Consider the following 121,896-nt stretch of genomic DNA (forward strand, 5'->3'; position numbering starts at 1 on the left):
CTATCAGGCAACAGCAGAAACACTAGATTAGAAGAATTATGCACTATTTTGAGGAAGGCTCCTTGTGGTATGGCATCCATGAGCAGTAACCTTGACCCAAGAAGAGGGACCCTTACACTGCTAGAGCCAAGAGGCCCCTGACTCCTGAGGAGAGTTCTGGATCATAAAGGCCTCCCTGGTAAGTGACCTTTGACATAACCTTAGTCTGCCAACCCCCCATTACACTCTGTCCCTCCTCTCATCAGCTAGCGATGCTGATGGGGAGGCCTTTTCATGTGATAGTCTGCCTTAGTGGATGTATTAAAACTTTCATTTTGGGGGAAATGAGGCAGAGATGCAATGGCAGGGCTGCACTGGGCTGCCAGGGAGTGCTCCAGAGCTGAGGACCCCTATTAAAATGCTGTGGATGCTTAGGTTACTGGGCTAGAAGGCTTGGTTTCTAGACCTGACTAAGCCGCCAACTGTATGATCTTGAGGAAATAGCTTCATCTTTCTGTGCCTCTGTTTTCCCTCCTACATTCTGTCTGTCTTGTCTGTTCAGACTGTAAGCTCTTTGGGACAGGGACTGGTATGTGTGTATAGTTCCTATCACGGTAGGCCCCGGATTATGGTAGGGGCCTCCACATTGCCATGATGCAAATAATTAATGCAGCAATATGTGAAGCCTAGAGAGAAAGAAGACATTTGAGAGAAAGTGAGCATTTATTCTCCCGTGCTGAGGCCTGAGGCTAGTATTTGCTTTCCTATTCTCTCTCCCAACCCCTTTTGAATAGAAGAATTATGACTATGGAACATTAAAAAAATAAAACAGCGAAGAGGAATCTTACAGGCAGTATTAAACCAAAGCCATTTAAGAGGTCATAAAAAGCAGTGGGTCCCTATCTGCTGTATGTTCCAGCCTAGTATATACCCACATGACCACAGCTAAGCAATTAAGAATGATGATTGCTATTGAACACTGTAAATCTTCACCTTGGTTAAGCACAGCACGATTTAGCATGTTTCTATAATTGTTACATATTTGAAAAATTGAGTGTGCTCAATCGCCCTCAAAATCACACCTCCACCAGAGTGGTGTGGAGAACAGTTGAAAATACACTGGTTGTAATATACACATGTAGTCAGAGTAAACAGCTACTAAATCCAATAATGATTGCCCTCCAAGGGGGCTATGCTATCTTTTTTCCAATGGCTGAGCACTCTCCTTTTACAGATGGGGAAATATGTCAAGGAAACAACTTGGTTTTATATTTTTACTTAAAGAAGTCATCAGCTGGTATATGGAGCACTGTTTAAAATAGGGGTCAGCAACCTCTGGCACATAGTTCGCCAGGGTAAACACGCTGGCGGGCTGAGCCAGGGCGTTTATCTGCTGCGTCGGCAGGTTCGGCCAACCGCGGCTCCCACAGGCTGTGGTTCACCCTCCCAGGCCAATGGGGGTGTGGGGAAGCTGAGGTCAATGCGTCCCTGAGCTCGGCACTTCCTGCCACCCCCATTGGCCTGGGACAGCGAACCGCAGCCAGTGGGAGCTGTGATCAGACGAACCTGCCAACGCGGCAAGTAAACAAACTATCCCGGCCATGGTCCTGTTGTTCTCTGTTTCCCACATCCTGTAGAGGGCCCTGGGAAGCAGAGCATACATTACAGCGACTCTGAGGCTATACTACCTAAAAATGAGAGCTGTGCAGTCCACTGGTAGGCTCCAAGATATAATAAAGAGTGGAAAGGTGACTGTAAAGGGGTAGAGACCTGGGTCTGACCAACCCATCCAATTAGCCCTGCCTGCCTCAGCTAGGATGAGGCTTAATTCATAGAACCAGCTGTGTATAGAAGAGCTGATTCCCTTATAAAGAGCAGTTGGAAACTGTGGGATGAAGAGGTACCTAAAGTTGGAAACTCCTAATTAGCAGCACACAGCAACAATACAGAGTCACAGAGTTTAGGAGAGGGAGTGAAGTAGAATGCTATATCTAGCTGAAAATGTAGAGGGAGGTCAAATTTAATTAGTCAAGCTGGAATTTGGCCAGAACAGTAGGGCTAAAACTTAACTTGAAGGAAGTGTCACAGGATCTTTAATGATTAAAAAAAAAAGCCTGGATCTTGGGTTTTTATATTTCTTAAAGACAGATTATGTGCAAACATTCAGAGATGGTGATTATACCTGTATGCAAAATTCTACTGTGCTCACAATAAATTTTAAAGGCCTGTCAGTTACTTCCCCCCATGGCCTTTTAGAGTGCTGATTTCTGTCAATCAATCAAGTGTAGAGACGACAGAAAGCAATTATATTCCAAATTCAATCCTTATTTCTTGTTAAAATTTACAAGCTTGTATATCATAAAATTTTAAAAAATGGTCCTGTTTTTGCAGTTAGAAACAAAAATGATTGTATAGCCTGTGTTCTTTTCTTTCTGGGATGGGAACTGTTTTATGTAGGGAGTTTATTTAAATTCAGTAGGGTTCTGCCTGAAATAATTGGAAGAGCACATTCAGGAAGCCGAACTGTGAATTGATTTAACGTCTCAGGCGTAAGGGTATATTGCCTCATTCAAACTCAAAGCTGCTAAATTGATAACCTTATTAAAATGAGGCACCAGAGCAGTGCAGCAGGGTGGGGGAAGAAGAGAGAGGAGAATTGCGCCTCCTATCCACCCACAGTCTTCCCAACAAAGAGGGTTGATGGGGACAATATTTTATCAATTAAAAAACCGTAACCCACAGGTTGGGGTATTTAACAAACTCTAGCCCTCTTATTGCAAACATTTGAACTTGGTGGCCCTGATTCACCATGCTCCTGTCATCATGTCATTTCCACTGGTGTAAAGTGAGTGCAAGATTCCACTGCTGTGATTTGGCAGCGTTTTATACCTATTTTGCACTGGTGTAAATGGCTACATGTGGCACAGGGCAATGGTGAATTGGGCTCAGTGAGACAGCTCACATGCAGAAAGATTCAGGGGTGTGGGTGTTTGCAAAATCAGGGCCTATCGCTCTCTCTCTCTCCCTCCATATATGATCAGTGTACTAGCCAGACTACTTCTATTAATGATAGCACACAGGCTTGAACAGAACATAGTAACTCCTGAACACAAAACGAAGCTGTCAGAAACCTGTCTACATAACTGTAACTTCATTTCAAATGGACTTGTTTACTTTTTCTCTAAGTTTGAGTCTTGCTTTCTGAGACAGAAGTAACTGACAGAAGCAGAGGCAGCATGTTCAGCCCCTGAGGAGTAGAAAATGCCTCCTAGCTTTCTGCAGCAACGGGAACACATGGTGGAAGGTGTCATCTGCTAAAAATTAAAATTTTTTATTTAAAAAAAGCATCTTAGAAATTTACCTCTGTAACACATTTGCTAGGACTAAAGAAATTTGGCTATGGAAATCAGAGGATTTTGTGAGATTTACTGGGCATTGAGGGGTTTTTCCCCTGGTTTTGTTGCCAACAATTACCTAGATCAAGCATTTATTACTTAGGGCCCAATCCTGCAGCTCTCATGGTATGCCCACACCTTGAATACTGCATGAAGTTCTGGTTACCCCATCTACAAAAGATGTATTAGAATTGGAAAAGGGACACAGAAGGGCAACAAAAATGATCAAGCATATGAAAGAGCTTCCATGTGAGAAGAGATTAAAAAGACAGATTTTTCATCTTGAAAAAGAGATGACTAAGAGAATATGATAGAGGTTTATAAAATTGTGAATGGTGTGGAGAAAGTGAATAAGGAAATGCTATTTACTTCTTCACATAAGACAAGACCTAGGTGTCACCTGATGAAATTAACAGGCAGCAGGTTTTAAGCCAACACAAGGAAGTACTTCTTCATACAATGCACAGTCAAGCTGTGGAAGGAGTTGCCAGGGGATGTTGTGAAGGCCAAAACAACAACAGGGTTCAAAAAAGAATTAGATAAGTTCTGGAAGATAGGTCCATCAATGGTTATTAGCCAAGATGGTCAGGGATGCATCCCCACGCTCTCTGTTTCCCTAGCCTCTGGTTACCAGAAGCTGGGAATGGATGACAAGGGATGGGTCACTTGATGATTGAACTGTTCTGTTCATTCCCTCTGAAGCACCTGGCTCTAGCCACTATTGGAAGATAGGATACGGGACTAGATGGACCATTGGTCTGACACAATATGGCCATTCTTATGTTCTTAACTATGAAATATTGGCCAAAGAGCTCCTCATAACAAAAATTGCTTTTAAAGAATGGCATCACCATAAGAACCTCTAGTACCTCCTCAAGGCCCAAGCTTTGAATCAGAGACTGTTACGGTGGGCCTTGTTCTTCTCTTGATTTGAAATTATGATCACCTACTATCTGGGAAGCTAAAATGGGAAAGTCAACACTCTATCATGAAAGGGGAATACTACTGGGAAAATGGGGAACCTACCTCTAAGCCCCTCACCTCCACAAGGCTAGTTATTTTATCAGTGTTGCACACATACCAACATCTGCTCCTTGTTTTAGGTCTGTAGTTTGCCAAAGTCTTTGCGGAAGCAAGAGAGATCTTTTGGTTTAGGCAGGTGAAACAAATCAGTCTCTGCTGTGTGTTATTTGTAATCAGCAACATTCTGTACTGATGTCAACAGTTAAACATACTCTTTTCATGACAGGCTTTGAAACCTTAGTGCAGGACAGGCACACCTAATACTGTAGGCATGTATACAAAGGAGAGTAGAAATCTTAATTGATACTATTGCCCTGCAGCCCTGTGCTTCCTTTATTTAAGTGGTGCCTTACACACATTAAGTATGAAGATGAGGGATTACAAACACTCTACTTCAATTGTATTTGGTATTAAATATTTATGTAAGGCAAGCCCTTGGGCCATTAAAACACCTTCAAATGGAGAGTCTTTAATAGAAGACAGATTGGAACAGATCATCAACTAGCTAAGCTAAATACTGCATTATTAAAAAAGACAGACAAGCACTTATTTCTAGTTTTAAAAGTATGATACTGTTTGTCATAGTTTTTCAGAAGCCCAAAGATTCAAACCCTTTCCTCCTGATTTCATCCTTTTTGTATTTGTAACACTGAGTCTATATCTCCATTCTCTGTTTATGGCATTGTTTATGTAAGGCATCACGGGTACCCAGTACAACATCCAGTATCTCTCACATTCATCTTTTATTACATTGCAGAGTTTATGCAGTTCCTGAGTCAGAATCTAAAGGATTCCACACAGAGATGAACAGTTCTTCAAAGACCCACAGTCAAACTGTTTAATTGTGCAGTATAGTAGGAAAGCAACAGTGTAAAAATTAGAATGTTCTCAATTTCAAAGTGAAATTTTATTAAAATTGTGGATTTTGCAATACTCATACAAGTACTGTAGTATTTTGTAGTCAGTGGCATAAATAGATATTTGTTACATAGTTGTGTTAGTTTTGCCTAATTCCTATAACAGGGGTTCTCAGCCTAAGCTGTTTTCTGTGGGGAAGCATGGAGGATCACAACATTTTCTGCAGAGTGAGTTGATTATTATATATACACACACACACATAAAAATATTCTTGTTGCCACGATCATCTTCCAAATATAAACAGATGCAGCAAGTAGATTTATTGAATATAGATCACCTCATGGCATATGCAATTCATGATTTTTTAACAACAATGTAAAAATGCTGTGTTGTAAATATGAAATTGTGCATCACATGGCTGCCATATTCTGAATTCTTGTCACCAAGCCCCTACAAAACAGATTTTACTTAATTGATCCTAACCCCAAAGCATCGAGGGTGCTCTAAAAAGTTTCAAAGCTCAAAGAGGTCAAAAAATTCCTCTTACATTTCTCAAAGCAAAGTCTGCTGAAAGAGTAGAGTCAAATAGTGCCCTCTGCATTGAGAATGGAATCTCAGCTGGCCAGGCATGAGAGGATGAGGAGCAAATATTCTCAGGGATTAAAAGTATGTCAGAAGTCATGGTTAACTTGAAACCAACTCCTGGGGGCAGGTCTGTGCCTGCAGTGACTGACTGCTGGAAGACTGGATATAGCTTTGGAGGACTAATCTTGGGCTGCACAGGTGACAAAGGGGCCTGAGCAAAGACCTGCAGGACAAGTGGCAGGGCTGCAATCTGAGGATCCAAGGTGGCACAGGGAAGTAAACCAGATGCATTCCTGTAGTACATACTGAAAATATCCTTAGAGACTGAATGCACACACCAATCACCGTCACCTAATGATCAATCGTTGCATGCTGCAAGCCTCTATTACCCTTCCATTTCACATGCTCTTCATTCACTGAACACCCCATGAACTACCTCTTCTACCTTCCGCTTCTCTTCCCTTTTCCTCCTTCTCCCACAGCCAGTAGTTTCCTTCTTTCTGGGAAGCTGCATTCCCTCATCTCTGGATTGAATGCATAGCTGTACACTTAACCTACAATCCAATATATTCTATTAATCCATGTTATTTTTAAAAGATAAATTATCCAGTGTATGTGCACTGAATATAAATGCCTACTTTGGCTATATATGGCCAGATAATAGATCTCCGGTAACAATGAAAACAGTGGGTGTCTTTAGGTTGCAAGTGAAAAAAAAAATTGATAACACCAGCCCCTAAAAGGAATCTTTACATAGAAAAATAAGTGATTATCAAATAAGGATGTATAAGCAGAATTCCTTATTCTGTTACCTGAATGGTAGTTACCTGTCTTGAAGCAGAACAAGACCACTTTCCTCTGGTGCTTAGATACTATAGTGATATTATAGAAAAAATTAGAAGGAGAGAGAGGGAGATGTTTTCCCCCCCTTGGAAAACATCTAAATAGACTGATAGTCCATGTAACCAGGCACAACTCACCCCCACAGCACCTCCTGCTGGTTGTCTTGGGAATTAGCTCAAATTCCAGCTCAGAGCACCCTCTGCAGGCCAGTGATCCACCATTCAGCTACTGGCCCCATGTCCCTCCCTGGACCCCAGTGCCCCTTTTATGTGGGGTTCTGCCCCCTGGCAGTAACCCCTTCCTTAGGGGTTTCCCCTCCTTGGGAACCCCCCCCCATCCCCACTTTGCCTCAGTGTCTTGGCAACTGCCCAGTCATTAGCTAGCCCCACACCCTGGGGCAGACTGCAGTATTAGCCTCTCATCATCAGCAGAGGGGGTTGGACCTGCTGCCTTGGCCTACCCCTGGGTTGCACCCTGCAACCCCCAGTACCTCTTAGCCTTCTGCTAGGCTGGAACCTAGGGCTTTCCAGGCAGGAGCTCCCCAGCTCCTCTGCCTTTCCCCAGCCTTGCTTCACGCTAGGTACCTTATTTTGTTTCCAGCAGCCAAGGCCTTCTCTCTCTGAACACACAGAGAGACTGTGGCCTCCTAGCTTCTCTGCCCTTATATATGGGCCTGCTGCTCAGTTTGGGGCGTGGCCCCAGCTGCTGCCACTTCCCCAATCAGTCCAGCCTAAAAGGCTGCTTTCTCCAGCCCCAGCCCTTATCCAGGGCTGTTTTAACCCCTTCCGGCCAGAGTAGAGACCCACTCTGCTACAGTCTAGTACAGAATTTTGTCCTGCTCATCCTGTCCATAAACCTGAGCAGTGCATGAAAACTGTGACATGAAGCATGATATAGATATTTCCCATTAAACCTTCACCCATTTCTGGAAGGAAATGAAACTCTTCTTATTGACTAAGGAGCTGTGTCAAACAATTCTCCTGCTATATGGTGCTGGCCCCTTTTCATGCTTCTTGTCAGAAGCAGAGAATCTGCAGGGAAGAATGAACTAGTTTGAACATTATAATAAATTAGCTGAACCTCCTGTCAAACCTGAAATGCAATCCAAATGTCTTTGAGCTTGAAACATGCACTTAAACTCTTTTATCATCATTTTTGAAAATGCCAATGTGTCTCTGCACTTTCTAGTTTGGGCTGGGTCCAGAGGCAGACACAGAGCCCAATTATGTGAGGTGCTGAACACCCTTAATTTCCGTTGACTTCAACGGGGGTAAAGGTGCTCAGCTCCTTGGAAAGTCAGGCTACTATTGAACTAGGTAAAAGCTATTGTGATATTTCCAGCCTGACAGAAACCAAAAAGCCCTAAATTTTGGCAGGAAAGCCTTTGCATTACATTTTCAGGCTGGTTTTTCAACCAATGTGTTTTGAATATGTTTGTATACAGTTGGAATATGCTACCAAACTTCTTGTGCTTTTTACGTTGCCTATCACTGACCGTCCCAAATTTATTTGCTACCAGTTCATTAGCTGTTGCAGAAACTGCTTTTCATTCCTATTAACAAAGTCAGCCCAGCTCATTGCACATGAACTACAAATAAATTACTATAATAATCATTCTGAGAGACGAAAACTGTGACCAGTTAAAATAATTTTGTCCTGCTTGGAATTTATACATGACTAGATAAACTAGCAAGCTTTTGAAACTACACTTTCATTGTATCTTCATGTGAAAGTAGCACTACATTCTTTAATATTTGCCTGGATTTATTGCCTATAGACCTGAACACGTGTGAGACACTTATAATCTGGTATGTTTCTTTTAGCATTTGGTGCAATATTAATTGACCTTAAGGAAATAAACATTTGTTTCAAAGCAGAGCTGTGATACATCATATTATATTTGTAAACACTCAGTTTATCATTTTGTCTGGTTATTAGTATTCTCTTTGTAACCCTTCTGCCCAGTGGAGTCAGCAGCAGCAAGGGCCAAGTTCAATATCTCAGGGTTCCTCTTAGCAGTACAAAACAGAACTGGCTTGAGTCCCCACCCAGTAATCTGGAAAAATTTACCACCACCTGAGGGCACCTCAAAGAGGCAATACTTCCCTTCTCGCAAATACTGAGTCTGTGTATAGCAAAGAAAACTTTTAAAGGGAAAAAGTACCCAGCATTAATTTGGGAAGATACCGCAACCATGATTTAAAAGCATATGACCATGAGCAACCACGCTCCCCAGAGTATTCTGGACAGTGCCCTTTGCTTCAGTTTCTGATCTTGAGTTGTGAAAGTCCAACAACAAATGTTCCTTTAACACATCACTTCCCTCTCACTCCACTCAGAGTTGCTGTTCTTGGTCAGTGAAGACCCACAATTCTGAGGGGCATTCACGTGAGCTCACCTCCCACACAAGTGGTAGGGGGGTTGGAAGCATCAAGCCACACCTCGGCTGATGCACCATCACTGCAGCTGCCTCTGCCTCACAGTTGCCACCATTCACTCTGCTGTCACTGCCCACTTCTGTTGCTATTCATGCTGCTGCTGCCACCATTGGCCACTGTGCCAGCCTTCATTCATTCTGCTGCCACTGGCACTGCGCTCTGCTGTCTCTCTGCTGCGACATCAAGTACCGAGGTCTGACCACTTCACCCAGCTCTCAGTGATTTCAGCTCTTGGTAATTCCAGAGGATAGTGGGGAACCTCACTACTAGTGCAGGTTTTGCAGTTTCTTTCACTGCAACACTGTCCCACTGCAGATCTCAGGCTCAGTACCTGGTTATCAGTGATTTCTGTTCTAGTGATCACTGAACAATACAAGGAATCTGAACTGAGTCTAATCAGCTCCGTCTATAAACTATGGAGAGGGAGAATCAAATGCTGTCTAGCATTCAGGGAGGGATAGCTCAGTGGTTTGCGCATTGGCCTGCTAAACCCAGGGTTGTGAACTCAAGCCTTGAGGGGGCCATTTAGGGAACTGGAGTAAAAATCTGTCTGGGGATTAGCCCTGCTTTGAGCAGGGGGTTGGACTAGATGACCTTCCAACGTCCCTTCCAACCCTAATCTGCTATGATTCCCTAGGTGGAGCCCACACAACCAGGAAGGAATACCCATCCCTACTCTCTCACTTTCTTTCACTGAGCTGTGACATCCCTATCCCCTGTTTATGGAGTGAGGTTGTTTAGGGAGAACCTCTCAATGAGGGCAGACTAAGCATAGCTCTGTTGCCCTTTCCTCAAACAACAGGGAAAACAGTGCTTCATTACCCCTGCACTCAATGCTAAAGTGATTTGTAACCCAGCACAGACACAATTGATCACTTGGCAAAGCAGCTCCCTCTGCTATAAGTACCTTGCCAGAGTAGGTGTGTTTATGCAAATATGGTTTGTGCCTAAAGTATTTTCCCTGCAACTCATCACTAGATGTCAGGAGAGAGCTCATTCAGACACTGTTTATATCTTCAGATCAAATATTTAGGGCTAGTTTCTGAAGTCAGTGGGACTACTTGTGGAATAAGGGTGCTACTTAACGTGAGTAAGGATATCAAAATCTAGCCTTAATGACTACTCTATCTAGTTAATATTTTTTTGCAAAATATCAATCAGATCCTGCAGCCATCACTTATCAGAAAACTCCCACTGACATCAATGGAAAGAATAACTGAAGCATGAGGCTAAAATCCAAGTCATTTAAATCTTTTGTCCTCAGTGTGCAAACTCTTCTTGCCAAAAATAATAGGCTGTGCCTTGTACCCATATAGACCCCACTCCTGCACTCCTGGCAAATCCGAAGTGTCCACTGAAGTAAATGAGAGATCTGAGTGTGCAAGAAATGCCCTAATTGTAGGCACAGCTGGTGCAGCTACAGCAGGCAGCGCCGCTTATAACTCAGGTTGCCTGAAACTTCCCATTATACTTCAGCTTCTTTATGGGGAGTTATGAGAGTAATGCATGCACGTCCAAAGAACTGACCTCTAAGTGTACAGTCATGCCCCAGTTGTAAAAGAAGGTCTGAGAATATCAACTTAATAGCATTCAGAACTTGGAAACAGAAGTTAAGATGTTCTTCAAGAATTATACCCAGCATGTCAGTGTGATATAGCTAACAGATACTGGCAAATACATGTTTAAATCATACAGAAATTAATGGCATGATGAGGACAATAAGAGCCCTCTGATGGAATAACTGCTTCACCATAGGCAACTTATGCTGCTAAAGTTTGTTGGTGTCTGGACTACAAATGAGTTCTCAATGCTGGTGACAATGCAGCACAATGGCAATGACAGACAAAGTGTCTGCCAGGAAAGAAGAACCTTCAAAGTCACACAGTATGTTAATGTTGATAAATGAAGTTAGAAGAAATTTGTGTTTTAAAAACATTAACAAAAAAGAGAGAGGTAAAACATCAAAATCCTCCATGTCTCAGTTATTTTACAGCAGATGTTAAAAAATCCATTTTACCCCCCTGAGAATGATTAAATATACTACACCAATGCCTCATTATCAAATCTCTCTGAGATACTGGTGTACGACACATTCAAATTAAAATGTATTCATAAGAATCCTGAACTACTTCTTTACCAATAGTTCAAGATATATAAGCTTGGCAGGGATAGACACTCAGTTGAAGTGTAGAATTAGACAAGGTGATTCTCTACAGCACCAAAGCCTCATGGGAACAGAGATCTGCCAGTATGTGGATGGGGTTTTTTTTTAATGCTTTTTTGTTTCTATCTGAGAGAGTGGCGTAACCTTAAGTGCACATGCTTTTAGGAAATGTCATTCAGTAATCAAGTGACAGTTTTGCTGCAGGCCTTGTCATTTTGTTGGTTTAATTAAAATGTACTTTAAATAAAGGAATTATTGAATTAAAAGAAAGAGATGAATTACTGGAGCTGTGTGAAACATATAGGAGTTTTGGGGTTTTTTTTAAAATAGAGAAGACTTTAATTTTTTTTTTTCAGGATCTGAATGATTTTTGCTTCTTGGTCAGCAGTCTTTTTATTAACCTTCTGACATGTTCTAAAGTAACCCAGACACATGCAAGTCTTTCCCTGTAGTAAGGAGTGTATTGCATAAAAGATGTATTTAAAGAGCTCTGTACCCTTAAGAAGATTTTATACATGGACACAGTTTTGTTCTTTCTGGGGGAAAGTAAATAAAAATACTAACTTTGTAATTACCATAGTCTATTATGCAACCAAGAAGGAGGTGTTGTATAATGCAGAGATTTACACTGTTAAAGGTACCTCATTTTGTTTGTAAATTGCAGGATTCCTTCTGTAACAAAAGGACTAAGGATATAAAAAAGCTGCTACTTTCCCATGGTGTTCTTGTTGAAGTAATACTCAGTATCTAATAGAAACACAGGCAGAAGCTGGAACGTTTTATACTCAGGAAAGTAGTGTGACCTTTTGACCTTAAGCATATTGGCTTTTTAAAAAATGTAGTTTAGTAACTGAGTGGCTGTTTTGTTGCGGGTCTTGTTGTTCTGCTAGTTAAATTATAATGTATTTTTAATAACATTAAAATGGGGAGATGAATTAGGAGATCTGCTTGCAACATGTAGGAATTCAATGGAGATTTAAAAAAAAAATAGAGAAGATTTTAGTTCAGTTGTCTGAAGATTGGGGGTATTTCTCCTCCTATAAAGGGGACTGAGCTCACCACCCACAGGAAATCTCTCAGAGTCAAGCTTAGGTACTGCTAACTACAGTGCAAGAGTAGAAGAACAGGCTTGGTTTCACAACAGAGGTTCTAGCCAGGAATTTTATTGATTGTGCTGTAAATTAGCAGATAACTCCCTGGATTGAGGGTGAGTGTTAAAATTATAATTGTGAGGGTTTCAAACATTTGCTAGATTTTCAAATGCCTTGCTGAAACCATGTGAGTGAAAGGTAACAGATGATCATCTTGTCCAGTAAAGATGTCATATAAAATGATTTATAAAAACCAAGATGAAGTACAAGATGAAGCCAAAGTAATTCCAAGAAATGAATATGTTTAGGCTGAAATGCAATGGTGAAATAGACCTCCAAGGACTATTGAGGTCACAACACAACACAGCACAACAATGGAGAAAAATACCCCTTGAAATGTAAAGAAATTGTGATGTTAGAGGGGCATCTGAAATGTTGACTGTACAAGTTGGCAAGATGTTGACTGACCATGTGTTTTCTCGACATTTTAGAGAGAGAGAAACATGGCAAAGGGGAGTTCCTAGGGATCCTCACATCTGGAGATCACATTCAAGGCCATCTCACTTTTACCCATGTACTCCAGGGTAATTCTCCAACAGAATGACCAGTGAATATGCCAGTGGAATCCTAAGCAACCTTCACATTCTTGCTGTTCCCTTTCCTTGTGTTTTGCTTTGTCCCCATTTTATGTTCTCTCTCTTTCCTATCTTTTTGTCTTCAGTTCAATTCCAGGCTTCACTTCTGCTGGGAATTAATTCAGATTCATGATGTCTTCATCATAAATAGCATGATAGGCTGAGACAGCACAAGAAGCTGTGCCATGGCATGAAGGAGAAGTGATGAGAGGAAGCCAGAGAATGCCAAACAGATGTCACCCCAGACTAGAAATCTGGTCCAGAGTTAAATGCACACCTTTTCTGCCTGCAGTGCCTCAGTGAAGCCAGTATCAGACACACAAGTTTTCTTTTTTTTCTGTCCTTTCTCTTCCCCTCTCATGAGTGTTTGTCTAAAGAGCAGGAATAATCTTACCCAAAATATTTGAACCAAAATCCACCTAATGATTGAGCTTTTCTCCCCTCCTCCTCCCACCCTCCAAGCAAGACTCTTAGGTCTGGTAAGGAACATTTAAACATTTTCCCTCTGAATGATTTTACTGAATGTATAAGAAAAAAAGGGGAACTTTCCCAGAATGAATGGTTATTTCACTTTTGAAAGCCAATTATTTAATTTTTAATACGTGTTTTAACTAAGGTGTAGTGGTGACAGTAAAAGCAGATTGGAGTCCCTTTGCCAAAAACCCACAAACCACAATCCAGTGTTTAATGTTGTAACAGTGCAAAGATAATTCTAAAGTACCTTTGAGCCTAACACTCTGTACTGAGATGTGGAGTTAGCATTTCTTTTTGTATTCTGATTGTTTTTTTACTTCTCTCCCCTTCCTCCACAAAAAAAAAGAGGAGGAAGAATTTTATATAAACTTTTGATGGTTCTTCAGTGAAATACCTCCCCTAACATTTTTGTTCTCTACAGGCTTAGATACATCTGTAATACTGCATTGCTCTGGTGGGCCCAAATTTGGCAAAACAATTGACTTAAGTCCATGCTCAATTCCATTCCTCTTCAGCAAAGCCCTTAAGCACAGGCTTAAAGTTAAGTATGTGCTTAAGGCTTTGCTCACTCAGACAAACTGACTCCATATAAGTAATTTCTATTAAAGTATATTGTAAAATGTACTTAAACATATTATAAAGCAAAGTATAATAATAAATGTAATAGTGAAAAGCATAACAATCATTTTTTAAAATAACTGTCACTATCAGTGGAAATTCTTACGCTACTACTACTTAATGCAATAAAATATTTTGCACCTGGAAAGGCATTTTTATATTTAAGGAAAACTGCATTTTCAGATTAATTGTACTGTTTGTTTATTATATTCCATCTTTCAGATCAACTTTGGACTCTAATAAATTATGTACATAATAAATTCTTACATGAAATTAAAGAAATGTTCATGATACTTTAAACACAGTACATCCAGTAATTGGGAGAAATAATATTTTTTCAATGAATAATAATTCAGGTGAACTTAATAAGGTAAAGTTCTACAAAAAACAGAATAGAACAAGATCGTTTAAAAACATATCTAATCCAACCTGATTTTCTCTGAGAACCAGCTTTTGAGACACAATAATGCTAAGAGATGTATCTCTGTACTCCTTTAATATATTTTTTTAAATTACAACATATGTGGGCTGACAAAATTATTAAACTACATAAACCTTCATACAAAATAAAAAACTATATCCATAAAGATACTGGTCCATTAAGACAATTAAACTGTGCATGACAGAATAAGTATCCAAAAAATTCTAGATGCTACATGTGTAGCTGAGGTTGTAGAAAATAGTCTGGCTGTGACTATCTACCCCTATGTTCACCCCTTTGGTAAATTTTGTGCAAAGTATGCCTTATGAGGTATTATTTGAAAACTCATAATTTGCTGATCACTATTGTCATGGTAAGATATGTGTAGCAACACTGTATGTAAAGTTATAAGCTTCTACTCTGTGCTGCTCCTAAGATATTTTCCGAGCTTTGAGCACACAAAACAGTTCCCCAGAGACAAAAGGCTAGCTGATGCCTCAGCCAGGTGTCAACAAAATCCAATGGACCATCACCTGGTTAAGTGGCCATTCTTTGGCAGGAAAGAGGGTGTGAGTGAAAAATTTACATCTTGACAAAGAAACAGCTTTGGGTTCCTGGCCACATAGAGTTTTTGTCTCCTGAACCTCTGCTGGAGATAGTTCTCAAAGAAGGGAAAGAAATACAAAATGAGAGAGCAGATGCCTCAAATTATTTCTCCCTTTCTCTCTACCCATGTCATTGACAATACCTGAAGAACAAGGAAGCAGTATTGGACTGGGGGAGGGATCTTGACTGAAAGAAATTCAGCCAGTAAGACTGCTGAAACATGTGGTGAGAGAGAAGTATTGCTTTGAATTCACTTAGCTTGTTAATTTAGGCACTAGTTGTGTTTTTCTTTTATTTTCTTGTAACAAATTCTGACTTTTGTGCCTCATTACTTGTAATCACTTAAAATCTATCCTTCTGTACTTAATAAACTTGTTTTATTGTTTTATCTAAACCAATGTGTTTGGATAGACATGTCTGGGAAATTCCATTTGGAATAACAGGATTTGTGCATATTATTTTCTATTAATAAAATGATGGAGTTTATATGAGCTTGCATTGTTCAAGAGAGGGCTGGGCAGTAGAAGACATACATTTTTGAGGAAAGTCTGGGACTGGGAATTTTCTGGTGTTACTCTGCAGTGTAATTCAAGAGTGGCAGGCCATAGCACTCATACAACTGGGAATAATTTACATGCTGGATACTGTGTGTGAACAGACCAGGAGTGGTAGCTCTCACAGCAAAACAGTGTAAAAGGCACCCCAGGTTGGAGAACTGAAGGGACACAGCTGTTCATTGGTTCAGATTGTACTCTGGGTAATATCACACTGGCATATTTTATTTGAGAAATAATACATGATCATTCAATTAAAAACTGTATCATAATGCACGCACACAAGGGGCAGAGTTAAGGTCACATGTATACTGGATACAATTTTCCCAGTTTTCCCACCTACAGATTAATCTCTGTACCCAGTACAGACTTCCTGCAGCTCTCTCTCAGGCAAGCAATCCTCCCTTCAATAGGACTACTCACATTAGTCAGGATCACTCTCCTGAGTAAGCACTGCAGGATTGGGCACTCTGTTCTCAGACTCTCCAGATACAGAACAACTCAGAAAATAGCGTATTATGTTGCGTTTTTCATACCAGAGAAACTTTTCCTTGTCTACATAAGCCTAGAGCTTGTCATCTTGGAAATCTGCATGCCAGTTTCTATTTATCTCTAATATATCTATAGCTCTGACTGTTGCAAGAACGTCATAGTTCATTGTCTATTTCAGACATTGACAGAATTGCCCTCAGAACTGGAAATGAAAGGGTCAAAATGTGTGCTAACAGTGACTCTCAACCTTTCCAGGTTACTGTACCCTTTTTAGGAGTCTGATTTGTATTGCATACCCCAAGTTTCACCTCACTTAAAAACTACCTGCTTACAAAATCAGACACAGGAATACAAAAGTGTCACAGCACATTATTACTGAAACATTGCTGACTTTCTCATTTTTACCATATAATTATTTGGAATATAAATAGTGTACTTACATTTCAGTGTATAGTATAAACAAGTTATTGTCTGTATGAAATTTTAGTTTGCACTGACTTGGCTAGTGCTTTTTATGTAGCCTGTTGTAAAACTAGGCAAATATCTAGATGAGTTGATGCAGCCCCTGGAAGACCTCTCCATACGCCCAGGGGTACATGTACCCCTGGTTGAGAATCACTGTGCTAACACAAAATCTGTGCAACCTTATTCACTTCAATGGCACTGCCCGGTTTTAAACCATCATAAAATTTGGCCCAAGATACAATTTTTTAAAATGAGGAATTCTTCTGAGAGAATGATACTGAATAGTTATTTCTTTGATACAAATGCTCATAACGTCTTCCAAACATCTTCCAAAGAACTTTATGGCATCTTCTCATTCCATTTATTTGGCTAAAAAGACAGTGTTTGGTCCAGCTTGGAGATGAGGTTAGGGTGAAGATAACTACGTAATCTGACAGTCTGTAATTACTTCTTCTAAAGCCTTTGTAGCCTATCTGGTGAACATGTAGTTTAGGACGTAAAGTAATTTCAAGAATGCATATTATTAACTCAAATGCTTTGTCAAGGCTGATTCCTCACTCTGGCACTTCGAGTGCAGAAGGTGGGGGCTCGCAAGGATTCTAAAATTTAATACTGGCCACTCCAGGCTGGTATTAAACTCCCAAGGTTACAGCTTTTCTCTGACCTTAGAGGGGTAGATGCTGCCACCACCCAAGTGCAAAACCTCTTTGAGAGCCCAGGAAGATGCACTTGGGAATTTCTTCCTGTGGGGTACCCTCAAGCCCTTTCTCTCCCTCACCGCCCCCCTGGGAAAGAACTGAGAAAGAAAAAAAGGAAATCAACTGTTGCCACCAGTCAATTAAACATGTGCACAAACCTCTTAAGACACAAAAATCCAGTTCTGTTCTTAAAAAAGGTAAATTTTATTTTTTTTAAAGAGGAAGAAAATACATCTGGGAACCCAGGCCATTGGTAGATTTTAAAAGAGCAACTATAAGGATTAAGAACCAAGAATAGCTTTCTTGAGGTCCAGCTTAAAGGTTACAAGCAAAACAAAAGCATTTGGGGTTAGCACAGAGAAATCCACAAACCCATAAAGAAATAAAAGAGAGAAACCTAATCACGTCTTCCTAGACATTTCCTGATCTACTTACATATCTGGGGTTTTAAATGAGTAGTTTCTAGGTATGATACTGATGATTTTTTCATACCTGACCCAAAAGCATAGGTGTTGCCCTGTCCGCCTCTCCCCGGGAGAACAACAACAGGCAGACGAAAGGGAAGTCATTATTCACTTTTAAAATGTTCTAGCCTTCCCATTGGCTCTTTTGACCAGGTGCCCACTCACTTCCTTTAACCTATGCATAGCAGTGAGACTTTTTAACCCCTTTACAGGTAGAGCAATTGGAGGACAGCTACTAAGAGGGATTTTATAGCTACTGGCTAGCCGGGTGTCCATAAAAGGGAACTCTCTCTCTCCTTCATTTATCACATGCTTGTACAAGTGTCAAGGTTCCTTCCCCACTGTGAACTTTAGGGTACAGATGTGGGGACCTGCAAAGGACACTTCTAAGCTTAATTACTAGCTTAGATCTGGTACACTGCCACCATCCAGAATTCTAGTGTCTGGAGCACTCTCTGTCCCCCCCAAAACTTTCCCCTCCCTGGGTTGCTTTGAGGGACTTCACCAATTCCCTGGTGAACACAGATCCAAATCCCTTGGATCTTAAAACAAGGAGAAATTAACCATCCCCCCTCCTTTCCCCCCACCAATCCCTGGTGAGTCCAGATCCAATCCCCTTGGATCTTAAAACAAGGAAAAATCAATCAGGTCCTTAAAAAGAAAGCTTTTAATTAAAGAAAGAAAAGTAAAAATCATCTCTGTAAAATCAGGATGGAAAATACTTTACAGGGTAATCAGATTCATATAGCCCAGAGGAACCCCCTCTAGCCTTAGGTTCAAAGTTACAGCAAACAGAGGTAAAATCCTCTCAGCAAAAAAGGAACATTTACAAGTTGAGAAAACAAAAATAAGACTAACACGCTTTGCCTGGCTATTACTTACAAGTTTGAAACATGAGAGACTGATTCAGAAAGATTTGGAGAGCCTGCATTGACGTCTAGTCCCTCTTAGTCCCAAGAGCGAACAACAAACAAAACAAAAAGCACAAACAAAGACTTCCCTCCACCAAGATTTGAAAGTATCTTGTCCCCCTATTGGTCCTCTGGTCAGGTGTCAGCCAGGTTTACTGAGCTTCTTAACCCTTTACAGGTAAAAGAGACATTAACCCTTAACTATCTGTCTATGACAAGAAGTCTGAGTTGTTTTGGTCTATCATACTAATTGGTCTCTTGAGTAGAAATATTGATTGCATTTCTGTTGAAAGGGGATCTCATGTCCGCCAGTTTGCTGTGTTTTTAAAACTCAGTATTTTGGGCATCGAAAAATACCAACGAGTATCTAAACCACATTCTAGAGGTAACTACTTGACAAGGATTTTTATGTATCTAAAGGCCAAATTCTGTCCTCATTTATACCTATGCAATTCCACTGAGTTAATTGGCGTGACTGAGGGTTTACCATAAATAATGTATTATAATGCAAAAAGAAGTGAAAGAGCATTTGGGCAATTTATAACTTTATTGAACTATTAAAATTAAAGCTCAATGGAAGTTAAATCCTCAGGGCATGGATCAATTACAATATAATAATCCACTTGCATGGGGAGAACATGAGTTTTTTTTCTTTGAAATGGTTAAAAAATAATGTGTTTCTGAACAGAGACACTTCATAGCAAGTCTCATTTTAGAGTGAATGGTTTAAATTACTAACAATTTGGGTCTATAATGATAATGCTCACTGGCTCTTAACTTCATAGGCATTAATATGCCGATTCTAATAAGCAGAAAGGTGTCACAATGCATTTGGAATTTTTAGAGCACTTTTTTATTATGCAGAGCAATTTTTTATTCTCTTGACTTCTGAAGGGGGGTCAGTACAGTAGCTTGTTTTCCTACAGTCCCTTTTTCCTAGCGATTTGCACGCTTTGCTGTGGTAGACAGGTAGAGTGGTAGAGAGGTTTATAATGATACATTCAACTCTCTAAAGCTTCAGAAGATTTCCAACACAATCTTTTCAACAATGAGCAACTGGTTCTTCAAGGGAACATGTAATTTGCTTGCCCCTCTTCTGAAATTATGGGTATGCTCAATCTTCTGTTTTCAGAGAATTTAAATTAAAAGTCTTTCTTTCTTTCCAATAAACCAAAGTAGTTTAAGACCACAATAAAATTGCATTTCTATGATGTCCTGGTCCTTTTGCTGAGTCCTGATATGTACATTTTTTTGTTTCTCCAAAGTTTCCACTTTGGATTAGCCAGAGTCAGTTTAGACTGGTGATCACAGAAATGCTCTTATACATGTTCAGTGGGACAGATTCAGCATATATAACTGAGAGCTAAACAGACATCCAAACAAATTTAGAATATACAGGCAAGCCCCAAAGTCCAATATTCCTATTTGCCAAAGTTCAGCAACATGCATTTGAGAGGCAATGTACTCTAGCAGGCAGGGCACTGGGCTATTTCCAGCTCTGTCTCTAACCTCGTGTGTGACCTTAGGCAAATCACTTCACTGCTCTGTGCCTCTCTTGTCTTTCCTTCTCTAGTTAGTTTGTAAACCCTACGGGTTAGGCACTCTATCTTACTATGAATCTATACAGCACCTAGCACAGTGGGTCCCCAGTTTCAGTCAGGGCCACTAGGTGCTACCAAAGTGTACATAATAATGGTACAACATGCCAAAGGTTGTTTAAAGAAAGAATGAGTTAAATAGGGATGACTTTGGAGAAGACAGGGCCTGATTCTCCTCTTACTAGGAGGAATTCAGTAGAAGTCAATGGAGTTACACCCGTGTAAAATAGGTGTAAATGAAAGGAGAATCAGGCTCAGAGTCCATCATTATGCTGTGTACTTGCTGTTCACTTGTAAGAAGTGATGCCACCTCATTCTCTCTGCCCAACCCAAAAGATATGAAAGAAAGATTGACCAATACCAAACTCATCAACCTGGGGACTGTAATGAAAGCTTCATCTGTAGCAACAGCCTGGAACGAGTGCACTTCCCTTAAAAGGACACTTCCGGCTTGAGATCTAGTCAATTTTTTGAAACATAGTTTAAAGTAATTTCAGGTACTATTGTCCCTGTGTCTTCTGGCCAATTCTCTGGGATCTTACAATCAGCTTTCCTTCTTTTTAAAATGTTTTTCTTTCCTGTTACTGTGAGAGAGACCCCTCCAAGCAGGGGAAATGGATGGACTGGCTAGTCAGGGAAAATTCCACAGATCCCAGGCTTTTGTTTTGATCCATTTCTAATGGTTCTTCAAATAGCCCTTCCTTGATTTAATAGTAGCAGAAATCTAAAGTAGGCAGTGTTAGAGAGCTTATTCCTTCACTCTCACCCTTCCCTGGTCCTTCTCGCATGAACAGAGAGCAACAATACCCGAAGTCCAAAGGTGCAAACAATTCGATGTTTATTGGGGTGAACTTCCAGCAAGCTTAAATTCAAGTTCCTTTTCCTTATTTTTCGAATCCCAACTTACTTCCTGTTTGCCCCTAATTTATATAGTAATATTTTCAGCTATATCTTAACCAATGATTCTACTAAAATTTACCTAACCAATCCTAATGTATTGTAACATGATTAGCTAACCAATTATATCCCACCACCTTAATTAGTTTACACCTAGCAAAATTAATTATACAGCAGACAGAAACAATCACAGAACCAGACAGAGACCATGCGAATAAACATACAAAACAATACAGAAGTAAGAATTTCACAACTACATCTATACAGACATAAGGGTTCTCCAGCTGTGTCTATTGTTAAGTGAGTTCTTACCAGACAGAAAACTATCAAACTAAATTTCTAGGCTCTTTCCTTTCTCTGGAGGTGATAGATCGAATCACCTTCCTAACAGTCCCAGATTGTCTTATTTTAATATGACTAGTTTGGAATGTGAGGACATGACCATACATTTCCCAGTTTATAGCTGCTAAAGAACCAGGCCTCGAACTGTCACAATAAGAGAAGGCCACTACACAGACAGTGATTTTTGATTCTTTTATACTTCTATAACTAGCTAAGTGATAAGAATACACCTAAATTCTTAAAGTATAGGCTTTTGCAGACAGGCCTGAATATCTATATTCTAACAGGCTGATCTTTTTAAGTGATTTTTCTGAAGGGCACAAGGGACAAAGTAATATGCTCTCATTTATTCACTTTTTTAAAGTGGCTTTGCAAGATAGAGGTTCATTCACTTACAGCAACAAGTCAGGCTTCCCCATCGTTCTTTGTCTTGTTTCAGAGCCGATTGTTTATTTCTGCCAATTTGTAATTGCATAGAAAGGTTGATGCCAGGGACTGTGAAAGGAGGTTTTCTATCATTGTGTCTAATAGCTGTTCTACTCAGTTTGTGATTATTCATTTATGTCTGATGTTTGCTGCTCTTGGCGGTAGTTAGTAGAAGACTTGCAGTGGTTCAATATTATTTCCTATAAGTCTTTCACAGAATCATTAGTTTCTTGTTCCAGAAAAACATCAACATCTTAATGCAATTTGTTCCTCTGATTAATGAGAAGTAAATCCAGCCTTTTTTCTTCTAGTTTTCACTCTCTTTATTCAATAAACCACAGCTGTACGTATCTGACAGTGCATGAATTGATAATATGCCTTGAAATTTTAATCCCTATGCAGAAAAAGAGAGCTATTGCCTGGTTATTATTCTCACTTTTTCACCCTACCATCTACAACAGCAAGACAAAATGCTAGGGGAAAAAAACTAGTTCTGCAATAATGAAACATCTTCTGGCAAAGAGATATTTTTATTCCTCTATTCCTGCTGTGACCCATCACTAGACAGCTGTTCTCTGCTTGCTGTAGATAAGGGTTCTATCATCATAGCAAATGAGAGAGGACACACTTGTCTAGTTCCTCATGATAAAGAATGAGACTGCGACAGAACCACATATGTAAGCCATGTGAGAAACCAGAGACCTACATTCACATTTTCTAATATCATGCAATTTTAAAATACTAAATACATCAAAAATCTTCTCCTTATCTAGAAAGAGCATTAAATTAATGCTTGGAGGATTTCTCCAATAAATGTAAAACAGAGCAAATTCAGCCCTGGAGTATGTGGAAGGAACCATTGATTTCAGAGGAGACATGTCTATTTGCAGCAGGGATGAATTTGGTCCAAACAGCCCAGTGCAGTTGAAAGATTTCATTACAACTCCTGTCCTACCATCCTGAATATTTTAGCAATAGGGTTTGTAGCTGAAGGGTGACTGAAGATTGGTTTTAGCGAAGATTTTCACATTGAAAAGGAAAACTCCATCTACATGAACATCAAAGATGAAGTATTTCACTTGAATTTATAGCAAGAACTTAATTGTCCTGTACTGAATAAATAATGATTTGATACATCTTAATCAGAGTATCTGTCCTTTAGGGACTCAAGATCTTATGAAACTTCACCTAAAGCCCATTTATAATTTCTGTTTGACTAAGTTCAACTCTAGTTCAGCGAGATCACAAATGCCAAATCATTTTGTCAGCTTCTCCCACACAAAAGTACAGAAAGTTAATGACTCAATTTTCTTCTCATGGTTTTTGGTTTTGTTCAGATGCATATCAGACATATAATTCCTATAGCAATTACTCATTATTTATCTCCTCCTTTGTTGTATGTTCTAGTACTGCACACAGTGACTGTTGATCGATGGGAGTGTTCTTGAACTATCTTCTTACGTAATTTGCCTCCAGCTTAGTGTCTTTATCCCCAATTTTCTGTCACGTTGGAAGCAAATGCCTATTTAGTACAAAGATCATTGAGAGAAAGTTTCTTAAAGGACAGTTCTTGAAAGATAACTCAATTTTCCAGGTTTAGTGTGTTCCGCCTGAAGAAGTTTAATTTCCTTCTCTAAGGCATTAATCTGTGAATTAGTTGATCTGTCAATTCTTATTGAATGAAGAATAATTAATCCTCCAAAGTAAACCTAATGCATTTCTACACAACATTAGGGGATTTTATAACATCCTCTCTATTATTACAGGATGTTATTTTGTGAGACTATTTATTGGCAGAAGATATCAACATGCCATTAGTACAGTCAATGAAATCTGCTGAATCCAACATATTGCAATGCAATCTCATTATTCAGGTGCCTTAAATCTTTTCTGTAATTCAGTCAAAGGGGTTAGGGCCTAAGGGTATGTCTACACTACGGGATTATTCCGATTTTATATAAACCGGTTTTGTAAAACAGACTGTATAAAGTCGAGTGTGGCTGTGTGCACTAAGCACATTAATTCGGTGGTGTGCGTCCACGGTCCGAGGCTAGCGTCGATTTCCAGAGCTTTGCACTGTGGGTAGCTATTCCGTAGCTATCCCGTAGTTCCCACAGTCTCCCCTGCCCCTTGGAATTCTGGGTTGAGATCCCAGTGCCTGATGGGGCAAAAATCATTGTAGCGGGTGGTTCTGGGTAAATGTCATCACTCATTTCTTCCTCCGGGAAAGCAACAGCAGACAATCATTTTGCGCCCTTTTTCCCTGGATTGCCCTGGCAAACGCCATAGCACGGCAACCATGGAGCCCGTTCAGCTTTTTTTACTGTCACCGTATGTGTACTGGATGCCGCTGACAGAGGCGATGCTGCAGCACAACACAGCAGCATTCATTTGCTTTTGCATGATAGCAGAGACAGTTATCAGTCATTCTGTACCATCTGCTGCCATTGTAAATTGGCAATAAGATGATGGCTATCTGTCATTCTGTACAGTCTGCTGCTATCACGAGTGCTCCTGGCTGAGGTCAGCCGGGGACGCAAAGGCAAAACTGGGAATGACTCCCCGAGTCAATCTCTCCTTTATGGTATCTAAAAATAGAGTCAGTCCTGCCTAGAATATGGGGCAAGTGTACTAGAGAACGAGTGTATCAGAGAACCAGAGAGCACAGCTGCTCCGTGTCAGATTCTGCAGAAATGATGAGCTGCATGCCATTCACGAGGGTTGCCCCTACAACAAGCCCACCCGTTGCTTCCCTCCTCCCCAATCTTCCTGGGCTATCGTGGCAGTGTACCCCCCATTTGTGTGATGAAGTTATAAAGAATGCAGGAATAAGAAACAGTGACTTGTTAGTGAGATAAAATGAGGGTGAGGCAGCCTCCCGCTGCTATGACAGTCCAGGCAGGACTTTAAGCGGTGTGGGGGAGAGGAGCCCAGCATCCCGCTGCTATGATAGTCCAGTCAATACAGAATCTTTTCTTTACACATGAAAGGGAGGGGGCTGATTTAAGCTCAGCCCCCAGTTGCTATGATGAGGACGGTTACCAGCCATTCTGTACCATCTACTGGGAATGACCAGGAATCATTCCTATTTTTACCCAGGCGTGCCCCCGGGCCGGCCTCATCTGAGGCCAGCCAGGGGTATTCAGCAGCTATCAAGCATATTATACTGTCTGCAACCGGAGAGGGAAGAGGAGCGGATACTGCTCTTTACTGTCGCAGCATCGCGTCTACCAGCAGCATTCAGTACACATAGGGTGACATTAAAAAAAGTCAAGAAATGATTTTTTTCCCTTTTCTTTCACAGGGGGGGCGAGGGGGTACATTGACGAGCTATACCCTGAACCAGGCCGGACACCGTGTTTGAACCTACAGTCATTGGGAGCTCAGACAAGAATGCAAATACTTTTCGGAGACTGCTGTGAACTGTGGGATAGCTGGAGTCCTCAGTCCCCCCTCCCTCCCTCCATGAGCGTCCATTTGATTCTTTGGCTTTCCGTTACGCTTGTCACGCAGCACTGTGTAGCCTGGAGATTTTTTTCAAACGCTTTGGCATTTCGTCTTCTGTAACGGAGCTCTGATAGAACAGATTTGTCTCCCCATACAGCGATCAGATCCAGTATCTCCCGTACAGTCTGTGCTGGAGCTCTTTTTGGATTTGGGACTGCATTGCCACCTGTGCTGATCAGAGCTCCACGCTGGGCAAACAGGAAATGAAATTCAAAAGTTCGCGGGGCTTTTCCTGTTTACCTGGCCACTGCATCCGAGTTGAGATTGCTGTCCAGAGCAGTCACAGTGGTGCACTGTGGGATATCGCCTGGAGGCCAATACCGTCGATTTGCGGCCACGCTAACCCTAATCTGATATGGTAATACCGATTTTAGTGCTACTCCTCTCGTTGGGGAGGAGTACAAAGAAACTGGTTTAAAGAGCCCTTTATATCAATACAAAGGGCCTCATAGTGTGGAAGGGTACAGCGTTAAATCAGTTTAACACTGCTAAAATTGGTTTCAAAGTGTAATGTAGACCAGGCCTAAGACACTCAATAGGAGAGACTGTAAAGTCTGTTGCTGGACGAATTTAATAATAAGGTAAAATGTACCCTGGAGCAGATTCTACAAAATGAGAGGACAAGGTAAAAATAAGAGTTTTATCATTGAATTCTATGGGAGAAGGTTAGGACCTAGGAATATTAAACAAAGAAATGTCAGTTGTGATATCACTTATTTTACAGATCAGAGCATCTGGAAAAACTAGAATTCTCCTGTTTTGCAGATCATTATGCCCATGAACAACAACAATTGTTCTGTAGTTGAAAATAAGTCTCAGATGTAAACCAACATACACAATAAGATATCATGCTATTCTCATGAGATCCCCGTGCATTGTAATAAACAGAATGTATTATCCAGTTTCTGGACACCTATATAACAATGTTGCACAAGAAGGTTGGCTACCCCTATGTGTGGAAATGAAATGTGGCAGAATGATTTGAAGTGCTGTCATGGTGGCACTTCAGAGCAGATATACCATTACTTGCAAACTAGAGCAGCACTGACGGTGCATTTTCTCCCAGTTACAGTAGGTCCAAAGACTTATCCACATGCTTATCTTTACACTTGGGAGTACTCCTACTGAAGCCAATAGCAAAAACTGCAATCCTACTACTCAGTTAAGCATGTGTGTAACCCTAGGCACCCCAGTATTCACACGCCACACACTACTGCAATGATTTTTGTACAAAATAGGTCTTCTGAGGTATCATTTGAAAACTAATAACACACTGGCTAATAATGTCAATGTAAAATATGTGTAACAATGCTGTATGTGAAATTATGGATATTCACTAACATTATGCTTTAAACCTGTGACTAAAAGGTTTTTAAACCAGGCATGTCAGGGGAGTTGATAAACAAGTTTGCTGCAGACAAAGGAAAGAGGTTGACACCTCACACCAGGTGTGTCCAAATTCAATGCACTCTTTGTTTGTATTGGAGGTTGCAGCATGAAGATATAATTTGTATGGTAGCAACTACCAGTGGGGGAGGAACCAGCATAAAGCCTCATATTCCAGATCTCATGGCTCCTTTACTCCTGAACTAATGAACTTTACCTGAGGGGACCTTTCAGAAGAATCCATTTCAAAGGTTTACAGAACTATAAAGACAGGGGGAGTGAACCCCTCAGTTACCCTTCACTTCAAAGAAACCACGCAATTTGATCTTGCCTGACCAGCTGGCCACTACACAGCTGGAAAGGAGACTGGGCATCAGAGAAACCATCTTGAACAAAGACTGTCTCTTGCTAGATTAAGTTTTAGACTTGTTAAATGTGTGTTTTCCCTTTTGTTTGCTTGTAACCATCTCTACCTTCTGTCTTTTACTTGGTATCACTTAATCCCTGCTCTTTTGTTAATAAACTTGTTTTGCTTTCATTGTAAAACATCAGTGCTGGGTAAGTTCAGTAAAGTGTGTGCTACTGATAAGCTGACAAGTTGGAAGTTTATCCTGTCTCTGTAGAAGCAGTGAACTGCATACTTCTTCTGTGAGGGTCCAGTGAGAGGGACTGGATCCTGCAGGACAATGATTTGGGGGCATATTCAGTTCTGACTCAAGAAACCCAGAGGTACAAGAGAGACATTGACTGAACCCCTTACTGGCATGGGTGAACTGCAAAACAACATTATATGGTAGATCAGGGCAGGATTGGAGCCTTACCACATATGTAGTTAGGGCTGGAGTTCCTGGTTTAATTTCTTTAGATTTTCTGGGTATTTGTCAGAACTTTTATATCATTTTTAGTTTTTCATGGTTTATTTTCCTTCCTTTTTACATTAGCCATAGGATAAGAAATTTAGGCTCCCCCACCTTTTTTTTTTTTTGTTTATATCCCACTTGAAAGCAGAACATACCTTGTTACTGGAAAGGTGAACATTCTGATTCTGTAGCACCACAACAGAATCCCAGCAAGCCTGGCAGTGTGCTGTGCAGCATGACAGGGGACACTTGTCCAAGAATCAATCACGGCCCTTCATTCTGAGTCTGGTAAGGGTGCACAGTTTGGCATTTTGTAGGCAGCACCCTCAATCCCATAGGCAGGGGACTGTTGGGTCTAAACTTTTGGTGAACCTTGGGAGCCAAAACACACCCAGACTGGCCGTCTCTGCATAATCCTTTCTGAACCCTTTTTGATCAAAGCACTGACCTGCAAACTACTCATGACACCCCCTCTCTCAAGTAGCCATTAGCTTTTATCTCTATGCATTTACTTGTTAAACTTGCTTTTCCTGTAAAATCTTGATTGATTATGCATGACCATTATCTTTTGTTAATCACTTTGTTTACTTCTGTGTATAAATATTGATGCTCACCCCTAATAAAGGGGCCACACTTATTCTAAAGCTTTTGGGATAGTGTGAGCCCGTTGATCAACGCATTGGTGTCTGGTCTCTGACAGAATTGTGTGCCCTATACCAACTCCGCACGAACTCGGGTGCTGGAAAGGTGAGTGAGGACTTGCTTTATTACCTAACAATTTGGGGGCTCGTCCGGGATTCCTTCTGGTGCGGTACCTCTGTCCAGTGGTCAGACCACTCATATATGAATTGGCAAGGCGCCACAGGAGATTTCTCCCAGCCAATTCAATATTGAGGGGTCGTGTATTGGACAGCAGGGTAAACGCCAGTTGGAGGGCTCCTGTCAGACACCATGGGTCAAGGGACTAGCGTGCCTCTTGAGAGTCCGTTGGGGATTGTAAATAAGTTATGGAACGAAGGGAAACTCCCAGTACAGACAGGAATGTCTAGGAAGAAGTTGTACACACTATGTGTAAGGAATTGACTGGGTATACCGCGGTATTGGCCGACCCGGAGATGAGGTGGCCTTCGTATGGCTCTTTCGAACAGGCTGCCTTAAGAGGAGTAAAGAGCCAGATCGAAAAAGACCATCCGGGACAGTTATGTTACTGGTTTTGTTGGGACACAGCAGCAGAGCTGTGGAAATCTTTAAAAATTATGGCAGTCAGGTACTCTCCCGAGAGTGAACCCCCTCCAGGTTATTTCGATGAAGGGTGTAGACCACGGCGTGTTTTGACTCGTCAGCTGGTCCCCTCTGCACCTGCCCCTATTCCTCCTCAGGGGGACTCTCTCCTTGTAGCAGAGGGGAATCTGCAGGATACCAGATTGGAATTTCTGCAGAAGGATGAGGAGGAAATGGAGGGGCAAACCTCGGGAGGAGTAGTTACTAGGCTAATGTCCAAGCAGGTACGGCAGGGTGCATGCCCCCCCCGAGGATAGCCCAGAGGATGTCTCCGTCAAATCTCTTGCGAGTAATAAAAGTATAGTTAGAGAGATGCCTTTACAGGTGCACGATCAACCTTATATGGGCAATGATGGACGGTTACAACATGCTAATATTGTGGAATATAAAGGATGGCTAGAATGGGACTTGAAAGAGTGGGGATAGTTGTCAGGGTCTTTTGGGGAAAATCCCCGAAAGATCATAGAACTTCTAGAAAGATTGTTTTTAAGTTATAATCCTACTTATACGGATGTGGATCAGTTGTTAAGTAGAGTTTTGACCGGAGAGGAACGTAGTAGATTGTGGATGGCAGAAAGGACATGGGGAGATAGCAATGCAGTTAATCTTACTTGGATGGATAGGCGGGATCTGGCCGCTGGCTGGAATCCCCTAGACTGGACTCAGCCAAGGCTGACTCAGCTGCGAGCAGATCGAGAGCGATTGTTAGAGAGACTCAAGGAAATGGCTCGCCGCTCGCCTAATCAGGCTAAGTTCATGCAGATTCGGCAGGAATCTGATGAGCCGCCCAGAAAGTTCTGGTCGAGGCTATTGGAGGGGGCCCGAATGTTCACTCAGATGGATCCTGAGAGAGAAGCAGACCACCCTACTCTTATTTCATTTTTTGTGAATCAGTCGGTGCCCCCTGTAAGGGATTACTTCTTAAAGTTTCGCCCTGGTTGGGGAGGTGAGTCAGTCACTTCAGTGTTGGACGTAGCTGATTTTGCCTGGGAGAAAGAAAGGGAAAGTAGTAAAAAGAAAGAGAAAAAGGAAGAATATAAGCTGATGGCTTTAGCTTTTCACGGCGGTGTTCGAGGCAAAGGTCGTGGCCGTGGCAGGGGATTCCAGGGTGCTCGGGGAAGAGGGTCCTGGCGACCCCAGCCATCAGGAAATTGTTTTCAGTGCGGACAGCCTGGTCACTTTAAACGTGAATGCCCCTGGGGACACCCAGAGGGTCTGGTTGCATCCGCAGATGCTTACACAAGTGAGGAATACACCCCTGCACCACCAGCTCAGCCCATTCCCCAGGCCTGGATCAACTACGGGAAACAGCAGCAGTCGCAGCAAACTCAGCCTCCTCAATGACAGTACCCCGGGGGCGAAGGCAAACAATGTGATGGTCTTATTTCCTTAATGTCTTTAGCCGGCTCCTTTCTCACTTTCTCCCCTCCCAGCAAAGAGCCTCGTTTAACCCTTTCAGTCCAGGGACTGCCTGTCTCTTTCCTCACTGATACTGGGGCTACTTTCTCTCTTTTAAATCATGCCCCCTCTCCCTGGCTATCCTCTGAGGTTAAAACTGCGACTGGGGTGGAGGGTAACCCACAGTCTCTGGAACTCACTTTGCCTTTGAATGTTATTTATGCTGATAAATGTTTTCCTCACCGTTTTCTTTTTTCCCCAGCTTGTCCGATCCCTTTGATGGGCCGGGATTTACTCTGTAAGCTTGAGGCTACTTTAACCTGCACTCCTGAAGGGGTAGGATTATTGATGACAGTGTTAGGAGATTCGGCCCCTACTCAGGGTAATTGGGAAACCCCTCCCCCCTCTCTCTCCCCTGACCTCACTGACTTGCCTTCAACCCTCTGGGGAATTTCTGACACTGATGTTGGCCTGCTCCTTTCGGCAGAGCCCGTAAGGATTCAGGTGAAGCCTTCCTTAACCCCCCCCCCCCCCGTCAGTCCCTCAATACCCCCTGTCGCTGGAAGCCCGGGAGGGCATCCGCCCCATTATCGAGGGATTCATTGTACAAAAGCTAGTCCGCCCTCAGCGCACTCCCTGTAACACCCCTATACTGCCTGTCAAAAAGCCTCCTAAAAAGGACGGAGACCCTGTTCGTTGGCGCTTTGTACAGGATCTACGAGTTGTTAATCAGTATGTGGTCCCTCTTCATGCAGTAGTTCCTGACCCAGCTACTATCATCAGCCAAATCCCCTGGGATGCTGAGTGGTTCACTGTTATTGACTTAAAATCAGCTTTTTTCAGCATTCCTGTGCACCCAGACTCTCAGTATCTCTTTGGTTTCACCTGGGAGGGACAAAGTTATGTCTGGCAACGACTTCCTCAAGGCTACAGAGACAGCCCCACGATTTTCAGCCAGTGCCTCCGCCACGACTTGGAAGGTTTCACCAGTCCGCAGGGATCCACATTGGTCCTATACGTAGATGACATCCTATTAGGTAATCGCGAAGAAGCTGCCCTCCGCATCGATGGTAAGGCACTTTTATTATACCTACACACCAGAGGCCACAAGGTAGACCCTAAAAAGATTCAGTGAGTCTCACAGAAGGTCCGATATCTGGGCTTCCTGTTAACCCCAGAGGGAAGACAGATGGACCCAGCCCGCATAAAGACTATTCAAAACTGCCCTCTACCGAACACCAAGAAACAACTTCGAGGTTTCTTAGGATTAATTGGCTTCTGTCGCCCCTGGTTGCCGTCCTGCGGGGAGTTAAGCAAACCGCTCCACCAACTCACTGCTAACCTTGCTCCTGACCCTTTGCAGTGGTCCCCGGACACTATTCAGGCCTTTCAGTTACTCAAGGACAGTGTGGCCTCCTCCATGTCTCTCCGCCCCCCCAATTACAGCAAACCCTTTCACCTTTTTGTCCACGAGAGGGGCGGAATTGCTAGTGGTGTCCTTACCCAGCTGAGCGGGCCCCACCATTTCCCGCTTGCTTTTTACTCTCAGCAAATCGACCCTGTCGCTCAGGGAACCCCATCCTGCACCCGGACTCTGGCAGCAGCTGCCCTGCTGATCACAAAGGCAAAGAGCCTAACCCTGGGTCATTTTACCACGGTTTGGACCTCTCATGCCTTGTCAGCCCTTCTGCGTAGGGGCACAACCCAAGTCTTTTCGGCCCATCGTCAGCAACAGCTAGAGGCCGAACTCTTAGAAGACACTAACCTAATTTTTGAAAGGTGTGGACCCCTTAATCCAGCTACCTTGCTTCCTGACCTGCCAGTCCTCCAGGATCAGCACGACTGTGTGGAAGTAGTTTCCAGCATCTTACAGATAAGAGACAACCTGTTTGACGTGCCACTGGACAACCCCGATTGCATCCTCTTCTCGGACGGAAGCTCCTTCTATGTTGATGGCAAGCGTTTCACTGGTTATGCTGTCACCTCTGAATGGGACATTCAAGAGGCCGCCTCACTGCCAGGCAACTGGGGAGCCCAAGCCGCTGAACTCTATGCCCTGGCCCAAGCTTGCCAGTTGGCCACTGGTAAGACCGTTACCATTTTTACTGATAGCAAATATGCTTTTGGAGTTGTGCATTGTCATATCCACCTCTGGAAGTTTCGAGGTTTCCAGACAGCTGCCGGTAAACCCATTCAGCACCTCCCCCTCATCCACAAGGTTTTGGACGCCCTCCAAAAACCCTCTGTCCTGGCTGTAGTTCACTGCCGGGCCCATACTAAAGATAGTAGCCCCGTTACCCGTGGGAATGCCCTGGCTGACGCCTCCGCCAAGAAGGCTGCCACCTTACCTTTAGCCATGCCCACATTGGATATTGCAACCTCCTCCTTTACTCCACCGCACCCCGTACCAGTACCCGCTGCTGAACTACAATCGTGGGAGAGCCTCGGGGCCACTCTGGTCAAAGGGACCTGGCTTATGCCAGATGGCCGAGCCTGCCTCCCTCGCTCCACATACCCCGTGGCAGTTCGCTGGCACCATGATAAAGGGGGTCACTACGGCACGCACGCCCTCGTGGACACTATCGCTCGCTTTTGGTATGCTCCAGGCATTCAACCCTATTGCCTATCAATAGTGAAAGCATGCAGCACATGTCAGCGTAATGGACCTTCTCCGCCTCTTAACAAAATTAAGGGTGGAAGACCTCTGCCTGCTGCTCCATTTCAACATCTTCCAATTGACTTTGCAGATATGCCAAAGGCTTTTGGGAAAAAGCACCTCCTTGTTTTGGTTTGCCCTCTGACTTCCTGGGTCGAAGCTTTTTCTACTGCTAATTGTACTGCTGCCACAGTGGCGAAGATTCTCCTTAGAGACATTGTACCCCGTTTTGGCATCCCTCTTGTGCTCGACTCAGATCGCGGACCTCACTTTACTGGTCATGTCCTTGGCCGTTTAGAACAAGGACTGGGCATTTCACACTCCTTTCATACACCCTACCACCCCCAGTCTAGCGGGAAAGTTGAGCGTATGAATAGGGAACTTAAGTTTACATTGGCTAAATACTGTCAGGAAACAGGATTAAAGTGGCCTCAGGTACTTCCCTTGGTCCTGTTTCACCTTCGTACTCGCCCAACCCGCGCATTGGGATTATCCCCCTTTGAACTGCTCTATGGACACCCCCCTTTCAAAGGCGGGGCGCTACCACGTGCTGATGTTTCACTATTGGGAGGGGGATCATATGACCGCGTGTCAGTTTCTCTCCCTACAGGCTCGCCTCCGTACCCTTTGGAAAGCCTCGCAGTTTTCCCAGACCGTGCCGCTGGAGGAACAGATCCACCCGTTCCAACCAGGGGACTTCGTCTGGGCCAAAAAGTTCGTTCATGACGACACCCTCCAGCCAAGGTTTACTGGACCCCACCAGGTTCTTTTGACAACCCAGACTGCAGTGTTCCTGGAAGGACGCAAATCTTGGATCCACCACTCCCACGTCAAGCCAGCCGTAGTGGACCACAGTGACGGACCAGCAGCTCTTGTCACCACTGAGGACACTGCCTTCGACCAGTGGACCAGCTTACCTCTCTCAGACATTAGACTTAAATTGACTCGAAAAAAATGAGAGGACCCTTTATTCTGACAACTGTATGGTTTTTTTTATGCTTTTTTAGTTTATTTTCTGCTTATGAAGATAATGCTTTTATTAGATATTCCCACGAGGTTAAAACTCGTATTTTAGGAAATAGAAGTGATTGCTGGGTATGTACTCAATTTCCAGTAAATGCAGCACAGGGACTCCCCTTCACACCCATTCCCCTAACCACTGCTAATATGACTTGGATGCCACCGACTAGAATAAAAGATCCAGTCCAACCCAATCTTACATGGGACAAAACAGGAGTGCCAATTAACAAATATCTCAGGGTAACCAATCAAACAGGATCACTGTGTTTTGTTAAAGAAAAAGGGTCAACTTTTGTGGGAACAAGTAAATGCAACATATATTTTAATGGCACCGCCTTTAGTAAAAATCTAGGCTTCAAGCCTTGCGCATCCCACTTATCCCATATGTGGATCCCTCACCCCGATCCAACCTTTTCAACTTTTTCATGGAGGGGCAGGTTTTCAGAGTCAGTTTTTAAAAAGCCCTGCTCAGATCTCAAGGGTGTCCAACTAATTGTTAAAGGATACACAATTGCCTTCTACAACTGCTCAAGCAGTACTACACTGCCCTTTGAGGACAACACTACCAAATTGTGCCTCTGCAGTTCACACAACGACCCCTCGGCGTTACCAGGGGAACAGTGGTACAACGGGTGGTGGGTTACCTCCTACTTTGAGAAATGGAATACCCAAAACGCATTATATGGAACATACTGGGTGTGCGGGCCCAAGGCTTATTATTTTCTCTCCCCTGATTGGGCAGGGTCATGTTATTTGGCATGGCTAGCACCGCCTTCTCGCATCTCCCTCACTCCCCCTCATTTTCCCCACGTTCGTAACATCCGTGAAACTGACAGAGATATTAATCTCCGTGATGGTTTGTCCTGGCAGCGGTGGGCTGGTCACACTAGCTTGAAGGGTGCTATCATCCGTCTACAGGGACTATTAGAATCTTTGACCAATGAAACTGCAACCCTATTTGAAAATCAGGCCGGGGAAATGTCCCAGCTGCGCCAGTTAGCTTTGCAAAACAGAATGGCTTTAGATATGATGTTAGCAGCCCAGGGAGGAACTTGCGCCCTCATAAATGAAGAATGCTGTGTTTTTGTAAATGACACCTACTCTGACACTTTTCAACGTACCAAACACCTAAGGGAAATGGCTAAAAACTACTCCTCTGGCCAGCCACCTTATGATTGGTGGGGAGCCTTATGGAATTGGCTGCCCGGACTTGGGTGGGTTAAAAACCTCTTGGTGGGTGTTGTTGGGGCCATAGTAGTCCTTATAATACTGTGTTGCTGTATTCAGTGTGTCCCCTCCCTCATAAACTCATGTAAGTCAGTTTATTCTTTTCCCACTTCAGCTAAAAGCCTTACTCTCTTCGAATTGGCCCAGGCTGAAATTGCCAAGCGGCCCTTGAGATCTTGAAATAGGGTGTAGCTTTTTGATTAATAGTTATCTCAAAGCTACAAATGGAGGAATGTTGGGTCTAAACTTTTGGTGAACCTTGGGAGCCAAAACACACCCAGACTGGCCATCTCTGCATAATCCTTTCTGAACCCTTTTTGATCAAAGCACTGACCTGCAAACTACTCATGACACCCCCTTTCTCAAGTAGCCATTAGCCTTTATCTCTATGCATTTACTTGTTAAACTTGCTTTTCCTGTAAAATCTTGATTGATTATGCATGACCATTAACTTTTGTTAATCACTTTGTTTACTTCTGTGTATAAATATTGATGCTCACCCCTAATAAAGGGGCCACACTTATTCTAAAGCTTTTGGGATAGTGTGAGCCCGTTGATCAACGCATTGGTGTCTGGTCTCTGACAGAATTGTGTGCTCTATACCAACTCCGCACGAACTCGGGTGCTGGAGAGGTGAGTGAGGACTTGCTTTATTACCTAACAGGACCATCCCTCACTTTTCTGTAGTAATTTGTGAGGCCATTTAAGAAACAACATTTGGGGACTTCAAAGGAATACATGTCTAGTTTTCCTTGGGTCACCATGAAATGAGGGTGGTGGGGATTAGGGTTTATAGCTTGTGGGTTTCCAATAAATCCCCCAGGACCCTGGCAAGAGGCCTGATGGATAACACAGGGGCGGGGGGGGGGCAGGAACTGCAGTGCCTGTCTTTCCTGGCTAATAATGCTGAATACTCCATCCTACCACAGGATATACAAAGGCAGCAGCTGCTCTTCAGGTGAGCTGTCTTCCAGGACAGCAGCCTAGGGTGATCAGATGTCCCAATTTTGTAGGGACAGTCCCGATTTTTGCATCTTTTTCTTATATAGGCTCCTATTACCCCCACCCCCGTCCCGATTTTGCACATTTGCTGTTTGATCACCCTAACAGCAGCCTATTGTACAACTGACAAAACTATCAGGCTGATCTTTCCACTCTATCTATTAAACAAAACTCCTGGACTCATCCTCCTTCTATTTCTTACTTCAGCGATGCCGACGTTTCTAACAGATTTAGTCTTCTTGAAATATTTACTTGATGTTGTACTCTTTCTCATGTACTAAGCTTGCTGTGAGAAATCTTTGATACTGTCTGAGAAATTAAAAGGATGTGCGTTCTGAACGTCTTTGTTCAACAAAACTTTCCCTCAAGTTTAACACCTAGTGTGTCTCTTGCTGGATAAGCTCCTTCTTTGCCACTGTCTTCAATGCTCCCTTTAAATCCTCCTCTTGCTCTTATCTTTGCATCTTCTTCCCCAGGGAAGAAATCCATTGAGCTTCCTTTTGGAATAGAAGTGCTGCAGAGATCAGTGTGTCAGCATCAATTGAGCCATCCTGCGCTCGTCAGAGATTGCCTGCAGATGGCTTGAGTAACCTCTGCTCCACTGCTATAACTCTTCCTCACACTACTCTGTCCCAAGACAATTCACAGCAGGCCAAAATTGGGCCCTTTTGTTTTATGCCAGATTAATGTTTGGACCTGTGTGCAGTAGCTTTTGAAAACACATAGAAGATGCTTGGTTATATTTTTTTTAATTGATAGAAAATAATACAAAAGGTATTAGAGTGGTATTATATTGACCAGTGCTACACCCTCATTTGGAGCACTGTGCTCAATTTCAATCACCTCACTTTGAGAAAGGTACAGGCAAGATTAAAAAACTCTAAGGAAGGGAAACCCAGCTAGTTAGAGAGATGAAAGATTGACATATTGCCAAAAATAGGCTTATTGAGCCTTGGAAGAAGAGTTAGAGTAGAATTAACTGATGTGCTCATCATTGTGAATGGTGTGGGATAAGAACATAAGAACGGCCATACTGGATCAGACCAAAGGTCCATCTAGTCCAGTATCCTGTCTTCCAACAGTGGCCAATGCCAGGTGCTTTAGAGGAAATGAACAGAACAGGTAATCATCAAGTGATCCACCCTCTGTTGCTCATTCCCAGCTTCTGGCAACAGACACTAGGGGCACCATCCCTGCCCATCCCGACTAATAGCCATTGATGGACCTATAACTGTCCTATCCTGCCTTTTCCCCTGCCCCTAAACAGGGGAACAAGAGGACACTTAATGAAATTAAATTTCAGACATATAAAAAGAAATAATGTTTTCAAGTCCTGCCTACAGGATTTACTTCCACAAGAGGTCAAAGAGTCCTGGAATGTGAATGGGTTTTTAAAAGGGCTGGAGACTATCATGTGATCATTGGGCACCATTGGGCATAATTGCAGCTCTGCAAGCTGAAGTAATAAGGATAATTGAATATCATGCTTCTGGGTGTAAGCTAATTGCCTGCAGGGTTCTGGAGGGAGTTTTCTCTTCTGCACACAGTATAGCATAACTGAAGAGGTGCATTCTGGGAGTCTACTATCTTCATCTAAAACATCACTGCAGAAGGCAAAATGCTAAGCTAGATGAACAAATGATCTAATCTAGAAGAGCAAGACTTCTGTTCCTATATCACTATGGTGAACAACCAGTCAGAGTGCAGGATAACCTAATGCCATTGTATAACGAAGTAGCTTCAGTCATTATTTTTTTCCTGAAATGCCAGCAAAGGTCCAAAATGGCACAAAATGCTGATTGCTATGGCAACATACCTATAAACTATTGTTCAGTTAATATGGATTTATGCTTAGCTGGGAACCAGGAGTGAATTGTCTGTATTTTAACAACACAATATATCCATTGCAGCCCTTTAATCTCATTTCAGTGCGGCTGAGTTTCAGGTAATGGAGAGGCACAGTATGAGCTCAATTAGGCTCAGATCTTACACTGTAACTATAAGGTGAGCTATATGAGGCTGCCAAATAGGACTTCGTATTTTAAAGTTATTTACTCAATTTTACATTCTTCCAAATGCACTTAATTGAGTGACAATTAGCAACTGATATTAATTAATAGGGTTCTTATATAATTATTTCTGATGATGACCAAGTCATCACTGTGATGATTAGGGATTTTTTATTACCATGAATACCAATTCTCCAGTAAAGCTCTTCAGCAAACTGAATCAACTGCACATAGTTATTCTCTGTTCACAAGCAACTGCAATAAAAAACACCCACCTGTAAAGTGGGAAGTGCCAAAGATGACCCAGAAATATGTCTCTACTTCTGCCTTAGTGGCATGACCTCAGCATGGAGAGAGCTATGCTTTGTAGGATCAACAGAATTTTAATGACAGTCGTCATGCCCCAAAAGTTATCCACATGGATGACCTTACTACTTTCCTCAAGATTGAAAAATGGGCATGTAACACTGTTTGATTCTCCAGACCTTTCCTCTCTATCTTAGATTCTTCTATAATATCCCAGCTAATAGAGACTGAAATCTTGCAGTCCAATACCAATGCCAATACTGTGGAATCACTATTCTCTACTCCCAGTCATAAGAACAGCCATACTGGGTCAGACCAAAGGTCCATCTAGCCCAGTATCCTATCTTCCAACAGTGATCAATCCCAGGTGCCCCAGAGGGAATTATCAGAACATGTAATCATCAAGTGATCCATCCATCATTGCCCATTCCCAGCTTCTGGCAAAAGAATAGTCAGAATAACTTATGAAACAGAAAATTCAGAGAGCTTCGAACAGAGAATGCTGCCATATCCAAAGCATCTTCTGGACCACTTCACTTGCTGCCTATTTTCTTGCACAGTATAATTCAGGTGCTTCAGGAAATTGCAATAGTGACTGTACAAGTTGCATGTGTCTTCCTGGCCTATTATTGAACCAATGCACCAGCAGAGAGTTCAGGGATACCATATTACTGGTTGTGCTATTGTTCATATCAGGTGTTAAAGAGCCCCTGACTACTTGATCCCATAGTATTTTATTTAAGAGTGAGTGCTAACACCCAGGGCCATCCCTAGGGGCAGTGCAGGGTCTGGGGCGGAAGTAACAAATCTGTCACTTCCGGGACAGACCCATCACTTCTGGAACCAACCACACTGGCCAATTGAGCTGGCCCATGGGGCCCCCCAAAGTGCGAGGCCCGGAGTGATTGCCTCAATTCTCCATACCCTAGGGACAGCTTTGCTAACACCCTCTTCCAGTCCAACCAAACTCCAACTTGATTAAATGTATCTTTCAAACCTGATTAATTTATTATTATTACTGACAAATTTTTTGTAAGTGTCCACTAATTTTGGGTGCCTACCTTGAGACACTTAGGGTCTGAATTTCAGAGCCGCTGAGCACCCTTAACTCCTGTTGATTTTAACTGGAGATGTGAGGCTCAGCACCTCTGAAAGGCAGGTCTGAGATGTCTCCCATGAAGCAACCAAAAATGGAGGCACCCAGAAATGAATAGGCACTTCTGAAAGCATTGCCCATAGTGTTCACAGTGTGCTAGGCACTTTACACCAAATAAAGAAACAAAGCCCCCTCTAGAAGGCTCTTGAAATGTAAGAGAGGCAATAAGCAGACAAGAGATGAAACAAAGCATATTGTTGTTCAAATAGCAATGTTAGTTCCATCTTCGTTTTTACAGGTAACATTTTTCTCTAATTTTGCCCGCAGTTTCCACTGGATTCTTATTTACTTCTCTCTGTAACTGTGTTTTAGTGTTGCTATAAACTATTAAACAGTTGCCTTTTCTTACTCCTGAGATTTTGGCAAGTGCACTTCAACAGTAGGTACAGTGATTCCAGTAGACAGATGAGACAGATACATAGTGAAGTGCTGTTGGTCCTTGGGGATGAAAGGTGCATAGATATAAGCTGATATTATTCTCTAAAACAGAAAAAAAATGTCCTGACAGTCTGATGAAAGAAGCGAAGACTAACTCAGAGACTCCTTGTCCTCCCGTAACAAATATCTGGCAGGGTTGATTTGGATACACTGGCTTGCACATTGGTTTTTTTAGGAGTAATTATGGCAACCTAATCTGAATACGGAATGTCACCTTCTTTGATGGTAGGTTTCACTTTCCTCCAGCAATATACATGAAAATGGAAATTCTGTTTTAAAAGCATGGAAAACATAGGAAAATTCTTTTCAGAGACAGAATAATGCATCCTTGAATTCTTAAAGGCCTTACAAGAAAAACTCTACAATTTTCATTTGCAGCCTTAAAAATTAAGACTCTAAAATCAAACTTTTCAAGACCTTCAGCTAGAACTGCACAGCATTTACTCAAAGATCAGTAAAAACTACAATGAATGAAAAATTCAATAAATGCATAGCAAGGGACCATTTGAAAACAGAGAGAGAGGAAATCAGATTAGTTTCGAAGACATTTTAGGAGTATCATATTGAAAGAATGTGAATGCTGTGTTTCGCCAGTCCTTCAGGGACACTCATACTTGTTTATGTGACCCTGCAGCTCAGACTATGGGAATGTGAACTGTGGTGTGCACTGTTTAAAGAAGACGACATTAATGCAAACTAAGTACCTTTTAGTTCATGCCTGCAGCATCCCCACAGGGAAGTTACAGCTCAACAACACTGCAATTCACAACCCCCATCGTGTCAAGGATGGGGCCAGATAGACATAACCTCAGTTCTATATATTAGTCGGTAATGAAAGAAAGTACTGATATGTAGATCAACATTTAAATCCATAAAATGTTTGATGAAGCATTGCTATTCCTTTATCTGCTACCTTTCTCTTTTCTTATGGTACATTTATTTCTGATGGCTCTGTTTTCTTATTTTATATAGACCACATGCTGAAAGTTCTTACTCATACAAAACTCTCCATGAGATCAATGGGAGTTTAAACTGAGTTAGGACTGCAGGATCTGATCATGTATCTGATCTATGTAATCTTTACTGTTTGGGCCACATTGCAAATCCCTTCCTCACAATGATGAACAATTATTCACACAAATAATCCCACTGGAGTCAACAGGAATTACGTGTGTGAATAGCCACTCACCTGTCAGGTTTACAATCTTGTCTTTTCTGAACATGTTACAGCAGTGCTTGACATTCTTTAGCTAACTATTAAATCATACACACAGTGAATTCATTCCCTGAGTACTTGATGGATTATTGTTGTTGAACCTCATGGAAGATGTTGGTTATGTAAGGAGGAATTCTTTTTTAAATACATTATTGTAAATTGCATCTGTCGTTATTGTTATGAATAGTTTGTTTGACTTATAACTTAATAAAATTTTTAAGTATAGGAAATACCACCTATCCTGGGAAGTATGTCCAGGAGTGACATGTTGAAGAGTGGGTGCAGGGAGAATATCAACTGAAACACTGTTTTGGGTATTTGGGGCTTGAGTCTATTTTCCACTACACATCAGTCATTACCCATGAACCTAACACTTGATGCTTAAATGGTGCTTTTGATCTGCATATCTCCAAGAGTGCCACAGCTACTATTATTTTTTGTACTGCAGTAGCACCTAGGAACCCTAATCGTGGACCAGGGCCCCATTGTGCTAGGTGCTGTACAAACACAGAAGAAAAAGACAGTCCCTGCCTCAAGGAGCCTAATTATATTAACTTTGCATCATAAACTACATGTTATCAATCCCATTTTAGAGCTCCAGGAACTAAGGAACAACAAACTAAGCCCTGAGTTAGATGCTTGAGAATCTCTCAGAAGGGAGAGAGAAAGAAATCTTCTCCCCCAAACTGGGACAACCTCTGTGCTCTTTGTACCATTCAGACCTACAGGGAAAGAACAGCTGTTGGATTCACATAGTGGTTGCACTTTGGCCCTACATCTGGCTAGCCCGACCCCCACATCTGTTTGTCCACTGACTGCAGGGAGCTCCCACAGCTTTCTGAGCCATAACACTCAAGGAATGCACTCTTCTGAACAGACCTCCTGGAAGCCTCTCTGCCCCCAAAGCATACCACCCTATTTCACTGCAAAATATTGACTGAGCTTGCTGTAGGGACCAAGCAGTTGTCAAATTCTACTCCAAGGACACAGTCTGTGTGGAAGACTCAGCTTTCCTCCCTTCCAGATCAATTTGCAAAATATTATAGTGTAAGAATATGCCATTGCCTTAGGAATATAAAAAGAAAACCTAGGAGAAAACATAACTGGAGGTAAGAACACTTACCAGCTGGAAGAGAAGGAAATGCAGAAGCCAGTTGTAAAATGGCCACTTTAGGGCTGCAGCTGCTGGTCTCCTCCAAATTTAAAGGACCAGTCTCTGGAAAGTCATGCTGGGGAAAAGTGCCTATAATAGGGCAAATCCACACTGATTAAAGTTGCAGTGACCAATGAAAGCCGTTCTGGGGAAGGGGTTTCTTGTCTGTGTCATATACCCCCACTGTAGCTTTCCAGTGTGCAAGTTCTAAACAATAATTTGGAGGTCTGTTTTACATAACAGGGGTATCCCTCTTTTTTGTTTGAATCCCACAAATATAAGAATCAATGCCACAGGTGCTTTTTTATTGTTATTTTTTTATTTTGCGCTCAGAACTTTTAATGAAGTCACAAGCTCAAAGACATCTTTACGTGTTTCCCCATTTTTCTGTTCTTTTTCCCCTCTATCATCTATTCATTTTCTCTCTTCCTTTCCATTCTTGTTTCTGCTCCTAGCTCCTGCTTGGACAAATTAAAAATGACAAGTTTTCTTTGCAGTTTCATTTTGTTTTTCTGCTAACACATGGAACAGGTCTGTGTGGGCGGCACAAAGCATATGTTCTTTATATATAGCTCTCTGAAACATTCTGGGTTGGTGCCTAATTCTGGTTTACATCATGATCTACCAAATACATTTTGCTATACCTCTCAAGAGCTTACTCATTGAGGGACGTTAATGCATGTGTTAGCCTAAAACTGTCACCCTTTTTGCTCTGCAGGATACTGCTATAGCAGCTGACATTACTATAAACTCTCCTTAATGCTCCCTGCTGATTGACCTAATGGTACGTCGTGATGAATAATGGATTCTGTACACTGACTTTCCTCCATTTTTCTCCTCTTCTTTCTCTCCAAGAAGAAGAGTACACAATGTGAGATGCCTAGACTTCCAAGGCCTGAGATGCTTGGTGCTGGCCTGCAGATCCACACTAGATTGATCCTCTTCCTAGACTATTTACTCTTTCTTCAGAACAAGTTCATCTGGATCTAAAACCATTGGATCTGAGGGCTGTTTTCTGGCTCTACAATGAGAGTCCTTGCTCAACCCTGGTTCCTTAAATACCTCTGGATCAGATGGTTCCTTCTCTCGTGGATTGGATTTTAAAGAAGAGGCTGACACCAATGAAGATTGAGCACTCTTGCTTGACATACCAGCTGGACCCTTCTCTCATGGATTGGTTCTTGAGACAGAAGACACCAAGAAGGGTTGAGAAGTCCTATTCTTTGGATCTTCTCTTGGTTTCTGGATCCCTTTGTGCTTGGTACCAAAGAGGAGGTCTTAGCCTTCTTCACTCCAGGCACACTTCTAATGCAAGAGAACACTTTGTTCCAGGAGGCTTTGCTGCCAAAGCTACTTAAAAAGAAAAATCACTTGAACTTTGTTCTGACTCTCGTTTGCTCACATTGTAAACATCAAACATATGGAGCATTTTGATGGCAACTGATCCTTGCCCATGCATGCTAGACACCTAGACATCTAGCATGCAGTTGGACGGTGGAAGCACAGCATGGACATGACATGCATCACTTACAGCCCAGCTTCTTGGTCTTCTGTTCCACTATCCTGATACTGAAGATTTTATACCTAAATCTAAAAAGTTGAAAGTAGATATAACAATAACAAACCTAACTAATTAAACTAACTGCTAACAACTGTAACTAACTAGGCACTGAAGGATATAGATCTGGGAGAATCCTGGGGTGATTCCTAAGCCATATAGTTGGTCATGAATTGAAGGAACTGAGGGGTCGGGGGGACTACTCCCCTTTTATACCCTTGCTGTTGAACACTGGACATTTGCAAAAGGAAAGATTGAGGGGGATTGCATGAGCATGCCAAAGGGCACCACTATGTAGAGTTACAATATTCAGGCTCCACTGGTAGGAGCATCCCATGAGGGGGAATATGGAGAGGACACTTGAAGAAGAACATGATGATATCCCCCACTTTCTTTATACCTCAGGGATGTTTCCTATAGTTCTTTCTAAAAGGTTTGTTTTTAATATTGAATAGAATCATTAGTCAATTAAACTGGAATAAAACTCATCCCAGACTGCAGTGTGTTATTCTGAGCAGATCCCAATGAAAGGGTATGTTGGGACATCTCAGTTTTAAACTCTTATCAGTGGGCTTCATTCCTAACAGGTTAGCGCCTCCTCCTTAAGTCCATTAAGATGCTGAGAGGATTTAATTAAATTGTCTGTATGCAAATTGTAGCCCAACAGATGGAACTCTAGTCCCATCCGGTTGAACATAAAGCACCTTAATCCTCAGAAAAACTTCAAAAAGAATCCAGGATTGCTAAGCGTTTATCACCTTATTTGCCTGTAGATCATGCAGAGCTTTGAGAAGGCAGGGTAGCAAAAGCCTGAAACACTGAACTAAAGCAAAAATGGAGTGACAGAGATGGATTCATTGTTTCCAAATTCAATTTTTTAACCTGGGATAAAGAAGAAGCCTTTAGGAAGCAATAGAGTTCTGGTGCACTCTCTGTAACAGAGCCACTACATCTCCTGCCTTTCCGCACAAAAGAAGAGTTCCTGAGGGAACGAAGACAGATTGAACCAAGGGCTGTGGGGGCTCAAATCAAAGTGGCTTTTTCAGGACTAGGCAAGAATCTCATGATCTTATTCTTTAAAGATACACTCCATTACCGCTAGAAAATAGATACAATCAATACACATAACTATAAGGTAGGGAAGTGTTAACCCCAGGTCCAGAGCATTGGAGTAAACTCACAATAGTTGTGCAGGCACCATAGGCTTCACTTGGATGTTTTCTGACACAAAAGCCATTCACCGCCTCCAGCCTTTTGGAGTAGCTGGCTATGCGGAACGGTTCATATCTCCCCGTATGTTTGCTGTCATTCATCAAGAGCAGTGATGAAATGACACTTAAAAACAGATCAGGAAGAGTTAGAAGAGTTGCCAGTGTGTGGGAACAATGATGATTTCTTCAGGCGCACATGTTTATGTTATACATATTAATATGTTGGGGCGAGACTGGTTATTGAAGTGCTGCATAGTAAACATGCCCAGAGAAAAAGCTGCTCTCACAGGGAGCAGGGGTTTATAGGAACTGAACTCTTACATGTTTTTCCCCAAGCCAAGGCTCAAAACCAGCACTTCAAAGGAAACTGGGACACCAACTGATTTAGCTTCACAGCATCCCTCTCTGAGGCTTCTATTCTTCAAAGTTCTGAAGAACATGCTTGACTTTAAGTATGTGCTGAAGTTTCATTGACTTCAATGGGTCTTTGGCACATGCTTGAATGTTTTGCTGAATAGCAATAGACTTCAGCACATACTTAATGTTAAGTGCTTTGCTGAATCAGGGCTTATGAAAGGTAAGAATTATTAGCTCCATTTTAAAAATGCCAAAACTGACAAATAGAGAGTTTAAGCCCTAAACTCCGTTCCCAGCCCAGATATCCGCACTGGACACTGGGGATTTCCTTAATGGCAGGGAGAAAATAATCTTCTCACCAGGTGTAGGCCTTGCTTGGAGCCCTAGGCATAACTAACAGTGTGAACCAAAGGCTGTGAACCACAGTAGGCCTGGCCTTGGCAAAATAACCACACACTAGGTATTAGCTAACACCAAATAAGCACATTCTGGACTGGAAAGGATGATTCAAAAACACACAGGTCTCTCAAGTAACTACATAAATCCATTCCTAAGGGATGGTACAAGAAAAAAACCAACTTGTCCTAAGCTAGGGATGGGATGACAGAATAATGGATAAGGATGTTTTGTTCAAACCAGGAGGTACAAGGATAAGGGCAGTAACTAATCATGTCTGGAGTGTAAGACGTGACTTGCTTCTATTGATGTAAGGTGAAGTCACAGGAGGGGCAACTTTGTGCTAGCCTAGGGGACAGGATCCTGGTGTGCATTAAGCGGATACCCTGTCGTGGGAGTACCTGTGTTAATGTACCTGTAGCTCCTATGAGGCGCTAGTACTGTGCTTCGTCGATAACAAACCAGGTCGAGAACCTTTGCCACCAACTGAGCCTGTGGTATTTCTTGTGAATAAGATATAGGTCTGCTGAGTGAACAAGCTGCACTGTGCACTAGGGCAGCTGACACTGGAGCTCCTAGAACAGCGATACTGGCAGCAGTGACAGCACTGCAGCATTAGCAACAACATTCCACAGCACTGACAGCACCAGACAGTGGGGGCCTCAGGGTCAGAAGAAAAGAAAAACTAACTTGAAGCAGCGATTCTGTTACCTGTCAGCTCTGGGCTTTTGGGGAACCTGGGTGCAGTGCCCAGGCTGTATGATTCACAAAAGACCTTCCTCCTCCAACACCAGTCTCTGCTTGAGCCAAAGCTGATCTGAAGAAAACCTTACAAAAAGCAATGAAAAGGCAGTGGGAGACATCCCTGAAACCTCTCCTGACAAGGGTGATAGGATTAAGGAAATGCCCCTAGCCTTATTTGCATCGAAGATGGGGCAGGGAGGCATCCCCATTAGCATACAGAAGGAGAACAGAGATTCCAAGGCAAGAACTGCATGGAACTCTGGGACCAGAAAAGCCAGAAAGCACTGCATGATGGGGGATCTCTACTCCAGATGTTAATGAACCCACTCCTGCACACACCCAGTCCAGTAGTTATCAGATCAATTCTAGTAATAAATCCTTTCTTGGTATCCAAAATACTGAAGTTACCTACTTGCATTGTGAGCTCCCTCCAAGGAACCCTCCCATAGCCAGGAATAATGAGTTCCCATATACTCTGGGGTGGGCAAACTTTTTGGATCAAGGGCCACATCTGGGTGGGGAAATTGTATGCAGGGCCATGAATGTAGGGCTGGGGCAGTGGGTTGGGGTGCAAGAGGGAGTACAGGGTGTGGGAGGGGGTGCAGCATGCAGGATGAGGCTCAGGGCAGGGGGTTGGGGTGCAGAAGAAGTGTGGCAGGGGGCTCAAGGCAAGGGGTTGTGGGGCTCAAGGTGGGGATTTGGATGTGGGAGGGGGTGCGGTGTGCAGAAGGGGCTCAGGGCAAAAGGTTGGGATGCAGGAGGGGTAAGACAGGGGGTTAGGAGGCTCAGGGCAAAGGCTTGGGGTGCAGGATGGGTTCAGGGTGTGGGCTCCAGCCCAGCACCGCTTACACCGAGGGGCTCCGGGGTGGCAGCAGCATGCAGAAGGGCTAAGGCAGGCTCACTGCCTTCCCTGGCCCCGCACTGCTCCCGGAAGTGGCCAGCATGTTTGGCAATGGCTGCTGAACCTGGCGCATATGATGGTGCCAGATTGAAAGTGCTGCTCGACCCAGCCTGCTCAGGCATACTCTATTCCGGTGCAGTGCCCATGGCATATGAGGGTGACAGCTTGGAAGTGCGCTCGACCCAGCCTACTGAGTCCAGGAACGGTACAAGTGCTGATTAAACCGGTCCTCTCAGACGCGCTTTGTTGATGTGTATGTTCATCTGATTCTGGGGCTGGAAGAACCCAGCCCTGGGGAACTTAGGTTCTGCAGGATAGCTCCATTGGGAGGGAACTTTCAGAAGGGAGAAGTGGAGCTCTGTATGAGAACACAAGTGACACAAGCAGTACATTGATAGAATTACAGGATTCCTTCCCCCCCCCCCGAAGAGTAACCCAAATAAATGAACATACCCCAAAGTAACGGCCAAAACTGGTAACAACATGTCTGCCCTGTTGTGTTACACTCATTTGTTCTGTGCCATTTCTGTCTCTCCATGCACCCTGGCCCCTCAGCCAAGCCTGCATTACAGGCCAAATCCACACCCCACATTACAATACTGGTAATTTAACCACAGAATAAACCAGATGCTGTATATTGGAATGCACGATGTTTGGCAATGCCTCCAGGTAGTTGGGGGGGTTATTAAATCCCAACACATCTCTAATACATATGGCTACTTGTCTTGTTAAGCAATTGTACTGAGTTAATTGATTTGATTTGCTAAAATGTTGACTCAGTGTCAAGATTTGGAATGAACAGCAGAACAGATTTGAAGTCCATTCTGTGGGCATCATGTACGGTTCCACTTAATTGTAAGCAATCTAATCAAGTGGGCAGATATGACCTTGCTATGTTGCTGGCCTCATTGCTGGCAACAGTCATAAGGCTTTTGTAAGGAAGCCTTAGTATAAACAATAATACAAGTGGAATAATCACTTAAGCAGTGAAGTGGTAAAATAAAAAGGACTTAACATCTGTGTCAAAATTCATGTGCAATAGAGGAGCCACATATGGAATAACACTAAAAACCAGCAGAGCTTCAGGCCTAGGAAACTTCTCTAGGTGTCTGACATGCAGGTTCCAAAGGGTGCATGGAATCTGCAGAGCAGTACTTGGGAATGGGGTTATTCATGCATCTGATAGCCAAAACACTGGCTGCCACTTCTTCACTTCATGGAGAATTCTCCAGTGTTCTCTGGAGCCACTTGTCTTCACCTGAACTGGAAGCGCCCCCCAAAAAGGGTTGGTTTGGGTATATTTGGCAAATAAAAAAGGCACTACTTCAGCCTATGTCATCAGAGACTGGAAAGACTCAAGAAAAAATTAATGTCATACTATAGCTGGCACTCAAACCCCTTTGAGTGTATAGTCTGGTTACAATGCTTTTGCACGTCTGTCAGATAAAGCAGTGCACCAGATGCACTCAGGAACAATAGCTGGATTTGGAATTCCTCCTGAAGGGATCTGGAGCCACAAAGGAATTAACCAATTACAAGGAGGCAGCATGTTCAGATGCAGCAGGTATAAGCTTGATCTGGTATTTGCAAAGGTCTGGAACAAACTCTTACTGTGCGTTGAAAGCATAGTAAGAGAGACACAGCAGAATATAACCCACACAAGGAAAGGAATTTTCCTTGAACTATCTACAGTTTGTGGGTTTGTTTTAAGCGGAGTGGAGTGGGGGGATGAAAAGCAAAAGGAAAAGTAGCACATGAGTAAACTCATTCATTGGAATTTAAGTCAATCATACGTGTGCATATGTGACGTTATTGATAAAAACTGGGACCATATAGAACATGGTTTGCAACCAAGGTCCTGTAGTGGCACCAAATCTTATGTAAAAAGGGGTCATATAAGGTGTCTAAGACCAGGTTATGGGTTGCTGGTTGTGATTATGCTGTCTGTATGTCTGTATCATTTTGTAGTTGAAGTTATAAGTATTGGCTGTATACCGTCTATATTTCAAACTTATGCTGTGTTACTGGGAAAGATCCCAGACAAGTGGGTGTTAGCTCTGCTTAGCCTGCTTGATGGCCCATTACGGACCATCACCTACACAATTGACCCATTAAGAGGAGGCAGATACGCCTTGTGACTCAGCAGGGTGTGCAGAAACTGGCCCATGTGACTGCAGACTCCATTTTGCTGTAATTTTCCACAGTAAGAACAAAGAAGTGTTCTTACACCTGGAAGTGCCTATATAAGGCTGATGCCTCATCTCCATTTTGTCTTCAATCCTGCTTCTTACCTCTGGAGGGTCTTTGCTACAAACAGAAGCTCTGCACAAAGGACTGAATGACCCATCCCAGCTGGGGATGTTCTCCAGAGACTTGATTTGAACCTGCAGTTTACTCCATCACTGCTACAAGCCTGAACTAAGAACTTTGCCATTACTTATGTAATTGATTCCACTTAACCAATTCTAGCTCTCATTTCTACCTTTTTCCCTTTATGAATAAACCTTTAGATTTTAGATTCTAAAGGATTGGCACCAGCGTGATTTGTGGGTAAGATCTGATGTGTATATTGACCTGGGTCTGGGGCTTGGTCCTTTGGGATCAAGAGAACCTTTTTCTTTTACTGGGGTGTTGGTTTTCATAACCATTCATTCCCAGGACGGGTGGCGCTGGTGGTGACACTGGGAGACTGGAGTGTCTAAGGACATTGCTTGTGTGACTTGTGGTTAGCCAGTGGGGTGAAACCAAAGTCATTTTTGTCTGGCTGGTTTGGTTTGCCTTAAAGGTGGAAAAACCCCAGCCTTGGGCTGTGACTGCCCTGTTAGAGCAATTGGTCCTGAATTGGCACTCTCAGTTGGGTCCCGCCAGAACAGCATCGTCACAGCATAATACATGTGAAACATTGCTAAGAACTGCAGGTCTTTATGAAAGATTGCCCCAGGATTCTGCCAAGGTCAGTGTAGTCACTGGAGTGTTCAGCAGTTATGCTTCTGAAGTTCATATGCCCACATCTTGAATACTGTGTACAGATGTGGTCTCCTCATCTCAAAAAAGATATACTGGCATTAGAAAAGGTTCAGAGAAGGGCAACTAAAATGATTAGGGGTTTGGAATGGGTCCCATACGAGGAGCAAATAAAGAGGCTAGGACTTTTCAGCTTGGAAAAGAGCAGATATGATAGAGGTATATAAAATCATGAGTGAGATGGAAAAAGTGAATAAGGAAAAGTTATTTACTTGTTCCCATATTACAAAAACTAAGGGCCACCAAATGAAATTAATGGGCAGCAGGTTTAAAACAAATACAAGGAAGTTCTTCTTCACACAGTGCACGGTCAACCTGTGGAACTCCTTGCCTGAAGAGGTTGTGAAAACTAGGACTATAACAGCATTTAAAAGAGAACTGGATAAATTCATGGAGGTTAAGTCCATTAATGGCTATTAGCCAGGATGGGTAAGGAATGGTGTCCCTAGTCTCTGTTTGTCAGAGTGTGGAGATGGCAGGAGAGAGATCACTTGATCATAACCTATTAGGTTCACTCCCTCTGGGACACCTGGCATTAGCCACTGTCAGTAGACAGGATACTGGGCTAGATGGACCTTTGGCCTAACCCAAAGGGGGGAAGGATAGCTCAGTGGTTTGAGCATTAGCCTGCTAAACCCAGAGTTGTGAATTCAATCCTTGAGGGAGCCACTTAGGGATATGGGGCAAAAATCAGTACTTGGTCTTGCTAGTGAAGGCGGGGGGCTGGACTCAATGACCTTTCAAGGTCCTTTCCAGTTCTAGGAGATTGGTATGTCTCCAATTACTATTTATTATGACCCAATACAGCCATTCTTATGTTCTTATACATATCCTTTTCAAAATGAGTGTGACTGTCAGTCTTTGAAATTTTGCTCTTCTCACGTTCTCCTCATTCTGGGATTGTGCATATATACAACACATGCCACATTTCGGTATGAGTGCTTGCACAACATAGTTAGCAAGCACAATATGGATTTCAGACATAGTAAAGTGGAAGAACCAGTTTCAGTTTCTTTCAGTTTCCAATCCCCTGGAAAAATTAAGCCATTTCATCTGATCATTTTACTGTTATTATTTATTACATTGAGACTGTGATACAGACAACAAAGTCCTGAGTGCACTTTTAAATGCTAGCCATCATTTGCCAGGGCATTATGATGGCAGATATACACAAATTTAGAAGTCATCTCATCATTAGTTAAAGCTGAGATCCAGCAAAGCACCTCAGCACATGTGAAATGTTATGACTGAAGTCCATGGGACTATTCTAATATTTATAGTGTGCTGAAGTGCTTTGCTGGATCAGGTCCTAACTGGGGGGAGAATGTGTCCTGTACACTCAACCAAGGCTTTTATAATTCTAAAGAACAAATAGAATGGTTGATTACTTGCAACTTATCTCAATTACTGTCCACTTACATCCCTCACCAAAATAATAATAATAATAATAAGCAAGTGTACTTTGTATAGGTATAAACAGGTTCTCAATTATCTTCCTTTCATGTCTCTTTCTCTCCTCTTTTGTCATCGACTAACAGATTCATAGGACAGATGCTTAGGTTACTCTGCTTTTCTCATCCGTGTTGATATTCTGATAATGCCAGTGGATTTTTCTTTATTTGTCACAGACTTAAATAGGGAGAACTCAGTGTCTTGACAACAGCACATGGAGAACCAGTTTTGGAAGTCTGTTAGTCTATAAGGTACCACAGGACTCTTTGCTGCTTTTACAGTTTTGGAAGAAGCTTTTGGTGATTTGGCTCTACGTTTCGCAGAGGTGATGTGCTTTAGCCTGGAGTGGGGGAAGTAACTAGGAAAAGGAGAGTATGACAGCTGTACATGGTGGGCCAGGTTCTGATCTTAGCAACAGCGGTGTAAATCTAGAGTAGTACTGAAGACAATGAAGATACTCCAGATATATACCAGAGTCTCTGAGATCAGTATTTGACCCTTTATCTGGAATAAAACTAATGTTAGGGCTAGTCAGGAATGGAGAACAAGAACCATGTACATGACTGAAATAACATTTTTTTATTTCAATGTCATAAGCAGAAGCTCACAAATGGCAGAGCTCAGCATTTTCCAAAGTGTATTCTAGTCATGTTTCATGTTATTTCTTCTCAGCAATCAAGACAAGCCTCATCAAATTTTTCCTTTTTAAAATAATCATCTTGGCAGACTTTGTTAAATAGTTTGCCAGGGTTTTTTTTAAGTCTCAATGCAGCATTTCCTCAGTTACCCTATCTTTATCCTTCCATACACTAAACTGTGCAATAAGGGGAAGGAAATTTCCAAAACAAATAGAAATAACAGAGGTAACCTGTATGCTGAGGTCACACTGCTCTCACTCCCAGAAGCAGAACCATCTATTACCCCATCCACTGAACCTTTCACCGGGTTCCTGTTCATTTCAAAATTGTCCTCAAGATTTTTGCCACTCTTCACAAACTCCTTGCTCTCCCTCTTCTCCTCATTCTTACTTTGCTGCCCCAGCTTTAGCCACCTCTTCCTGGATCTTTTCATGTGACCTTGCAACATTGGAAGGTCTTTCATTCTGCCCTGTGTAACTGGAACAGTCCCTCCCTTTCCAGTCACATCTTCTCTTACTATTGCTATTAAATCTCCCTCTTCTATTAGTACAGGCCCAACTCTCATTCTGCAAAATGTTTTGTCATATTGTGTTGTAATGCAATTCTACAACATTTGTCATACAAACACAGTATGGTTCCTATTTAATTTATTTATTGTGATCAATTCCTAACGTTAGGCACCCAGATCCACAGTTAGGAAATAGGAAGCTTGACTTTCAAAGATGCTGAGCACTCACAGCTCCCATTGATTTCATTAGTATTTGAAGGATACTTTGAACAACCCTCGGATGTGAAGTGTTATATGAGCCCCCAAGTATTATTACGAAGGAAAGACAAAACGAACATCTGCCTGCTGAGGCTTGAATCCGTTCCTTGTTTTGAAATGAAACAGCCTATTCCAGGTTGGAACATTAGACCTTTTCTGTAAAGCATATGCACATTACAGAGCCAGAGAGTCAGGATTCTTAGTAACTAGGCCACAGGGTGTCTGTGGCTGCAATCAAGTTGGCAATATTTTGTTTTGGTTTGGTGGTTTTGGAGGGAAGGACGGGGTCCCTGTGATAGTTGAATCAATCACGTATATTAATATACTGTTAACTTTTAATTACAAACTTACGCTGTTAATACAGAGCCATGCTCTCAGTGGAGTCTTTACTGCCACTATAGCTGGAGTCTCCCTACCCAGCTATAAGCCCTAGGTGAGACTAGCATTATCATCAGCCTTTTAGAGACAGGGTTGCTCAGGCACCGAAAAGTGAGGTGATTTGTCCAAGCTTATGCAGCAAGTCAATGATTTCCAGGCTGGCCCCCTGAATGCTGGATCACACTGGGCCTCTCCCATCTACATGCTCCTAAAAGGACTAGTTTGCTTCTCTCCCTGGCACATCTCTTCCAACTACACGACATGCCCTCTATGCACTTGGTCAGTTATGCCAGAGGGAGTTAGTACCTGTGCAAAATATAAAAATCAATCAACTTATAATTAACTGACTTTGAAGCTACTGTTGCTTCAACTACACTCTCCCACTCTAGGGCTCTGGCTTATAGGGTGACCAGATGTCCTGATTTCATAGGGACAGTCCCGATTTTTGGGTCTTTTTTTTATATAGCAGGGGTTGGCAACCTTTCAGAAGTGGTGTGCCGAGTCTTTGTTTATTCATTCTGATTTAAGGTTTCGCGTGCCAGTAATACTGTTTAATGTTTTTAGAAGGTCTCTTTCTATGTCTATAATATATAACTAAACTATTTCTGTATGTAAAGTAAATAAGGTTTATAAAATGTTTAAGAAGCTTCATTTAAAATTATATTAAAATGCAGAGCCCCCCGGACGAGTAGCCAGGACCCAGGCAGTGTGAGTGCTACTGAAAATCAGCTCGCGTGTCATAGGTTGCCTACCCCTGTTATATATGCTCCTATTACCTCCCATCCTTTGTCCCAGTTTTTCACATTTGCTGTCTGGCCACCCTATTGGCTTAATACTTGGGGTCCTTCTCCCAGAAATACTTGAGAGGCTGTGCTGTAGCAGCACAATTTCTGTCTGACAACAAAGAGTGCATCAAGTCACACATTTTGATGCGTCTATTTGTTTAGGCATACGTTAGGAAGTGCCTTTCCCACTGTGACCAAGTTCCTCCTCTACCTTGGTGAGTTCTGCGCTTATTGGCAGATTTGCTCACCTCAGTGATCTTCCCCACAGTCTGGATCAACTTCTTCTCTGTCTGATCAGGAGTTGGGAGGTTTGGGGGGAACCCGGGCCCACCCTCTACTCCGGGTTCCAGCCCAGGGTCCTGTGGATTGCAGCTGTCTATAGTGCCTCTTGTAACAGCTGCATGATAGCTACAACTCCCTGGGCTACTTCCCCATGGCTTCCTCCAAACACCTTGTCATAAACAGATAGTTAAGGGTTAATGTCTCTTTTACCTGTAAAGGGTTAACAAACAGGGAACCTGAGACACCTGACCAGAGGACCAATCAGGAAACAAGATACTTTCAAATCTCGGTGGAGGGAAGCCTTTGTTTGTGTGTTTTGGGTTTTGCTTTGTTCTCTCTGGGTCCTGAAAGGGACTAGATGTGCAACCCGGGTTCTTGCCAATCTCCCTGCTATAGTCTCTTATAGTGAGTATTAAATAGAAAAGGCGGTTATAGTCTTTTGATTGTTTTCTGTATTTGCAAATGTGTATTTTGCTGGAAGTATTTTAAATTGTATTTTGCTGGGGGGAGGCTTCTCTCTAGTGTCTATAAGCTGAAAGACACTGTAACTTTTACAGAGACAACTTTTACTTTTTTTCTTTCTTTTTATTAAAAGTTTTTCTTTTTAAGACCTGTTTGATTCCCCCCCCCCTTGTTGAGGCTCAAGGGAATTGAGTCTGTACTTACCAGGGAATTGGTGGGAGACAGGGAGAAAGAAGGGAGGGGGGGAAAGTGGAATCCCTTTGTTCTAGATTCACGGAGATTGAATCTGTCTATCTCTCCAGGATAGCCCAGGGAGGGAAAGCCTGGGAGGGGGAAAGAAGGCGGAGAAAAAATCTGATTTCTCTGTGTTGTGATTCAAGGAGTTTGAATCACGGTGATCTCCTAGTGTAACCAGGGCGGGAAAGATCTGAGAGGAAGAAAGGAGGGGAAATGGTTTATTCCCCTTTGTTGTGAGACTCAAGGAATTTGGGTCTTGGGGTCCCCAGGGAAGGTTTTGGGGGGACCAGAGTACCCCAAAATACTATATTGTGGTGGTGGCAGCTTATCAGATCTAAGCTGGTAATTAATCTTACAGGAATTCATGCTGGTACCCCATCTTTTGGACTCTAAGGTTCAGATTGGGGAATTATACCATGACACACCTTCTTTATCCTCACCACAGGACCTTCCTCCTGGTGTCTGATAATGCTTGTACTCCTTAGTCCTCCAGCAGCACAGCCTCTCACTCTCAGCTCCTTGTGCCTCTTGCTCCCAGCTCCTCACATGCACTTCCTCTCCTCTGACTTCCCCCTCTCCCTGACTGGCGTGAGCTCCTTTTTAAACCCAGGTGCCCTGATTAGCCTGCCTTGATTGGCTGCAGGTGATCTAATCAGCCTGTCTGTCTTAATTGGTTCTAGCAAGTTCCTGATTACTCTAGTGCAGCCCCTGCTCTGGTCACTAAGGGAACAGAAAACTACTCAGCCAGTGACTAGTATATTTGCCCTCTACCGGACTTCTGTACCCCACAGGTCTGTCTGTCACATATCCCTCCCCCCTGCTCAACACCAAGGGGTTGGGCAGCTTGCGAAGCCAGACAGTGCACAAGTGACAAGCCATCGGCATTGCTGTGACGGCTCCCTGCTCTGTGTTGCACATGGAACTGGAAAGGTTGGAGGGATAAGAACCACCTGGTCACCCTTGTGTTCTTCTCCTTGTTCCGCTGCATCCATTGAAGAGGGGCATGGTCGGTCACGAGGACAAATCTGTGCCCAAGCAAGTAGCAGCACAATGCTTCCATGGCCCATTTTACTGTGAGGCACTCTCTCTCTACCACTGCATATTTTTGTTCCCTTGGAAGGAGTTTCCTACTGAGGTAGAGAATTGGGTGTTCTTCCTCCCCGACTATCTGTGATAGAATGGCCCCCAACCCCACTTCCGATTCATCTGTCTGCAGGACAAATTCCTTGGTGAAATCAGGGACTATCAGTACGGGATTACTGCAGAGGGCAGTCCATAGGTCTGTGAATGCTTCCTCTGCTGCGTCAGACCATCTCACCAGATCAGGTCCACGGGCTTTCACTAGGTCTGTCAGGGGGCTTGCCCTTGTGGCAAAGTGGGGGATAAATCGTCGGTAATACCCCACTACACCTAGGAATGCCCAGACTTGTTTCTTGCGACGTGGTTGGGGCCAATTTTGGATGGCCTCCAACTTGTTCACTTGGGGTTTTACCAGACCTTTTCTCACAATGTAGCCAAGATATTTGGCCTCTGTAAACCCTACAGTGCACTTGGCAGGGTTTTCTGTAAGGCCAGCTCGCCTGAAGGTATCAGGGACTGCCTCCACCTTCTCTAGTTGGGTTTCCCAGTCTGGGGTATGAATGACCACATCGTCCAAGCAGGCAGCAGCATAACTGTTATGCAGGCGTAACAGCTTGTCCATGAGGCGCTGGAAAGTAGCTGGCGCCCCACGTAGTCCAAAAGGGAGGACAGTATATTGAAAAAGACCCTCTGGTGTAGAGAACGCAGTCTTTTCCTTTGCGTCTTCCGCAAGAGGAATCTGCCAGTACCCCTTTGTCAAGTCTAGAGTAGTCAAATACCAGGCATTACCCAGACGGTCCACTAGCTCATCTATGCGAGGTATGGGGTATGCGTCAAATGGAGACACTTCGTTTAGTCACCAGAAGTCATTGCAAAACCTTGTAGTGCCATCAGGTTTGGGCACCAGCATGATTAGGCTGGACCACTGGCTGTGGGATTCTTCGATGATCCCCAGAGCCAGCATTTTCTTTACTTCTGCTTTTATTTCCTCCCTTTTGGCTGCTGGCACCCGATAGGGCCTCATTGTTATTCTGGCCCCAGGGTTCATGACAATGTGGTGATATGTCTTGGTTGTTCGACCCGATTTTGTCGAGAACATATCTTGGTTCCGGAAGATCATCTCAGACACCTCATTCTTCTGGTCTGGTGTGAAATAGGGAGACACTCTCACCTGTTTGGAAGGCTTGTTTTCCTGGGTTAGGTCTTTTTGGACAGTTATGCATGCCTCTTGTGCATGCCAGGATTTCAGTAGGTTGATGAGATAAATCTGTTCTTGTTTTCGGCGTCCTGGCTGCCGCACCTTGTAGGTTTCTTCCTCCATGGGTTCAACCACCTCATAGGGTTCCTGCCATTGGGCCAGAAGCTTGCTTTCTGCTGTGGGTACCAACACCATCACCTGATCCCCTGTTTGGAACTGTCGGACTTTTGCCTGGCGATTGTAATGGGTTCTCTGGGCCTCCTGTGCCTTTTCCAAATGTTCCCGTACAATAGGGATGACCCAGGCTATCCGGTCTTGCATCTGTATTACATGTTCTATTATATTTCTCCCCTCATTGGGTTCCTCTTCCCAGATCTCTTTGGCGATATCTAATATGCCATGGGGGCGACGTCCGTATAATAACTCGAAGAGGGAAAACCCAGTTGAGGCCTAAGGTACCTCACGGATAGCAAACATAAGATAGGGTAATACGGTGTCCCAATCCTTCCCTTCCTGACATATCACCTTCTGTATCATAGCCTTGAGGGTTCGGTTAAACCTTTCTACCAACCTATCAGTCCGCGGATGGTAGACTGAAGTTCTCAAGGTATGTATATGGAGCAGTGTACAGAGGTCCTTCATTAGCTTTGACATAAATGGGGTTCCTTGGTCTGTTAATATCTCCTTTGGTAGCCCCACCTGGGCAAAGATCCCCACCAGCTCTTTGGTTATCGTTTTAGAGGCTGTGTTCCGCATGGGGACAGCTTCTGGGTGGCGAGTAGCATAGTCCAAAACAACAAGTATATATTGGTGGCCCTGAGCCGTCTTCTCCAAGGGTCCCACTAGGTCCATGGCTATTCGCTCAAAGGGGACTTCTATGATGGGAAGGGGTACTAAAGGTGCCCTCAGGTGGGGACGGGGACTGTGCAGCTAACACTCTGGGCAGGACGCACAGTACCTCTGCACTTCTTCATGTACTCCGGGCCAGAAGAACCATCGTAGCACTCATGTCAGGGTCTTCTCTACCCCCTAATGCCCCCCAAAAAGATGATTATGAGCAAGACTTAATACAGCATTCTGGTGTTTTTGAGGTACTAGGATCTGCCCCTGTACTGGTGCAACCCGGTATAAGAGATTCTTCTTCATTATGAAGTAGTTCCTAGTCCCTGGGTTTTCCCTTCCACGGGGACCCCATCTATTTCAGTCATCTCCTTCCTAATGTTGCTGTACCTTGGGTCTTCAGCCTGGTCCCGTCCAAAATTTCCTCTCCCTGGGCTAATCTGCCCAAGATCTAGGGGCCCAGTCTCTGTTGCCTCTACTGGTTCAGAAGCGTTAGGGTGGGGGTCAGACTTGGATGCTTCTCCCTCCTGGGTGGCTTCCTTTTCAGCTGCTCGGGTCCACCTACCTACGAGAGCGACCCTCTGGCTTTGAGTCAGTATTCAGGTTCCCAAGGCCTTAGCTGCTCTCCTTTCCCTTTTTGACTTTCTACCTTGTCTGGGAATGCAAAATAAATCTGGGGATATTTCAGAGAAGACTGGGGGTTGACAGTCTACTGTGGATGCCTCACTAACTTCAGGATTCCCCTTTTCCTCCAATCCTCCTACTGGGAGTAAGTTTCCAAACTCTGGGAGGTCCCTCCCTATAAACACCGGGTATGGGAGTTTAGGGACTACACCTGCTGCTACCTCAGTAGTGTTCCCCTGAATCTCGAGTTTTACTGGGATGGTGGGGTAATAGCCAACTGTCCCATGGACGCATGTTATCCCTGTACGCTGCCCACAGCAACTGACTACACTTGAAGAGCTTCCCCGAGACAAGCATGATAGCACTCCCCGCATCAACCAGTGCCGTGGTCTCTACCCCATTTAATTTCACTGGTCTGGTGTACATATGTGGGGTTAGTGAGACCCCAACAAGGTGGATTTGGGAGCATGGGTCTGCCCAGTTCCCGAGGTTACACTGCATCGGCTCCTCAGCACTGGGACACTGTGCAGCTATATGTCCCCACTCCCCGCAGGCATAACATCTGTATGGAGCCCTAGACATTCCCCGGTCTCTTGGTTTGGGCAATCTAACATCATGATCCTCTTCTCCCTCAGTGCTCCGACTCTTTGTGGCTTCTGGTGGGCCTTCAGCCCCTCTCTTTTTCCACCTGAGCCCTCTTGGTGGCCAGTCACCTGAACTCTAGGGCTTGGTGCTGCTAGTTTAATCCGGGATGCCTCTTCCTTAACTGGTCAGGTCAGCTCCCTCGCCGTCCTTCGCCTATCTACCAGTGCAACAACCTCATCATAGGTGGAGGGTTCGTTCTGGCTTACCCAGGCACGAAGGTCTGGCCGTAGTCCCCTCATGTATCAGCTGATGACCAGAACCGCTAGTATCTCTTCCGGACTGCGGGACTCCATTCGCAACCACTTTTGTGCGAGATGGATGAGGTCATAGAATTGGGACTGTGAGGTTTTGTTTTCCTGGTACCTCCACTCGTGATACCGTTGGGCCCGCACTGAGGTCGTTACCCCAGATCTGGCCAGGATCTCCGCTTTTAGCTGGGGGTAGTCTGCTGCAGCCTCTTCAAGCAGATCATAGTAAGCCTTCTGGGCCTCCCCATACAAAAATGGGGCAAGGATGCCAGACCACTGATCTCTAGACCAGGCCTCCTGTAGGGCTGTCCTCTCAAACGCCAGAAGGTATGCCTCTACATCATCCTCCTGCATCATTTCCTGCAGCCAATGGCAGGCCCGTATGATCTGCGTCCCATCACGGCCGCAGTTCAGCTCTGTAAGGGTCTTTACCTGGTTTACCAGTTCCCGCAACATAGCCCGGTCTTGAGAAGCCTGGTCCATCAGCAGGCAATTAATCTCTTGCTGCAACCGCACTGCCTCCTGTTGGGCTGCTGCCTGGACATGGGTAGCCTCCTGCTGGGCCGCTGTAGCTTGTATCAATGCCCATACTAAGTCATCCCTTTTTTTAAAAAAAAAAAATCACTCTCCTTCTTCTGCTGTGCTGTGCACACCAAAATCCCACCCTGACACCAGTTGTGACAAAATTCCTCCTCTACCTTGGTGGATCCTGAGCTTATTGGCAGATGTGCTCACCTCAGTGATCTTCCCCACAGTCTGGATCAACTTCTTCTCTCTCTGATCAGGAGTTGGGAGGTTTGGGGGGAACCCGGGCCCACCCTCTATTCCAGGTTCCAGCCCAGGGCCCTGTGGATTGCAGCTGTCTATAGTGCATCTTGTAACAGCTGCATGACAGCTACGACTCCCTGGGCTACTTTCCCATGGCCTCCTCCAAACACCTTCTTTATCCTCACCACAGAACCTTCCTCCTGGTGTCTGATAATGGTTATACTCCTCAGTCCTCCAGCAGCACACCCTCTCACTCTCAGCTCCTTGTGCCTCTTGCTCCCAGCTCCTCACACACACTTCCTCTCCTCTAGCTCCTCCCTCCCTGACTGGAGTGAGCTCCTTTTTAAACCCCGGTGCCCTGATTAGCCTGCCTTGATTGGCTGCAAGTGTTCTAATCAGCCTGTCTGTCTTAATTGGTTCTAGCAGGTTCCTGATTACTCTAGTGCAGCCCCTGCTCTGGTCACTCAGGGAACAGAAAACTATTCATCCAGTGACCAGTATATTTGCCCTCTACCAGACTCCTGTACCACACTGGTCTGCATCTGTCACACCACCTACCTACCCTGTTCTGAAACACAATCCTACACATCCTGTTTAGGATCAAAACACCTGTTCCTGGGGCTTGACTTTATTAAACAAGTTGATTTTAATGCTCAAAAAATCACCACCTACAAAAGTGCATTCACATCCAGCACCTACCATGCAGGGCGCTGCTACTGACTTTTAAGACTTGCTTTCTGTGGTTAAACTTGAGAATAAAATTTGTTCAGAAGTAATACATGTCATGACAATCTCACTGACAGTGATGCCAATGGGAGTTTTCCCATTGACATCAAGAAGAATGGGTTCAATTAACCATTTTATAAATACTATATTCAAAATTGTGCCCCCTAAAATAGTGCCTTTCCCTGAAGTACCAGAGGAAAAAAAACAAAAACAAATTCCCTTAGCTGAATATGTTAAAAAATACACTTCTGTTCATTTACCCATGAGAACACAAATGCAGAGAATTAGAAACACTTACCTGAGTGTGCCTGCTCTCACTACATGGATGCAATTCCTATTAAGCAGAGAGCAGACTTTTGTCTGTCTTCATTTTAAAGGCTGATATCTGCTTGCCAGATATGTGCTTTCTCTACAGTCCTTTTGCTTTTACTTGTATAGTCATGATTTCCCATTACATAGCTCCGGTGTTTCTTTGATTAGTGGTATGGAGTTATTTTGCTTTAAATTCTACATTAGCTTTGCAACATCTCATGGCAATTTAGTAAGAAGGAATAAAAGGAGAGGAACACAGATTTTATGGCAATTTTCTTTTTACTATATCAAATCAACAATTTTCCCAACTGCATAACAGTAAAGTCATTGTGCAATCCTGTAAAGCAGAGATTAAAAAAAACCTACAGTGATAGGTGCTAAAGTCCATCCTTTTATGAGGGAAAGAGTATTCCCTATGGTACCTTTCCTAGTGCTTGTGCTTCTTCAGAGATTGGGTTTCTATCAGTTCCCTTGGGAGACTATTCCAGACACACACAGGTCTCACATTTCCCAGCACCGTGCACCGAAAAATGTTGGTTTAAATTCAGTGAGGGGAACATCAGTGTTTTCCTGGGCACCTGGCTCCCACCATGGCTTTTCTTGCATGAGGAGTGTGTGCAGATGTCTGATTGTAAGCTCCTGAGGGCAGGGACTGCGTTTCTTTGGTAACTTTTGCAGTACATAGAACACAGTTGAAAAAAATAATGAGACATTGAAACTAAATGTAAAGCACCTAAAGGCCCCAGCCAAGATCAAGGCCCCATTCTGCACACTACAAACCTAGAGTGAGCCTCAAGAAGCTTACATTCTTAACAGGTAAGACTGACAAAGGGTGGCAAAGGAAGCAGCAGTAGGGAATTTATTTACCAGGGGTCACACAACCTGTCTGCAGCAGAGCCAAGAATAGACTACAGAGCTCCTGACACCCAGTCCCCTATCTGCTAGATCACACTGCCATTCTAATTTACTTTGTTAGTTAGTGTACCCTGTTTCCTCATTGGTCACATTTTTTGGTCTCAGAAGGAAAAATATGTATGAAGTCACAAAGCGCAGGCACATTAAGCAAGTCCCTCTGAGGGGCTGAATGCCTCTTAAGAAGATATCGAGGGGAGTTCAGAGCAGTTGGGGCCTTGCAATATTTGGCCATAGGAATAAATATGTATATTAGTATCTATCCTAATATTGATATTGAGATATCATTAGTAACCTGGAGTTGTCAATGGCCCTGGTTCATTCAGCAAATTCCATTTGCTTTTTCAATTAAACTAGATAAAATAATATGAGGGCTTTATTTCTACCTGGGCACCGAATACTTGATGTGCCAATTTTAATTGACATCTGTTTTCCCCAATGATACCTTCCAGTGATGATGACCTATATGAGCTCTTGCATCGCTTTTCCCTCTTTGTCCTTGTACACTACTTTGATTTATTTTGCCCACTTTAAAATAACTACTGCAGTTTATCAATTCTTAATTCCCTTCTTAGGAGTTATTCTCTTCTAAATATAGTCTAGCCATAAAGGTGCCACTCTCAAGAGGAAATATACAAGCATATTAACGGCAGCAATGCCCTCATCCTTTCACTCAAATTGCATAAACAGTTTAGTATGATCCAATCAGCACAAGAACACATTTCAGATTAAAATTTTAATAGGTAATCATTAGATACAGGTTTATCATGTCATTATGCAGCTGGAAAAACTGAACACTTTGAAACCTTTGCTTTCGTGTTGCTGTAGCCTTTTGCAATGGGCTCTTTATTATTTAAATGTCTGGTGCTTACTGATTGCATTTGACAGGCAGGACTTTCAATTAGTGTTACCTAGTAGAGTGGCTTTCAATAGGGAGGCAGGAATCAGTGCTCTGGGGACAATGTGACAAATGGGTATGTTACAGATTATGTACTGTGGGCTACAACCCTCGGGATTCCTTTGTGCCATTTAATAATACATTTTTGGCAGGCTGGTTTCATCTGTCTAATCTATTTATGTAATCCACCTACTGCATGCCCCCATCACACTGTATCTCAGTGCCTCATCAGTGTTTAAAAATAGAAGTATTAGTCTGGAACCATCATGTATGTAGCACTACGATTTCTTTGCTATTTGCAGCTCTTTGATGTTGACGATATCCACTGGATATTAAATTACTGACGTTCTTGTCCAAAAAGACATGGAACACAACGTAGTACAACTTGTATGTCAGATCTGCACGACATGGGCTATTCCTGGCTGGCTCCTGTTGCCAAACAGTGGATGCCCTGAAGTATACAATTCAATTAGCCTTCGCCTGCAACAATTACAAATGTAATCACTGTAAGGAGTGAGAAGCCCCTTTTGCATGGGCTACCCACAGAGGTGAAAGTAAGCCAGTTCGCCGTACTGGGGCGGATTGGCTTCCCCTGGCAGCTATTTAAAGGGCCTGGGGCCCCCAGTGGCTGGAGCCCCGGGCCCTTTAAATTGCTGCCAGAGCTCTACTGCTGGAGCCCTGGGGAAGCAGTGGCGGGGCTCAGGCGGCGATATAAAGGGCCCAGGGCGCCTGCTGCAGCTACTACTCCAGGCCCTTTAAATCGTCCCTGGAGCCCTGGAGTAATGGTGGCGGGGCTCCGGTGGCTATTTAAAGGATCCAGGGCTATGGCAGCTGCTACAGCCCTGGCCCTTAAAATAGCCACCGGAGACCTGCAGCTGCCTCCCCAGGGCTCCAGCAGCAGGGCTCCGGGGACGATTTAAAGGGTCCGTGGCTCCTGTAGCTGCTAGCCCCCAGGCCCTTTAAATCATGCCTGGGGCCTGCTGGAGCCCTGGGATAGCAGTGATGGGCACCAGCAGCTATTCAAAGGGTCCGGGGCTGCAACAGCCACTACCACCCTGGCCCAATAACTGCCAGAGTCCCATCGCCACCTCCCCAGGGCTCCAGGGATGATTTAAAGTGTCTGGAGCTACCAGCTGCTGCTACCACAGCCCCAGCCCCAGGCCCTTTAAATCCTGATTTAAAGCACCCAGGTATTTAAAGGCCCTACCTCTTCCTGTAGAGGTCACGCCTCTTCCTGTTGAGGCCTCGCTTCCTCCTAAGGACTCCAGAGTATCGATAAGTCCTTTAAGTTACTTTCACCCCTGGCTACCCAGATCTTGGGGCCAGGCACATAGTAGGAAGCAGGGCTACTTGCCTGCTCCCTCCCTCCCCAGAGTTAGTGGTCAGCAAGAGGCAGAGAATGAGTTGGGGAGCAGCAAAGAATTGACCCACTTCCTTTACTCACCTGACACCATAGCTAAGCCAGCATGGATAGCGTGTAATTTACTGCTGGTATAGGCCACTGGTAAATAACTACCTCCCTAAGAGCAAATTGGAAGAAGAGGAGGAATCAGGAGTCAGGTGTGAGTTACTCCCACGCAGAGTATCCCCAGGGCACCACTGCTTGCTCAGGACTGTGCCTAAAGTCACATTCTAATCTTAAGTGTATGTCACTAGCTGAGTTGCATTTTGACATACTCTTGTGTTCTGTGAGTAGGATGGGCATCATCAACACCCTTTAGTTCACAAGGTCAGGCACATAGATACAAAACCCATTCTTGTTCCAGTCAGACCAGGGGAAACTAGAAACAAACAATTATGGTTCTAATGGCTACTGTCCGCTCTTGAGTACAAATAACAAATGTGAGCAAAACACATGAGAAAACACCCACTTATGGAAGTGCCATAAGGCTTTTATTTAACATTGGGCTATAGTTTCATCCAGTATCTAACTGGTGACATACATTATTTCAAAATAGAAATCAGAAATAAAGTGATGATCAAATACATACATTTAAAATAACTTCCAGTAGCTTCTTCACATCTGAGGGGTAAAAGATAAAGCAAAATATATTATGATGGACATTCTCCGTGAACAGTGCCCATCATATTGTAACAGGGAGATCGCTAACAAGTCTCCAGTAGTAGGACTTTCTTATTATTAAGGTCATGTGTCTCTTAACACCTCTTTATCACGGAATAAATCTCTATATAGATAAATAATTTTTCTAAAAATAACTGGAAAAGGGATTTAGTTCAGCCACCTGCCTCTAGAAATTAGTTTTTTAATTTTTGTATCCTTAACAAGCAATTCTCCCACCCAATCAGACCCTCAGAGGAGGAATTTCTCCACTTCCTCACCTCAAGGTCATGAGTTGCAGCACCTATTTTTGGCTGAATGGGGCTTGTTTGGACTCTGGAGGCTAATGATGCCCTTCCTAGTTTAGGTAACGGGACAGCGACATCTGAGCAGCAGTGGAAGCACTTGTCTTCTACAGGAGCAAGAGATAATTGCTATTGCAGAACTTCCAGGCAACACCAAGTAGGGGAATGAGACGGACACTGCACCTCGGACTCTAAACTCAACAGCACAGCCTGCATATAGGCTCACCAGGCCACCTCCCATATCTTCTGCTTTAACTCAATTTTCTTTATTGTTATTTATCTTGTGGTAGCACCAAGAGGCCCTAATCAAGGATCATGGCTCTGCGTCAGGCACTGTACAGATGAGGAAAACAAAAACAGTCCCTGCCCCAGAAATCTTACTCTAGGATAATCTAATAAACCAAGAGTTCTGCCTTGCAGTAGATTAAATATGCATAAGCGGAACTTTTCCCCACCTTTCTGCACAGCATCTACAATACCCTCAGCACCATAACAAAGTACAGCAGTAAATTTTACTAAATCACATTAACTATAAACCTAAACGCGAGAGAAAGGGCAGCTCTTGCCTAATGAACTGAATTTAACTTGTTTGTTACAGAAACACAACTGCATAAATCAAATGCCTTCTTCTGCTTCTCAGTCAGACCATTTCATTAGAAACATCTTCATAAACACACCAAAACAGAAGGCTGTACCTGAAACGGTCAAACAACCTTGACTACCCAAGCCAGAAAAAAACAAAACCCCCACACCATTGACTTTTATTTCTTTACATAGCCCTTCCGCATTGCTCCATCTTCTTCCTACCAGAGTCTTGCCATCTCACATGGTTGTATCTTGTGATATTTGTCCCAGCTCCTGGAGTAACATGAGTACACGAGAATCTCAGCTTTTGTTTTGCAAAGTAAGTTCCTAACCCACCTGGTTGCGGAGAAAAGTTTGAAAACGAACCCCAAAGGCTGAAAAACAGAAGGCAAATAAAAAAAGACTAAACTAATTATTGTTTTGAAATCTCACGATTTTTCACACACTTTCTCACTCACACACATGAATTTGGGTGGTCTGACTACGAATTTTGAATGCCTGGGGTTGGCAACACTGCAAGGAATCTCTCCCCTCCTCCAATCAGCTTTCCTACCACTAAGGTTTGCATGAGTAGCGAAGCGGGCCAAATTTCTGATAGAAATCATCTTCAGCACGAGCCAGAGCTTCCTCATCTATGTAGACAGCAGGTCTCCTGGAGGCCACGTAGTACTGCACTTTCCTTAGGTTCCATCCCATCACATACTTTAACCAGCCACAGACTGCGGCTGTAGACCTGCCAACACCAGCATTGCAATGTACGTAGACGATGTGTCCATTCTCTAGCAGCCCGTGCAGGAGACAGACAGCCTGAGGCAACATCTGTATTCTTCCTAGGATTGAAAACAGGGCACATTCCCATGAACACAAGAAAGGGAGGCTCACTGTTAACACTATATTTCTCTATTCTGCCATACTGTGAAATCATAGTGGCAGGCAAAGAGAAATCTATTAAAGCTAGTTTCTCTTCTTTTTCTGGTAGGAGAATATAAATGTCTACATAGGTTTTCTGCACTGTCAGAAATTAAGTACCCTTTTGCATAGGCTAGGCCTAAGATTTCCAAAAGCGACTAGCGATTTTGGGTGTCCACACTGAGATGCCTTACAGAGGCTTGATTTTAAAAGGGTGGACACGAAGCACTTCCTAAAAATCAGGCCCCATCTGGTTGAGCACCCAAAATCACCAATCTCTGTTGTAAATCACGGCCTACATGTGAAACTATAGTGTCAGTTTTCCTAAATGACATTCAACCCTCACATTTTGCTAAGTAATAGGTCCAGGTAATACAAAAGTCCATATAACTTGGACCTAGGACCTTCTTTGGAAACAAATGGTGATCTGCAGTAAAACGTGTTTATAAATCAGTGGTTCTCAGTCTTTCCAGACTACTGTACTCCTTTCAGGAGTCTGATTTGTCTTGTGTACCCCCAAGTTTCATCTCACTTAAAAACTACTTCCTTACAAAATCAGACAAAAATACAGAAGTTGCTTACTTTCTCATTTTTACCATACAATTATAAAATAAATTGTTTGGAATACAAATATTGTACATACATTTCAGTGTGATACTTGCGCCTGTTTTTCATTTGTGAACCTTGTCTGAAGCCTGAGCCCCACCATCCTGGGCTGATGCATGTAACTTAGCTTTGCAGGGGTCCCCTGTGGCATGAGACTCCAGGCAATTGCCTTGCTTGCCACCCCCCTAACGCTGGCCCTGCACTTGCAACACCCTCTAAACCTGTCCCATGACCCCCCTGGGGGTTGCAACCCCCTGGTTGAGAAACACTGATCTAAATGAGTTGAGTACCCCCTGGAAGACCTCTGCATACCCACAGAGATACACATACCCCTGGTTGAGAACCACCATAGGTTACTTTTATATGGCCCACTGCCCAGTACAGACTGAGTTGAGGCAACCAATTTTATTTCACAGACCACCATAGATTATGTTAAAACAGTAGAGCCAGAAGTGAAATGCTTTTGTCATATGGTGTTTGCAAAGCCATCCAGATTCCTTTCATTTCTTGTCTCATTCAAAGAATAATTAAAAAAATAACAACTTATATGAGAAGTATAAATGTTTCAACCAATTTAGAGGCAGAATTGGTCCACAGAGTGATAAGAAAAATAGGTACTAACTTGATTTATGTAATAGTATGGTTACTTTATATGAAATATACTTTAAGTTCAGCTAATTAAGGTATTAAATGAATTCATTGCCAAAACAAAGATGGTGTTTGTCATCAGTTCAGATATGGATGCTGTATAGTATTTAATCTGAACACTGTTTCCTCCCATCCAAAAATCAACTTTTAACTGAACTATAACTGTATTTTTATATGCCCAATTTAAAATAAGAATATGGAAAATATACTTTACATTTTATCCAAAATGATGGGGACAAGAGCATCTCCATAAACCCATGTCTCTGTCTCAATTTTAGAAATGTGCAAAATTAGCTGCATTCACAAATCTCTCCTGCGAAAATGTTATACACCTCTACCCCGATATAACGTGACCCGATATAACACGAATTCGGATATAACGCGGTAAAGCAGTGCTCTGGGGGGTGGGGCTGCGCATTCAAAGCAAGTTTGAAATAACTCAGTTTCACCTATAATGTGGTAAGATTTTTTGGCTCCCGAGGACAGCATTATATCAGGGTAGAGGTGTATTTTGCCATCATAGTATATTAGCAATCTACTGGAACATTCTGTGTAGAGCACTGACATACTTTTCATATCATGCTCAATTCTGAACATTAAGTAACAAAGAAATCTTCCTAATCACACACCTCTCTCTACTTATATATTTTTAGGGCCTATAAATGGCAAAACTCCTACTGACAAACTGGAGTGTGCATGTGTAGTGGGGGGGGCGTGAAATTGGTACGGCTGGAACCATGAGGTTCTCATGACCCATTTTCTTCAACTATGTGCATATGCTGCCACCTCCCATAGCTCCATGTTGAGGATCACTAGGCATGGAGGACTAGATGGGATTTCCTTTAAAATTCATCAGCATGGTTGAACAATATGAAATCTTTTCCCCTCAAGAGTCGAGAACTCCCAGCCCCATCAGTCCAAGGAGTGAGACTACAAGACTCAAACCCTCCCTTTTTTCCATGGCATAGCTGAGCATTAACACCAAGCCAATCCATATTCTTGATTTCATTTTTCTTTCAAGTCTCCTGCCTCTCTTGATGCATGTAACTGACATGACAGTTCTCTGTCTGTGACACCAATATTTCTCTGTATTAAAAATTATCCTGTATATTTTCTAGTGTGGCAAACCACTCAAGTTTTCCAACCTCTTGCTTATACATGGTTTCTTATCACTTAATCTATTTTTATCAAGGAACCAAAGATTGTAACAGCCAAATAACATATCCTAATTTATGTTACAAGTTGGCGTGCTATGCATTCCCTATATGATTGCAAATTATGTATGTGACAGTACAGTGGCTCAATAGGCTGCCACACGACCGCAAAGAGAGAGTGGTGTACTAAGGGAGGTGAAGTAGTTTACCTAGCACTGCCTCTTTGGTTAAAACCAGCAGTTATGGCAATTTCAGAGTCTTGATGTACAAGCCAATTGTCATCAACCTGATGAATTTGCATTCGCACTAAGTGCTGAAAGAAAAGGTTTTCAAGCAGTCACCAATTTTTGGAGGGGATGGGGATATACTGAGAGCAGAAGATATGTATCAGAAATCGTTTGGATGACCTCTCTGCATATGACAAAGTGTACAGAATTCATTAGGAACAACACAACAAAGTTCCAATTACAATCACACTAATAATAAACAGAAGCTATTCAGAAAAAAACAACACTAAAGCAATGTAATCATGTCATTGAAAGGTTTTCTTATTACTTATCCAGTTGTAAGACAGGTTTGAATATTACCTTCAGTGCTCATGTCTGGGGTTGGCATCCAGACATAAGCAAGGCCTTCCTCTTTATATAGTTTCATAAGGACCTCTGGGCTCATGGGTTCTGGATAGCGGTTGCAGCCCCAGGAATTCTGAACAACGTCCCACTCAGTCTGGAAGTTCATTACAGCCGTAACACCCAGTTCGTGTTTTAGCTTGATGGTTACATGCTCCACTTGCCGAGGGCAACTTCCCAGCCAGATGTTTGGCAGAATCCTAGCATTGAAAAAAATTGTAGCATAGTTCATTAAGCACTTTCAGCAAAGGAACTCCCCACCCCTGCACAAAACTCACATTTTCTGTCAGTTTAAAAGGCATTCCAGTTCAAAACCTGGACAGCACGTGAGATACGTTGTTAAACACACCCATTTTGTGTCAGGTGATGAAAAGCTTCTTGTTTTATTACAATTTAACCCATAATGTTGTATTTAAGAACCAAACTCTAAATCCAGCGCATGTGGCCAAATTCACTTCACCATGTGGAATGTGACAGTAATAAACTGTAAGTCATATAACAATTGTTGTTTTATAGCTACTGCCATCACAGCAGGCAAATCAGATCAGGTTAAGCCACCACCAGCCTGAGCCATATTTTCTGTGATAATCAAAAGAGTTTGGATTACTTCTTCCCCATGTGCCTCTGCAATTCTGGAGTCCAGCCAGGACTAGCTACAGAAATGTGAACTAGTTTGGGCTCCCTGGAAGCTGGAAGAACCAGAAATTCTGCGAGAAAACTCAAGAGGATTGGATAATTTGTATAAACAGACACACCTCTTCGTACTTAGACAAACCAAACCTCCAAACCTTCTGTGGTTTTCCCATCACTAATGATCATAAAAACTATTATATGCCTTAGCAAGCTTTGGTACATAAACAAAATAAAGCACAGAAGTGGGTGCCTAATTTGCACATGCAATTAATGTGATTGCATCCCTAATAGAGTATTTACATGTTTAACTCATCAGCTACACACTTACCTGGTCTCTGGCACATACAAATATCCTAATTGCATAGGCAGATACAGTAACCACACACACAAAGTAGGCACACAGTTGCACCTGTAATTTTGCAAATCAGGCCCTTGGTTATTCACAGCAAAAAAAAAATATGGCATCGGCTTCCATGACTCCTTTCAACCTATGATGAAAGTAAATGTAGCCCACTAGTGAGTGTGTGTTACAAGTCCCACTTTGCACCAGTCCACAGAGGATATGAATTGTTACAGCACCCACCTAAAGAGCCTTGGCCCTTTAGTTCAAGCTGTAGCCACTCATGCTTTCAGCTCTGTTTTCAGCCCAGTGTGTTGGCCAAGACAGCAGCTGTCACATAAGTGCTTCAGAAATGAAATGGGCCAACGATGTACAGCCCACAGCTTTTTGCAAATTCTAATCATTTGGGGCCAGACTGTGGAGTCCTTGCTCCCACAAACGAGCGTATATTCACATGAGTAGTATCATTAAATTCTCACGCAAATACCCGCCCCTTAAATGTGATGGTGCTACCCCCAGGAATAAATGGTCAGTAAAGGTTCTGCAAATGGGCCTTTGATAATGATTACAGCATGCAGACTACTACTGTAGGATTGCTAGAAAGCTGAATTCAGTGTCGTCGGCTTGTATTCCTTATAACTGTGTTCTGCTAGCACCCACAATATGCTAGGCACCAATTAAACATATGGGAACATACAGTCCCTGCCTTGAAGAGGATACAATCAAGGCACCTCTCTTAATATAAGATGAAGAGTGTGATTTTAAAATTCTGTTTTTACAGCAGGGCCACATCTCCCAAGTTTATAAAGAACTAATAAAAATGGTTCATTGGGGCACATTTATTAGGCAGAAGTTGTATCTTGAGGATTGTCAGTTTAACTTATGATAGCAGTTTCTCCCAGGTCACTATGTGTGTGAGCTTGTTTGGATAGACACAGTTCATTTGATTCAGCATTAGGGAGACAGTTAAAGTGCTCCATATAAATGCCCTGGCCTACAATGTGATGGCTTTCCTTCCCCTCAGTGGTAGATGATGCAGTGGAAGAACTCTCGACAGCTTTAACATGTCAGCTCTGGGAATGGGAAGCTAGCATTTATACCACAGAAAATTCATTTCACTTGTCACTTCTTTTGTTCTAATGCCTGTTCTTCATACTTTACATTTCCAAGGTATCTGGGTGAAGGGGAAAAGAGTTGAAATGAGATGGTCAGGATTACAATCCCTTCATTTCTAAAACTACACAGACCCACCGTAGTCACTGCTACACCACCCCACCTTCCACTTGCATAAGGGATATTGTACAGAAAAAGGGACCTAGTCAGGACTTGCTTACACATTTGAGATCTGTCACTATCATCATGGCCCCTTAGGGCTCTTGGTTGTCAGTATAAATTGAAGCAGCTAATTTTCTCCAAGGACTAGATCAGTGCCTGGATGACCCCATGATTGGGAGAGCAAAATGGTGGCTTAATGCCACCTTTGTGACTCCTCTCCCTATACCAATTCATGGTACATGATAAGAAGACAAATGTGTTCTCTGAGGACCAGAGCACCAGGTATTTTTCTTCACAGTTTTCCTGAGAGTTCAGTACATTCATAAAATAAACCCCCAATGTTTTAGGATTTGGCAATCAACTAATGTACAGAGTTATCATCTCTTCCAGGGGACAGAAGTGTAGATTCTAGCAGATAATTTAACCAGGAGGGACTAGAGTTCTTAGATCAGGGGTGGATAAACTACAGCCCATGGGCCAGAGTCGGCCCCTCGGGGCTTTGGATCCGGCTCGCAGTGCCACTGGCACCACACCCCTGAGGCTCCCAGGTGGGGGGACACAGGGCTCCATGCATTGCCCTTGCCTCAAGGCACACCCCCCACCCCAGTACAGCTCCCATTGGCCAAGAATGGGGAACCATGGCAAGGGCAGTGCATACAGAGCCCTCTGCCCGCTCTTCCCCACTGGCTGCAGTGCTTCCTGGAGCAGCATGGAGTTGCGGACAGGGTAGGCATGCAGGGAGCCACCCCAGAGCCACTTGAGGTCATCAGGGCCAGAGCCCGAACCCTTCTTGTACCCCACCCCAAACTCCCTATCCTAAGCCCCCTTATACACCCTACACCCCTCCTGCACCTCAATCCCTTGCCATGAGCTCTCTGATGCGTCCTGCACCCCTGTTAAAGAGCCCCCTGCCACACCCTGCACCTCTCCTGCACCCCAGCCCCCTGCCCTGAGCCCTCTCATATACTCCGTACCCCTCCTCTGCCCCAATCCCTTGCCCTGAGTCCCTTCTTTCACACTGCACCCCCTCCCACACTCTGCACTCCCTTCCTCCCCTACCCCAACCCCCTGACCTTGCCCTGCATCCTATTTCCCCACCCAGATGTGGCCCTCGGCCCAAAAAGTTTGCCCACCCCTGCCTTTGACCAATAATGCAATATATAAATTGGGCTACAGAGAAAACACTACCTTAGAAATTGTTCCCTATGCTTATCCAGCATACATGCAGATGAAAATCTGTGGATGAAACATATTCTACATCCAGATTATCTACCAGGTGCTTTGAGACTGTCCACCAGAACTTTTGGACCTTCTAGAGTCCCTATTGTGCCTGAGTTCACAATTAGTGAATCATCTGGTGGCTTTACCATTGAACATCATCATATTTCCATTCAATGGAATGGAGGAAAATGGCAGTACATAGAGCAGAGTGAAGACTAGGGCGGTCACCTGCCTGGATTTAGATCAGATGACTCTTATGAACTGGTTCCTTGAGACCAGCTCCAGGAGTTTTGCCACTGAAGTCAATAGGGTCAGGATTTGGCTTCTGGTCTTCCCTCCTCTGTTTACCAGTAATGGCTATAAAGCCTTGGTATACAGTGCATGTATTACTTAATTGGGTTTAATTGTTCTTTTATCAGGATAGCATTCATTATAGATAACATGCAGTGCACAGTAACACCAAGTAGATTTGTTTATTTAGTCAGTTTATTTAAGAGATCTAATTATGATTATTTCATTCTTTGGTGCCTGGGCTTTCATTCAGCTTTATCAAGTTCATTTCTTTATTTTCTCTTCACTTAAAAGAGGGTTTTAGTTCAAATACAATCTGCAGAAATTGATGAACAGTTCAGTAATTGTATTCTATATATTCACCCCAGATATTCCTCACAACTGAATGATAGATAATGGAAGCTAAAGAATTGTAATGCTAGGAACGATCCTTTCACAGTTTCACTTCCCTTACCAAAAATTATGCCCTTTTTTAAAAAATGAACTTGTTTCCTTCTGGAAGTTGCCACTTTATTTCACTAGGTAACCAGGTTTGGACTGGTTAATACTGGTGGTGAGGGACCTCCTCATTTTCAGCTGTGAGCTGTTCAACAGTTGCTGCCTTCCAGCTCCAGAAGTGATTACTTTTCCATGATAGATTAAGTAACCCTTCCATAAAGTTTGAAAAACATTTACAGATTATAGGGGATATGTAAATGTAAGATCATTTCCACCATTAATCCCTTTCTCTTCCTAAAAAAGTATGACACATTGGTTTTTTAAAGTGAAATTATAGGTAGAATATGTCAATGCAAAAATGTTGTTTGCTGTATTGTTGTAGCTGTGTTGGTCCCAGGACATTAGCAAGACCAGGTGGGAGAGGCAATATCTTTTATTGGATCAACTCGCATTGGTGAAAGAGACACACTCTGTGTCTCGGCTCTTTCATCAACAGAAGAAGGTCCAATAAAAGATATTACCCTACCAGTCTTGTCTCTCAGAGTAAAAATGGCCCTTTCTTACTCAGTGTTTCTGTGCACTGTGTTTCACTAAGGCCTGGTCTACACTAGAGAGTTAGGTTGAAGGAAGCTACCTTAAGGTGACCTGTTAATGTATGTGTCTACATTACCGTGTCCTTTACGTCGACCTAAGTTACCTCTGATGTTGACTTCTGTAATCCACCTCTGCAGCGCTTAGTTTGATTTCCATGGGCCGACTGCAAGGTAGTGCAGGCGCAGCATTGTGTAATTTGACTTAATTGGCCTCCAGGTGGTGTCCGACAATGCTCATATGTGACCATTCTGGAGATCATTCTCAACACTGCAGCCAGGTAAACAGAAAACAGCCCTTTCCCTGCTAAAACCCCGGGAATTTCTGATTTCCCATTTCCTGTTTGACCAGCATTGGGAGCATGCCAGCTTGAGCACAGCTGATCATGGAGCCTACATGCCCCAAACACGCCCCAGCCTGGTCTGCACAGGAGGTGGTGGATCTCAGCGCTGTATGGGGAGAAGAGTCTGTGCAGGTAGAGCTCCAATCCAGCAGAAGAAATGCTGACATCTATTTAAAGATCGCTCAGGGAATGGGGGAGAAGGTCTACAAGAGGAACACACAGCAGTGCATGTGAAAATAAAAGAACTTTGCCAAGTGTACCAGAAGGCAAGGGAGGTGAACAGTCGCTCTGGTGCTGAACCCCACATGTACCGGTTCTACAATGAGCTGCATGTGATTCTTGGGGGTGACCCCCACAAGCAACATGGACAGCTCACTGGTGTGTGAGTCTAGGGACAACAAGGAGGATGACGTGGTGGAGGAGGAAGAGGAGGAGGAGAAGAATGGGAGACAGGCGAGTGGTGGATCATTCTCCCCAAGAGCCAGGAAATATTTTTAACCCTGGAGTCTTGTGCGTCACAGGACATCACAATCGACTTCATTAATTTGGGGGCTCAAGGTCGAATTAGATAAAGTCGACTTAATTTTGTAGTGTGGACAAGGGCTAAGACTAAAACACTACATAAGGACTCAGAAGACGTGCTCAAATCCCATCTCAGACACAGATACCCTGTGTGACTTTGGGCAAGTCACTTAGGGTTCAGTGTTTAAGGGCTTCTCTACACATTGCTTCAGGCCACACCAGAGAGGTGTTAGTCTGCACTAGCCTGTTGTGCACTGACTGGCCTGTGTGGACCCTAAAAGTTCCCCAGTGCACGCCAATGTACTCCTGTTTCAAAAAGTAGTACCTTTGTGTATACTAAGGAACTTCTAGTGCAGGGATTCTCAAACTTCATTGCACCGCAACCCCCATCTGACAACAAAAATTACTACATGACACTAGAAGTGAAGACTAAAGTTTGAGCCTACCCAAGTCCCACCACCCTGAATTGGAGGGCCGAAGCTCAAGGGCTTCAGACACAGGCTGGGGGCCTGTAATCGAGCACCCAGGGTTGAAGCCCTCTGGCTTCGGCTTTGGCCCTGGGTGGTGGGGCTTGGGCATTGTCTTTGGTCCCAGCAAGTCTAACGCTAGCCCTGGTGACTCCATTAAAACAGGGTCCCGACCCATTTTGGGGTCCCGACATACAGTTTGAGAACTGCTGTTCTAGTGGATGGCAGGAGGGTACACATGGGCCAGTAAGTGCAGGACACACTAGTGAGGACTAACATTAACATCCCCTTCATGCAGACTAAAGCATCCTTTTGATCTGTAAACTGAGGCAACCAATGGGGAATCATCACTCATAAAAAACAAACATGGAACCTTGTGAAGTCACTTGTACAGTTACTTTTCTGATTGTCTCCACACTTTAATTATTTTCAACTATGCAAACATATATCGTGCTTGGATGATTCTCCTCCAAGACTCTTTATAGTCTTGATTAAATCATGGCAGCTGAAACCACATATTTATTTCATGTAATCAATATATATGCAATAGTTTGTTCAACCATAAGGCCATACTGAATCTGGAGCAGTGAAAAATTAGCGTCCTGATACATTTTTGCAGAGTGGATTGCCACTTTCGAGCTAAGAACGTAAGAACGGCCATACTGGGTCCATCCAGCCCAGTATCCTGTCTGCCTACAGTGGCCAATGCCAGGTGCCCTAGAGGGAGTGAACCTAACAGGTAATGATCAAGTGATCTCTCTCCTGCCATCCATTTCCACCCTCTGACAAACACTCCCCACCAAAGAGCCACACCACTGTGCCTTTCAATCCCAGATCTCCATCTGCAGTTTACAGTCAATCCAGCATCTGTGGCCTTGTAGAGAACAGAATGATTCAAGCCTTCGGGGTTTATCTATTATCTGGCACAATATCCCAGAAGGTCTGCTTATACCAACGGCTGACAGCTTTGGTCAAGGCACAGTACTTTGCCAGAGTCAAAGTACTTCACACAGGTAATTGGCCATAAAGTCACTCTCAACCTGCAATTTGTTTATATTGCTGATCTCATTCAGATCAGTCAGTTCATTATTTTGAACACAGAGCAGTGGATTCTTCCTCTGAGGCCCACTCAAAATGTAATCTAATGTCATCGAAACTTGAAATTCACTTCACTTGGCCACTCAAGTACTGCACTACCACCTCACTTGGATTAAGGAAGATCAAAATAAGAATCTGAGGATGCCAAGAGGAATACTAATATATAGAGATAAAAAGGCATCGTGATTCAGCTGAGGTAACAAAGAAAATAGTCTTCAGGTTGACCAAGCCTTCCCTCAAGGCTTTTATTCCTGAGGGACTAAGAATACAATATTTATAGCAAAAGAAAAAATTATTTTACATTCCAAGAAAAGCAATAGAAATAATCCAGTCTGCATTACACCAGACTTCTGCAGTGCCTAGATATGCATGAAGTCTTATCTCTGCCAGCTCTCCACTTCTGATATTATTTATTAGACCAACTTCTGTTTATCAGATTGTATTATAGCACAGTATCTCAGAGATCACAGATGACTTGGACCTACAGTGCTGGATTACAACCTTGGTTACATCTGCGTATAACCTGAGTAACTCTACTACTGTAAATCTGTAGTAACTCCATTAACATCAGTGTAGCTAAATCCACTGGTCTAGTCCATGATCATCTCAATGAAGACTATCTCCTATGATATATTAATTCCTACTTTATTCATCTTAGTTTTAAATGATTCCAGTGATTAGGCTTCCACCACTCATCTTCTTCTTCTTCTGTTTGTTTGTTGCAGCTCTATTCCAAAACCTAATTCCTCATAGCCAGCAGATTTAGAAAGACTGATTGAGAGGGTATGATGACTGACCTACTTTCTCATAGTTAGATGTGCTCTCCCTCCAACCAAGAACTGAAACACTCTGTGCTGTGGTTTGACTTGGAATGCCACTGCCTGCACTACACCTATTATGTGGATATATGGAGGAATTCAGTCTCCAAGACTTTCAGTCAACATTTTTCACAAGAAATGGGGGTAAACAGTGAGAGAGCAAAATCTGCAAACAACCAAGAATTATTCTGGATATTCAAGACTAGAGAAGTTTGTTAAAAATTGCACAGGTACCAAACATAGTGGAACAAATAGGCAGAACAGTGGTGGTAATACACCTTGGAATAAATAATATGAACTACTCCCATATAAAACTGGGTTCTAAATTAACTAAAATCAACCAGAAAAGAAAACAATGTGTCACTGTGGACAGCAAAATGAAAAATTACTCCAAGTGGAGTTTAGAAAGCAACGTTAGACTATATAAATAACTGCATTTAAAGTAATACTAAAAATATGGTAACACCATTATACATATCAATAGTAAATACACGTCTGGAGTCCTCCATTCAATCCTGCTCATACCATTTTTAAAAAGATACAGGAAAAATTGAAAAGGTCCAGAGATAGGAGATAAAAATGATTGGCATTATGAAAATATTTCCATATGAGGGGAGACTGAAAATAATAGGCCTATTTAGAGGTAGGTAGAGTATGACATAGAGACAAATAAGAAAGCACATGGCAGAGGTATATAAAACAATGACTGAAATAGAGAAGGCCAATTGGCAAGGCGTCTGAGGAAGGGAGGACAAAAGGGACATTTTGCCCTGGGCTCTCCATTTAAGTGGTGCTGCAGCCTAGTGTGCAGGGTCACAGTGCCACTCGGGTTTGGCCCAGAGGTCTCTCCATCATGATGGAAGGGCAGCCAGACCAAACCCAAATAACCCCACGCACCTGGTCACAATGTCCAGAGTGGGGAACTGGGACAGGATCTGAGCCACCACCACAGGGTGAAAATGGAGCAAACTTGCTCTCCAACTCCCCCTTCCCCCTCCATTTCTCCTCAGTGGTAATTTGGGGGGGGGAGGCAAAGAGGGGCTCAGTTTCAGATTTTGCCTCAGGGCTCTCTAAACCTCTGCGCAGCCATGTCAATTGGATAATCCTATCAATCCTTTCATGATACATGAGCAAAGAGATATCCAATGAAATTGAAAGGCAGCACATTTAAAATGGAGAAAAATTTTGGGGTGGGGGGGTGTTGTGCACAGGATAATCAACCTGTGGAACTCATTGCCAAAGGCCAAGAGCTTAGCAGGGTTCAAAAAAGGATTAGACAGTTTATGTAATATAATTGAATCCTCCCATTATACATATAATAAAAATATAAAGGATATAAACATTCATGATTCAGGCATAAACAAACCATTAGGAGGAAGAATATCCCCTTATGTGATGGTTATTCCACATATTTCCTTCCTTTCATCTTCATCTGAAGTATCTGGTACTAGTCACTGAAGGATACTTGACTATCTAGATCACTGGTCTGATCTGGTATGAGAATTCCTGTGTTCCATTAAATACACTTTACATGAAAATAAAAAAAAAATCAAAATAACTCCTTATCTAATGAAAAAGTGGAGTAGAACTGGCAGATTGAGGCCCAGCTTTTTCAAAGCTGCAATTGTTTACTCTGAAGACCTGACCCATTCTGCCGGTGACTTACTGATAAAATTTGTCTGCAGACCAGTCAGATCAAGTTTTACAATGACAGGCTTCACTTGAATAGGATTGAGTGAAAGCAGCCAGATGCACTGAACTACTGACAGCATGAGCAGAAACACTAAGGGCTGGAGTAAAAGAAGAAGATACAAGGATTTGCCAGCAGTACTCATAGACTCATAGACTCTAGGACTGGAAGGGACCTCGAGAGGTCATCGAGTCCAGTCCCCTGCCCTCATGGCAGGACCAAATACCGTCTAGACCATCCCTGATAGACATTTATCTAACCTACTCTTAAATATCTCCAGCGATGGAGATTCCACAACTTCCCTAGGCAATCTATTCCAGTGTTTAACTACCCTGACAGTTAGGAACTTTTTCCTAACGTCCAACCTAAATCTCCCTTGCTGCAGTTTAAGCCCATTGCTTCTTGTTCTACCATTGGAGGTGAACAAGTTTTCTCCCTCCTCCTGATGACACCCTTTTAGATACCTGAAAACTGCTATCAGGTCCCCTCTCAGTCTTCTCTTTTCCAAACTAAACAAACCCAATTCCTTCAGCCTTCCTTCATAGGTCATGTTCTCAAGACCTTTAATCATTCTTGCTGCTCTTCTCTGGACCCTCTCCAATTTCTCCACATCTTTCTTGAAATGCGGTGCCCAGAACTGGACACAATACTCCAGTTGAGGCCTAACCAGCACAGAGTAAAGCGGAAGAATGACTTCTCGTGTCTTGTTTACAACACACCTGTTAATGTGTACGATTTATTCATTGAAAACTACGATCTAACAGGCATGATAACATCAATTTTATCAATAAAGACACATAAAACAGCCATAATCTGAGCAAAAGCCAACACAGGAAAAGTGCTGATTAATGGGGAAAACATATGCTGCTGAAATGACATAGCAGCAACCTTGTTAAGGTTACTTACGCTCCAGAACAGAAGCTTATTTTTATCTAATGCCACAAGCAGAAGGAATATAATTTGGTGATTAGAAATTCATCCTAGTTTACTACTAAAGCTATAAGGCTTATTTTTAAGTAGAGAATGCATCTGCAGGTTTTTAAATTAGGAGAATTAAATAGACTACAATATAGCTCCAATGGGTTTGTTTTTTTTTTCCCGCCTTTCATTGTTTGTGGCACCCTGATGAAAAGTAATTAAGCTCTCGCAAATTTTCTTCTTAGATGTAATTTGGACTACTTATCTGGGATTCTCAGATGGGAGCAGGCTTGGCAACTGAAAGGAAACACCTGCTTTTATTACTGCAGAACAACAGAGTTTATCAGTCTACAAAATTTCTGAATCCCTTGAACACTCGTTGATATGCTTAATACACTTATTTATTTCAGTGTTCACAAATTTATTTATGAAATATGGCATCAAAGAGCCTGGTTTACTGATCTGCAAGATGAACAAGTCATTAAGCCAATCAACCTCAAGTTAACAATGGAATCAAATGAAAACAAAGGCTAAGATATAAAAATAATACTGTGCTGATAACAGAAATGAGCCTATGCTGACATCAAGGTGCTAAGCAACTTGTGTAGGTGCAGAGCACCCTCAACTTATATTGATTTGAGGAGAAGAATATGTTAGAAAATTCCAGAAATGGAATTTGGCCAAATCGGCAGCCCCCACTGCTCCAATATGCAAAAAGGATGGAAAATTGCCCTAGCAAGGTGGCTAGGGATTCTCCTTATACCACTCCCTGATGCATCTCCCAAATATAAGGCCTGGTCTACACTACGCATTTATACTGAATTTAGCAGCGTTAAACCAAATTAACCCTGCACCTGTCCACACAACGAAGCCCTTTATTTCGATATAAAGGGCTCATAATATCGATATTTGTACTCCTCCCCAACGAGGGGAGTAGCGCTCAAATCGGTATTGCCATTTCGAATTAGGGTTAGTGTGGCCACAATTCGATGGTATTGACCTCCGGGAGCTATCTCACAGTGCACCATTGTGACCCCTCTGGACAGCCATCTGAACTTGGATGCACTGGCCAGGTATACAGGAAAAGCCCTGGGAACTTTTGAATTTCATTTCCTGTTTGCCCAGCGTGGAGTGCTGATCAGCATGGGTAGTGATGCAGTCCCAAATCCAAAAAGAGCTCCAGCATGGACTGTATGGGAGATACTGGATCTGATTGCTGTATGGGGAGACAAATCTGTTCTACAGAGCTCTGTTACAGAAGACGAAATGCCAAAGAATTTTAAAAAATCTCCAGGCTATGATAGACAGAGGCCACAGCAGGGACTCAACACAGTGCTGAGTGACAAGCGTAACGGAAAGCCAAAGAATCAAATGGATGCTCATGGAGGGAGAGAGGGGGGACTGAGGACTCGAGCTATCCCATAGTTCTTGCAGTCTCTGAAAAGCATTTGCATTCTTGGCTGAGCTCCCAATGCCTGAAGGATTAAAAATATTGTCACCTGTGGTTCAGGGTATATGTTATAAATTTACCACCCTTCCCCATCAAAGAAAAGGGAAAAAAATCATTTCTCACCTCTTTTCAATGTCACCGTATGTCTACTGGATGCTGCTGGTAGACGGGGTGCTGCAGCGCTAAACAGCAGCATCCCCTCCTCTCCCCGATGGCAGATGGTGCAATATGACTGATAGCCATCCTCATCATCAGCCCATGAGTGCTCCTGGCTGGCCTCAGTCAGGTCGGCCAGGGGTATCTGGGCAAAAATGGGAATGACTCCCGGTCATTCCCTTCCTTAAGCTTTGTCTCTTGGAGATTCAGTCCTGGCAGATAGTGCAATAGGGCTGGTAACTGTCCTCATGATAGCAGCTAGAGGCTGAGCTCCTCTCCCACCCCCTTTTCTTGTCTAATGGAGATTCTGGACAATCATAGCAGCAGGAGGCTGTGCTCCTCTCCCCTCCACCCTTTAATGAGTAATGGAGATATTCTGCCTGGAATATCATAGCAGCTGGAGGCTGCCTCCCCATCATTTTATCTCACTAAAAAGTCATTGTTTCTTATTCCTGCATTCTTTATTACTTCATCACACAAATGGGGGGATAACTGCCACAGTAGCCCAGGAGGGGTGTGGGAGGAGGGAAGCAATGAGTGGAGTTGTTGCAGGGGCACCCCCTAGAATGGCATGCAGCTCATCATTTCTGTGGGATATCTGGGGCTCTGACCCGGAGTGGCTGTGCTCTCTGGTTCTCTAGTAGACTCGCCCCATATTCTAGGCAGAACTAACTCTATTTTTAGACAAAACATAAAGAAGGGAATGACCTAGGGAGTCATTCCCATTTTTGTCCATGTGCCCCCGGCCGATCTCAACAAGGCCAGCCTGGAGCACCCATGACAGCAGCAGACGGTGCAATAGGACTTGTAACCATCATTGCCAATTTCCAAAGCAGCAGACAGTGCAATAGGGCTGGTAACCATCTCTGCTACCTTACGAAGGCAAATGAATGCTGCTGTGTAGCACTGCAATACCGTGTCTGTCAGCAGCATCCAACACATACGGTGACAGTGACAAAAGGCTAAACGGGCTCCATGGTTGCCATGCTATGGCGTCTGCCAGGGCAATCCAGGGAAAAAGGGTGCAAAATGATTGTCTGCCGTTGCTTTCACAGAGGAAGGATTGAGTGACGACATTTACCCAGAATCACCCGCGACACTGGTTTTGCTCCATCATGCATTGGGATCTCAACCCAGAATTCCAGTGGGCGGGAGAGACTGCAGGAACTATGGGATAGCTCAGTGGTTTGAGCATTGGCCTACTAAACCTAGGATTGCAAGCTCAATCCTTGAGGGGGGGATTTGGGGATTGGCTCTGCTATGAGCAGGGGGTTGGACTAGATGATCTTCTGAGGTCCCTTCCAACTCTAATAATCTATGATAGCTACCCACAGTGCAATGCTCCAGAAATCAATGCTAGCCTTGGTACATGGACACGCACCACCAAATTAATGTGCTCAGTGTGGCCATGTGCACTCAACTTTATGCAATCTGTTTTAAAAAAAACAGTTTCTGTAAAATCAGAATAATCCCATAGTGTAGACGTACCCTAAGATGTGGAAGGAAGCATGACCAGAGTGCAGCATGCTCCAGTCATTCTGGGTTGATGGAGTTAGCCCTAAGGGGCAGTTATTGATGGCATGAATTAAAGCATCCCAGTAGCTATACTCTTTTACATCACAGCCTGAACTTAGCTTACCCCAAGGAAAGAGGAAATGAAAAGGTGGATTTAAGCCAGTTTTGCTCCTCTGCCCCAATCAGAGCTCAGCTGGACTGAAGGATCTGGCCCAATATTTTTCAAGCCTCTAAAAGCCAGAGGGCACACCCCACTGAATTCAACTGAGACATTCCTGCTTGTCAACCCAATTAATTTGGCCCTACGAAATAAGTAAGTAAAATAAATACATAAATAAACAAAAACAAAACCCTTAGTCAGTTTCTTTAGAGCTTATAAGGCTGTGTTAGAGTCTTATGAGATGCAGCCATCCCTATAAAATGGTGTATAGTAGAATAAAACTACTTTGATTCTGTCTTCTGTTCTGGGAATGTCCTAGCACAACTTGGCGTGGTCATGCAAGGCTTTAAGTATGTGACCATCCTCAACTTTGAAAAATTAAGCATTCTCTTCTTGGGTGCTGGCTGGTGACTCTTGCCCACATGCTCAGGGTTTAGCTGATCGCCATATTTGGGGTCGGGAAGGAATTTTCCTCCAGGGCGGATTGGCAGGGGCCCTGGAGGTTTTTCGCCTTCCCCTGCAGCGTGGGGCACGGGTCGCTTGCTGGTGGTTTCTCTGCAGCTTGAGGTCTTCAAACCAATTCTGAGGATTTCAATAACTCTGTCCTGGGTTAGGGGTTGTTATAAAATTGGATGGGTGGGGTTCTGTGGCCTGCCTTGTGCAGGAGGTCAGACTAGATGATCAGATTGGTCCCTTCTGACCTATGAGTCTATGAGTCTTCCCCATCACCTGATATGAAAGCCATGTTACATGAGGCTGCATTTTGCATTTGTGCATAAAAGTTAAGAAAATCTGTGTTTCAGATGGTTATTTATATACACTCCAGTTGGCGTCCAAAGTTAGCCCTGTGAAATTTGCAGTCAAATTTTACCTTTTAGCATCCATGCTCAGGTCTCATTGACTCTGGGGAGATGTTTGCATACTATATACAGCAGAAAACAGAATTTGGTCCTCTGGGACCTGATTTTTCCCTCTCTCTCACTGGTATAAACTGGGTGTAGCTCTACTGAAGGAAATGGCGTGTCACTGGTGAAAAGCCAGGGTGAAAGAAGAATCAGGTCCAATAGGCTCATGCCAAATGATCTGAGGAGCCAGTTATGAAGTGGTTTCTCATTTGGCTTCAGAGAATTAATATGTAAATACTTTGATTACAGAACACAGCTTAGTGCATTGGTTGCCAACAGTTACTTGCTACATATGTCTTCAACACATTGCTAGCATTCAAATTTGTTTTGAATTAGAACAAATAATGATGAATGTGAGGTACAACAGGCTGCTTAACTAAGTCAGATAGAATGAGCCATGAATCTGTTGGCATCGGTAACCAGGATTTCTAACATTAATGCTTAATGATGGGACTGATGCCACTACTAGCACCTTTAAAGTTAAAATGCCTTATAAAATTGGTTAATGCCCCTAAGGATGAAAATTAGGTAAACAGTTCAGAAGACCAAGGCATTGCTGGTGAAAATGTCTTGTTTCATCTGTGTGCTAAGTTAACTTCACAATCTAAACTTCCCAAATCAGCTGTGAACCTACTGCCCAAAATCCTACTGCTGTGATCCATTGGGTACACATTAGAAACAAGCCCCGAAGATGAAAATTGTATAATTGAAAATTAACTTATTTTGTCTGAGAATTGGCTTTGTGGGCTAGTCCCAGTGTATAAATGTGAAGATGACTGAAAGTCTCTGCTGGACATGAAGAGCCTAGAGCTTTTTGGAGGAAGCACATTCAGAATTTGTGGTATATGAAGAGGAAGGAAATGGCCCATTTAATTTCACTCAAATGCAACCCCTTGGACAAGTTTATTTGTAGTTAAAATGTCTTAGTTATTCATATTTTTAAAAAATAACACCATAGTGAATAGTTAGAATTGTTAAGAAAGCTAGAGACAAATGCTAGAGAATTACAGATGGGAGCATTAGGCCTTATAAATACTAATAGAAAAAAATCTTAAAAAACTCATCTGACCACAGTGAGAACTCCAAACAGTTCTAAGACAAGGTTACAGCCCAAATCACAATCATGAGGACAAGATGGCAGGACACTTCAATTGTATATAATGTCCCCATCAATTGCTAAATTATAAACCCAGGAAGAGCAATATTGACAGGGACAGTGTACTGTCAAAATTTTAACATGGGGCTGCCTCAGTCAGCCATACACATGTCAATCTCTGAGTAAATACTCTTCTCTGAATTTTAAATAAACAAATAACTTTTATACGCCACCTGAGCAACACCTCCAGCGCTCATTTTCCAAACTACCACCTAGCCTATCACCAGATATGAATGGCTACCCAACTAGCTATTCCATAGCCAGGGGCCATAAAATGTCCTACATGCCACTACCACCATCTCCACTGCAGCTGTCACATAGGGAAGCTAACTACAGGAACCTCCATGAGGTGCTGGGGAGGTGGAAGCATGGTGTATTAAGAAGTATTGGGAGGGGTTATGTGGGGAGGGACTTGTAGATTTGAGGTGGGGTGGAATTGATAGATTTGAGTGGTTTTCTCCTAACTCTTGGAGGAGGACCTCAGGTGGTGTGTGCTGCAGGGAGAAGAGGAGTACTTTTGGAGTTGTGAGGACTGGTTTGAGAATAAGGCTCACTCCTACTACCAGGTCTTCAAACTCTGGGCTAGATAGACAGCAGTGAGGAGAAAAGTCAGCTGCAGGACTCACACTCGGTGCAACAGCAGAAGAGCCCTGTCTCTTCCCTTAAAGAGCAGAGAAAGCTCTAACATGATCCAATGGTTGGAAGTTGAAGCTAGACAAATTCAGACTGGAAGTAAGGTGTAAATGCTTAACAGAGAGTGCGATTAACTTTTGGAATAATTTATGAAGGATTACGTTGGATTCTCAACCACTGATCTAGTCTGAGCTCCTGTATAACACAGACCATAGAAATTCTAAGAATTATTTTGGGGAAATTCTATGGTCTGTGTTATACAGGAGGTCAGACTAGATCAGAGGTTCTCAACCAGGGGCACATAAACCCTTAGGGGTACACAGAGGTCTTTCAGGGGTACATCAACTCATCTAGATATCTACCTAGTTTTACAACAGGTTACATAAGACCTGGTAGTAGGAGTGAGCCTTATTCTCAAACCAGTCCTCACGACTCCAAAAGTACTCCTGAAAAAGTCCTGAAATTTCATGGGGAGCAGGGTGTTTTTCCACAAAGACTCTGAATATGCCATTTTTGGGGTTGGCTAGAGATACACATATCCAGTGGCCCAAAACTGCAGGGCAGAGAGGCAGCAGCCATTGCGAGAGTCGATTTCGTGGCCACAGCCCACCAACAGACTCTATGGGTAAATGTAGCTATCTCACTGCTCCTCCTTCCTCACTCAACACCCTGTACGAAGTCCAAATATTTGGGCTGGGTGTTTGAAGGGGTAAGTTTCACCCTTAAAGAGCACACCTAAAAAGAACTACAACTACTAACATTTATTGCTTTCACAATCTTGTCTGCATTTCAGTTTTCTCCACATTAAAAATTAAATTCATGCTTTCATTGCATTTCCTCCCTTTTTTCTCTCTGGATGCTTATAATCATATTCAAATTATGCAGTCTCACCACAGGAAAAAATAAAATAAAAAAGTATCCTAAGACATTTCATTCTAATTTGCAACTCTTTTTGGTCTCTGTTTTTCCCCACACTAATAAAAAGGATTTGAAATCCATATTTCATATAGATTGGCAACACTTTGCTCAATTTTTGTCTTGGTTCACTTAGGACTTTCACAATAATAGAAGTTACGCACCTAACTCCTTGAATTTGAAATGAAATTTTACACAGTACAGCATTAAAGCAGAAAATGAGAGATTTTCAGTTAGAACCCTTTACCTTCTCTCTAGGAAGGCAGCAGCCGTTCATCTGTTTTGTTTTCTTCTGCAGAAATAAAACAGAACTCAAGAAAATATAGCAGCAACTCTGTAATATTTATTTATTCTCAGGAAATAAAACACTACTGTTTCTGAAACTAAACTTCATGGAAACTAAAGGAGATATTCAGGTTTCATTTCTAATAGCTGTTCTGTATACAGTTAAAATACAACAGGTTTCTTTTTTTACACAGAGGAACCTTGTTGAATTTGTCTTTCAAATATCAGGGGTTTTTAAGCGGCAAACCTGCATCTATATTTGTTGTCTGTTTTATAAATTCCTAAGGCATGAGGGAAATTTTGCAGGCTAACTGTAGTTCACCAGTTTTTAGAGATATTCTCTACTCTAATTCCATAGTTACAATAGCTAAGCAATGTTTGCTTATTTTATGTAGGGTATTCTGGGTCGGAACCTAAGTACCTAAAGCCTAGTAGAAGGTGCTACTGAGATCCACAACTTCCCTTCCTCCTTTCCCTCCCACAGCCCCATTCAGTTGCTGCCCAATGCTGTAGATGCCTAAATTTATTTTGGCACCTCAATTTTTGCTGTAAAAATTCTGTAGGTGCCTAAGTTTCTACCTCTGAGCGTGAGCACTGCTTCCTCCCCCAAGACATCCAGACACCTATCGCCTGCCTAGGCCTCAGCATGGTCTACAAACCGGGGAATAATAGGTGTTCCCTCCTCCTCTCCTGCTGGGCTCTTTTGGATAGAGTTAGGCATGTGTGCAAGAAATGGCTTAGGTGCCTACACAGCTGACTCCAGCAGAGGTTAGCAGCTCCTGGCTGTGATGGAGGGAGAGAGGGGCAGGGTTTAGGATGCACCCCTCTCATCAGCTTGTTAGGTTAGGTGGCTTCCCATCTAGCATGCTGGCTTCCTTGGATCAGATTCTTAGGTGTTTATCTCTTCTCATTCTTTTTACAGGAAGTCTGGGCACCTAATTCAGGCTTTGCAGATCCCATTTGTGTTCCAATCATTTTCTAGGCACTTAAAAGTTAAGCATTGCAATGCTGAGTGTTGCAACACCTATGTCACCTTTATGAATCTGGGCCTTTGTAATTTAGAAGATACTTGTTTCAGAAATACAGCATGCACCTAAAAAAAATCATAGGAAACAAACTAGGTCAGTTTGTAATCATATAAGCTTGTTGATTATGGTCGATCAGTTTCCAAGAAAGAATAGCGCTGCATTCTAGCCTAAAAGCACTTTCCCCACAGTGCTGACTGTGAGTGAAAATGACTCAGATTCTGGAATCCTAGTCAATTTCATTCACAGCTGGCAATGTAGGCAAACTGCATCTGTATGGCAGCACAATGCTGCTCTGTCTCTGACAGCTTGGACCTTAAAGAATAAAAAGGCAGTAAAATGGGAAAAAACAATCAAAAGAAAAATAGAGTGAGGAACAGAGAGACAACAAAGAAAGAGGCAAGTAGAAACTACAAGAGTAGTGACCCAAACCAATTTTCCCTCTAACCATGGCATTTCAGATAATATTTGATTAATTGGACCATCAAGAGTCACTTTTTGATAGCCCACAGGGTGAAAACTGTCTATATCACTTTGTTTACACCTATGGTTTCCTTGCCAAGAGGGTTCCTCTTCTTGCCTCAGCTTTTTTCCCTGAAGAAATGGAATCAGTGTCTATTTTCCTTAAGAAATAAGGAGATCTTAAGCAGCAACACAGCTGTGTGAATTTCCATTTCGAATAGCAGCAATGTTTTTAAGCAAATGTTACACATTGGCAGCTAATTTAGGAAAATAACCATTTTGACATCACCAGCCTATCTCAGCTCACTGTCATTTTACATTCTACCCTGCACAGTGAGTCACTCACAATCATCTCTCTAAGGCCTTGTCTACACTGCAGAGTTTTGCCAGCAAAAGGCAGCTTTTGGTGACAAAGGAGTGGACATGTACACACTGCAATGCCACTTTTGGCAACAAAACTCTTCACTCTCACAGCGCTTTAACGTGGCTGTGTAATGTAGTGTTGTGGCTGTGTAGCTGCTGTAAAGATCTAGCAGGATGCCCATGGAACTATGGGATAGAAAAACCTGCATCACGTGACACAGTACCTGCCCCAAGAGGCATTGCAAACCCTTCCTAAAGAACTGTGCGGCTAGTTGCACAGTAGGATAGCTATCACAATGCACTGCTCTCTGTGTTGATTCAAGAGCTGCTAGTGTGGATGCGCTTCAGGGACACAAGGAGCATAGTGTGGATATGCAACAGCAGTTTAATTAAAATGCTTTAATTAAAGTGGCATATCTTTTGGGGACAAAACTCTGCAGTGTAGACATAGCCTAGATAATCTACTCAATCAGATAGCCAGTTCCCTTTCTCACATACATACAACAGAACAAAATCCAGACAACAACAACAAAACAAACCAGGAAACTACTAGGAGTGGTGCTAAACTTCCTCGCTCACTCATTTTACATTGTTTCTGTCCATTCCCTACTGCTGCGGTTGGCCTTGCCTTCATATCTGTCTGTCAAGCACTTAGCATACTATTGGTGCTGTACAAATAGCCAGCTGCTCCTGTGAAATAGTAGCATTATTTTAATACAATCTAATGCATCTTTTCCTTCTCCCAATAACACCACTTCTAGTTCAGCTGAGCTGAACAATGACCTTACTATCAGCTATTTTCATAGTGTCTCGACGACTTGTCTCTCTCACCAACAGAAGGTCCAATAAACAATGCTACCTCACCAACTCTGTCTCTCTATTATCCTGGGACCGACACAGCTATATTACATATGACAAATTATATCATTTTGAACTTCAAAACCCATCTGGTTACGAGAAGAATTCTATTTAAATGACCATCAGAATGTATGTTTCAGCTCCAATCTCTTTGTAACTGTCATCCATATGGCCAAATTCCATGCACAAAGCTAAACTGACCTCTGAAAGCTCATCCTTACTCCAGGCCCATGAAGTTGTATATACTTCTGAGAGGGAATCCACATTTAATTGCAAGTCACGTAACAGCTATGTGACTACAAGACCTCTCTTCTGACCAATGGTTGATTCCTTGACACAGTTCTACCGGATCCCTAGCAATAATATCAGGAAGGCATTGCACATTCATTCTGTCTCCTCACCTATGTAAGGCTGCGAAAGCCAACCAGATCAGTTCTTCCAGGGCTGATTCACAACTAAATTTAAAAGGGTTTATCAGTTTTGACATTTTTGAATGTGGCACAGAATGCTTTTGAGAGCAACCCATTTTGGCAGGGGAGGAGTCAGAAGTACAAATCATAAAAGGTATTTTTACAGGGAGGAGGAAGACTTAGGCCTCCACAAAATGTGTTGCCCCTCAAAAGAAGAGTGAAACTGATGGAAAAGAAAGAGAGGGGAAAGGAGATGTAAGGGACGAAGTTTCTTTTTAAGAAGTTCTTGACAGCCTGCAAGGGAGGGATAGCTCAGTGGTTTGAGCATTGGCCTGCTAAACCCAGGATTGCAAGTTCAATCCTTGAGGGGGCCATTTGTGGATGGGTCCTGCTTTGAGCAGCCAGTTGGACTAGATGATCTCTTGAGGTCCCTTCCAACCCAAATATTCTATGATTTTTAATGGGTTTGAATTATTTCTGAACCATAAAAAGAATTATTCATTTAATGACAATGACATGGTTAAAAAGGGATAGTCACATATCCATGCTACACATACCAGGGCAATTACACAAAATCAATCATGAAATGTCACTGGAAAAAATTCCCATTGTACATCAGGAATGATTCCAACTGCTCCATGTCCAAAGGAAGGCAAAATCTCAATATAAAATCTCAGGTTTACTGGACTATGAATATATGAATAACGCAAGCAACATGCATGGTAATTTCCTGGAAAGAGGAGAAAGGAAAACAAAATACCACCAAACCAGGTGAGCATTAATAATACTGATGGATATCACTTAATAAATAGCTTGACATAAAACAAATAATTAATGGCTGCCAAAGTTGGCAAGGTTTTCAGACAGACCCATTTGCTGTCACAACAGTTTTTCGCCCATTTCATCATGTTTATACAGACAATCTACCATTCTTCGGCAGTTAATTCCACAGTGTCACTCCAATGTCTAGACAGTATTTTGTGTCCCGCTGATACCACAGTACACAATAAATCTGATGGAGTACTAGAGAGTGGCTATTTTTCAGGTTTAATAGAAAACATAATGCAGATAATGATAATAACGGTAGCTTAACAACTGATAAGAGTCGAGGAAAAATCCTACTCTGAAATTACTCCACCTCTGGACAATTCTAAACCAAACTGCCCTATGATCTTCTATTCAATTAAAATTATAATATCTGCTCTGGGGGATTTGATAGCTGCTTTCAACTACCTGAAAGGGGGTTCCAAAGAGGATGGATCTAGACTGTTCTCAGTGGCACCAGATGGCAGAACAAGGAGTAATGGTCTCAAGTTGCAGAGGGGGAGGTTTAGGTTGGCTATTAGGAAAAACTTTTTCACTAGGAGGGTAGTGAAGCATTGGAATGGGTTACTTAGGGAGGTGGTGGAATCTCCTTCCTTAGAGGTTTCTAAGGTCAGGCTTGACCAAGCCTTGGCTGGGATGATTTAATTGGGGATTGGTCCTGCTTTGAGCAGGGGATTGGACTAGATGACCTCTTGAGGTCCCTTCCAACCCTGATATTCTATGATTAAATATTCTTAAATCAAACTCTAATAAGTTCTTAAGCAGTAGCTTTCTTATTTTGCCTATCTGTAAATTGAGACTAAATGAAAATATTTTTTAGCTTGTGTGCTTATGGTGAAATTGACATTTACCAATAAAAATCTAATCCTTCCATGCCTAACTATAACTATATGTTTATGCATCCATACATATCATATACACATATAGTACACTATAGTTAAAGGATTATTAGAACAGGCATCAAAAAGAAACTAGCCAGTAGTTTAGTGGCAAGGCAATGCACTGCTACACAGAAGGTGCAAATTTAGGTCCCAAATGCCAAAAAAGTTTCCCCCATTGCTCTTGAACAACCACCTCTGACTGACCTTTCTAGTTATGAGATACAGATGTTGAAGTTGATTGTTTGTCCCAATGTCTAATTAATCTCAGGGGCCGGTGGGAAGGGGCAGTAGCCAAGAGTGACCTTTTCCATTTATTACTTGTTTTTCTAGATGCACACTCCCCCTCTCCCCCCCCCCCCTTTGCTTATATCTTTTGTCAACTCCAAGGCCTATTGCAGTGTGTTCTCCATGGCACTACACTTGCAGACCAGTCAGAAATGTCAGGAAGTACAGAAAACAGCTCCCTGCTTCTTCAACAGTACTTCCCTCAGGCAGTGTGTTATACCTGTGCCCCTTGACCTGCACTGGCTTCCCATACATTTCTGGTTGCAATTCAAGGGGCTGGTTTGAATCTATAAAAAGGTCAGGCCTTGCTTATTTTAGAAACCACCAGGCTGCTTGTGCAATACCACAGAAGTTGAAATCAGCTGAGTTTACACCTGAGGAAGTTGAGGACAAGGTGTTCTCAGTGAGGGGATCCCTTATCTCTGAAACTTATTTTCTCTCTCCCCCCCTATCTATTTACCTAGGCTTTGTACAGGAAGGCTGTGGGAAGTTAATGAGGAGGGAGATTTAGAGCACTTTGATCTAGTCTTCTTTGACACAGGTCTAGATCAAAGCATATTAACAGATTGTTAATGCATGTCAGCAGGGTCCACATGAACAGTTAGACTGTGGCAGACTAGTGGGGGTAGATTCACACCCCAGCTTGTTGCTGTGAACTAAATGTTTGTGAAGACAAGCCCCCTAGGCTCTGTGGGGAAAAGGCTGACAGTGGGAAGTTAATGAGAAAGATGGGTTTCAATATGGGTAGGTTAGGGAAGGTCTTTCATTGGTGAGAATCCAATTTTGATTTGTATGTGTTTGGATCAAAATTTTGTTCATGTACCAGAGTTAGGGATAGGCACAATTTTAAATACATCTAAATTAATGAGCCCAGCATATACAGATAAGGCTCTGTTCCCATAATGTGGTCTTCCTCATTTCTCCCCTCACCCCATGCACACACACACTTTTTTTTAAATAACTAAGTTATAAATTGTTTTAAAATTATCTCCTGCATTTAATCTCTCTCCCCCACAGCAGATACCAGTAATGTCATCATACAACTCCAGGTGAGGGAGACAAATTGATTTGACACCAGATGCAAATATACATGGAACACATAAATAAAGTAACTTTTAAACTATTCTATAAAAGGTTATTTCTATTGTTAAGTAAACAAGAGAACAGATGTAAACAAGTTTAAGACTGTGGTTCACAATAATTAGATAAAGCTCAAATTTCAAGGATGGATGGTCAAGCCTTCCCTTTAAATGTCCCAGCTTTGGATAATTTTTGTATCACAAATATGATTTAAATTACTTTTTTGAATTTAATTTATAAATGATTCGCTAAAATTACTGCCTTTTTTGTATCATTCACGTCCCATTCTTGCTTCCTTAAAATCACTAGCAAAGCACCTGTTAACTTAAATGTGGACGGAGCAGGTCCTTAGTGACCTTTTACAACTACCCCCAGCTTGTTTCTTATTTTTAATAAGAACTTGTGCCTTGGATTTTTTTTTAACTTGCAGTACAAGGGATGACTCTTTTACTCTGTAGCTCATTATTTCTTAGTTCTGTTACTGATGCTGTTGCTCTATAGCAGTGATTCTCAAGTGTGGCCATGGTAGCCGCATATGGTCACCACAACGCAGCTACAAGTGCGGCCACCATAACTTTTGGTGTTCCAGAGCCCCTTCCCTAAGTTCTCTACCATGGGTCACCAGCTCTGCTCCGTCCAGCAGCAGCCCAAATCACCAGGCCCATGGTGAACCTGGTGATGTTTCATTACAGTGTAGTAGGGCTGCTGCTTTGGCTGTGGGAGGGAACCAGCCCTGAAAGAGAGAAGTATTGAACAATTCCTTTTCAAGAACATTTTGAAATAAAAAAAAAGTTTATTAATATTTATAACAGGTAACTTTAATGGTATTATTAGTAGTACATATTATTTTTTAAATAGAAATAGATTTTATTGACATGACACTTCCAAATAACCACATGACTATGTTGTCACTTGTTTAATATTTTAACTGGACAGAACCTTCACTTATATTCTACATTGACTGAAATAACTCCATGGTATTTAAAGTACATATAAATGCCCATAAAACCCTGCCAAATAATGGTGGGGTTCCAGGACCAGTCTTGCTCTATCTCATCTGCTCAATTTAAAAATCAAACATTCAATTTTTTTCCCAAATTCAACCTGACACTTAAAAATCAGGTTATGTTTTTTCTGCCTCTACAGTTATCACCATTAGTAAAAATACTGCAATATCAGCTCAGCTGCAGATTTCTGGATGTTATCTGACGCTTTCCAGAACCATGTTCGCTCATCCATAGCTTTATTAGCTCTGTAACGCACAGAGTGGTAAAAATATTTTTCCCCATCAAATTAAACTGACAGATGTCAAAGATAAACAAGGTGCAGATATTCTGAATAAGATGTTTTACATAAAGAAAGGTTACTCACCTTTTAGTAACTGGAATTACTAAAGAGATGTGTGGTCCCACTCCGCATTCACTATGGGTGTGCTCCATGTGCCTGAGCAGTGTCCGCTGGCCTGTGCCTGTGCCTGCTCATGTTCCAAACGGGGGACAAAAGAAGTGGCACGGACTGCCTGCCTGCCTCTCAAGTTCTTACAGTACTGTGCCTTATAGTAAGGTTCCAAAGCAGAGAGGAAGGAGAGAGGGTCATGGAACACATATAGGGACCACACATCTGGAAGAATTCCAGATACTATAAAGTAAGTAACCTTTCTTTCTTCTTCAAGTGCAGGTCCCTATGAGTAGTCACTGTGTGTGACTCACAAACAGCATCACATTTAGGAGGAGGGTGTGAGGAATTATGCTGCACCACAGATCACAGGCCTGCTGTTACAGAGGAAACCTCCATGGATGAAGCTTGCATAAGTGAGTAGTGCTTAGTAAAAATACCTACAGAGCCCCATGTTGCTACCTGCAGATCTCTAATAGAGGAATTCCTTGCAGCAAACCCACAAAAGTACTTGTGCTGTGGCACAGTGGACCATCACACTTTGTGGGGGAGGGGTGACCATTTGTTTATAGCTAACAGGAAGCATCCCGAAATCCACATATAGTCTTTGCCATGAAATTGCTTCTCCTTTATTTGCTTGACATCATTATATTGCAACGTGAAGGTTGTTCGGGTGCCTTAATTGTGCACTCTCATACTTAACATATTTGGGTTTCTTTTAAGTATAATCTTAACTGTGAGTTTTCTGGGTTTGTTATGCTTGGTTTTGGAATAACCAGAACAGCTCTGTAAAGTTTTTAACCTTAAATTACTGATCAGTACTCTCACTCCATGGGAGTTTGCCACTGACTTCAATGAAAATAGGCTTGAACTCAAAATCTCTCCATTATGCAGATATATCTGATTTTTATCTGCTTAGGGGCAGTTCATTTGCATTAAGCTTTCCTGAGGAACTGTAAATTTAGCCTTCTGAGTTGCCTCTCTGTGTATGTGAATGGGTCGTTACTTTTTGTTCCACACAAATTCCCATTTGTCACCATATGGTCTAAGTCTCTATCCATCCTTTCAGTTCAAATTTCCTCTTTAGCTGCCTGGATTGAACAAGCCCTTAAGAATTCTCATTGTTTGTTTTTTACCTGGAATAGTGAATGGCTTGATGGCCTGCAATACTAAAATAGAAGTCAGTTGTGTGCTTCATCTCATCAGTGTGTCCAGAGACTTCGATCCAGTGTCCTATTGGCAGGCAGTAAACTCCATCTACCAAGTTGCTTTCATTGTAGACACAGCAGCGGTCATGATGGGGCCCGTTACCTGAAACAGAAGCAGCAACATACACAGGTTGTGAATCAACATTGTTTACATGGAATCAAAGTAAATGGGAATTTAAATATGAATGTAAGGTCTTTGGAATGGGGACTGTGTCACAGGGTGGCTGGCGTCAGTAAATGAAGTAGATCTAGCTCTCCCCTGCCAGAAACAGGCGCTTCCACCTGCCCAAGTAAGAGGGTTCGGAAGCACCTGGTGCTATAAAGAAAAAGGGAGAATCAGAGACAGTGAATCAGAGCTGCCTGAGAGTCAGGAAGGGCAGATGAGAACGGCCAGAGCCAGAAGGGGTTTCCTGGGGGAAGGCTGAAAGCAAGGAGAGCAGCAAGAGGGGCTTTGTCACTGACATCCCAAAGCGAGAGAGTGGAGGGGGCTGAAGATGGGAGGAGCAGCAAAGGGAGCTTTAAGTCAGAGCTGGAGCCAAAGGCCAGAGAGAGCAGAAGGCAGGGGAACCATTGGAGGGGCTTATTCACTGACATCTCTAGGACTGGAGCCCTGGACCCAGAGAAATCATGAGAAGTCCATGGGGAAAGTGACAGATGCTCCCCTGATAAAGATGCTCTCTCAGCAGACTGGCTGTGGGGTTTCTCCTGGGAAGAGTAGTGTTGCACTCTTGCACTGTCCTGGTACAAGGACAGGAGAGAATTGACAGAGTCTGGGCATGGCTGAAGGTGCCGGTGCATGGTATCAAGTATCAGAGGGGTAGCCGTATTAGTCTGGATCTATAAAAGCAGCAAAGAGTCCTGTGGCACCTTATAGACAAGCAAACATTTTGGAGCATGAGCTTTCGTGGGTGAATACCCACTTCGTCAGATGCATAGTATGTGGGGCATCCAGGGACAAGATGTCTTGAATTTTAATGACTGCTTTGACTGTGTGTGGGAAATGGAATACACCTGAGATTTTGTTGGGGATTCAATTAACTGTGTTTTGGTAATAAACCAGCCCCAAGGGGCGGCGGGGGTGGGATGTGATTATTTAATCAAGAGAGCCTACACTGGATTTACTGGGGATACAGAAAGGTGAAATTGAGGCAGGTTTGCCTGTTGTACTGCAGCCTGAAGAAAGGGGATGAACCTCTTGGGGCTGCTCTATGACAGACTCCCATTTACTATATGTTTGGAGAACACCCAGCATAATACAATTCATATCACCCAGTCTGACTGGCCTTAGGCACAACCACAAAATAAATGCTTAGCAGTCACCATCACTGAAACCTTTTGAAAAAAGTAATAATAAAAGCTGTAGAGGATCCCAAATCATCACCAGGACACTTCCAAGCACTTAAACTGTTTGTTTTTCAAATGTATGTCTCTTCTCTGCTTACCTGCTAACACCCGAGTTCAATGCTCTGTATTTCCCCCTGCAACTTTTGAGGACATCACTAGTACCTACAGAAGGCCTCCTTTACAATAAGATATTTTTCCTAATATTCTCCACTGTTGCTATCATCAGTTCTCCCCACGTGGTAAAGAAATCTAGACTAGACAATGCACCAGGTTTTAGACCCATGTTGTGTAGGTCTGCTCTCAGCAGCGAGCCCTGTCCACACTTGTGCTTTACTACTGTAGCACAGAGCCACAACGAAAACACAACTTCCTTTCTCCAATTACACATTTGTGGTGTTGTCAACAGTTGCCAGGGGAACAGAAAACTCAAGTCTTGACAGATAAAGAGCAATTCCAGTTCATTGTTATAATGCTTTCATTTGCCATTTTTAAAGGTTAGAGTCAGAAGGCTAAATTATGCCTCTTCCTGCAGGGGGATGCTAGAAAGGGGAGATGGCTAAAAAGACCCAAATCAGGGTTCAACACAATCCAAATTCCAACACTGGAAAGCATAAGAAGGTGTACTAGCTAGTTCTGCCAGCAGTGTTGGTGCTTCCAGAAACTGGATGAGGCAAGAAGCCAGTAGGGCAACTCAAGGGAAAGCAGTGGCTATGTCTGTTATAGGGGTGTAACAGAGGGTGCTCCCCACAGCACTCAGGAAGCATCATGACTTTAAAAGGTACTGTGTCTCCAAGAGCTGCACCTGCTAGTACCTCTTGCTCAGCCTCCCAAGGGGCATAATTAAGCTCCTGTTATGATCATGAGGTGGGAACCTCAAATTGTTGTTTTAAAAAAACACTTTATGTTATACATACAATATGTGGTTCAATCACTAATAAAAAGCAATAGCCATTCCTTCTCACAAAGGCAACAACATTCAAGTAATCATCCTTAAAGTATAAAATCACATAATGATATCCATTTACTTTCTCTGTTATTGGACTGGTATAAGGACCAATCTGTCACTCTTCTTCTCATACAAAGATCAATTTTCAGAACTACAGATCATATCTACAGTTAAGGAAAGATTAAAACAGTTTTTTTTCTATTAAAGAATTAGTATGGAGCATAAGAAAGTTATAAATGTAATTAGGGTTTCTATCTTGCAACTTATTTGATATTGCACACTGGGCTAGATTTGTAAGGTCTAATAACAAAACAGAGAATATCTCAGATCAGTGAAATTGTGTTTTTTTTAAAGTATAACTTATAGGGACAAAACAAGGAAAATATTTCAGTAGACTCCCTGCAGTTGTAAAAAAATGAGATTGAATAACACTGATGTCCCAAGAGGCAGGGCCGTCCTTAGGTATAGGCAGAATAGGCAGCCGCGTAGGGCCTCACTCTGCCTGGGGGCACCACTCTGCAGGCAGCCCAGACAGTGTAGAAGCAGGGCTGCTGGGTCCTAGAGAGAGCCGAATGCAGCACAGTCTGAGGAATGGGATTGGCTGCTGGGGTCTCTGGGAAGGGGAGGGGGTAGGGGTTGGGAAAGGAGCTCACCTGTGAGTGTGACTCTTTCCCCCCGGCTGAGGTGAGGTGAGGCAGGCTCTGTGGCTCTGGAACCAGTATCCTTTGTTGTCCCCCATAACATCCATTCTTCTCCCCCCCGCCCCACGGAGCACCCCCTCCTTTCTCCCTCCTCCCCAGGAGCACCCCTCTCTCTCTCCTCCCCCCCCCTCCGTCAGGGCTGGGTTGGGTGAGGTGCTGCGGGGGAGGGGAGGCTGGCTACCTGCTGAGGAATGAAAGTGAAAGTAACTCACTTCCTGGGCAGCGAGCCAGGATTGGAATGTCACACAGGGCTGGGTTGGGGTTAGCCAGATGTGTGAAAAATCAGGACAAGGGGTTGGGGTAGGGTGAGCAGATATCCCTATTTTATAGGGACAGTCCCAATTTTGGGGCCTTTTTCTTATATAGGCTACTTTTACCCCCCCCCCGCCCCGCCCCCACTGCCTGTCCTGATTTTTCACACTTGCTGTCTGGTCACTCTAAGTGGGAGTAATTGGTGCCTATATAAGACAAAGCCCCAAATATCAGGACTGGCCCTATAAAGTCAGGACATCTGGATCTGGCCACCCTAGCTGGGGAGCACCTCTCCCCGGGCTGGCAGCTGCCAGCTATTCATCTCATCCGGGGGGAGCTGCACAGGGTAAGATGAGCTGCTGTGGCTCCATGGGTGAGCTGTCTGAGATCAGATGCTGTGCTAACTTCACCATGGTCCGTAAGGCTGGTGGTCGTGCCCATTGGCGTGTGATTGCACCTGAGGGTTTGCTACTGCTGTTGCCACTCTGCACCCCAAGAGGTGGATTTTGGGGTCTATTGCAGCTGTTGGACCAGCAGGCTGGGGGGTGAGCCAAGCATGAAAGCAGTACTGTGTTGCCATTTAGACTATCATTTAACAACTTTGTTTGCCAAAAATTCTTGCTAGCAATCCTGAATCCAATTTCAATATTTGTTTTTTTTAAAAAATCAATATCTTAGCCAAAAACAGAAAATTAAGTTGTTGACAATTATTAATTACAGGTTTGGTTTGAGGCAGGGAGTGGGCCAGTTTTCATCAGAGAAACAAAAAATGTTGACTGACTTTCCTATAGCCTGTTACTCCTGATAAGAACCCTCCAACAACTGTAATATGCTCATCTCCTTACTAGTGTATAAAGCAGGGGTCGGCAACCTACGGCACACGTGTCAAAGATGGCAGGTGAGCTGATTTTTGATGGTATGCAGCAGCAGGCTGAGCGGCTCAGCCCATCACTGCTCTGGGGTTCCGGCTGCTGCCCTATTGCCAGCTGGGATACCAGCCATCGGCCCCACTCAGCACCTGCTGCTGGCCTGGGGACCCCCAAGGAACCCCAGGCTGGCAGCAGACTGAGCAGGCCAGCTGAACCACTCAACCTGCTGTCAGCCTGGGGTTCCATTCACTCAGCTGGCAGCGGGCTGAGTGGGCTGGTGGCGGGCTGAGCAAGGCCGGTGAGGGGTTGAGTGGCTCAGTCTGCTGCCAGTCTGGGGTGCCAGCAGTACTCAGCCTACTGCTACTCCAGGGTTCCGGCTGCCGGCCCCTTGCCAGTCAGGAGCTCAGCCGCCAGCCCCACTCTGCCTCCAGCCAGCCTGGGTGAGCAGAATCCCAGGCTGGTAGCGGGCTGAGGGGGGATTGGCAGCCGGGATCCTGGCTGGCAGGAGTTGGTGGTCAGAACCCCAGACCAGCAGCGGGCTGAGCAGGGCCTGGGATCCTTGTCTAGGGTTCCAGCCACCAGCCCGCTGCCGGTTTGGGGTTTCATTTACTCAGCTGGCAGTGGCCTGAGCAGGACCGGTGGCCAAGACCTCAGATCATAACAATAGTTTATTTATATAATATAGACATAGAGAGAGACCTTCTACAAACATTAAAATGTATTACTGGCACGAGAAACCTTAAATTACAGTGAACTTGGCATACCACTTCTGAAAGGTTGCCGACCCCTGGTATAGAGTGACCATATGTTGTACTAAGATTCTCCTGCTTTTTTTTTTCCCCTGTGAGTCAGTATAACTTTTGCCAGCCCAGAAGTTGGGCAGCCAATGTTTTACGTTTTCACAATGTTTTCTCCAATTTTCATAAAGTAAATACATAGTTAATATGAGTTAAAAAGGCCAGGGACACTTCTTTGTGAAGAATCTGTACAGCAGATCATGCCCATAGACGATCCAGAAAAGAAATTTGAGGTTGAATTTTTTAATGTTGTGATGGATAAAGCAGTATCTACTGTTGATGAAAGGTTTAATACCTTGCAAGTACACCATGAACAGTTTGGATTTTTGTATGACATAACTAAATTCAACGAAATAGGAAAACAAGAGCAACTAATGACAAAGTGCAAGAACCTAGAGAGCCTCCTGAAGCACGGTGATAGTTTTGATTTAAATGGACTTGAACTGTATGAAGAATTGAGTACACTGTCATCAATGTTGCCACATGCAAAATCGGTGATGGACACTGTACAGTTTATTCATACCCGCAAACTTGTTGACATATATCCTAATGTGTACATTGCCACTCGTATTCTACTGATAATTCCTGTAACAGTAGCATCAGAAGAACAGAGTTTCTCAAAACTAAAGCTCATTAAAAACTATCTCCGCTCTACCATGAGTCAGGAACACTTAACTGGTCTTGCTATTCTTGCAATCAAACAAGACACGACTTTTCTTTGTCATACAATGACGTTATTACTGATTTTGCAGCCAAAAAATCCAGAAAGATTGCTTTTAATTAAAAACAAATCTTTGTTTCAATACCTCTTCATATAAATTTCCAATAAAATTTTGATAAATTAAAAAAAATATATTTGCATCATTCTGTCATATCAGAATTTTTTCTATAGTGCTGCTTCTTTAGTGCTAGTCCATCAGCATTACAGTGTGCTTAATTAAGTTAAACTGGTTTTAATAATGTGAATGTGGCAAGTTTTCCAATACTGTAAGCTTATGTTTGTGTTGCTAAGAGCAGATCAGGCACAGGGGCACCAGTTTAATAATCTCGCCTAGGGCACCATAAATCCTAAGGCCGGCCCTGCCAAGAGGTAACAGAACGGTTGCTTGTGTAGCTCGATAATTGAGCAGATGTACACTACTTTCAGTGTACTAGTGCTTACTGAGTGGTGTCTTAATCATGGGGTGTGAACACATATGTGAGATAAATAAAAGTTATAGGAAATCTACTGTGAAGAGAGCACGTGAGAAATACTAATGCAAATGATTAGGATGAACATTTAATAGTTCTTTATTTTCTACATTGCATGCAGCACTTTTTGCCCTAGTTCTGGGTTACTATTTTAATATAAAATAAGGAATGTAAAAGTACAAGAGAGAAAAACATTTTTCCCTCACATGTTGCTTAAATATTATATTCCATACGCAATGCTACAATGCAACTTCCATTAAAATATGGCAATCAAGACCAGCTTATAGCTTTTAATGTTCTGACTCTTGTCCTTATGCATATTTGTATTTTATGTCTTTCATTGTATGTTTGTCTTGATGCTTTTAAACAATATTTCAAGACAGCAGAACACAGCGGAAATATCCTTAATGACATTTATGAACACACACAAATAAACCAGCTGAATACATGATGGTTAGGGCTCTCATTGGTAAGCAACAGCTTTCTTTTTTCTTTCAAGTTTATTTACAAAACTTATTTAAACTGGAAGGTTAATGGCCCCAATCCTGCAGACATGGAACAACTTTCCTGTATAAGGACTACTAGTGATCCAATAACGGTAACAGAACTTAGCCTAAAACTTGCATCAAACCTACTCAGGATAACTTTCTGTGAACAGCCCTAGATAAAATATTTTTCTTTAGAAATTCCAAAACATTCCTTTGACATTCTGAAAAATTTAGACATATAAAGCATATAATATTACATTCATTAACATATATAAATGATTACTAACTGCTGTCCACTAAATAGCCACATTGATTGCCTTCTTCAACAGCTTCGGCCATCTTTCTCAATACTTACTTTTCTCATCTTATCACTCTTCACCTATTTATCCTAACTCTCCAGATCACTATATCACTTCCCCTCGTCCCCTCTCCTGCTTCAATTTACTCTACAACCTTCACTCTCCTTTCATAGTAACAGAGTCAGACCTTCCCTTCCCCAGTCTAACACCACATTCTAACTTTTCCTCTTGCGCTCTTTTCCCTCACCTCTGGCAACAGCTGCTCAAACTCTACACTGGCCTTTTCACTTTCCTCCTTTCTCCCACTTGCTCTTATTCCTCCCTCTTTCTCCACCCCTTATTCCCACTGGAATTCTGAGCCACTGCACAATGCAGAATTTGCACAGAATTAATGTTCCCCACAGAACTTTTTTAAATTTTTTCATGCAGAATTTGCTGCTGCTCCTCTTCCTCCCCACCCCCCCAACCCCAGTAAGAGGATGGAAGTCGGCTCTGCTGAAGATTGAGGAAGAGGATGCAGTTGTGGGGCAGCATTGCCAGTGCTAGGCACAAGACATGGAGGTGGCGGGCACCCAGGAGCCTGGAGGTGACAGCTCAGGCTCATCCCAGCTGCGATGGAGGCTCCCATGGGCACAAAAGACATCGAGTGAGGAGGGGAACCTGTCTGGCAGGGGATGACGGCTGTGCCCTGTGGCTTGGCTCCCTGCTCCTCGGAGGACACTGCCAGGCAGAGCAGCAGAGGCAACGGGCACCAGGGCACATTCAACATGGTGACTGGGTGCAAGCTGTGCTCCTCAGGCCACTCTCCTGAGGGCACCAGGCAGCCTAGTGTGTGATCCCCGCTCTGCAGGGACAGTGTAGGTCTCTGAGGGGCTGTGGGACAACTTGGCCACCTTTGCCTCCACCTTCCCGTGGGCTAATGGTCAGGGAGCCCTTCAAGCTGAGAACTTACTCCCCTGCCTCAAAACTTGACTGAAGGAGCACTGGGAAGTGGTCCTTCAGTCCTTTCCAAGGTGTTGGGCACCCACAACCCCCATCACACGCAGCGAGTGGGAAAAGCTACACGTAGCCACCCACATTTGGACATTTTGTTCTCAGTCTCCTATTCCCTTCACATTCTCCTTTTGTCCCATTCCCTCAGTTAAAAACAGTCTTAATTCATTAAAGGTACAAGTATAAGAAGTCCGATTCCCTGGACTCACCATGCGAAATATCCTGAGCACTATATAACGTTAATCTGCTCAAAGGACTTTAACATCATCCCTTGACAAGACTGCACAGCATTCTGCAGAGATACAGAAAAATCATTTTTTATTTTATATACTAGAAAATAAGGACACAGAAAGCGTAAGTGACCTTCTGCCCAAGGTCACACACCAAGTGAGTTCCACAGAAAGAACTCTGGAATTCCCGGTTCCTAGCCTGGTATTCATTTAACAAGACTGCACTTGTCTCACCACTTATATGGAAGTCTTTTACCAAGCACAGAGACTGGCTACCATAGATATTATCTTCTGGGGGGGAAACAGGCATAGAGGAATTTTTTCTTGGACTGTAAACTCTGTGCACTAGTTTTGAACATTAATTTATGCAAAGTGACTTAGAGATAATAGCCAATGAACTTTGGCCATTTGAATAATATTTTCTGAACCATACTCTGCTTATAATGAAAATCCACTTATGCGGCCTCCACTATAAGGCTTCACTGATAATACAGATTATTTTACTTTGCTTAATTTTCTCTAATAGTCTGAGATCATTTTACATTTTATATTTGATTATTTTGAGGAGAGGCTCATGAAATTCTCTTGTTAAATAATTTTTTGTGGTATTTTTGTCTTTTTGTGTTATTTCAGTTTATTTACCTGGGCATGGTGGGTCCTGCGTCCCATGGGGGCTGGGGTAGGAGACTCTATGTTCACCCAGCTCTGCAGGGCGAGTACAGTTTCAGACTCCAGGCACTGCAACTTGAATCTTTTTTGTTATCAAAATAATTGAAACTGGCATGATTATAGTGTGTTATTTTGACAAATAAAATATGCAGAATTTTAAAATACTGTGGGCAGAATTTTTAGATGCAGAATTCCCCCATGAGCAAACCCCTCTGTCTCACTTTAGTGCAGTCCAGAGTTGCTCAAGTTCCCTTTTTCCCTGTTCCCTCTGGGGCTCCTGCTTTAGTTTTTAGAAAGCAGACACAACTTGTGATGTCGCTCTCTCTCTCTCACTTCCTTCATCTTTGTTCTTACTGGCTTTCCCTGCATGGCAGCCAATCAAAGGAGAAAGCAGCAACCCAGGCAATGTTCCCATTCATCATGCTCTCAATAGCAGAAGCACTGGCTTCCTGCTCTCCCATTTCTAACTCTTTTCCCTCCTCCCCCTTGAGGTTTATGCCATCTGCTGACTAAATTTCCCCTGCATCCTTAACCTACTTCCTCTTCAACTTGGATTCCTGGTTCTCTGTTTCCTTTCTTCCCAATCCTCCATCTTAATTCTAGATTCCTTCAACCGCTGTGTTAATGATCCTTTCAACTTTGCCATCATTCACTTCCTTTCCCACATGGCACTGGAGCTACAACCATACTCAAAATTGTAGCCACTCCTTCAATGTATAGTCTTCACTAGGCATTGGTCCCTCTCTTTTGTCACTTCCAAGTAGCTTCCTTTCTCTGATCACTATTTATCATTAAAAGAGGTGGAGGAGTAAACAATCAAATAAAAAAGAGGTGTGTTTTCATTTGGGTTTTATTTTTTAAGCAAACACCCTCCATCCATACAGTGCATTTCATTCAAAATTACACCAAATTATTTTAGTAGTGATTTTTCATGCACATCATACACGTCAGTCATTCCACCCACCATTGAAATACAGCAACAATGCGCACAGCAACACAACAATTTGAAACAGGAAGGGAGGACAACTACCGCATCCTATTGAAACCAAAGACAAGAAAGTAGGTAGGTGGAATGAAGTTACCCAGTCAATATTGACCTAGGACACTGAAGTTTACATCCATCTCATATAAGAAGTGCCATGAGATCTTAATTATTGCAAGTGATCAGGATTGTGCCTTTAAGTCTAATCCAAAAGATGCCACCTCCACCAGAAGTATCTCCTAAAACATGCTTGTTTCACAAATACAGGATACAAGTTTCAAGGGGATATAAAAATAAAACAAAAAAACCACCGAATCAGTTTATATGATGTCTTTACTGTCACAATCTCTCATGGGCTGTCCCAAATTATTTAGATACTGTAAAGTGGCAATGCAATGAAAAAGTTCTAGCTACACAGAGCTACATAAATAAGTTTGAAGGAAAGAAGTGAGATAGCAATCATTTATAATTCATAAACTACTTTTAATAGCATTTAGCATTGATGTCTCTTAGTTTTTGTCCTCCAGAGCCATTTCAATAATAAAAAGCTGTGGCCCCATAGGGAATAGAACTGCTAACACGTTCTGTTGGACTGTCACAAATAGCTCTATTTGGGGAAAACTCCACAGCTAGAAAATGTATCTGGCCACAACTAGGTGAAGAAACCACTTGTGGTGACTCAAACCATCTGCTCATGGCCTGCTAAGTCATTCTGTACACCCCGCAGGTAAGATGCTTCTAGATCTACTGAGCTGGCAAGACAAAACTCCCTAAGGGCTGCTTTGTAACAGACTGGGGAAGAGTGGGCTCCCCTCTGCTTGTTGAGGTAAAACATTGCTGTCATGTTGTCTGTGACAACTAACAGCCTGCTTCCCCTGATCTGTGATAGAAATACTTGGCACAGCTTTCAGTTCTCTGACACTGATGTGTAAAGCTAAGTTCTCTGAGGACCAGAGACCCGGCAGAGAACTAAAATGGGCTCCCTATCTGAGGACCGAAGCATCTGTCCCTAGCATGAAAATTGGTTGTGGGTGAACAAATGGAATACCTATTTAGGGACTTGAGGACATGGGAGGGCACTCTTACCAGTGAGTCCAATTGATGGCGGTTTGGTGGGTAGATAGATGCCAGTCAGCCCTGCAGAGTTCTGAGTCACAGTCTGACATAGTGAACCATATAGGTGCAAGAGGCCATGTGACTCAGAAGCCTCAAACAGTTTGGTGGTGTTGTGAGCAGCAGACCTATGACAATTGATCGAATTGCCTGGAACGTGGAAGAAAGGACCTGGCTTGAGATGATTCCAGTGCAGCCCCCATAAACACTACCCTCTGGACTGGGGAGAGGAGATACTTTTGTGTGTTAACAGTCCCAGATCATTGACTGGATCAGGTTAATGCTATGCACTTGCCATTTAGACCAGCCTTTGACAAGCCAGTCATCTAGAAAGGGATAAACCTACACTCCTGATCTTAGAAGGAATGCAGCCACTACTGCCATGACTGAGAGCTGATGACAGGTTAAGAGGAACTTAAGGTATGTCTATACTACCAGCCAGATCGTCTATACTACCTGGCGGCAGTCGACTCCCCACTGTGAGGACAGTCAGCTAAGTCGAACTAAGATACTTCGACTTCAGCTATGCAAATAGCGTAGCTGAATTGCATATCTTAGTTCGAAACCCACTCCCCAAGTGTAGACCAGCCTTTAGTGACAGTTTATAAGTACCTACACGGGGAACAAATATTTAATAATGGGATCTTCAGTCTAGCAGACCTAAGGCATAACAGAATCCAGTAGCTGGAAGTTGAAGCTAGACAAATTTAGACTGGAAATAAGGCATAAGTTTTTAATTGTGAGATAATTAACTACTGGAACAATTTACCAGTGATTGTGGTGGATTCTCTATCACTAACAATTTTTTAAATCAAGATTTGATTGTTTTCTAAAAGATCTGCTCTAGGTATTTTGGGGGGGAGGGCGGGGGGGAGGTTCTATGACCTGTGTTTTACAAGAGGTCAGAGAGATGATCACAATGGTCCCATCTCGCCTTGGAATCTATGAATAATCACAAAAAGTCAGTATTATGTAGTTTCAAAGTTCCTGCATGTTTTAATCCCCAGGATTTGTTTTTCATTTTTTTTCCTGCTACAACCAGTGTTAAAAAAATTAAATCAACGTTTACACTCACCCCTCTATCCTTGGGGTAAAACAAAAACAAGCACAAATATTCTGTGGAAAAAAGGCCACACACAACTAAAAGGATATATTTTTAAAAGCTCAGGCCACTTTATAAATGGATCTTTTTATTTAACCTTGATTGTATTGATTTTTTTTCCTGGGAACAAACGTTGGTTTAATTTTTTAGAAGGTGGCAAATTTTTAAAAAGTTGTGAAATAAAACCCAGCCTGTATAGTGCTCTTCAAGTATTTAATCCATCACATACCATCTACAGACCTCTCTAACCAGTCATGTATGCCTTTCTAATGGAAGAACAAAGAATCTGGGTAAGTTTATGAGCAGATATAGGCTTGACTAATATTCATCCTGCCTGAGCCCCGCTGCACTGCAGACCAGGAGCCGCCTGTGTTAATCGCTTCCCAGACGGAGCCTGCACCTCACACGAACACCCACAACCCCAACACTCCGGGCCCCAGCCCAGAGCCAAAAACTCCCTCCCAGAGCCCACATCTCTCACCATCTCCTGCTCCCCAACCTCCTGCCCCAGTTCAGAGCCCTCTCCTGCAGCAAACTCCCTCCCAGAGCCCACACCCCTCACTCTCTCCTGCACCCCAACGCTCTGCCCCAGCCTGAAGCCCACTCCTGCACCCAAACTCCCTCTCAGAGCTTGCACCCATCACTCCTGCCCCCCAACCCCCTGCCCCAGGCTCAACAATGCACACTCCACAGTTGAGAATGTTACACTGATTTGTGACAATCCCTGAAGGATTTTGGATCTATAAACCACAAATGACACTAATAAAAAGTAAAACTCATGAAATGTCCAATAGCTTCTATGAGATTAGGTGCAGTGTGATCATATGACTCCTACATCCAAACTCCCTCCCAAAGCTTGCACCTCTCACACCTGCATCCCAACCCCCTGCCCCAGGCTCAGCCCGGAACCCCCTTTCACACTCCGAACCTCTGCCCCAGCCTGGTGAAAGTGAGGGTGGCGGAGAGCGAGTGACGGGGAGATGGAGTCACTGGGGCAGAGTAGATCTGGGTTGATCTTAAATTCAGAAAGTGATCTTGTGTACAAAAAAGTTGGAGACCATTGCATTACAATGAAGAGAACCCTCAGAGTTCTATTTTGGGCTGAATTCTTCTCCTTATCTGTATGTTCTACTGTATGGTGTCAATATCAGCAATTACCACAATTGGAGTTCCACTGATACACATACAGTGCTCAAATTTACTTATCCTTTACACCAGAACCTATTATGAAAGTCTCCCTGCTATCCAATTGTTTGAGTGAAATTCAGTCTTAGATGGCTTGGAATAAGCTCTGCCTCAACTCAACCAAGACTGAATTGCTATTGATTGCTACAAGACAGAGGTATGGGAGGGTTGAATTTAGATGGGTCAGATATTTTGGCAGTTGATCCTGCTAGGAATTCTTTGGGTCACTTCAGACTCTTGTCTTTCTAATGTCAACATATGGAAATTTAAATCAATGAAAATTCAGATGTGGTTTTGATTTCACACAGCTGATGAATGCTCCCAAGATTAAACACTTGCTTTCTAAGTCTCATACAAAGATTCTTATTCCTGAGTGGACAGTTAGTTATTATGCTTTTTAATGCTGGCTTTCCTGTTTTCTCTATATACAGTCTTTCCAATAGGTTCAGAAGCAGCAGCTAGCTTTCTTACACTGGCTAAGTATGACGACAGAATTCTTCATTTCCCACACATACAGTAGTTTGTTCAAATACCTCTTCTTTCATGAGCTAGTACCATGTGATTAGTTTGAACTAACCCAACAGTACACCCTGGCATGATATTTTACAGGAAAGATATAGAGAATTTGGGCTTGGGACTTTTGAGATAATAAAAGAATGAAATTCACAAATTTCCTGACTTGAAGGACTTGACAGAGTAAAAGTCATATCAATTTCAATCCTTTGCTGACTCATAAGAGATACTAGTAAAGTACAAGGATGGTATAATGTGCACATTTGTATTATATACACTTGAAGATCAGTGATATTTATTTCTTTGTCCATCTTTGATGTAGAATTTTAAGTCTGTTGCAGCACTCTGTTACAGACCTGATGTTATTTTATCAGGGGGATAATTTATAACAGTAAATGTTATTCAGGGGCCCACTGGGTCTAGGACTGAATCCAGTCAATCTTGATAGCCTCCTTTTTAAGTATCAGTTTAAACAACCACCACCACTACCACCTGGAATCAGAACTTAAAGACTTACAAGACATACTGCTATATAGTAAACTGATATGAAGCAATCAATGAAAATTAGTTCTCAATCATGTCATAACTAAGTCACAGTGATATTTTAGGTGGACAAGATAAAACACTATATGCTATTGTAAGCTGAAAATGTGGTTGAACAAATTTAGGCTACGTCTACACTACAGCATAAAATCGAAATTACTAAAACCGGTTTTATAAAACCAATATTATAAAATCGATTTTATGCGTCCACACTAGGGCACATTAATTCGGTGGTGTGCATCCATGGTCCTAGGCTACCATCGATTTCCGGAGCGGTGCACTCTGGGTAGCTACATTAAAGGAATGAGACCAATAACTTCGATTTCCGACCACACTAACCCTAAATCAATATAGTAATATCGATTTTAGGGTTACTCCTCTCGTTGGGGAGGAGTATAGAAATCGAGTTTAAGAGCCTTTAAAATCGATTTAAAGTGCCTTGTAGTGTGGACGGGTACAGAGTTAAATCGATTTAACGCTGTTTAAATCAATTTAACTGTGTAGTGTGGACCAGGCCTTACTGAGAAACTGTGTTTAAATGTAGTCACATAAAAAAAAAGGAAAGGATGAGTCTGGGGCTGATTTCAAATTGATTCCTATTTACTCATATCAATAATGTTTCTTCACAACTGAAAAGCATTAATATAGCTAACATTTTCTCTCTCAATGAAGCAATAGGTTCTCAGTAAACCATTGTGTATTACACATAATTAGTCAACATTAACATCCAGTTATACTTGATATTCCCTCCCTTACATTACTCATTGAAAAACAAGTTTGGTGTCAGAGGAGAGAATAAAATCCCACATTGCCTTAAAAAACAAAATAAATTGTGCTATTGATTAAATTCCTATGTAGCTGCATTCTGCAACAGTTGAGGGGGGATTTGTTATATACAAGTTAAATGGTGACACCTAGTGGAAGTAATAATCAGCAAGTAAAATATCTACATTAAAAACAGGGTTGAGAAGGTTTTGTTTTTCTACTTTACATCTGTTTCCCCCACCCAGGGGATCAACATATTAATTTGGGGGAAGGAGGAGATGTGAATTTCACCAGAAAGGAATAATAGGGCAGGGAAGGAAGAATTATTTGCCTGAAATTCTGCTTCCTTAGAGATATCATGAAAGATTCTTACTTGTGCTCTACTGCTACTGTTGCCCTCAAGGATTAAAATAAGACACAAATGGCAATTAGGCATCTAACTACCTTTCACTCCTTTGAAGTTTCTCCTTTCAGAGATTTCTACTAGCCTTCTGCTACAGTGCTGAGAGAGAAGAAACCTGCACAAACTGTAGAGTTAAATAAAATTTGACGAACTACAGTCACTGAATTCCACACTCTTAACACAGTGCCGGGATAGCTCAGTGGTTTGTGCCTTAGCCTGCTAAACCCAGGGTTGTGAGCCCACTTCTTAAGGGGGCCATTCAGGAATCTGGGGAAAAATCTGTCTGGGGATTGGCCCTGCTTTGAGCAGGGGGTTAAGACCATATGACCTCCTGAGGTCCCTTCCAACCCTGATATTCCATGATATAAAAATAAATTAATGAGTCCTTAAAAGCAGCACACACCGAGTTCTGCAAACTCAAAAGAATCCCAGACTTCACACATCTTCTTTTGTAACATTCAATCAGCCATTACAGTATGTGTGCTGGCCCCTCCGAGCCAAAAGTGGAGACCACCTGTTCCAAGCAGCATGTTTTTTTTTTCCTTGAGTGGGGGAAAATTGAAAGAGGGGAAGCTACAAAAATCAATAAAATAAAGAGAAGGAAAGATGGGAATGAAACAGCTGAAGAAAAGGAAAGGAGAGCTGGAGAGAGAAAAGCACACGGCAACCATGTAACAGGGAGAAGTTAAAGGGGATTCACCAGTTCATCACAAGGGGGACTACAGTAAGTTTGGGACCTACTTCTTGATATAGTCCTTTGCTTAACTGCTCAGAACAGAAAAAAAACAAAACTAGTCTTTGAAAATGATTTTGGAATACTGCAATTTTATCTAGACGTTACCCATTAACTCAAAATGGATGGACAGAGTAATTCAAAGCAAATCCCTGCATGATGACTGGTTGAGGGATATAATCAGGCAATCCAAATGCAGCAACTTGTACTATTGCCCGGGCTTGAGTAACTTAACAAGACACCTACTAAGAAGTGGACACAGAATATTGAGACCCGCACCAACAGAATCCAGAGAAAAAATAGAGCAGCGTTCATAGGAGCACTCCCTACTTGGACTGATAGTGCATGCTGACTAAGATAGTGAGCAGAGCACTGATAAGAGATAGTGACTAAACATACCTAGCAGTGGGAAGCAAGAAATCTCACTGGAGTCTGAAGAGCGACAATTAAACCCATAGGCATGGCTGATCTCAGTACTTTTAACACACCGGGCATATAGGCACTAACACCAGTATCTTGACACTTAACCAATTAGTTTAATGTGAAAGCATACGCTCTTCTCTTCAGTAGCCAACAGAACTAGGCTTTAAAGGATAAAGGATCCACTACCATTTATGGAGTGTTCTTTTTATTCCATACTGAGAGAAGTAGTAGTACATTTTAATGGAAGGAACTCAAGCATAGGTCCAAAAGTTGCCAACCCTGCTTGATCGCTCCTGCACTAGAAAAGAGTGTACTCACTATAAATATGCAGTTTGCTTTGTTATTTAAGCTGTAATGTGCCATATGACCGCTACTATTTTCAGACCATTAAATGCTCAAGCCACTTGAAAATCATGAATATATTTTACTTGTTATTTTTTCCATTATTTATATCACTTTATTAACCAACACTAACTACGTCTAACTGAAGTTACAAAACTTTTTGAACTGCTTTCAGAAGATGTACGTTTCCCAAGACAGAAAAATCCTGCTTCAGTTGCCTAACCCAACTTGGCAGGGACTGGGATGCTGCAGAGGCAACATGCTCAGCCCCAGACTTTGTAGCATAATTGTTTTAAATAGAATTGTTTTTCAAGGTTTGCCATAATGCATCAGCTGTTCCTGAAAGCAAGAAAAATGAGAGATCATCAAGATTTCATTTGGAACCCAGAGAATCCCGTGAAAACAAGTGGGAAGATTAATGTGAACAAGATTAAGTGCTTTGAGTGTATATTATGTCATTTTATACTAAACATGCCCTGCCCATTCTCTACTGTTTAAATAACTGAATTCACCAAAAAATACTCTATATTACTATGATGTTAAGACTGAAACTATAAACACAAATATTAGTATTTGTTTCTGGTAGCAGCCACAATATGCTCGCACTTTACAAACTGAAAAGGGAACAATCCCTGCTCTAAGGAGCTTTCGATACAAAGGCAGACAGTGTAGAAAGTGCATAGGATATATAGTTATGGGCAAAATATATATATATTTATATGAAAAAAACTTTTTCCAAATTACTCCTCCAGTTTATCATTGTCAGCCATCAATTTTTCTATAGGCATCTTGGCAGAGGTGTATATTCAGGAGGGACGGCCATAGCGAGCAAGCTCAGCAAAGTAATATAGCTGCAGTAGCCTTATTTTGGCCACGATGCATATTGATTTGTGGTCTAAGCACAAATCTATAAATCTATCTATAATTATAGCTTTTATGCTGGCTGTCTCACTGGCTTGGAAGAACCATTATCTCTGTGTCTCAGTTTCTTCATCTGTAAAATAGTGGTAATACCTACTTATCCTGCAGGAATATTTATGAGGATTAATTAAGTTTATGTTTGCAATATACTTTGAAGATGTAAATAAGTATTATACACAGTATTTTGATGTACATTTTAAGGAACATTATCAGATTAAAATCCCATTTGAAAATAGTTTTCTTACCTAAAGCTGTCAATGTGGAACAAACAAGCATTACATCATAACTGATGTGATATAACATGCTATACACTTAACTGGCTGGAAATCCTTTTAGTTGCATAGGAGTGTCTCAGCCCAGCTATTTGTAATCAATAATTCTGCCCATTCCTATAGCACCCCCACTATTGATTGTGAGTATGCCTTCAGAGTTAAAGATATTCTAATAACTGTGTTATAAATGTTTTCCTGAGAATTGGTTCATTTTCATCTTAACAGATGGTATTGAACATTTGACACGTTGATTTATATTTTATAAATCTTTTTTAAAGAAAAGAATCCAGATCTGTTTTTAAACTATAATTTTTACAACAGAATACAGAGGATCACCAATATAATAGTCAAAGTGCTTATTGATCCATCTTTGACACAGGGGTGTCTTGCAGTCCTTTTTTTAATTATTGGAAGGAAAAAGCCTCTTGTTAAGCTCCTTTCCACACCTTATCATCAAGAACAATGATATCCAGGAATCTGAGGGTTAAAGACACAACCATTTTTGGTGACTGAGAATGGAGGAACCACTCCGATGACTACCATAAAAGCTCAGCAGTATGTTGACAATCCACAGACTGTTTTCAACCTTTGCAGCCAGGCAGGAAGTTCAGATTGCTGAATACTCACCATGATAAAGAAAAAAATTCCATACATGTTAGTCCTGAACGAGTATTTATGGCAAAAGTAGAACATACTCAGTACACCACCCATTAAACAAGCACCCAGAGATTAACAGAAGCTTTTATATTGTGGTATGTCTGAACTGGACAGCAACTGGGCCTCCATGGTTACATGTAAATTGGTTCAAGACATTTTCACAATGTAAAAGAGAAGGGGGAGAAACATTTCCCAATAAATACAGATTAGCCTCACTGCAGATAAGTTCTATGGGGAGCTGAATGATGGTTTAATAAAATAAAAGGGGTTTTCACTCACCCTAGCTAAACTGGGCTCTTCTGACCAAAATCAGTCACCCAAAAGCCTCACTTGCACATTTCTTGCATGTGCCCTGGGTCCTATCCTGATTATTAGCAGTAAATGATTGTAAAAGTATTGACACAACTGGTGATAAAGTTGCCCCCGCTTTCCTAGTGTCTCTTCTCATTCAAGCTCCAGAATAACAACTTCAGACTGACACCAAAGCAAATTTGAAACACTTATCTTTATTGCTTGCCATATACTGTGTAATTTTAGAGTGGAAGTCTGTCGGGCCTTCCTACACACCTTCATTACACACATCATTGATCAGATAATGAGTTATTTTGGACTTGGCCCCTTCTAGAAAAGGGCCTCATTTACTGCTCCTTTGGATGGATGAGAGATTTTGATTTCGTAAGTTCACCTTTCCTGGACTTCTGCAAAAGAAAGAAATTGTCAAAACAGGCTGAGTATGTCTAATTTAGTTGTTATATATAACAAATTTCATTAGTCACATGTCCCAAGTACATCAAAACATCTAAAGTTGTTTTCAAAGACATAAATTAAAAAAGAATATACAGCGAACAATCTATTTATTTTGCTTTCCTTGATATATAATTATGGTATGTGTTCCTCCATTACCTGTATGTGCAGATGACTGAAATTTGATATGTATCCTCCCTAATGTGCAAAGCACAGCTGCATTGTCACTTGCTTCTTCTGTGCACAGAATTAAACTTTAGTAGTTTATACATTTTAAAATACAAGTTGCTTCTTATTTAAAAAGATAATATCCTTCAATGCATCTTTTCCCCTTACACTAAGTCTCAAGCTCCCATCACTGAGAATGCACAGAATCAGATCTTTAGCAGATTAAGTAAACAACTAAGTGCCTATTCTCACTTGTGTCTAAGGGTATGGCTACATTTGGAATTTCAAAGCGCTGCCGCGGCAGCGCTTTGAAGTGTGAGTGTAGTCAGAGTAGCAGCGCTGGGAGAGAGCTCTCCCAGTGCTGCATGTAAACCACATCCCTTATGGGTGTAGCGTGCAGCGCTGGGAGCGCTGCCCTGATTACACTGACGCTTTACAGCGCTGTATCTTGCAGCGCTCAGGGGGGTGTTTTTTCACACCCCAGTTGCAGCGCTGTAAAGTGTGAGTGTAGCCAAGCCTCAAGATATTACAGGGAAAGTCACTGAAACAGTCTAAGGCAATGGTTGTCAAACTGTGGGTCAAGAACCCATTTTAATGGGGTTGCCAGGACTAATGTTAGACTTGCAAGGGCCTGGGGTTGAAGCCGAAGTCTGAGCCCCTCACTCGGGGCTGAAGCCGGAGCTTCACCTCAGGTTTCAGCCCTCTCCCCCCAAGGGTTCATGTAGTAAATTTTGTTGTCAAAAGGGGGTCGCAATGCAATGAAGTTTGAGAACCGCTAGTCTACACTACACAGTTAGGTCGACATAAGGAAGTTTATGATGACCTAATTATATCAGTGTCTACACTACAGCCTTCCTCTCACCGATACAAATGCACTTGAACTTAGCTCACAGAGCCGAGTACAACACTGACATCATAACTCCACCCTCCCTGAGCCCTCGTCCAGACTAACCCGCGGCATCGGCGGGTTAAAATCGATTGCTCGGGGATCGATATATCGCGTCTAGTCTGGACGCGATGTATCGATCCCCGAGCGCGCTTACATCGATTCCGGAACTCCATCAACCCGAACGGAGTTCCGGAATCGACACGGAGAGCCACGGACATCGATGCAGCGCCGTCCAGACGGGTGAGTACCTCGATTTTAGAAATTCGACTTCAGCTACGTTATTCCCGTAGCTGAAGTTGCGTATCTAAAATCGATTTTAATACCTAGTCTGGACGTGGCCTGAGAGGCTTAAGTCGGTGTAGTTCGGGTGACACTGTCTGTGTAGATACTGCGCCTTTACATCTGCTGTCTTGTCAATTTCACTGCAGGAGCCATGAAATTGACAAGAAACCACCAGCTCCCCTGGGAGCTGGGGCAGCTTTGGACCCTACTCCTGGCAGGGAGCTAGGGTAACTTCAGATTCTGCTTCTGGCTGAGTACTGGGGCGAGAAGCCCAAGCGCCCTCCCCCCACCCATTCCCCAGTGGTCAGTGGCCCTGGCTGCTTCCACCTGGCTCCTGGTGGGGAACAGGAAGAAAAGGGGGAAGCCCACTGGAAGCCCAGACTCTCAGCTCCCCACACTGCCCCTGAGGTCAGCGGAAGCTCTCCTGGTGAGGACGCACACCACCAACACAAAGAGACTAGTGTGGACATGCACCACCACAGGTTTGTATTGTAAATATAATCTAAGGGAAGTGAAAGTTCCTCTAAAAACTATATTGCCTAAAGCACTAGAAAATGCTGCAGGGAACTGGCAGAATAGAAAAAGTAATGTAATATGTCGTTTCCAATTCTGCCCTTGATTATTGTAATGGAAAAGCTCACCAGCTACAAAAGGCCACCATGCTAGACCAGATATTCAATTCATTTTAAAAAATTTAATGAATCCTGGGCTTGAAGCAGGAATTACTGGGTATAATTTCTATGGCCTGTGTTGTGTCAGACGAGATGATCATACTCTTCCCCTGTTTCATTAGAACTCTATGAATGCACAAAGTGGAAGAAAAAAATATATGGAATAATGACAAATGGAATTGTTTCTGGTGGTCTTAAAAATCTAGAAAACAGGATGCTTTATCTGACTTTTCTGTTACCAATTTAAAAGGAACAAGATTGCACATAACCGAAATCCTAGAAAATCCTCTGTGGATACATAATTCAACTATTCTATGTCTACAAGAAAAAAGTGGAAGCAGCAATTCTAATACAATTCTAATCTTCAAGAAGATGAGCACCAAAATCCTTCCACTTTATAAAGAAAAACCCACATTTTTCAAGCAATCAGATGGTTGATAAAGGCAGAAAGGCTTTACTACTACCATACCACATATTTTCTGGATTCCTCACACATACCCAATAAAGACAGAATCCTTAAAGTTGCCTGTAAAGTAAGTGATCTGATAAGAAAGAAAGCTCCTACTGTATTTCTCTGGACTCTGAACCAATCTCAAGAGTTTCACATAATATACAAGAGAAAAATACTGAGAAGCTTACTGCCTCTAAACTAAACTTTCCTTGACAAGAAAAATAAAGCTGCAGGTTTGCTCCAAAGAAAGCTGAGCCAGCTACATTGACATACTTATATATTTTTGGGGCAGACTGCTGTAACCCCATTGGATAAAATCTGAGCCACAGTGACAGTTTTATTAGAATGGGGCTCTACATAAATACTGATTACCAGGGAAGTATATTTCTTATAAATTGAGAGATTTATTCAGGTCAAACACTGAGCTTAGTGATCTACTATGTTACTATAATCCCATCTTTTATCAGTGTCTAGCTTCTTCAGCTCTTCAAGGAAGAGCTCTTTCTGCAAAAACAGCTAGCACATTTTGGGTGCTATCACAGCACAAATAATAATTACAAAATGATTAAACAAGTCAGTCAAATGATTGTTTGGATGGAAAGCTATATTTTTTTATATGCCACGGGGTTATAATTAGCCGTTTGACTTGTGTTATGTTAGGTAGCAAATTTTACACTATGTGCTGATTTCCTTCTGTAAAAAATAAACTTTGTGATAAAGCGCTTAACAGATTGATTTCTCTTGGCCTTTGTACTGGACACACACTGAATACTTTGTGATGTACATAAGGGATCAGCAAGTGTGAAAAATCGGGATGGGGGTAATAAGAGCCTATATAAGAAAAAGATCCAAAAATTGGGACATCTGGTCACCCTACGTGTACAGCGGACAGTGTTTTACCATTATACAAGTGGTTGCACATGGTTCTCTTTCTTGAGATCTTTCATTGACAGTATATGCCAATAAATGAAATTTAACTTCTTCATTGCTGAATAGCTTGTTCACACGTGCAAAACAAGAGGTATGAAACGCATCCCAATAAAGGGATTACAGAGTGCTGATGCCCACCCAAAATCCTGTAATTTTTCCCTCTCCTTCCTTACTACTAGGCACACAGGGCACCTCTACACTACAGTGGCAAAGCTGTGCCCCTACAGCGCGGTAGTGCAGATGCCTCCTGTATGGGGGGGAAGGGGAGTTTCCGTCGCTGTAGTTAATCCACAGGTGATTGGAAGACTTCGCCCTGCAGCGATCGAGCCGGCCCAGCACCCTTAACGCGTGGCACGGCGTGACGCAGATCGCAGCCCGGAGCGAATCAACGAGGTCTTGTTAGTCTTTCGGTGCAATTAGGCCTTAGGTTAGAAATCGGGATTGCTGTTGGGTGCCCGACCCCGCCGGAGCTGCTCACCCCAGGCCGAGCGGGGGATCGTGCAGCAGCGGGGGAGATGGGTCTGAGGGCAGGCGGAGGGAGAGCAGCGGGAGGACGCCGCAGAGCCCGGTGTGGGTGTCCGGGGGGAGGGGCGGAAGGAGGCCCCAAACTCCCTAGAACCGAAACACAACGGGAGCGGCCCGGCGGCGGGCAGCGCCCCCTCCCGCAAAGCGGCTGCTCGCAGCGGACCCGGACTGGCTGAGCCCCCCGCCCACGGGCCAAGCAGCAGCAGCCCGGGGCAGGGGCCAGCAGAGAGCGCGGGGGATCCCGGCGGCCGCGCCCCGCCGCTACCTTCCCAGACGGTGTCGGCGCCCCGGCGCTGCAGGAACTTGTACCAGAAGGTGCCCGCGGCCTCCTCGTCCGGCAGCGCCGCCTCCGCCAGCCACAGGGCGGGCTCCTGGGCGGGGAGCGGGGCCGCTGGGCGCGCGGGCCTCATGGGCAGCGCGCGCTGCGGGTCCCAGTGGCCCAGCTCCGGCCGCGAGCCGGCCACCAGGAGCACCACGCCCCCCTCGGCCAGCCCGGCCGGCAGCACCACCCCGAAGCGGAACAACATGGCAGCGACCAGCCCGCTCCCAGCCGGGTGATTTATCACCTCCCGGCCACCCGGGGGACAACACAGACACGGCTTACTTCCGGTTTATGTCGTCATCACGCGTTGGCAAATGGGTGCCAGGCATGGAAGGGGGATATCACGTGACTCGCAGAGCCTTAGGGTGCCGTGCTTCATGCGCATGCTCAGGCTGGAAGTGTGGGCGTGAGCGCGTGTAGGGTGTTGGGGGGAGGGCGAAGAGGGAGGGACCCCTGGGCGCGCGGGTCTGGCGCTGCCTGTGCGCAGTTTAGCTCTGTGAAACTGGCTGCTGCCAACCGTCTCTGCAACAGAGACTGAGCTGCAGCCTTCTCTGCGGCGCGGGTGATTGCAACCCGGTACCCACCCCAGGGGAGGGCTAACACCTGCCTTACTCCGGGAGAGTTGAAGTCCCGGGACCTC

The 121,896-nt window shown here is 43.0% G+C and overlaps 1 protein-coding gene across 2 annotated transcripts; it reads right to left on the reverse strand.

The window, feature by feature from the left end:
• Positions 1–65,890: 65,890 nt before the first annotated feature.
• Positions 65,891–121,613, reverse strand: EPM2A (EPM2A glucan phosphatase, laforin). 2 transcript variants are annotated; one of them, XM_030556499.1, is made up of 4 exons: positions 121,200–121,613; positions 97,470–97,644; positions 70,888–71,129; positions 65,891–67,813 (listed from the first exon to the last, which is right to left on the reverse strand). In XM_030556499.1, exons 1-4 carry the CDS (start codon positions 121,459–121,461, stop codon positions 67,539–67,541), a joined length of 954 nt encoding a protein of 317 aa, XP_030412359.1. In that variant the 5' UTR covers positions 121,462–121,613; the 3' UTR covers positions 65,891–67,538. The 2 variants fall into 2 exon arrangements, with proteins under 2 accessions (XP_030412359.1, XP_030412360.1); XM_030556500.1 differs by lacking the exon at positions 121,200–121,613 and adding an exon at positions 105,631–106,440.
• Positions 121,614–121,896: the final 283 nt, after the last annotated feature.

Source organism: Gopherus evgoodei, chromosome 3 (assembly GCF_007399415.2).
Source record: "Gopherus evgoodei ecotype Sinaloan lineage chromosome 3, rGopEvg1_v1.p, whole genome shotgun sequence".
Taxonomy (NCBI): Eukaryota; Metazoa; Chordata; order Testudines; family Testudinidae; genus Gopherus; species Gopherus evgoodei.

Excerpts from the sequence above, each read along its gene's own strand:
- EPM2A (XM_030556499.1), bottom strand. The coding sequence starts at position 121,461 with ATGTTGTTCCGCTTCGGGGTGGTGCTGCCGGCCGGGCTGGCCGAGGGG. Across the intron at positions 71,130-97,469 it reads CAAGCCATTCACTATTCCAG|GATTCTGCCAAACATCTGGC; the intron begins GTAAAAAACAAA and ends TTTCAATGCTAG. Across the intron at positions 67,814-70,887 it reads CCCAGACATGAGCACTGAAG|GAAGAATACAGATGTTGCCT; the intron begins GTAATATTCAAA and ends TTTCAATCCTAG.